Genomic DNA, 104,906 nt, shown 5'->3' on the forward strand with positions numbered 1-104,906 from the left:
AAAGGCTATTACTGCATGCACCTAAGCTTCTAGAATTTTGCACCTGAAAAGCTTCTGAGGTCCACTCAGTACCGCAGTTTCAAATATATTCAAAAGGAAATGAATGGGTCTGGCACTAGGCTCTAAACATCAGCAGCAGGAAGAAGGGAATATCAGGATTTACATTTTAAGTCTCTATGATATCTAACATGTACTGACACCAAGGGGGTAGAAAGGTGACACAATATAAAGATTTCATACTCATATAATGACCCATATATATATATCTCTAAGTTGTCAACTGAAGGATTAACATACAATTCCACATATACTGTCCAGTTAAAAACATGCAGCTAACGAACAACCTACAATTCAACGACAGAATCCAATGATATATCAAAATTGCATTGGTAACTACGAATTTTTATTATGTGGACATCTACTCTGGCATGCATTTGTACAAACCTTTCAGGCAGTGGTCCACAGCTGGGTTATGAATAAAAAGGCATAAATTTTTCTCTCATTTTATTACAATGAAGTTTAACAGTACAGAAAAGTCACATGACCTTGGAGGGTCAGATTTCTTAAACCCTGCAACATGAGGAACTCTAAATACATTAAATATTGTTACACATTCAGACTTCCAATGTACAGGTACTTGGAGACAGTTACAGCCCTCACCAAGCTAGGTTGGGGACATGAAGTCCAACAGCATCTGAAATGCTGTGAAGGCATAACTTTACAAATAGCAATGTAAGCTTACAGAACTTGCCTTTATTAAGGTGGTATGTTCATGTAATTCCAGCGCCTTCACAATATAACGAACCAAATTTACTATACTTCACTTCTAAAAACCTAGATGAAACATGAAAAAGAAGCCATACAGTATAAATTGCAACTTCAGGAAAAGTTCCTGCTTTATTATTCCAAATAAATTTTCCCATGTAAAATAAATGTCCAATAGTTCCTGGTATGTGGGAAGATAATGTTTTTGTTAAAGTCACAATGATGCCTTATTGACGGAAGCTTGGCTATATAAACAGCACAAGTTGAGAAAAGGTTTAATCTCCAAACCTATTAGACTGGATGAAGTAAGATCAGTAACGGCCACCTTGTGACATTACAGGAGGTCTCATTCCCATCGGAGGTCGAGGAGGCCCACCTTGGTAAGGGGGCACCATTGGCGGTCCCTGCCCATATGGTGGCATAGCACCAGGAAGGTAACCTGGCATGCCTTGATGATGACCACCATACTGACCTAAAAAACACATTTAAAACACAAAAAGATAGATTCAGTCTGTGCACCGTACTTTTAAATGTAATGTATTTTGCATATAAATTTGTTTTATACTCAGAAAAGCACTAAATAAAAAAACGTAAAAAAGAGTAATACCATGAGGTGGCATTGGGGGTCTCATTCCTTGTTGCTGTGGGATGCCTGGCTGCGGCGGCATCATACCTCCAATTGGTCCAACAGGTGGATTACCAATGGGAGCCTGTCCTGGTCGAGGAAGATTACGTTGATATTTAGGTAACTGTGCTCTTCTCTCTTCCTAGAAATAAAAATATGTGAGATGTGAAACATATGAACACACTGAGTTGTTAAGCATGAAGGCAAGAATCTAAAGTCATTATACTCATTTTTAAATATACTCTTACATTCCAATTATTTTCACAACACAAATCAATCCAACGACTTGAAACCCTGGTGCCTTAAGAAAACATCACCTATTTTTACATTTGATGTATGTTTGAACAACTTACCAGGAATTATAAATTGCTTCAGCAAGAAAGCGTAATCAAGAAGGTGTATGTACAGTAAGCAGTCTGTAGATTCTATTTCACACTTAACTGCTTCTTCAATTCATTTACAAGTTTATGTCCAACTAAACTAATTTTTAAGAGTAAGAACCTAACTCGCTACCTTCTTTTAGACACAGTGTTAGGGGAGGGGGAATGGATCTAAGATCAAAATATGCAATATTCACCTCATTTTGTGAAGTTAGAATGGTAAAAATAAAAATTTGAATGGCAAAAATTACTTGACATTCAATCAGATTGTAAGACCATCGGTACACAAATTAAAACTTTTTCAAATGAACAAGTTGCTACAATAGTACTCAATCAAACTCTGCTAGTAAAAAATTGTGAACGACTTACCAGTGATATATCCTCATCTGGATGGATCAACTTACTGGTTGCACTGGTTGTGGTAAGTGTAGCAGGCTTACTTGTTATGGAAGCTGCTGGTTTAGCTGCAGTGCTATTTGTTGTACTAGTGGTTGAAGCTGTAGACTGTGTATATGCAGGGAATGTAGGCTTTGGTGGTTCTGTAGTTGTTGCAGGGGTACTATTTAAGGGCTTGAAATCTGTACCAACAGGTCCCTGGACAGCTGCCTGAGCCTGTAAAACAATCTTTCATCAATAAAACCTCAAAACTGAATTTATCTACTACCAATTTAAAAAACAATACACTAACATTCAATAAGGGACAAAATTTTAAATGAAAACTAAGTTAGCATCATGATCAATCCACAAAATTTAAGATAACATATAATATTAAAAGATGCTGAATCAAAACACATCCAAAACACAGCAGGGAAACAAGACTGCTTATGTAATTTCTCAGATAGCATGTCTCCTCACCAAAAATTACTTAATTTACAAAGCTTTATATTATTCCTAATTGATAAAATACTGTAATGTATCATGAAATAGCATATGTTCAATTTTCATTACTCTAAATTATTTTTTTAAATTGATCTACCAAACAAAAAGTAAAAAAAAGTAAAATTATAGAAAACAAAAAAATGTTGGCATAAATTTCAGTTACTAAGTCTACCATAAACAATTATCAATGGTGACACATTAAAGATATGACCTTCAAAAGTATTCTTTATGTATACAGTAATACAATGTCCGCTCAATTAACAATGTCTGTATGATTATGATGGACAAAAGGGTTCAGTAGAGCTTTCAAGTATATAGTTACCAGTAATAAATTTGTTACTTTCTATTAACACTATGCATCTGAACATGTATATTAGGCCAATTTTTAGAACCAAATGCAGAGTACTAAATTTCTTTATGTTATATGTGATGCATTAAACAGCATAAAACAGAATAGCTTACTCATGCATCAAGCTAACCATTGGCCACTATAATACACTTACTGCTTACATGCTTTTAACCCTTTAGAGCCATAGAGTTTGGGGTCCATTTTTTTCTATTAGTAAGTGGTTCAAATTTTCAAATACCATTGATTTATAAGCCATTAATTTTATTTTTAAAAAATTAAATAATATATTTTTGGGGTAAGATTTCATTTTAAAGTAGGGTCCAAAGGGTTAAGTTATAAAGCCATTTTAACAATTTTAAACTGCAACTTCCTGCGTACTTGTGCTGTGCTAGGAAACAGAGCTTTAGAAGATGCAGACAGACTTTCTGAATTGGATGAAGCTGTACTTGAGCTTGTTACAGGTGTCCCCATCTGTAGCATAAAAGAAAGGAAACAATGAAAAGTCTCCAAACAAATGGGTGAAAATAAGCCACGTGGTAGACTTTTTTTTCCAGTATAGATTGCATTTCTGTAAACGCAAAATACAATGCAATCAAAACTGTTTTATATATAGAGGTAGGCAGTTAATGCATTTACAATAAACAGAGTGACAGTATGAGCTTCAAAAAAACTTTAATTCTTTATCAATAAATCTAATTAACCATAGTTTTTTCTTCCACCTAAACCTAAGGTGTTCTGCACTATGGTATTTCAAAATTGATACCTTAAACTGAGAATTATGACGCATTACTTCAATTTTCTCAGTAACAATATTTGCCAAAAGTTTAATAACATCTCTCAAAAAAAAAGATCACCCCCAACCTCAAAAACATAAGTTAACATGCTTTAAAAGGCACTTAAAAAGTAATACTTGTTAATTAAGCAACTACAAATAGGAAAAAGTTGAAAAAAGAAAACATCCAATGGATCATTTTAATGTGAACAATAAAGAACATAACATACATCCTGACCTTTTGAATTCTGAATGAAACACACCTGCCTAATTCAGAATGAAACTGGGTTAACAATCATTACATACATACTACATTATAAAATAATCTTTTGCTTCTGAGTTCTGGCGAGGGGTAAAAAAAGACGAGAAGGAAATACCAGTGTGACTAGGTCAAAATCCATTAAATGATGCCCTTCCTACAACCGTGCAACATTGTTTAACAATTCTAGATTAAAGGAAGAGCCCCAAAATAATTTGCTACGGTCTTTTTGTCTTTGGTTTCATTCTACCCAGAGCTCATTATGTAAAAGAGGAGTTCTTAACATTTTTATTTAAGCTTCCAGAAATTAAATTTTCATTTCTAATAAAGTGAAGAGTAACCAGCATTAACTACTATGAAAAAACAACATACAACACTATTCTCTGGTTTCAGTTAATCTTTTAAGAGTAGAGGAAATCAATGTATGCAAACATGGGAGAAAATAGGCCACTCCTTAGTATAGTTAATAAATTATATGAAAAAGATTAGGAAATACTTAAATAAACCTATGACAAACTGAAGGATTTCAGTAAACTGCACTTTACCTTTAAATATTAATACACTCCTTTTTCAAGAATTTCACCTTACCTGTCCCGCACTGGGGAAAAGAGGCTTAGTAACTGGAGGCTGCGGAGCTGGAACTGTTGCTGTTGGTGCAGGTGGTCTGTTAAGAATACCTGGAGCTGAAACAGCCTGTGCTTGAGTCATTGGAGGAATTCCAGGACGTGGAACAGGAGGGGGCATACCTGCAGAGAATTAAAAAAAATTTGTAGCCAATTAAAAAAACAAAAACAAAAAACCCTATACTGTAAAATTACTAACTCTTGACTGCTGAACTCAAAGAGGCCCAGAGAACCTAGGCATTTGCCACTTGGAACAATTCTGCCTCCAACTTTCTATATGACTTTGCTCCTCTTTAAAATTTTTAGATGTTTAAGATACCACGAGAAAACCTGTATACAGGCAGAGCAACAATTAGGCCTACTGATATTACTAATGCAATAAAATTTTCAAACATATTGAATTATTTCAATCATCTAATAGGTGTTTCCAGAACGCTAATGCAAACTGCAATCAAAACTATTAATAGGTCATATACTCATAAAAATTATTCCAGAAACGAAGTTACTCCTTTCAATACTTTAATACATACATTTTCCTAAATGCACCACTAGCCGTTCTTTCAAGTGCCTCAAAGTAATTTAAAACTGACTTCCCATTAGCAAATGAACACAGGTTATTTTTCTTTATTCCTTTAAATGTCTAAAGTTATCTCAGATCATAATGTATGTGAAGTTGTTGCCTCAAAATTAATGGTTGCACTAGCTATGATTCAAATGTTGCTGCTTTATTTTTCCTGTTCCTTTTATACTACCACTTGAGTACATGTGAATCTGTAATGGATTGCCAATCAAACGTGCTAGGATTAAAAAACTAGGCAACAGACTGAGAGAGTCTCATGAAAACTTCTGTGGCACACTTATTTCCTGGGCTAACCAAATCCCATCCCCTCACATTATAGACTAAAAAGTCAAGATATTTTAATTAATTTGCAAGCTTCCTTGTACCTAGGGGGTCCATTAGACCTTTTTCTGGCAAATGATATCTAAGAGGCTAGAAAGTTAACTTTGCCATAAAGTAAAAGAAATAAAAGCATCTTTTCTTGCCTGAGTTATCTTGGAATTACTGAGTAACATGTCTGAGGAACAAAAGCTAAGGTTGGCAAAGCGGCAAATTTAAGAAAGTATGGGTTCTTGTTATCACCGTAGTTGCCAAATCTACCACTTAGGGTTGGATTTTTCTGTTACGTGCTAAGGGTCTCCATTACTTGTCTAAAATAGTCCTTATATATATATAACCACTCTTAAGTCACAAGATCAGTGACTCATTCTGGTTGCTTTGAAGACTACTTTTACTATCTATTAAAAAAAACACAACAACACATTTCTCACAGTAATTTTAAAAGAAGTTACTAACCTATGGAAAATTAAAAATCACATTGTACCAACGCTCATAAATCTGTTATTCGAAATACTTAAGAATAAAACATGTCATATTTTTATATGTCATATTAAAAAGGAAAGTGTCTAACATTTCATACCTGGTGGCATACCAGGCATCAGAGGTGGTATTCCCGGTCCAGGTGGCATCATTCCACCCATTGGCATCATTCTATTAGAAAGCAAATTTCAAAAGACAACTAAAGTTAATTAACAGCATAAAACATTAGAAAATATTCTAGCTAAAAGCCTGAAACAACAATAAAGACTTGAATTTGACCTCTAATATTGAAACCTATCAAAGTGAAAGAACGTACAACACACTAAAACAATCCTATCAAAATAAATCCCCTAAAACCCAGCAAACTCTCTGGTTTACCAGAAGAATAGGGGTGAAAAAAATCAGTGTCTGTTAAAAGAATATTTTAATACATTTAAAGTTATTGAGAACAAATATTTTACTCTTCTTAAAAACAAGAGGCCTTATCTAAAATGTGTAACTGGAAAACAAAATCACTTTTTGTCTCACTTGGGATATATCCACAGAATACAAATTAAAAAACAAAAACAAAACCAAAAACCTCCCCCCTTAAAAAGAACCCTCTATTTTACAACTGTCAGATTTTTTTCAAAAAGAAAAAATAGTAAGTGTATTCTATGGAGTGAAGATTTCTTTTTCTGGGGATGCGCACACATAAACTACCATCAAAATGAAAGATAAGCAAAACTAAACACACAGTCTCTACTTTTTATGTAGAAAGTTCCTAACACTAAACCAGAACTTAAAAGCACAACCCATATTTATTTTCCTTTCCTTAGAAGAGCTCACCTTCAAATATCAGTGTCCAATTCACTTAAAAAATTATAAGTTTTGTGAATTTTTGATTAGGATTCTTAAAGAGAATAACTTCTTTATATAGGTTTTGTTAAAGAAAATTCAATTACTTTCCATAATAGAGGATGTAATTTCACATAAGAATATACTCTTTCTTAAATATCAACCCCTTCTACTAAGTCTCATAACTTTTAGCAGTTTGGGGAAAACAGCTGCACAATTAGAAAATGATTTATGTGGGTCTATTACTATTTCCTCAGATGTTTTTTAGTTCCCTCCTTTAAGAGATCTGTGTCAGTTTGCAAATTTTAGAAGTTTTTAGTGAGGAAGGTTAGAAAAGTTTTGAAGTCAACTGAATAGATACCATTAAACACACAAAAAAATGACATTATGCTTATACCTCCTGAATTACATTATGAATGAGATGCTTACATGTTTTCACCGCAAAATGACTGGGTGTATTTTCTCTGATGATGCAATCTGTGAAAATGTATGACAAAATCAAAATCTAACTGTGATTTTCAAAATACAGTGGGAAAGTGTATTGTATACCTTTCACATCCAACAATATTTTTAAGTAAAAGTGATGAGCACGGGCACCTCATATTCATTTTAGTTCTTGAAGATTTGACAAATCATTTACAGAGTTTGCTTCTGTCACAACTACAAAGTGTCATGGACAGTTCTGAATCTCAAAAACTCAAATCTACAACCAACTACTTTAATTACATCAGATGCAATTGAAGCAGATGGCTGCCTACATTTATCCTAAAACCCAAAAATCTATTCTCTCCAAAGGCAAATTTATATTCCTTAAATTTATTAGTAGATTTCTTTATTAGATAAGTTTAATAATTAATAGAGCCCATACCTTTTAGAAGCAAAAAACACAAAAAAACCCCACAAAGTAACATTTAATTGATGAAAACACCCAAGCTGAGAAAGATCACAAGTCAATTAAAGGAGTTTTCTTACCCAGGTGGCATTCCTGGCATAACTGGTGGCATTCCTGGCATCAGAGGAGGAACACCTGGCATTAATGGAGGTATGCCTATAAATAAGAATTTTCACCAAAAAGAAAACATACAAAAAGTTAAGAGGGAAAAATTAATACTTCTAATCTGTATCAATGAAGACTTGAGAATGTTAAGTTGTAAGAGGCCTTAGGTGCTACCTGGAGGCATTCCTGGTGCTCCTGGAACCGGTGGTAGTCCTGGTTGTGCCATTGGGGGGATATAACCTTGCTGAGGCTGAACAGGCTGCGGTTGAAATGAAGTCGAAGCTGCAGAGTCATCATCGTCATACTCATCAGAATCATCTTGCTGCTTCTTTTTTTGACTCTCTGCTAAAAAAGGTTCAATTAATTTTTCCCATAGATAAAAAAAAAGAAAAACAAAGCAAGTGTAAGACATTCAACATTTAAAAACTTTATTTCAACGCAACTAGCTCTTGAGAGGAGAAGGCAATGGCAACCCACTCCAGTACTCTTGCCTGGAAAATCCCCATGGATGGAGGAGCCTGGTGGGCTGCAGTCCATGGGGTCGCTAGGAGTCGGACACCACTGAGAGACCTCACTTTCACTTTTCACTTTCATGCATTGGAGAAGGAAATGGCAACCCACTCCAGTGTTCTTGCCTGGAGAATCCCAGGGACTGGGGAGTCTGGTGGGCTGCTGTCCCTGGGGTCGCATAGAGTCGGACACGACTGAAGCTACTTAGCAGCAGCAGCTCTTGAGATTTTTTTTGGAAAAAAAAAAAAAAGATCAGCCAACACTGTTCTTTACTCTTCGAATGGTTTTTCAATCTGTATTAAGCAAGGTTAACATCTTCTCCCTATTCTATGGCAGGCAAAAATCATTTTCCTAAATCAGCTATACTTTACAAAACAAGCTTCCTATTTCACTCCAAAAGGTAAATTATGACAAAGCAGTCTGACCTCCCTATAATACTTTTCAAAATAAAACATTTCTTAGGTTACTAAGAAGATTCTATCATTTGGATAGGAGAGGGCTGCAAATACCAAGTCAAATACAGTACTAAAAATTTACAACTAGTGATTTCATAAATCTAAACAAGGTACCTTCATTTTTAAAGGCCTTAACACTTGCTAAATCTACCTGGAATTCAGTTATGAGCAAAAAAATAATGTATAAAATTATCTAAACAATACCATGTATACAAAATAGAATCTATTAATTTCAAACTTAAGACAAAAAAAAAAAAAAAAACACAACCCTCAAAACTGTGGAATTCTGAATAGATCTAATGTGCTGTGCTATGCTTAGTTGCTCAGTGTGTCTGACTCTTTGCGACCCCGTGAACTGTAGCCTGCTAGGCTCCTCTGACCATGGGGATTCTCCACGTAAGAATACTGGAGTGAATTGCCATGCCCTCCTCCAGGGGATCTTCCCAATCCAGGGATCAAACCCAGGTCTCCTGCATCACAGGCAGATTCTTTACTGTCTGAACCACCAGAGAAGCCCAAATAGATCTAATACCGACCATTAAATTTATACTTGAAAATAGTAATAATACTCTAGAGAAGCTTTATTAAGAAATTTGTTTATTAAGCATGTATCTTAGTATTTACCTTGTGTTTTTTGTTCAAGAAGTCGTCTTCTCTCATCCATATCTTTTTCTGGAATACCTTCCATACCATATATTTCCAACTCTATGTCTGTTCTCCCAGGTATTGCATTTGGTACTGCATCTATTGTCTCTTTATGCACCTAAATCAAAAAACAAATCCATACAAACAAAACACAGGCCTTCCATTAGGTAGACAAAAGTGCCTCATGAAAGTATTTTTTAAAAAAGAATTTTAAATTACTCATAGACCATTTAGTATAAAGGTTAAGAACAACTGGTTCTATAGTGAGACTGAATTCAACCCCCCAGCTTTCAAGAGTTTGGGCAAATCGTTTGACCTAAGCCTCAGTTTACTTCAACTAATTTAGTACCTAACTTCTCAGGTTATTTTTAAGATTAAAAAAAAAAAGCTGTATATAAAAAGCACTTGGCAATGTGTAGCTTATAATCTTGTTTGAATTATTAGCAATAAAGTAATAGTACTACTCAAATCAGGGAAGTTTGAAGTCTGAATTAAGTAATGTTTACAAAGCCTTATTATATTAACTGTCAGAATAAAGTGAAATTTCCAATGATGTACAAACCACAAAAGTGACATTTACAATTAGCATTACCCACAGCTAATGAGTCACATAAGGAGCGTAACACTGCCACAGCAGAGAACCTGTCACTATCTCTGAAGGTATTTGATCACAAAAAGAAGTTCTTAAGATGTGTTACTGTATAACATTTGAGAATTCAGGACCTTTTTTCACTGTATGGTCTTTGCTAGATCAAACATTTCTAACCCTCAGTGAGTAACTTCTCCCAATATGGTAAAATCCTGGTCAGTCTTGGTTCCTTCAGCAAAATGTTTTAACTTCGGTTAAAGGATATCAACGTAGTTTGTCTAGATCACTGGCTTCAACTGGAAGCTTATCAGAAATGCAAAATTCTCAGGGCACACCTGAGTCCTTCTGAATTAGGAACTCTTGAGTGCAACCATGAATCTAAGTAAGTCTTCAAGGTGATTCCTTTGCATGTTCAAGTTTGAGAACCACTTTTATAGGGTAAGGGTAATGACTTTGATACAGTTGTCCAAAAACACATTTTTCCTTTAAGACTCTTTCATAGAACAAAAGAAAGGTAAAGAAAACTGTATTTTCTTCTTAGAGGAGTATCTCAAAGATTTAAAAAACGGAAATACAAATCAAATTTAGAAATTATCTTATTATGATTAAAAGATCCATGAATAAAACTACTCAATAAATGATGTAATCATTTCCCCCAGGTTTTTCAGAATGTTACTTTTCTTGATGATGAACATGAAGTCATCTCTGTTCTTTAAAGAAATATAGCTACATCCACAGACACAGTAACTAGCTTTCATTACACTTCTAAGTGATGAGGGGGAAAAACGTCTTTTATCTATAAAAACTGGAGCATGTGTCTGATTTAACGGCCATGCTTATGTCACAGGTTGCTATAATATATAAATAGAAAATTTCAATTAAAGACATTACCAATAGTTTATCAACTAATCTCCTTCCAGCTTTCATTATATTTCTTTGCTCTTCTCTTATAGTACAACTCCCTGAAATAGTGCCTCGCCTTTCCCTCTCATTTTCTCTTGCCAGCACTCCAATCAGCCTTTCATCTTCATCATCCTAGGAAAGCACTCCTGGCAAGTAATCAATGACCTCTACTTTGATCAAACCAATCTTCGTCCTGTGCCTTCTTGACCTACCACTAGCTTTGACTTAACTGTCTCCTTGAAACACTTCATTTGGCTTCCAGTGCACTAGTCTCTTGGTTTTCCTATGTTTTCAATCTTGATTGGTTTATTTTAATCATCTGACCTCTAAATGCTGGGAGACACCCAAAGTGGAGTCCTTGCACCTCTTTTCTATCTATACTCCCTAAGGACATCTAGTATCATGGCTTAAAATAGCCATCCTTATACCGTATCCTCCCAAACTTCTATCTCCAGCTCCAACTTCTCTAAAGTGTAGACCCATAGATTCAACTGTTTATATGCCATCTCCATCTGGATATTCAATAAGACCATCTCAATACTAAAATACTCAAAATTAACATAAGATGATATAGTATTCTCCCCTGTAAGCCTATTCTTCCGGCAGCTTTCTACACATCAATGGTCATCCCTCGGTATCGAGGAGGAACTGGTTCCGGGACTACCCGCCTCATACCAAGGATGCTCAAGTCCCTTGTATAAAATGGCACAGTACAGTCACCCTCTACTATCTGTGGATTTCTGCACTCAGTTGATTGTGGGTTCAATCAACCGACTCCCAACTGTGGTTGGCTGAACCCACAGTCATACCAAAATACCAAGGGGCAATTAACTACCACTGAATTCAACTCATTTTTCACACTGCTCAAGCCAAAAACCTTCAGATCATTCTCCACCCCTCACTTTCTCACGTTCCACATCTAACCCATCAACAAATTCTTCTGTCACCATCATCTCTTGCCTCGAATACTCCTAAAGCGGACTTACTGCACTCTACAGTCTATTCTCACCCTTACAGCCAAAATGACCCAAAGTACACCAAAGCATGTTACACTTCAATTAAAACCCCCCTTCCATTCAGACTTAAAGAAACACAGCAGCCGACAAGACCTCCTATATAAAGCACATTGCTGCTCTTCCCTCAGTATAGGATAATACTCTTCATGGAACAGTTTGTCCTTTGCTGTTTCCTGGAATCTCTCTCTTACCCTCTTTGATCTCTGTTCAGATGTCAGCTTGTCATTCAGGCCTTCACTATCTTTATGGCCCTCCACTATTCCCCTCTACCTAGTTTTAGTTCTGTATCAGGTATCAGCATAAGACTAAGTAAACATTTATAGGTTGTTTTCCTCCACAATGTTAATCTAAACATCACAAAAATGACTATTTTATTCACTGCTATATATATGGTGCTTCAAACATTGTACAATGCTGTCTTACATGAATGGTAAAGTCCTACATCTGTACTATACAAGTCATCCACCAGTTACATGTGACTAAGCAATGGAAATGCGGCTATAATGCGACTGAGGAATTTTAACTTTTCATTTTAAAATTTCTTTTTAAATACTGACAGGTAACTAGTGACTGGGTTTCCCTCATGGCTCAGCGGTGAAGAATCTGCCTACAATGAAGAACACCTCAGTTCAAGGTGGCACCCTACTCCGGTATTTTTGCCTGAGAAATTACAAGGACAGAGGAACCTGGCAGGCTACAGTTCATGGAGTCAAAGAGAGTCAGACAGGATTTAGCAACGAAAAACCAGTGACTGCCACAATGGAAAACTGTGGATGTAGCAGGCACTTGTATTTCTGAACAGATTTTAAATTACTGATTGGCTTGATAGAAGTGAGAAAGATCTACAAAAACTTATTTTTAAGCTTGGGGAAGCAATAATCTTGTTTTAATTTACCTCCCTGCCTCCTACCAACAGTAATTTCCAACGGGGATTCCTTCATCTCATGCCTCTCTAGGGTCCAATTACGCAAAAATTCAGGCAATTCTGGACTGGTAAAGTAGAAGAAATGCTAAATAAAACAGATCTTCAAAAATAAAACTTATTAGATCTTCAGAAGTATAAATAAGTATACTAACACATATATATGGAATTTAGAAAGATGGCAATGACGACCCTGTATGCAAGACAGCAAAAAAGACACAGATGTGTATAACGGACTTTTGGACTCAGGGAGAGGGAGAGGGTGGGATGATTTGGGAGAATGGCATTCTAACGAGTATACTATCATGTAAAAATCGAATCACCAGTCTATGTCTGACGCAGGATACAGCATGCTTTGGGGCTGGTGCATGGGGATGACCCAGAGAGATGTTATGGGGAGGGAAGTGGGAGGGGGGTTCATGTTTGGGAACGCATGTAAGAACTAAAGATTTTAAAATTAAAAAATAATAATAAAAAAAAGAAGTATAAATTACAAAGCTCCCCCTACTTAGAAATGAAAAGAAACCTAAGTTTTAAATGAAACACAATGCTACCCTTCCATGGAATAAATGGTAGAACTAAACCTAGCCCCAGGCAGGCAACAGATTGTAAAATCCTTCAATGGCAGAGTAATGGCAGTTAATTATGTACTAATTCTTACAGGAGTAGAACTGGTCAGATTGCCTACAAAACTTAAATCACTGATCTTTGTTTTCTTGCCCAAGTATTGAGGAAATATTTTGTGATTTCAGCCTGTCACATATCTAACCTAAGATGAAGATATCAATAACTTAAACGTAAATACTAACAAAAATTCTTTAAACATAGAAAATCAATTGTTTATATTCTCCATGGCTAAACAACCTTTTTTTAAAAAAAAATTAACTGGTCATCTTATCCAATCTTTTACAATGAACAACAACAACACACAAAAAAAACATCCTTGGGTTTCAAAAAGAAATTCAAGGTTTTTCCTCCATGTTGTTTCCTAACTATGAGAGTAAAATTAAGAGAGAAAAACTCCTTACCTGCATGCAATGAATAGCTAAGCCAGGTCCTGTATACAATTTCTTATGACATATATGGCATTTAAAATGCTTTGCTTTTTGGTGCTGTATAAGGATCTTCTCATCATCAAAATCTCTATTACAATACCTGGTCACTATTGTTAAGGTACAAAAATACAGCACAATAACATTACTTATAGAAAATAAATGTGCAATTAAAGAGAACACTATTCACTACTTAACATTAAAAACGGGAAACAGCTAAAACCAAGAGTACTTTGTACAAACTCTGCTTTTGCTATTATATAACTAGAAATAAACCTGCCACTGATTTTGGAATTTTCAATGTCCTGGAAGCCCACAATCTCTCTTCACCACACATCTCCGTAGGCAATACAGCTTCGTCAAATTTCAACGTTTACCAGATTTATGCGAAATTAACTTCTGTTCAATCTCTCAACATTTACAAACGCAGGTTGTTAATTCCAAGGGATCAATGTTTATTATAAAAAGAAAGTTTATATCGACAACTTCAAGGATTAAGTAGAACATAAAAATAATCAGATTAAGAATTTACATTTAGAATTTCACACTAATTTGCAATCTGAAAATAAGTTCACTGCGAGTAAAACTGACCATTTCCTATAAAAACCCATAAAGTTGCCTGCAATTCCGAATTTATGTTGCCACAGGTTTCATTTAAACTCACAGAAGAGTTACGTTACCGAGAATTAACTCACTAATCAGACTTTCCTAAAAGCACTTTAACCATTTTTTAACTATTACCAAAATAAATTCAGTTCTATAGCAAAGCTTTTTAGGTACAATACAATAAATAAAAACAACTGGAATGTAGTTTATTAACGTTTCCGGGGGGGGGGGGGGAACGCCACGTTTTATTCCTAAAACGGATTTTTTCACTCCTAGAAAGCTAGGTAGAAAGATAAGTAACCCCACCCTGTTACTTCTCGAAGATTAAGGCGCCAGAGGGCGAGACGCGGAAGCTAGCTCTCCCCACCCTACCCCCCGCAATAAAAAGGGGGGAAGTGGGGGGGGTCGAAATCATGGTTGACTAACAGAAGCCTTTACGAAACCAGATTCTACCAAAAAAATAAAGTGGGTGACAGACTCCGGAAGCTCTCTCCTAATCCTCCAGAGTCGATCAGCGTTATTATACTCGAAGAAAAGTCCCTTTGTTGAATCGTCACCAAAACAACGGAGTGTGGCAGGAGAGTCCTCCGGGGATTCTGTCCTTGGTGATGGGGTCCAAGGCGCCTCAGGGGGTCAACGCTCGCACCAAAGCAAGAACCTCCTGAGTCACGAAGTCCCACGACCCACAACTGCCAAAGCCTCTCGCCCCAGGGCCCCTACTTTCTGACAAGTCTTCCCAAATCCAAGTCCAACCACCAAACCACCGACCTCGAGGCCTAGATCCCACTCTCCGCCATAGGCCGAAGCCAGGCCTCTCCTAGCCAGTCACCACTAACCGGCGCCCCCGCTTGGCCTCGACTTCAAACCGACAAAGGATACCAGCACCATGGCTTCAACTGCTTCTTCTTCTTGCGACCCATAACTGCGCTCTACCGACAAAAAGACGAGAAAACAAACAGGAAAAAAACGACGCGAAGAACAGCTCACTCTTCCGACCCAACCGCCACCACCGCGTCCCACAGGAAACATCCACAAAATGGCCGACGCCTTCGCTCGCCGCTCTGTCTCCCGTCAGGCTCTGCGGCCGGAGGAGGTGCCTAGCAGGGTGGTCACGTGACGCAGGCCTCCGTCCTAAGTGGGTGGAGACTCGCGGCCGCGTCGGGCTGCTAGCCATCTTGTCCGTGCTTGCCGTCTCGGCTTTCGTGTGCGAGCGAGTTCCTCAGAGCTTATTTTTCTTTGTAAAGGGTATGGTGACCTAGTACGCCGAAACGCTCGCGAATTGGAGGGGTGAGGAGGGGGTGGAAAAGCTGAAAAGATTACCCAGCGTAATTCAGGGTAAATTACAAATAAAGGATAACTGAGACAGCGCCCAGTTTTTCGTTTTGTTTCATTGCTCTGATTACTCTTTGCAGTACGCGTGGACGTTTTTCTACTATTGAATCAAAGAAGTCGCAGTCTTAGTCTTGTAACTCACACATTGGTGATGGGTGCGTAAACTTCGCAGCGTGGTCACCGAGGTGATGGAACTACGAGGTGTTGCGGGGTTTATAGAGCCTTGGTGGTCGTCAGGGTATCAAAGAAGGTTGCCGAAACGGTGAAGGGGAGCAAGCGAGGTGGAGGAGAAGGTATCTCCCTAAGGGTGCAAAAAGTGCAAGTCTTTGAGCCTGAGCACCTGAAAAAAACGGCTAGAGGTAGTAAGGTTGGAGCTGGTAGTGAAGGGGCTGATGGCAAGAGATGATGCTGAGGAGGCTGTCAAAGATGACTTCTTGAGATTCTCGAGCAGTCTGAGAAGTTGGGTTTTATGCTGAAGTCCCTGGGTAGCAACCTGAGTTTTAAGAGGACAGTTTGAGAATAACACAAATAAGAGTATAGTTGTATTAGAGTCCAGGTGCTTGGTATCGCTTTCTACCGCCTATTTGCATGACTTTGGGCAAGCCACTTAAACTTTCTCTGCCTGCACTTACAGCACAGTTTATCTTAGAGAAATAACTAGTAATGTAAATTACATGTTCCTATTAAAAGGAAAAAATAACAGCGGATATCCATGAAGCATTTGTGTGCCAGACAAGGTGTAAGTTTTACCTTTCTCAACAAACCTGTGATGTAGGTACCATTGTTATCACCCGGTTAATAAATGAAAACCGAGAGAGCTGAAAAAAAGAGCTTAAGGGAGTTGTAGGGAATTCCCTCGTCGTCCAGTGGTTAGTGGACCTTTAAGATCCTACATGGCATAAATAAATAGAATTATCTTATTTTTTGTTTTAGCAAGAATGAATAAAATGCTTTTCTGCAACTAATATCCTATTTCAGACCAGTTTGATCTTTTATCCAGGTTACTGTCACATTCTCTGACATGCCTCTCAGTCTCCAGTCCACTGTTCTCACTATTGAGCCAAAATGTTTTATAAAACTCAACTCTAACTCAGCTCCATACTTAACTCTGTGACTGTGTAAATTACTTCAACTCCCCCACCCCACCCACATTTTTTTCTGGCTGCACCATGCCTCCTGGAGTGAAAGCATGGACTGCTAACCACAAAAAGGGAATTTTTTGTGTAGACTCAGAGTTAGGAATAGAAGGAAAACAATATGAAGAGATATAGAAAACAACCACTGTAAGTCAGGGAGAGAAACTTGGAACAGACTCTTTCCCCACAGCTCTCCAAAGGAACCAACCCAGCTGACAGCTTGACTTTGGACTTAAAATTCTAGAACTGTGGGACGATAAATTCTGTTGTTTAGGGAATTCCTTGGTGGTCCAGTGGTTAGGGCTCACCACTTTTACTATTGGGACCCCAAGGTGTACAGCCACCCCCCAAAATAAATGTTATTTAAACCACTCAGCTATTTAAAGTAGCTGTTGGTACTTTAACTGGAAATGGAAACACTATATACAGAAAATTCTAAAGAATACTTTTTTTAAAAACCTAGAGCTAATAAGAGTTCAGCAAAGTTCACAATACAAAATCAATATACAATATAATATTGTAAGGCAATTATCCTTCAATTAAAAAATAAAATTTTTAAACAGGTCAATATACAAGAATCAATTGTACTTCTATACACAAGCAACAGCAATCTGAAAATGAATTTAAGAAAATTCCATTTATAACAGCATCAAAAATAATACAAATTTAACAAAAGTTCAGAACTTATACTCTGAAAAACCAAAATATTGTTGTAAGAAATTAAAGATCCAAAGAAGTAAAAACAAAAAAAACCCTGAGATTAACTGCCTAAATAAATAGCTTTAAGAAATAATTTTAGGTCAAGTCATCTTCAATTTTGTGGTCTTGAGTTCTGGAGTCAGTGGGTTTGAAAGCCACTCTGCCACTTATTAGGGCTTCCCAAGTGTCCCAGTAGTAAATACTCTGCCTGCCAATATAGGAGATGGAAGAGATGTGAGTTCCATCCCTGGGTCAGGAAGATCCCTTGGAGTAGAAAATGACAACTACTGCAGTGTTCTTGCCTAGAAAACTCCATGGACAGAGGAGCCTGGCAGGCAACAGTCCACAGGGTGGCAAAGCGTGGGACATGACTGAGCACTGCCACTTACAACCTTATTTTCCAGTGGACAAGTCAAGTAATTCTAGCCTTGGCTTACTCTTCTGTCAAATGGGATAATAATAATATCTATCTCATGGGGTTGTGAGAATTAAATGAATAAGTATTTATAAAGCACTTAGAAAAATCCTCACACAGAAAATGCTCAATAAATGTTAGCTACCATTTTTTTAATATAAAGTTACGGGATGTAGGTGTACTTTATTATCTTTAATACGGTGATAAGGTAAAACGTGCAAGAAAAAGATGCCTAGGCGTTACAAAAATCTTTTCTTTTTTCTGACGTGACAAAAATCTTAAAACTAACTCGGCAGTTTTTGAGCCGCATAGGGCACGGGATAGGACAGAGGATATAGCAGTGAACAAGATGCCATCCTAGTAGGAGAGACAGTAAACAAATACATCTTGTCGGGGTGATAACTGGGATGAAGAACTAAGCAATATAAGGGGATAGGATAGAGACTGATGCGACAGCAGTGGAGGTGCCAGGGAGATGTTTTGCATAGGGCGATTAAGAAGTTGTCTCTGAGGAAGTGACGTTTCTGTACAGACCTGAATGATGTGAGAAAAAGAACACAGAAAAATCAGGGAGCATTCCAGCTTTCTCGACTGAGAGTCCGGGAAACCAGCGGAACGCAGATGCGCGAGGGCCGGGAGCCGGACGAGCCCGGCCACAGAGGACTGTACGGCACCGGGGGAGCGGTTTGGCGGGGACGCAGGGCCGCTCAGAGGCCGCCGCGATGCTCCCCTCCTTGCAGGAATCGCTGGATGGGGATGAAAAGGAGCTAGAGAGCAGCGAAGAGGGCGGCTCCGCCGAGGAGCGGAGACTCGACCCGCCGCCCAGCAGCCACTACTGTCTCTACAGCTACCGCGGAAGCAGGTGCAGCGCCCGGCCGCCCTGGTGGCCCCGCCCCGGCCCCGCCGCCCACTCCGGGTTCCGCAGCTTGGCGGCTCCCAAACGCAGTCTTCTCCCCTCCCAGCCAAGGTCTCAGGCCCTCAGGGCCCTCCTCGCCTCAGGCCATGCTTCCCGGCCCCCAGTCCTGGGCTTTTGCGCCCGGTCCTCCCACGCCTCAGCGCTGTGTCCTTGACATCTTCGCAGCCCCTTCCTGTCACCTCTGCCTTTTGTTTAGCGCAGTGCCTCGCACGCTCAATAAAGGCAATCCCCACCCCCCCGTCCTTCCTGTCATTGTCTCCCCGCTTTCCTCCGTCCCCACCCCCCCTTCCCTACCCCCACCTCCCTTCCCTATCCCCACCTTCTGGTTACCGTCTGTCCTTGCTGCCTCTTTTTCCCTCCTCCCAAGCCGACTTCCTGGGGCTCTTTTGGCCTTGTAAAGTCTGGTTTTGTTTCTGTTTGGGCTGCTTGTGGGATCTTGGTTCCCCCCGCAGTGAAAGTGCCGAGTCCAATGTGGACCGCCCGGGAATTCCCTGTAAAGTGTGTATTTAAGAGAAAATTTCCTTGACATTTCTGGATATTTAACTTAGGCTTTCCTTTACTCCTTAAGTGGCCTGGAGGAGAGAAGGGGCTCCTGTCAGCGCTCTTTTGTGGGTTTTCCCTGTCATTGAAGCTAGGCGGAGGAGGACGGGGTTCAAGCATTTCTACCTTGCAGCAGTTTTAGTGGTCTGTTTGTCCCCTTCCTTGCTTGCTGGGGGAGGGAGGGCATACTCCGCTTGACTTAGAGCCCATAGTTCATAACCGAATTGGTTTTGTGGCGAGCAGATTGGCACAGCAGCGAGCGGACAGCGATGATGGAAGCCCAGGTGGCACAAATGCAGAAACTCCCTCTGGTGATGATTTCAGGTAAAAACAGCTTGGCCTTAAGCCGTGTATGTGCTTTTCTCTTAAGGGCATCTCTGGCATGCAGATGTCAGTGGGTACTTTATCTGCCCTCGGCTTTCCCTGAATGAAACCATCAAGCCCCCTTCACCCCTAGGAACCTCATCTTATTTTCCTTTATTCATTTATTCAAGGCTGGGGCAGAGCCACATACCGTGGTGATTAGCACCATGTTGATTAGCCAGACAGTTATTCTGAGCTTCTTGATTGGAACCCCAGTAAATATTCAATATCATATGAGTATCAAAAAATTTAAAATCCTCCTCTCCCTACCCACCCCCCTTGAATACCCTTTCATAGCTCTGCTGCTGCATACTGCGATGTAAACTCCAAGCCAGCAGTGATTGCTGCCTCTTTTGTTCATTGGTGTCTCCGTGCCTAGAACCTTGAGTGATAGGTACTTGGCATAGGGTCGATGTTTAATATATGTTTACTAAGGGAAGGAATGAATGAACCTCAACACTTGATGCAAAGTAGGGTATAGTACAAAAATATGTTCACCGAGAGGCTGGATGATGGATGATTTAAGAAATTTTTCAGGTGCTGTAACGAACGGTATTGTGGTTACAGATACATACGTATATATTTTGTAAATCCGCATTTTTTAGAGATATGTAATGAGAAGTTTAGGGATAAAATAATATGATGCCTAGAACTTGCTTCAAAATAAGTCTGGGACTTAAGAGAACAAGCTTAAGTTTCGCCAGAGGGGAAGGATTGGGGGAAGGGATAATTAGGGAGTTTGGGATGGACATGTAATCACTGCTATATTTAAAATGTTTAACCAACAAGGACCTACTGTAGGGCACATGGAACTCTGCTTAATGTTATGTGGACAGGAGGGGAGTTTGGGGGAGAATGGATACATGTGTGTGTTTGGCTGAGTCCCTTTGCTGTTCACCTGAAGCTGTCACAACATTGTTTGTTAATTGGCTATACCCCAATACAAAGTCAAAAGTTTAAAAACAAAAAAGTCCAAAATAAGTCTGGGAGGTGGAGGGTATGGACAACATGGGAGTAGAGATGAAAACAAAGTTTTTTATAATTTTTATTGGAATATAATCGACTTACAATGTTGTGTTAGTTTCACGTGTACAGCGAAGTGACTCAGTTATGCATATACGTACATCCACTCTGTTTTAGAGTCTTTTCCCATATAGGCCATTACAGAGTATTGAGTTCCCAGTGCTGTACGTAGGTCCTCGTTAGTTATCTATTTTATATATAGTAGAGTGTATATGTCAATCCCAGTCTCCCAGTTTATCCCTTCCTTCACCCATAGGCTGATAATTGTCAAAACTGGGTGGTAGGTACATGTAGGTTCGTTATATTATTCTTTCTACTTTTCAGTGTTTGAAATTTTCCTTAATATGGAACCAAAGATGTGAGGCATATTGGGTTCATATTCTCTGTTGGGAAGTTTGGTGATGGAAAATCTTCTTACATATTCGAATTATAGTTTCTGGTTATAGTCTAATCTCAACCAAACTGAAATGTGTGTGTTTAGGTCATAAGTAATCACTGAGCTGGTGTGTTTATTCATGGGCAGTGGTAGTTGGAGGTTTGAGGAAAGAAAAGGAGGCATGAAATAGTAGAATATGTGGGTGGACCAGGAGATGGCATGAGAGCTGGGCAGCGGTCAGGGCCCACTGGTGGCTGGTGGTCATTGATTTCAAATGAGACTAGCCCCTGTGGTGGTGGGGTTTTGTCCAGCCACATTCAGCTGCATAGGTGCAGGGGCAGACTAGGTAGAGAACTGGACTAACCAGGGCTGAAGGTTTGCTAAGCAAATACCAGGAGGCGAAAACAGAGGTTGAATGTGAATGTATGCGGGGTGGTGATCGTAATGACTGGCCGTGGAATTTAAGCTGGGTAAGGAGAAGGGAGGTGAGGATGAGAAACTTGAGGTTACTGTGAAAAAGAGGTAAGGTCAGTGGGTTTGGGGGGGCGTCCCAGTGGAGTCATAATACTAACAAGAATGAGCTAGAAAGGCAGGACTACTTTAAACGGATGAGGCAGATCGTACTTGGTGACATACGTCCCTAGAAGCCTCACCAACAGGAGTCGAATAGAAAGCTCTGCCGAGTCCTTAGTGAGGGCTTTTAGCAATGTCCTGTCTAACTGACGGGGTATAAATGCAGAGTCCGCTGCTAAGGAACATGTATCTTTCATTTGTCAAGCCTCTCCTTGGTGGATACTAATCTACCATCTGAACTGGAGCCAGAGCTACGCAGTTTCATTGCGAAGCGTCTTTCTAAGGGAGCAGTCTTTGAAGGGCTGGGTAATGTTGCAGCTGTAGAGCTGAGGTAAGTGTAAAATATGCTGTGTCCTGAGATTTTATTTCTGAGCTAAATATGGGACGCGATGAGAAACTCCAAAAGATCAACTCTGGCTAGACACACACCCACACCCACACCCACCCCTACCCACCCACCCACCCCCACACACACACACACACACACACACACCCCTCCTTCCTGGAGCTTCATTGATTCATGTATGTTTATGGGAGGGAAAACACGGATAAACCATGTCAACATGGGTAAGCTATGAACAAGAGTGGAATTTGTATGAGTTTTTCACATAATACAGAAGAATTCAAAGAAATTCTGTGTTTGTTAGGTGCTGCTTTAGGTAAAGCCCAGTATGATGCATGTTCACTTTCGTCTGTTGTTATCAGTAAACCAAGGAGAAGTCTGGGAAGCTCTGAATTCCAGAGCAGCCTAACGATATTGCCAGATCAGGATGACCAGGGCTCAGAGAAGCCTACAAAACTACATGCATGAGTTATCAAAAGCATGCATTTTAGCTCTTTCTTTCTTTTCTAGAATTCCAGGTTATCGAGTCGGTTGTTATTACTGCCTTTTCCAACAAGAAAAACTGCTTTCCCAAACAGCATCAACGGACTCTGAGCAGAAGTCTTCAGAGTATGTGGTCTGTTTTTTAGGAGGGTCTGAAAAAGGGCTTGAGCTATATCCTTTCTTTGGTCTCTGAGGATATCAGGAAGGAAATGCTGGCAGGCAAGTGGAGGATTATTACTACCAACCTCTGAAAAGCCTTTCTACCTCTTATGCATTAACTTCAATTTCATACCGTCATATGACCAGTTTGTCTTCACTTGTTTTATCATGAATTTATTTATTTTTGACCACTCGGCTTGTGTGATCTTGGTTCCCCAACCAGGGACTGAAACTGAGCCCTCAGGTGCTGAGAGCATGGACTACTAACACTGGTCTGCCAAGAAATTCCCATATCGTGGCTTGTTTTAACCAAGCCAGATATTTAAGAGATTTTCCTATTATCCATTGAGAGATAGAACCCTGTCTTGATTCATCCTTTATCATTTCCTTAAGAACACACTTTCAGGCCTGAATTGGACAAATACATTCAAGGGCTGAAAAATAACATGAACTGTGAGGTAAGACAATTGCATTAATATTTTTAAAGACCCAAATGACTAACATTATGTGACTACTGTTCTTATCAAATCATCCAAGTGGGCACAGACACTTAAATTCTGAAAATGTGCTACTTTGTGGGCTAGTAGGAAAGTGCTTGCTAAGAGGAGCAAGGGACACGGTCCTCTAAGTTTCACAAAACTGCTTGTGATGTTTTGTATCTATGAAAAATCCAATCCATTAAATTCAAAGACATACGGTAACATGCCAAGCGAGGAAGAAGATGCTGCTTTCCTGATTTCTAGACATATAAGATTTATACTCTGTGCAGAACTGATGGCCTACGAAGCTGCTGGCACCAGAGACATGCTGTGCAACAGGATGACTGTCCTTGAATTCAACCTCAAAGATGTTTAGAAACATCCCGTTTTTCATTAATTGATCTTTTGTGAATTAGATACATCCATATCGATTCCTTTATCCATACCTTTTAAATACCGTGCTTTTGGTTTATGGGAGTTAAGTCATAACTCATAAATTTTCTACCCATTACAGGTGATAATAATTCCTTTTGCTTGTCATGCCTGTGCTTACAAGGCAGTACAGAGGGGAATGATAGCATTGGAGTGAGCCAGGGATACAAGCGAGTCTAGGGTAGCTGCTCTCCCAGGATGGGGCGCTCCCACCAGTCCTTAGGGAGCAGCAGGGCCAAGGAAGCTGGTTGAGCTCCTGGCAGTGTGTCCGACCACACCGGAGTGGGCTTGAGCACTTTGATGTGTTGACCTTTGTCCTCCCCTGTTCACTTTCAAGTGTTAGTGAGCTGTCTGTGTTCCTTCAGTCATTCAACAGGTCCTTTATAAGCTCATCCATGGATGTTTCAGAAACTGTACCAGATGCTTGGGGAGATGAGGATTTTTTTTTTCCTCCCCTTAAATGAAAGAAGTTTTATTCATTCATTTTTGGAGATAAGGATTATTAAGAGAGTATCTCAGGGAGTTCACAGCACAGTGGGAGGAGATGGACATGGAAATGCCCTAACTCCTTTCAGTGAAGAAATAGCATAGAACCGTATTAAGTCGGTTTCTTCATTTTATATAATGCATGTCTTGGTGTATTTTTTTTTTAAATGCAGTACTGAATTAATCCCCTCTCTGCCTAACAAGCCCAGCAAAGTTATATCACAATTCCTTTTTTTGTTTTTTGGCCGTACCTCTCTGCTTGTGGGATCTTAGTTCCCCAACCAGGGATTGAATCCAGGTGCCTGGGAGTGAAAGGCAGAGTCCTAACCACTGAACTGCCAGGAAATTTGTGCAGTTCCTTTTGTTTTAATTGCTGGCATTAGCTTAAAAAAGAGGGAGGTGTCAGTCCTCATTTCTTTTCACTGTCAAGAGTATCATAAAGAAAATGTTAAGTCCATTAATTAAGGTGAAGGCTTAGATCAAAGCAAATCTCACTGTCTCTTAATCTAGGAAAGTGGTGGGGAGAACCACATCCAGTCTTACCTAAGCAGCTGGTTTGCAGATGTTGTTTGCCCCATCCAAAGGGTGGTCCATCTCTTTCAGGAGAAGCTCACCTTTCTGCTACATGCTGTAAGTATTGCCCAAATGAAAGTATTTCCTGCATTGAGGATCACTTTGGCAGAGTTTGGTTTATTTAAAGACATACTTATTTTCTCTGAACATCACTTATTACTTCCACCTGCCCTCTGAATATTCATTCAGACTATGCTTGCAATAAGGATACACCACACTCTATTTACACAGATCCAGAAAGTTACACTACGAAGGTAGAGTTGTGAATACTATCTTCTAATACAATAAAACATTTTAATCACTTTTTCTTTTTCTTTTTGGCTGTGCCATACAGCTTATAGAAACTCAGTTCCCTCACCAGGGATTGAACCTGGGCCACAGCGGTCAAAGTTTTGAATCCTAACCACTAGACTACCAGGGAATTCTCTAAAATAATTACTTTTTGAAGTGATGTGGGAGAGATGTGATTTCTAAAACAATTTGAAGAGGAAAACAGAAATCCAAAGTAATTTTTAACTATATAAAAATGTCCAAATAAAATATTCAATAAAATATCTGGACAGTGGGGAAGGCTTGAGTAAGTGGCTAGGTTTTTCATTTTTCATGTGGTGGGTGGATGCAGCTGAGGCTGGACAGCCCCTCAAGCCCAGGTAGTAAGGCTAGGTTCCTGACCATAAGTGAGCAGCTGAACATAGCTCTGGAGAGCTCCAGGGCGGCGCCCAGCAAACATGGTCTGGTGCGGTGGTTATTGGGGGAGGCAACATTTAGTCACTAGGTGCTCTGCAAGGAAAATTGGCATACGTGTATCAGCTGGGTGTTATTTTTCTCTCATAGGCTCTGAGTTATACTCCTGTTGAGGTTAAAGGATCAGATGAAAAAACAAAGAGAGACATTCACAGGTAAAGAACAGTTTTGCAAAGAGAGCACCTTTTCCACAGCCAGTCTGATATTTCTGTCTTTAACTCCCCCCACCAGGCAATGCAGAATGAATTTGCTTTCTCCCTCCCATCCTGTAGTATAGTTTGTGGAAAAAGACTCTGTGTGTGGCAGGTTTCTGAGCGTGGCTAGCCTCCAAGGGCTTATTCCCGAAGGCACCATGACATCCTTGTGCACGGCCATGACGGAGGAGCAGCAGAAGCCTGTGACCATCGACTGCAGCGGCTCCCAGCCTCGGCTCCACCATGCAGGTGAGCTGCAACCCTGGGAACAGCCTTGTCAGTCGCTGCTTTCACACTGACGACAAATGACGCAAAGTTATCCTCCCTGCCCTGTGCAGTTTTATATGTTTATCCCCAAATCGCCAAAAACAATAGCATTTCTAGAAACATGGAGGTCATGACATGCCTAGCAGTTCTACTCCTAGGTATATAGAGAAACTCTTATGTATGTACACAAGAAGACAAATACAAGATGTTCATAAGGGCGCTGTTTGCAATAGTAAAGAACTGAAAGCAACTCAAGTGTCTGTCAACAAGAGAAGTGCTAACTGTTATGCTCACACAATGGAATACTATACAGCCGTGACGAATGAACTCGAGCTATCTCTCTCCGTATAGCATCCAAACATACTATATAGTGAAAGAGCCATTAAAGAAAAGTACAGTTTTAACATAGGCAAATTTTTTTACACTATATAGGGCTTAGAGATAAAGTATGTGGCAAACGTTTACAGAAAGACATGGGCATGATAATCCTTTCTGATGGGAAAATAGGGGGATGCACTGGGAAGATGCATGTGGGAGCTTCAACCAGTTCGGTATTTCTTAGCCAGGTGGTGAGTTAAGGTTTTTTTAGACCAATATAGAAGTCTTAAATAATTCATTATAAGTGTTTTTATAAATGAGGAAAGAATATTGTGATATATACAAATATTGAATCCTTGTGCTGTGCACCTGAAACTAATATTAGATGGTTCAATTATGCCTCAATTTAAAAAAGAAAATAAAAAGAAAGGAAGAATAAATGTCTTATGATTTTACTTTTATTCATTTTTCTAAAATACTTTGTAGGGAGCAACCGGTTTTGTGAGGATTGGATGCAGGCTTTTATGAATGGTGCTGAAGGAGGTAACCCTTTTCTTTTTCGACAAGTCCTGGAGAACTTTAAACTAAAGGTAACTAACTGGCTGTGTGCCAAGTGCCACATATAATCTTTGTCATGAAGTTTAGTTAGTACCAGTGACCAGGAAACAAATCTGCTTCACAGCTATGATGTATATTAACTAGAACACTTTCAAAACTATAATCCTCAATTTCCATTTATACCAATAGCATTGAAAGTGCCAGTTTCCCCAAACCCAGACACCACTGGGTATCTAAACTTTCCGTCTTTGCTAGTCTGACAGGTGACAATGGTATATCACTATTTTTATTTGTATATAAAAATTTCAATTTATTTCAACCAAAACAGTCTACCCATTTCTCCCACTCCCTATCTGCTGCCTCTGTACTCTGAGTCCATGAGTTGTTTTTTATATATTTATATAAAAAATATGTATATTTGGATTCCACATGTAGAAGAGGCCATGTGGTATCTGTCTTTCTCTGTAGAACCTGTTTCGCTTAGTATGAAGCCCTTGTTGCAGACCTCATTCTTCTGTTTACTGGCTGAGGGGTATTCCATTGTGTGTCTATACCACAGTTTCTTTGTCCATTCACCCATCAGTTGACACTTGGGTTGTTTCCATGTCTTGGCTGTTGTTGGTGATGCTTCAGGGCACATGGAATGCAGATATCTTTCTGGGTACGTGCTTTGGTTTTCTTCAGAGAGATGCCCAGAAGGAGCATTGCTGGATGGTATTTTTTTCATTTGGATTATTACCTTAATGTATATTCCCAAAAGTGGGATTACCAAGTCAAGGGTTTGAATGCTTTGGTTTCTATTACAAATCGCCAGCTTGCACTTCAGAAAAATAGGAACAAGGTACAGAGTGTTCATCAATGTGTATAGGTTTTCTAGGCAGAACCTAATGTGACAGTTTTCTAAATCAGTCTTATTTATTTTTATTACTTTAATATTGGCACTCCATAGCTATTCAAATCTGTCTTTAGTTATTATTCAGGCTGAACAGTTTTTCATGTTTGTTTACTGTTAGCAAATAAACAGAAAGACATTTTGATGGAGCAAATGTATCCACTATGATATAGTGACATTATAAATAGTAAAGGCAATACTAATGAAAGGTATTACCTGTCATTCTTTATATAAACAGTATCTTTATATTTTTTAATGAATTGTCAAGTAAAGTCCAAGTTTTAACCATAAATTTGCATTATTCTGTTTTTGCACTGTAGGCCTTATTCATAATAATTAAAATAATGTTCTAATTTTTGAAAAACAAACAAGAGCTAGAATCTTCAAAAGGCATTCGTTTATATTTTTCAGTGGCCTCTGTGTATGTATCATTGCATTTCCAATAAATTGAATGCTTGCTTATATTTTAGGGACATCAGTCTTATAATTTAAGGCATGTCTTAGTTGGGAAGCACAAAAAACGTAGTTCCATGCCTAAAGGTTCAGAATTTTGTTGGGGAGGCATGTTGTCACCTTATTTAGGAGATTTGTATTTTTACTTTATATAAAAGATTTTGTTCTATCAAGAGCAAAGCATATTAGCAATTAAAATATTTTAAATAAAAGGCAAACATTTCATTAACATATTAGTTGAGTTCTCAGCTGGATAGGAGATCTTTTTCAAGCTTCATTATTATCTCACTGAACACATAGTTAACTGGGTAATCTTTTTCTAGGCCATACAAGACACAAATAATTTGAAGAGATTTATCCGGCAGGCAGAAATGAATCATTATGCTTTGTTTAAATGTTACATGTTCCTGAAGAACTGTGGTAGTGGAGATATCCTTTTGAAGATTGTTAAAGTGGAACACGAAGAAATGCCCGAAGCCAAAAATGTGGTAGCTGTCCTCGAGGAATTTATGAAAGAAGCTCCTGCCCAGAGTTTGTGATGACGTATTTGGAGATGATTGTATTGTGAAGTCATGCAAGCCGTGGTATTTAAAACTGGTAGTTTTATAACGGTCATAGGATTGCTATTTCAGATTATTTGAAAACACATTCTAGATTTTTTCATTTTGTGTCTTCAAGATTAAACCCAATTAGAGTATAAATCTGAGGCACGTCTTCACAGTCATAGATAGGTGTATGTTAGAATTGTGAAATTTTTACATTGCTGGTTCTGTAAGTTCTAGCTTCAGGGAATTGTTGCTTAAGACCTTCAGAGGTGATTTTGCGGCTTCTCTAAGGAGTTTACTACAGTATTTAGCAACTTTCCCTCCCAGAAAAATCATAATACTTCTTTTTCTCAAGGTACTGTTGTTGTTGTTTAGTCGCTAACTCATGTCTGACTCTTGTGACCCCCATGGACTGCAACCCGCCAAGCTCCTCTGTCCATGGGATTTCCCAGGCAAGGATATGGAAGTGGGTTGCCGTTTCCTTCTTCAGGGGATCTTCTTGACCCAGGAATCAAACCCTCGTCTCCTGCGTTGGCAGGCACATTCTTTACCACTGAGCCACAGGGAATCCCTCAATGTACTATAGCTTCTTTCAAAAAAGTTATTCCTAGTTTTAGGACAGATTAACACCATACCACCATTTCAAAGACAGATCTCTGCATCCTGTGGGTGCTTGATGGATTTTTTTTTTTAATGGATTTTCGATTGATAATGGCATGGATGATGAAGGCAGCTTTCATGTCAATATGCAAATCAGTCATGCGTGTGTAAGGAATTAAATGAACTTTAAAAATAGGTGCACTAGCTTCGAGACAAGACATTATCTCTGATGGAAAGCTACTGTAGAAGTGGCCCCAGCACTTTTCTTCACTCTTTTGTTCACAGGTGTTTGCCAAGAGCCTGTAATTTCTTTTCTTTTACATGAAAATGCTGGAGTTTTTAAATGGAGTGTTAAAAAAGAAACAAAGTACATCAATTTTACAAGCAAACGTAAAATAAAGAACTCGCACAGAGATTCTTAAATTGATTTTCGTTTTCTGTACATGTGTTACAAGCCTTGTATTGTTTTACTCTGAATCAACTGAAAGTGCCCTGCGTTCGAGCCATTTTAATTCCCATGGAAGCCAACTGCAGCTACACACATTTGACTGCAGTTTGTTCTGCACAGCTCTGTAATAAATCCATTTGATAATGACTTTTGTTTGGAAGATCAGCAGTCTAGTTCTCACCGCCCTCAGGATGCTCAGAGGAACAGAAGCCCGTAAAGCTCCTCTCCTAAACTCATCTAAATTCATATTAAGTGCTGAGTTTTAACTTTCAAGATGACTGACAATGGCCTTCTGCCTTCTCTTCTACAGAAATCTAGAGATGTGACTCACTGAGCCATTTCTTTTCTTTAATGGGAAATACAATTCAGGATCCTCATAAAGGCTTTCATATAGTTTTAAACTTTAATAACTTGGATTGTAGTCAGTGTAGAAAAAAATCCAAGTACCATCTTTTTTATAGCATTCAGAATGACTATGGGAAATTTTATGGCACAACCCTTGAATCTGACTTTTTCTAAGGTAGGGTTGCCCACTTGGAAATCAGTTTTTTAAATAAACAACATTAGGGCATCAACATTTTGAGTCTGGAAAATATGTTTTTCATTTTCAACTTCACATATCATTCAAGAATCCATGTTGTAAATAGCATTTAAAAGCAAATATATTACCTGCTTCAAGTCATTTATGGATAGAGTCAAGGCATAATTGCATATTCTTTATATGTACTTTTATATATATTTTTGGTAATGTAGGCTCACGACATCACACAGTTATATACAATACAGTCTTGTTGTAAAAGTGTGTGATAAACTGTATATCACTGCTGTGGACAAGGAAAATAGTGACGTGGAGCCGACTGTCTTGTGGACCGTGAGAAGACACTCGGAGCTTGTGACCAAAAACGTATTATATTCAGATTTTAATAAGCTAACATATTAACTTTCAAAGTTTCAAAAAGCATTTGTTCAAGCGTGGAATACATTGTGTATTATTTGTGTGCTATACACACAGGAAATGTATGTTTGTCATGGATCAAAAATGGTCTCAATTTACCTGTAATTATATTTATTATAATAATAAAAAAACTTAGCTTCTCAGCAACACAGTCATTTTTATTCAGTGAACTCAATTCTCCAGCCTGACTTTTTTTTATTAATTCACAACAAGTTTTGGGGGAAATTATACTTGTTTGGCGAAGGAATTTGTTGAAAAAAATCAAATCGCCTGCTAGGAGACATCTTTCTGCAACCTGCAGGAGGCATTAGGCAGAGTATATGAGCATTTTCCATCCCAGTGTTTTATTCATCGTCCAGTATGCCTACACCTGTCTAAGTCAATGGCCCAGCTCAGTTCTTTTCACTCTCATTCATTATTAACCATGACAGAATGCCTGTCCTTTACCAGAGGATTACTTACACCAGATGCCAGGAAAGCCTGCAAGCGTCTCAGAAATAAGACTCAGTTACCAGGACTACACTTCTCCTAACCGTGTCTTCTCTTGTCATGGAGACACCACTGGCTTCAATGAAGTCTTTCCACTTGGAGGCCTAAGAGGGCAGCTCCCGTCCTATACCCGCTAAACTTCTTAAATGTGCCTCACAGACTTCATATCACTCTAAGTTGGCGGAAATGCTAGATTTCGGAAGTCAGGGCTGGTGGGGCAGTGATAGGGAGCAGTAATGAATTGATGGCTGTGAGTTTTCTTGTGAACTACCTCTGGGAGGGCCAACAAAGTGGAAATCCTGGTAAGTGAACACCAAGCAAATACGCCAAGGTTCATGACTGACCAGATGGCCCCAGACCCAGGGCCACGAGACTGGATCTTTAAACAAACGCCCTGACGCTTCTGCAAACTTAAGTGTCCTTAAAGTCCTATACAAACACCCGAGGGCTGAGCACAGGAACTTTGGAACCAGGCCGTCTTGGCTGCGATCCTGCTGGCAAGTTACTGAACTTCTCTAAGCCTTCCCTTCATGGGTAGATATGGGTGTACTTATGCCCACTTCAGGTAGCTGTGCAATTAAATAAGACTGAAAGTGCCTCGCCCATTGCGCTGGCACAGAGTAGGTACCCACTAAGTGGTCTGTGTAATTACCCTATTATCGGTAGCTTTTAAGTTATAGGGAGAATGAGAAGCTGGTGGAAAGGAGGAAGCAACCAGTGAAGAGTGGAGTGGTAGGAGGCCGGAGGCAGCGCTGGTTCAACGACTGCCGGCTGCCAGGGAGCTTGCCTTTGGGAACCGAGTCCCGGGACCACGGCTGCTGACAGGGCTCTGTTCCCCACACTCCAAACAGATCCTAGATCGAGCCTGAACCATGCTCTAAAATTTGCTCTGGGATGACTTCTGCCATTCCAGAAAGCATGTAGAAATATTTGCAAATGATACACAAGAAACTCTTATGAAAACATGATCGGAAACAACTCCCATACCCTGAATTTTAACAGGGTAGTTTAATCCTCCACTGAAAGCTGTGAATGGCCAAACTACATACACTGCCATTAGCTTAGAGAAACTGGTGAGGATGGTTTCTCAGGCTTCACCCACTCAAAGCCCACTTGATTATTAAACATACCAAGCACCAGAATACCTTTAACATTTGCTCTCCTCTTATTCTCCCCTTCTGGAAGTGAACTGTCCGTGCTTTCACCCCAAGGACATTCCTATTCCTGTTTTAGGATCAGGATGCTGATATCCCCTAGAAAGACCTAGGGACTTGCCGGGTGGTCCAGCGGTTAAGACTCCATGCTCCCAATTCAGAGGGTATGGGTTCAATCCCTAGTCAGGGCACATGGCAAAAAAGAAGAAAAAGACCTAAAGACTAGGCTATTGGGGTAATGAAGGAAGTATCTAGGATATTCTGAAGAAGACTCATCCAATAATAGAATATTAAGCTCTCATTGGGGTACAGTGTAAGGGTGGAAGGGGAAGGCCAGGCACCCACCAGGACGGCTGGCACAGAGGTTCATGACCTGAAACCCTAGATGAGTTTCCTTATTCATAGCCCTTTCCCTCTAAATTATACATAGAATTGTCTGTCTGTGCATTTTTATGGGAAGAAAAATCACAGCTTTCATCAACCACTCAAAAGAACTGTATTCAAGAAAGGTTAAGAACTACCAAGTTGGAAAGACCAGTGCTGAGCACGGATGCCCCATCCGTAGGGCATACATCACAGACCCACCCCCACTGTCGTCCACCCTCACTGCCTCCCCAACCCTAACCCAGATCGAGATGAAACAGGCTCCAGTGCCAGCCCTTCCCGAGTAACCGGTGAAACTGGTGAAAATAACTGTATAACCAATGACTTAAAGAAAAAAAAATCTTTAATGGAATCTGTGCTCAAATAATATGTTACAACAAAAATATACAGAATGTACACGATACAAAAATATTTAGAAACAAACACTGCAGCTTGTGGTTTTTTTTTTTTTTCCACCTACTCCAGTCCTGGGAGGGGGAAGATAGGTGTTGGGCTGGGCAGTTTTTTAAGGCAGAGGAATATTGGAGCTTTCCGGCCAGCACTGGGAACATGAAAGATGCCAGGAAAGGGTTTTCCATTGAACCCGGGAATCAGCATTATTTGCAAACGAAACTCGACACTGCAGGGAGATCCAGGCTTGGTGAGCACTGACTCCCCTAATCCTCTAGCCAAGAATGGTTCTCATGGAAATTGAGAACCCTGTGAGCTGGCAAAAACACCTCATCCAAGAGCTTTCCCTAATTAAAAAACTAATGATAAGTGGTGTCACTAAAATGAAATTTCTCCTTGGAAGGTCCGTTTTCCTCTCCCCAGTTTCTGTGATTCCTCTTCCATGTAAGGAGGGGGTGAGTCCGGGGCTGCTGTTTGGGAAACCTTCAGTTTTCAGTGTCTGAAGCCTGTGGATAAAAGGCTGACTGGCTTCCACAGCCTGAAGATTCTCTCCACCTTCTGCTTCTCAGCACCAGATCAGGTAGCCATACTGGATGAGGAGGGAACGTGGGAACAGAGGGGCCTGCCCGGGTGGAAGCCAGACCCCCAGAAGTAAACCTTTCTTACCGGACAGCTGTCTGCTGGCGCTGGGCTGGAGACCTGGGGCGTCTGAAGTGACTTCTGCCACCACTGCGTGGTCCTGCTTGGACGCGGTGGTCGGGAGAGGCGGCGGAGGTGGGCGTTGAGCACAACAAAGAACTTCAAGGTTGCTTGTGGACCAGGAGCAGCTGGGGCTGGTGGCGCGGGGCGTAGAGGAGCCCTTAGTGCATCCCAGGCCTCACAGCCCAAGACTCCACACCTCCGCCTGATGCAGTACTTCTCAGTAACAAGCTTCCATCTGAAGCCCTGAAGGAACTGAGTGCTTCCCTGATGGGCTTTCTAGACTCTTGCGGTTCAGTCTTCCCATACCTGAGAGGAAGCCCCCCACTCTAGACCACACCAGATAAAGGCAGAAGTGTCTCCGCTTCCTCCACCACATCCCAGAGCGCTCAGGTGCCAGGAGAGAGGTGATGCCCTGCCTCCCAGTAGGGCACAAGCAGCCTCTGTCGCTCCCAGAAGGGACAGCATCACTCAGGGTTAGCAGGGATGGCAGCCCACAACAGAGACCCCCCCACCCCCATCTCTGCCCATGTCCTCTCGGCCTCCCTTCCAGCTCAGTCTCCTCTCCTAAGAAGCTCACTCTTCTGACCACACCTGGCCCTCAGGAGGGCGGAGGATGGCTGGCAGGGACAGACTGGCATGGCTCAGCCAGAGACCAGGGCGCATCCCCCCAGGAGTCCTTAGCACAGCATTGGCACAAGTGTAGTGTGGCCTCAGGAGCCATACGTGGGGACTAGAACAATCCATCGTTGGGCCAAGACAGGGAAGGGCTTGGCGTAGCCCGGGAGTGAGTAGGGGTGTCCCGGGGTAGGAAGACCCTGCCCATTTATGGGTGATCACAGTGGCCCAAGACCCCTGAATAGCCGGCCTGGCTGACTCTGGACCTCAGCAGAGTCAGGGCTCTGACAGGCTTGTGGTGGCCCCGTTCCTGCAGGAACACAGCCCTCTGGGCTGTCCGTGTAGGGAGTTCCCAGGGCAGCAGAAAGACACAGTTCGTAAAAAGCCACGCTCCCCACACCCTCCCCTCAGAGTGGGCACCAGGTCCTGCAGCGGATCGCTGCCTCAGCCCTGTTCTGCCACTTGTTTTGGGGTGGGGGCGCAGATTTGACCATCTCCACGTGCCCTCCCAGCTCTGAGCATCAGAGGGCTGTCCTCTTCACCTGCAATATTCCCCCAAGCACCCACCAATTCTTCTCCAGGAGCAGTTTCCTGTCTGAATTGGAATCCCTGGGCCCCCCAACTTTGAAAGGATAATTGGCCCCAACATTCCTGCTCCAGCCTTTCCTGCACCCCCAAAGCTCCTTCCCTCCTAAGGGAGACACAACAGAATCTTTTCCGACAGGAAGACTCCTCTAGACAGGAGTCAGAGCAGAACGTGGCAAAGGGGAGGGAAACCTCAGCATCCTCAAGGTCCTTGGAAGTGCCGGAGGTCTCCCTCCACAGCAGTAGTCTCCCACTGGTCAGGGATTCTCAGTGAGGCACCCGGGAGGAATGGGGATGGGGAAGAAGGGGGTGAGCTTCCTATCTCTCAGTGCCCCCTTCCTCTCAGGTGGCCTCCCCAACAGCCTCCACCCTGTGCAGGTTTCCTCTGCAGCCTCCAGGGGGCCTCACATCGTCTTTCCCATCACACGTGCATCTGCCCACCAAGCCACATATGTGTTTACGCACACACACACACACACACACACACACACGTACCAGAACATTGGCTCTGTAAGCAGAGGACAGGCGCACTGGGGGCTGTGGGCAGTGGAAGGGGAGGAAAAGACCCTAAACAAAAGGGGATGGATGTCCAGACACTGGTGTGAGACGTCAGCACCCGGGAGAAGTCTGAAGCTGATACCCTTCCCTTCCCGCTAGGGGTATGAGGAGGGGAATGAAAGTGAAAGTCGCTCAGTCCTGTTCAACTCTTTGTGATCCCATGGACAGAGGAGCCTGGTGGGCTACAGTCTTGCCGGATGGGCAAGAACACTGGAGTGGGTAGCCATTCCCTTCTCCAGGGGATCTTCCCGACCTAGGGATCGAACCTGGGTCTCCCGCACGGCAGGCAGATTCCTTATCATCCGAGCTATTGGGGAAGCCCTGAAAAAAGTTACTGCCTCCCTCATCAGGTTCCTCTCACATGTACCCCGAGGGCAAGGAGGGGGAAGGGGGGCCCTGGCTGTAGGATCTCCCTTTGCTCTCTCCAGGCCTGAGAGAGAGCCCCACTGGTGGGCACCCCAGTGCCCAGCGACAGGCATGGGAGGGCATCTTGGGTACCCCCAGCCCACACCAAAGTTGACCATCCTCCACCACCAGGCCCCCTTCCAATCCAGAGCTCCATACCCAACAGCTATGGAGGGAACACGTCCTGGCCCATAGCGACCTCTGGGCTGGACAGGGCCTGCCTGGCTACTACAGCCGCGGGCCTTCCTTCCACTCTTAGGTACCTCTGGGTGGTGGATGAAGGAGAAGGCTGCTGCCCAGCCTGTGTCCCTGAACACATGGGACATGCCCAGCCCAAGGGGACGGCCCCTCTCACCTCACCCCAGGCCTTTGCCCTGGCCTGAGGTCCTCAGAACTACAGAAGCTACATCCAATTCCTCCAGCAGGTGCCTTCAGAAAAAGGCCTCCACTGTCTGTTCAGATCTGAACACAAATGTTACCGCAGCCCAGCATCTCTTGTCCTCTCCTCTCTGGCCTCACTGAGCTGGTGATGAGAAAAAGAATACAGCTGCTTTAGGCTGATGCTGCTGCTCCCTCCTCTCCCAGACCAAGGTCCTTCAGGCCTTTAGGGGGGCGGCGGCAGCTTCAAGTCCAGCAGGGTGTAGGCAAAGATGTTCCAGAAGACGGCGAACAGCACAAAGACGGTGTACATGGCCACGAAAATCCACCACAGCGACTGGTCTTGCAGCCTCTGCTCGTAGTTCCTCAGGACCACCACACCCAGGGTGATGCCCACAGCCACGCCACCCAAGTGCGCCACGAAGCTCGGGTGAGGACAAGGAGGGTAAGCTGACGGGTGGAACCGCAGCCACACGGCCCGTCCAAACTCCATGCTCACTGCAAGGGGAGGAAGCACAGGCAGGTCACCGGAGGGCACGGGGCGGGAGCTGAATGAGAGGTCTTGCACTCCAGCCAGCCACGCAGTCATCCAGCCACTAATTCTTTCACTACCCAACAGGCCAAGCACTGTTTGCTGTGCGCACTGGAAATATAATCATGAAAACAGCAAACACACTACTGTTCTCCCAGGGCTTACAGAATCTGGTGATCAACCAGCATATAACTACATAGTAAGATAATCCAGTAAAAGGCCAGAATACTGGAGTGGGTAGCCTTTCCCTTCTCCAGCGGATCTTCCCAACCCTGGCATCTAACTGGGGTCTCCTACATTGCAGACGGATGCTTTACCAACTGAGCTATCAGGGAAGCTCAAAAGAAACCCCACGGGAAGACAAAAAAATAGGTGATTTAAAATCAAGGTTGTGTTTCAAGAAGGGGATTCTTTAGTTTGGAGAATCAGGCCAAATCTTCCTAAAGGAGGGACATTTGAATATCAAGAGAAGACCCAGAACTTCCCTGGTGGTCCAGTGGTTAAAACTTCATCTTTCAAGGCAGGGAGTTAAGGGCCCACAGCTCTCGTGGCCAAAAATTCAAAAACACAAAATACTGTAACAAATTCAATAAATACTTTAGAAATAGTCCATATCAAGAAAAAAATCTTAAAAAGAGAGAGAAGACCCTAAGGCCGAGGGGACAGCTCTGTGCAGAAGGCCAAAGGGCCTGCACCCCTGCAGTCATGCGTCCTGGAGGCTTAGTTTCCCCACCTGTATAAAGTCTCAGACTCTACATACCCGGCTACACTGCTGGGACATCAGCAAGAATCTCAGTGTGTGCGAGCCCTTTACAGTTTACTAAGTGTCCTCATGTACTAGCTCTAAACCCTGAAGAACCCTCAGAGCTGGTGCTTTTGTGGTTGAAAGGAAGCGATGAAGGGAGAGAAGGGCAAAGAAGGAACGGAAATAAATAATCTCAACAAAGTGTTAGAATGTAATCTTAACAGAGTCTAAAATGCCCCCATCCCGCTCTTCAATCCATCCTTCTTGTGCAAACTCGGCTTGGCCAATTCAACGGGGATGTACTCTCTTGAAGGGATAAGTGCCATTTTATTACCTATCACCCAAAGAACCTTGTTAGGTTACCATTTAATTAAACCAGGGTGCCTCTCTCCACCCTAACCACCCCAGAGATGCTAGCACCTCCAAGGATGTTCATTCCCCGGGGAATTGCCTAAGCTTCCAGGCCTGGGCCCTGCAACCCCAGGGATGGCCAATAGATGGCGGAAAAGGAGTGGCGAGGGACACACATCCTTACCTCCTCCCGCCTCCCCGGGTCCCAGGGCATCTTCCTGCCTTTGCCTTGCAGGCCCTGCAGTCCCCAAGGGAGGTTGGAGTGACACTGGTCTCAGTTCCAAAACAGCATTTTAGTTTTTATAATGCTTGTAGTTAGATTATTTTATTTAAAACAAAATTTTTTTATGTGGACCCTTTTTTAAAGTCTTTATTGGATATGTTACAATTCTGTTCTATGTTCTGTTTTTTCTTTTTTTTCCAGGAGACATGTAGGATCTTAGCTCCCCAACCAGGGATCTAACCTGCAGCCCCTGCACTGGAAGGAGAAGTCTTAACCACTGGTCCACCAGGGAAGTCCCCAGGTTGTATTCTTTTAACTGTAAGACTCATGACTCTGCTGTTTTTTACAAACAGACGAATTCAGTCTGAGCAGATGAGGAAGCTATGCTCCCCCTAGCTCCTAGCCCACTGCCTCCCACAGCCTTCCCCCACTTCCTGCCGCCCCCAGACCCTGATTCAAAGATTCTGTGAGTTTTAGAGCTGGAAGGCCCTTTCTGGGATTAGAAATCTCCAACCCCATCCAGGAAACAGAGACCAGAGGACCCTAAAAGCCATGGGGTACAAAGGATGTGGAAGTGGATTTAAGTGGAGCCCACCTGGGGCCCCTTATCCATTCCATATCTGTTCTGGCTCAGTTTTTCCTCTTCCCCACAAACCAAGTGGCTGACCCAGATAGAGATAGTCCCGAAGCTCCTGCCCAGCCTGGCGAAAGTGCAGGGCATTAGAGACAGCACAGGCTCACTCTGAATTCTGCCTCTACCACCTGTAGGGGGTTGACCTTCATGTTCTGAGCCTGTAAATTAAGCCTAAAAGCAATCCGCTCTTCATAACCATGTTCTGGGGACTGAATGCGAGTTTGTGTGTCCCTCTTCTCTCTTCTGTTCAGACTCATCTCTTTCCATCTCAGAATGAACCTCTTGGCCTCTGGTCTCATCCCCTGCACACACCTCCCCCTCCACACTGCAGTCTGATGAGTCACTGAAAACTCAAAACTGTCAACATCTCTCTCATTTAAAGCCCCCCACTGGCCTCCTAGTGCATCTGGGGATGAAGCCCAGTTTTTCTCTTTGCATTTAAATCCCTCCATGGTCTGACTCCAGTGATCTCTGACACAATCACACTCAGTCCTAAACCTCGTGGGTCAGTCTTAACCAACTTGCCAGCCTTTACCCTTCACTCTTCTGCATCTTTGTTTCTGCTGCACCTGAAGTGGCCTCTTGCATCCTGTCTACCTGGTGAACACCTCTTTTCTTTCACACTCAAAATGTCCTTTGCAGGTAGACTGTCTTCTCTCAACGAAGGCCCTCATCACACCTGTTCAAGGGTTCGTGGATTAGCGATAGCTTGTGAATTTGCTAAACTACAAGTTTCAGAGTGTGTGTATGTATGCATGCCGATGTGAGCTCGCTCATATGTGCCTTTTTCTGGAAAGTAATCCTGAGTTTCCAGTAGGAGATCTCAAAGGATCGACTCCATGACCCAAAAGGTTAAGAAATTACTTTTCTCACAAGGAAAAAAAAAATTTTTTTTTCAATTTCTTTAATTCTTCAACTATACGAGATGATGGATGTTCGCTAAGCTGATGGTACTAACCATTTCATAATGTATATAAGTCAAATCATCAGGCTGTACACCTGAAATTCATGCAGGGCCATGTGTCAATTTTATCTCAATAAAACTGGAAGGAAAAACATTTTTAAATAAAAATATTGAAACCAGAAATTTTTTTAAACCAAAAGAAATAAAAGCCCTAAAAGGTTATTTTTCTTGATCTGACCATTGAGCTAGAAACTCATCCCACGAGGACTTTCCTCTCCGCACAGTCTATGTCTGTGAAAAGTAGGTCAGGGAGCAGCACTGGTCAGACCCTCCTGTAACCCCCACTTCTTTCCACACTGTGGACATGTTTCCCTTCTCTTTTTGACCACAAGTCCCTAAAGAGCAGGGACTGTGCCATCTCTACATCCCCCAGGACTGGTACAGGGTCCCCCTTCCCCAGCCAGCCCTATTAGAACTTACTACAGATCAAGGCCACAGCCATCCGCAGCAGCTTGAATTGACACTTCATGCCTGACCAGTTCTGGGGAAAAAAAAAAAAGAGAGAGTTTCATTAGTTTCAGATCAGACCACTTCTCTGCAGAGGTAGCCAGCCTAGGAAAAGCTGACATTTAAAAAAGTCATCTCTGGGAATTCCCTGGTGGTTCAGTGGTTAGAATTCCACACTTTCACAGCCAAGGGCTCAGGTTTGTTGCCTGATCGGGAAACTAAGATCCCACAAGCTGAAGAAAGAGGCCAAAAATAAATTTAAAAGTAAAATTCGTGGGGTTTTCCTGGTGGCCCAGTGGTTAAGACTCCATGCTCTCAATGCAGGAGGCCAGCGTTCACCCCCTGGTCAGCGAACTAGATCCCGCATGGTACAACTAAGAGTTTGCATGCCACAACTAAAGATCCTGTATGCTGCAACTAAGACCTGGCACAGTCAAACAAATAAATGTGCAAATAAATAGTTTTAAAAATTAAAAAAAGAAAATTTGTAAACAGAGGAAATGCTAAAAGAGTTGGAGTACAATAAAAATAAAGATGGAGTTTAAAAAGAAATCATCTCTATTAAATCCTGAATGAAGTGGTTGTGGCGTACTCCCAGCACGGCTTTGAGATTTTAGGGGTTGGTAGGTTTGTTACTGTCATAAAAGCTCTGGAGCTGTGCCAACATAGGAAGAGACTCTAGATCCTGGGAGACACGAGTCCCTGTCTCCACGACACAGACAGGTATCTGGATGTTGCCCCAGCTGCTAGGTCTCATGGTTACAAAGCGATGCAGGCCATCAAAGCAAGCCAAGTCAAAACAGAACGAACCATCAGGACGATAGGAGAACTCAAAATCCTGCATCTGAGAAACAAATGAGGAGAAGACTTGGGGGAGGTCAAGGTCACTGCGGTCAGCTATCAAGTGAGTCAACACAAGCAAAAGGCATATTTAGTGTAACCTGTAAGCAGAGACACCGGATAAAACTTCAGAGAGAGACTTTTCTTTTTAAGCTCAGGATAAGCTGCCATTTCTAATCAGCTGAGCTGTCCAAAGATGGAATGATCCATGGGATGGTGAGTTTCCCATCACAGAGGGGTCCACATGGGGGCTTCGCATCACTCAGAGCGGGTGCTCGAGAGAATCAAGCATTGGAAACGGGGTGGGTCAGATGGCCTTCAGACAAATCCTTCTTTCCCCTGAGAATCTCTGAACACTCTGAACCTCCAAAGCAGATAATCAGAGCACAATTATTCACCTTACAAAAGGACTGTTCACTTTACAAAAGACTTCGCCACAGGGCTCCTTTGAGGGGCACTCCTGCGGTGCTTTCAAAGCTCCATTCCATTTACCCAGAAGCAGAAAGGAGCCCGGAATCTCCCTGGAAAACATCAGTCTTGGGGGAGGAGGCAAGAGGGGATGCCCCGCTTCTGTTTTCTCCCACCCACCTCCCCCTGCCTTTGCTGCCTGGCCCAGGCCCAGCTCAAGGGCACATCTTGAACTCCTCTGAAAGAGGGGGACCCATGCATGAGATCTGACCAGGCTCCTGAACACTGGCATGGACAGCAACGTCTACGGCTTCAGTGGATCAAGCAGGATGGACGGACGCTGTCCCAAAGACAGAAATCTTGCACACTCAGCTCTCTGCCCTTCTCCTCCCTCTTTCCCATTATTCCTCAGTGATCAGCATGTCTTTCTTCACAAAAAGCAAGGTGAGGGACTTCCCCGGTAGCCCAGTGGCTAAGACTGAGCTCCGAGGGCAGGTGGCCCACATTTGATCCCTAGTCAGGGCACTGGATCCCACATGCCACGACTAAAGATCCCACATGCTGCAACCAAAAAAAAGAAAAAAAGGTGAGGTGACTGATACCCGGTCCCTCTTCAGGTGGGAAAGTCTGGTCTCTGCCTGCTGACATGTTCTATACTCAGAAGCAGATGGCAGGACAATGTTGTCCCCCGCTGCGGTTTGCCCACAGGGGACTCTCGCTGGGGGACAGGGAACAGAACAGCAGTTGGTGCCTTCCATTGGATCTGGCAACCCAGTCCGAGCTGGCTCAGTTGGCTGAAGGTGGGTAGCCCCTCGGCTCCTCTCTAAGAGGAAGCCTTAGGATGGGATGGACCTTGGGAATCATCTGATGGGCCATCTCCTCCCATAGGGACACCCCTGCCAAGAAGCCCCTGTGATGGGGAGCTCCCCAGCTCCTGGAGCAGCTCCAGGAAAGGGTCACGGAAAAGTTCTTCTTGCCATTGTCCAGCCAGGCTTTGCCTCCCTGTGATGTCCACCCATGGGTCTTCATTCTCTCTTAACAGTAACACCCACATTCACAGCAGTGTAATTCACAACAGCCAAAACAGTGGAAGCAAATCAAGCGTCCATGGAGAGATGAACAGAGAAATAGAAGGTGGGCTAGCCACTCAGTGGAATATTACTCAGCCTTCAGAAGGAAAGAAGTTAAGACTCATGCCAAACTTAAATGAACCTTAAAGATATTATGCTGCTAAGTGAAATAATCTACTCCCAAAAAGACAAATAGCATTTGATTCCACTTATAGGAGGTACAGAGGAGTCAAATTCACAGAGATAGAAAATAGATTAAAGGTTGCCAGGAGGTGGGGGAGAGAGGAATGGAAGCTGTTGTTAAAAGGGTATAGAGTTTTCGTTCTGCAAAATGGAAAGAGTTCTGAAGATAGATGGTGATTCGTATTGCACTATGATATGAATGTACTGACCACTCTTAAAAAAAAGTGATGCGGAACACTTCTAATATCCCTTTCCTCATAAAAGCCCTCTGGATATTTTACTTCATGTCTCTTTCCCTGGGTTCTGACTGATACTTTGGGGTAAAGTAAGTTTAGGATGTATTGGTCATTACTCTCCTTCAGCTGAGGTCCACACCTCTCTGGGTCCTACCTGGGATTTGCCTTAAAAAGTACCGTCTGTATTTTTGGTCTGGCCAGATCACCACTGGGATGACTCAGAATTCCTTTCTGCTAGGGTCCTTGTTTTTAAATTTGAGCTAACAGTGCGTACCTCATTGCCCACCTCATTGTGACGAAGGTGAAATGAATTAATATGTGTAAAAAGAACACAGACTGGAACGCGGTAAGGGTCATCCATCGAAACGTCTGATAGTATCCAGACCTGCGGCAAAGACAGTGAGTTCGCCTTGCAGAACGGTTTTAAACCTTCGGAATCTCTGCTAAGTGAAATAAGTCAGAGAAAGACCAATACTGTATGATATCATTTACACGTGGAATCTAAAAAACATAACAGACTAGTGGACAGAACATAAGGGAAGTAGACTCATAGATACAGAAAACAAACCAGCGGCGACCAGTGGGAGGGCAGATTGGGGTAGGAGAGTGGAAGGTGCAAACGACTGGGGCTAAGACAGGCTCAGCGATGTTTTGTTTCACACAGGCCATATAGGCAATATTTTGTAATAACTATAAATGGAAAGTAACCTTTTAAAATTGTACAAAAATGGACTTCCCAGTGGTTAAGAAGCGTGCAAATCATGCCTGTGTGCTGAGTCAAGTCTGACTCTTTGCAACTCCATGGACGTTCACCCACCAGGCTCCTCTGTCCATGGGATTCTCCAGGCAATACTGGAGTGGGTTGCCACTCTTGCAGGCAGTGAGTCCATCTGACTTCAGGAGCCTCCTCCAGGGGATCTTCCCGACTCAGGGACTGAACCTGCATCTCCTGCACCGGCAGGCAGATTCTTTACCACTGCGCTGCCTGGGAAGCTGGGGGTTAAGAATTCTCCTGCCAGTGCAGTGGACACGAGTTCGATCCCTGAGCTGGGAAGATCCCACACGGTACAGGGAAGCTGAGCCCGTGTGCCGTAACCACTGAAGCCCATGCGCCTAAAGCTCGAGATCCATAGTAAGAGCCGCCACCACGATGAGAAGCCCCGGCACCACAACTAGAGAAAGCCTGTGTACAGCGACAAAGACCCAGCACAGCCCCAAACAAAACAAGTGAGTTAACTGTAAAAATTGTATAAAAATTTTAAAAAAGTAATTCTGCAGAATCTCAATGACCTTGGATGAAGCCAGGGAACTCCAGTTTTCCCACATGGGTGCCCTGCTCCTACCCCACACCCCCTCACACACACCGCCCCGGGCCAGCCTCATCCACCACACCTGCCTGGCCCCGAAAGATGCTGGAGTCTGCCAAGCTGATCCAGTCACACCCTCTCATCTGCACTTGAGGGTCAAGGAGGGGCTAGGGCAAGGTCACAGTGAGTTAAGGTCAAGCTTGACAAGGTTCCCAGTCCAGGGCTCTGTTTGCCCACACTTCCAAGGCAAGGTTATGCTCTGTCTGTCTGTGCTGTCTGTCCCTGCCGGCTGCCCCTAGCTGCCCCCCAAAGCTGAGTGAACAGTCAGTGAGTGACCAGCCTCCCAGCAGCTGAGGGGTTAAACTAGAAAGTCACTCTTTTGCACCAGCTGCCTCATCTCCCACCCCCCTCCCCATTATTCCCTCCAATAAAATAAGCACAGTGAAACAACAGGAGAAGGGGAAAAAATCTCACACAGTGCCAGCACTGCTGCTGCTATAAATGTTGAAAAGCCTGCAGGCCCCTGGGGAATATATACTTTTTTCAGGTCCTTTAATTTCATTCTCTCCCAGAGCCTTGCAGGGTGAGATGGTAACTCACCAACAGCAAACAAGATGGGAACCAGGCCTCTCAGCATCTTGCTCATCCAACCAGCTAAGAGCTCACAGGCTGAAACCCAGGCGGGAGGTTCTGTTCCCAGACTGCTTTACATACCCCCAGTGGAAACAACTTCTTGTCAAATCACTTCACGAAAACCCAACACAGGAAACAAGCAAGCATGACACAGATAAAATTAGATGTCATTAAGTAAAAATCCTACAGCAGGCTTTTTATTTAATAAACTGAACCTTGTAACACAGCAATCTTCTGCGACTTTCAGACAACAATCTCTCCTGTGCTTTGACAGTACGGTTCAATTTGTGAAAATTTAGATCTCAAAACGTTTTAGAAAAACATCTATTGAATGGGGCAAAGTATAAGAAAATACCTTGTATCTTTAAAAATGAAAGTCTGCTCTATGGGCCACAGCAAAAAGCAATTAATAAATTATTCAATTATGTGTGTCTTTACACTTCTAGAATTTCAAAAAGAAGTCCTGATTGCAGGTCTTTAATGCCATCCAGATCGTTTGTTGAAATATTTTCTAGATTTAATCCCTTGATGTAAACAAGCTTTTTGAAACTCAAAGTGCCTTTTTTTTTTTTTATGAAAAATAGGACACACTTTCATTTCAGGCAGACTCTTTCACTTAAGTACAGTCCTGAGAACAGAAGGGTTCGACATTTTTCTGTTATGTATCTGAAGCATAAAGTACACATTTTCAGATTATTCCCTGTGCAGACATCTGCTGGAATTTGTAATTAAAGAATATGTATAAAACATATACATAGGAATAAAACTATCATATGACCCAACAATCCCACTACTGGGCATACACCCTGAGAAAACCATAATTGAAAAAGATGTTACCCCGATGTTCACTGAAGTGCTATTTACAATAGCTAGGACATGGAAGTAACCTACATGTCCACGGACAGATGAATGGATAAAGAAGCTGTGGTACATATATACAATGGACTATTACTCACCTATAAAAAGGAACGCATTTGAGTCAGTGCTAATGAGGTGGATGAACCTAGAGCCTATTACACAGAGTAAAATCAGTCAGAAAGAGAAAAACAAATATCACATATTAACCCATATACACAGAATCTAGCTCAGTTGGTAAAGAATCTGCCTGCAATGCAGGAGACCCAGCTTCCATTCCTGGGTCTGGAAGATTCCCTGGAGGAGGAAATGGCAACCCATTGCAGTATTCTTGCCTGGAGAATGCCATGGACAGACGAGCCTGGCAGGCTGCAATCTGTGGTGTGGCAAGAGTCGGACACAACTGAACGACTAAGCATGCCACACGCACACAGAATCTAGAAAGACGGTACTGATGAACCCATTTGCCGGGCGGAGTGGAGACGCAGACACAGAGAACAGATTCATGGACACCGGGGCAGGGGTGGGACCAATGAGAGAGAAGCAGGGAAACATAGACGCTACCGTATGTGCAACAGACAGTGGGAATTTGCTATATGACTCAGGGACTCAAACCAGGGCTCTGTGACAGCCTAGAGGAGTGGACGGTGGGAGGTGGTAGGGAGCGGACATGTGTATACCTATGGCTGATTCATGGTGATGTATGGCAGAAATTATCACAACATTGTAAAGTAATTATCCTTCAACTAAGAAATAAAGAAAAATAATAAACAAAATTTAAATCAAAATAGCTCAAATGCAATGATGATGATATTCCTCCTTAAAATTATTTTTTACCTTTATAAAAAGTTTCAGCCTAAATAAAGGAACACATTGTTAAAAAGGAAAAAATATATATATATATGTAAACACTTTTGAACTGTGGCGTTGGAGAAGACTCTTGAGAGTCCCTTAGACTGCAAGGAGATCCAACCAGTCCATCCTAAAGGAGATCAGCCCTGGGTGTTCTTTGGAAGGAATGATGCTAAAGCTGAAACTCCAGTACTTTGGCCACCTCATGCGAAGAGCTGACTCACTGGAAAAGACCCTGATGCTAGGAGGGATTGGGGGCAGGAGGAGAAGGCGACAGAGGATGAGATGGTTGGATGGTATCACCAACTTAATAGACATGAGTTTGAGTAAACTCCGGGAGTTGGTGATGGACAGGAAGGCCTGGCATGCTGCAGTCCATGGGGTCGCAAAGAGTCGGACACGACTGAGCAACTGAACCAACTAATATACACACACATATACCTACAGGGTCTCCCAGTATGTTGATCTGCCACATAAATGACATTTTCACATGCATTTTTTTCATGTCTTTCTCACAACTACTTTGTGAAGAAAGGATTACAGATGGGAGAACAGAATCCCTAAGGAGTTAAGGAACTCACAGCATAATAGATGGTAATACCAGACCTCAAATCCACATTCCTGACAGGTGCATGCTCTCTCTCCTTCTGCCCCAATGAGGTGCTTTATTGGGTATATACACGCAGACCAAATCTTCATTTTGGAATGAAAGATCAACAGTCTAAATGTATGAGCTCAGTCGCTCAGTCGTGTCTGACTCTGCTGCCTCATTGACAGTAGCCCGCCAGACTCCTCTGTCCATGAGACTCTCCAGGCAAGATTATTGGAACAGGTTGCCATTTCCTACTCCAGGGGATCTTCCTGACCCAGGGATCAAACCCATGTCTCTTGAGTCTCCTGCACTGGCAGGCAGATTCTTTACCACTAGTGCCACCTGGGGAGCCCCCTAAACGTACATAACACTACTATATACAAACTAATCAACAAGGACCTAGTGTGCAGCACAGGGAACTCTACTCAATATTCTGAAATAACCTATACGGGAAAAGGACTGAAAAAGAACAGATGTGTGTATAAGTGAATCACTTTGCTATACACCTGAAACTAATACAGCACTGTAAATCAACTATTCGTTATTCAGTTACTCAGGTCCGACTCTTTGTGACCCCATGGACTGCAGCACGCCAGGCTTCACTCTCCTTCACCATCTCCCAGAGCTTGCTGAAACTCATGTCCATTGAGTCAGTGATGCCATCCACCATCTCATCCTCTGTTGTCCCCTTCTCCTCCTGCCTTCTATCTTTCCCAGCATCAGGGTCTTTTCCAAGGAGTCGGCTCTTTGCATCAGGTGGCCAAAGTATTGGAGCTTCAGCTTCAGTCCTTCCAATGAATATTCAAGGTTGACTTCCTCTACAATTGACTGATTTGATCTTGCAGTCCAAGGGACTCTCAAGAGTCTTCTCCAACACCACAGTTTGAAAGCACCAATATAAAATAAAAATAAAGAAAAAAAAGAACTCTCCTCTTATGTTTGCTAACATTCTGGGGAGAAAAAAAAAATCCATCATCTATTAGGCTGAACCACTTCAAACTGCCAAGGTTGAAATGCTTCTGACCCACAGAAATACCAATTTCATTTGGCTTGTCCTAATGCATCTCCGAATTGCTGGGCACTGAGCTAGTTTGGGTAAAGGTAGCCTCTTGATGAAAAGAAGCTGACCTTTCTAAGAAGGAAGTGAGTGAAATGACCATTCTTCACTGTCCAATAAACAGCACACAGCTTTTTAAAGGAGGGCTACCAAATGTCACGCTCCAGGGGACCCCAAAGCTCCCCGTTGGCCAGAGAAAGCCATGTCCTTCTGGAAGAGCACTGGGCTCTCGGATGGGACAGCTCAGCTGCACCACCGCTGGCTACTTGCAGAAAGAAGCACAAACTGGAAGAAAACTGCTTTCAAATACCCTCTCCTCAACCCCACGCCCCACCCTGGGCCCTGCATCTGCCCTCACCAGGGGAACTTCCGGGAACATCAGAGTACTTCCCAGGTGGTGGCGAGGGGGGAAACAGGGCATCGTTATGAAGCCCTGCCTACTCTCCCTTCTCAGTTGTGCTGGTTCATGTCCTTCCACACCGACAAATCCTGGGGGGAACAGCTGGGGGAGGAGGGCATTTCCTCCCCCTGCAGAAAGGAATTGGGGCAGGGGGAGGGGGGAGTGGCGGGAGCAGAATTCAGAGGAAAAGCTGTGTCTGGGGAAAGCGGTGGCACTGATACAGAACGACCCATTTAAAGGGCCACGTGAGGCAGCCCTGGGCTCCCAGGTGCTGAGCAGACCGAGGCACGCACCCTGTGTGTAAACACACTTACTGCCCTCAACCCCGTCCCCCCCCCACACACCTTCACATGGGCTTTCCAGCCTCAGCAGCAGCTCTCTCTCTCTCTCAGGGTACAAAGAGGACTTTGGTGCACAGAGAGGGAATGGTGTTGAGGATCAGGGCAGCCAACAGTAGCAATGATAAAGAAGAAATGGAGGCGAGTCCCCGGTGGTCCAGTGGTTAAGACTCCACTGCAGGGGCCACGGATTTGATTCCTGGTCTGGGAACTAGGATCCCACATGCCTGGCAGCGCGGGCTAAATAAGACGTGGGGGAATTGAGGAACTCTATGAACTGTTGTAACTATGCATCTGAATATCCGCCACGTGGGTGAAGACTGTAATGGGGGAGGGAAGAGAGAACAAGAGGATCCCAAAGAGAAGACATTCCTTTCCTGGACACGGTCCCTGCTGCCCTAACCCCGAGTTCTTCCTTCCTGCCTGCCCCCAGATTCAGTGGGTACCCTCTGCCACGTGTCCAGCCCTATTCCAGGCGCTGGGGAAAAGATAGGTAAGACCTGGGCTGTGCCTGTGTGGGGGGCATCAGGCAGAGTTAGCCAAGCACTGCCAACGACTCCTCTTTCAGCCTCCAAACTTTAGACCGCTTCCAAAACAAGGAAGCTGTCTTCCTTGGCCTCCTCTAAGACTATCAGATGGCTTTCAGTTTCTTGCCTTGAAGGTCCTGTCTCTACTCTGAGTCCACCCCAGCCTCTTCTGTGAGGGGTCAGGAATGAAGCTAACACTTAACAATAAGCGGTTATTTTCACTGTATCTCATTTGTCCCACCCCACCCCATTTCATAGATCTAGAAACTGAGGCACGAAGCACTGAAGTCATTTGCTCAAGGTCACTCTTCAGGAAGTAGGTGGCTGCCATTCAGATCTAAGCTGAATAACAGCCCCTGCTGTTAGCTAGTTCACTAGACTGCCTTTCAGGAAAAGGCGAGAAGAACTTGAGAACCGGGATGACGGTGTCCAGACACTGTGACAGGCTGGTGGAGGACAGTGACACTTAAATGGTTGCCAGGAGATGTGGGCTCAGGACCCCATTTTTGTCACCAATTTGATTGTGACTTTGGACAAATCATTTAACCTGTCAGGGCCTTCTTTCCTATTTGAGAATTTTGGTGAGATCATCTCTAAGGTCCCTTTACTTCTTTTTTAATAGTTTTACTGATTTTTGGCTGTGCTGGGTCTTCACTGCTTCAAGGGCTTATCTCCGGTTGTGGTGAGCAGAGGCTACTCTGTAGCTGCGGCGTGACGGCTTCTCATTGCGGTGGCTCCTCTTGTTGCAGAGCGGGGACCCTAGGGCATGTGGGCGCAGTAGCTGGGGTTCCCAGGCCCGGGAGCACAGGCTCAGTAGTTGCGGCATACGGGCTTAGTTGCTCCGTGACATCTGGGATCTTCCCAGATCAGGGATCAAACCCGTGTCTCCTGCATTGGCAGGCAGATTTTTTATTTATTGAGCCACCAGGGAAGCCCCTAAGGCCCTTTACTTTTACCAAAGTATGAGAAACAACGAATTACAATTTCGATGGGTGCTAGTGGTCAAGAATTTTCACTTTTTAAAGCCACCAAGTAGCAAAGACTTGGAATAGGGAGACAGGCGAAGCCAGGCTGGAGAAAACTGGAATCATATACGGAAGGGACCCATTGGAAGTGGCCCGGTAGAGGGTGAGGAAGTGTCCTTGAATTTGGCCACTGGCCCGCGGCTTTCCGAGCCCAGGCTGGAGCACAGAAGAGAATCTAAAACCCAACTCTGGTAGATTAACATCCAGGCCCAGTGATGGCGGGGAAGGGGTTGGGTGGGCCAAGAAAGGACTTCAGGGACAGGGGTGCTCACCATGACAATGTTGGCCAGATGGGCAGAGACGAGTGCATACACCCCTCCAGAGGAGCCCACCACCGGTGCGGTCATGTCAGCCACAGACACTGCCAAGGACCCTGGTGCAGAGAGAGAGATGGAGAATTCAAGGATGCTGGAGTCCCTCCCCACCCCCAGTCCCAGCCGCTGGGCTGCTGCAGCCTAAGGGCTTAGACTCCAGAGCAAAAGCTCCATCACCCTGGAGCTTCCTGAAAGATTCATCTACGACCCAAAGGGCCATTTGGTTCAAACTTCTTTTACAACTGGGAAGCAAAGTCTCAAGGAGGGAAATGACTTGTCCACAGTAGAGCTCCAACCCAGATTATCTGCCTGGCGATCTGGCCTCACCGGGTGCTATCTCAGGGTTCTGAGCAATGACAAGAAAATGGTAGCAGTAGTTTTGCAGAAACTGCCACCCTTATGGGGCGCTATGTGTCAGACACCTGCCAAACATTTTGTGTGACCCTCCAGCCCACTCGCTGAGGCAGGCGCTAACAGCCACGTTGCAGAGACGAGGAAGCTGAGGCCTCAGTCACCTGGTGGGAATGGCTGGAGCCAGGACATGAGTCCCGGTCTGCCTCTTGGCCTCTCCAGCAGCCACTCCCTGAACTGTCAACCTCCACCCTCCACCCTCACTCTTTCTCAGTAGCACCCAGAAACCTGCCGTGCATCATCTCCAGCCGAGTGAAACAGACCAACAGGATCTCTAGAGCTGGGCATCTCTGGAGGAAAAATGTCCTTGAGAAGCTCCGGGGAAGAGAGAAGGATGATGTCATACCCCCTGGGGGAAAGGAATGGTACAGACTCTTGGTCTGGAGGATGAGAAACTTTGGTCCTGGGAGGGAAGCTGGGCCGAGAGGAGATGAGCAATGCATTGTTCTGGTCTCATTTAAGTGTGATCAATGCCTTGGCTTCCAGGGAAGGACACAGGAGACTAAAAATAACTGGGAGTTAGAACCCAGGGCTCAGAGGATGAGAGGTGGCTGGCGGGGTGAGTGTGCAGAAATCACCACTGGAAAATGCCCGCAGGCTCCTGAGCCAATTAGTCGCTGCCTGGGTGGAGAGAGGAGGGCGAGGCAGAAGGCCAAGTTCTGCAGGCCCTATGGGGGTGGAGGGTCAGCTCCTAAGGAAGAGGCTGGGGCCTGCCTGGGAACCAGGGTACCTGACACCCTGGGCCTGGAGAGGTAGCAGCAATGTCATCTGCCTTCTCCCCCCATCGCTTGCCGCCCCCACTCGATGGCTCTCAAGGCTTGGAGCTCAGTGCGGTCCTACCAGGAAGAGATTCCCCACAACAGGTTCTTCGTCTCCAGGGGGATGTCATCTCTCATGGAAAACACAAACTGTCATGAACTAAGAACACCCGAGTCCTTCTCCCCTCCCAGAGCAACTATAAATCTTTCCTCTCCCCTTTCATGCTTCCCCTTCGGCTTTAATTAGGTATTGATCTATTGTCAGATAACTTTTTTTTTTTAACTGCTGAGCCATGGGGTCAACCCTATATAACAGGAGGGGGGAAAAAAAAATCCCAGGGTGGCCTGCAGGCAGGCAGAGATCTGCATGACAAAGGATTCCCACGCTCCCGGCTGGGGCTGGTGGAGGAGGCTGCATTGCAGGGCTGGGCAGGGCTGTCGGCCCAAGGGGCTCCAAGGTGCTCCTCGTTAATTACCGCTGGACAGAGGAAGCTCCCAGGCTGGCCTCTTTCCTCCGTGTGAGTCTCTGCAGATGGGCCCAGCTTCTGCTCCTTCGGCTTCCCCAGTGGGATCCACCAGAGCAGGGAGGCGGCAAGGTCCAGCCTCCATGCCCTGACCTTTCCCTCACCCTATCCAGGGACGGGAGTCCTGACCCCAGGCAGGGCCAAAGGTCAGTCTGGATGGTGGCAGGATGGTCGATTGGGGACGGGACTGGCTACTTGTGTGACCCTGGACACAGCCCCTGAATTCTCTGGGCTTCAGTTTCATGTCTGTGAAATGAGGAGGTTAGTTCTAAGTCTGCCCAATGTTAAAGCAGTAAGACTCTCTTTTCAAAGAAACCTGACCCACACCCCTATCCCACAGAGCAGAGGGCAGACAGCTGCTCAGGCTGAATGGGGGTGAGACATGGGGAGTAAAGTTTGCCATTCACTGGAGGGGACCTCCAGCGTTCCTTCCAGATCAGAAATAGAATAATCCAAGGCTTGGCCTAAGATCCAGGGTCTGGGGTTTGAATACTGATAAAAGAATCTAGAAGGTAATGATCTAGACCCACTTGCCCTCCATTTGTGGCAGAGAGACTTTCCTTAAATGACTGCAAATTAGTCCTGGACTATGGGCTTCCCTGGTGGCTCGGGTGGTAAAGAATCTGCCTACAATGCAGGAGGCCTGGGTTCGATCCCTGGGTCAGGAAGATCCCTTGGAGAAGGGAATAGCTACCCACTCCAGTATTCCTGCCTGGAGAGAATCCCATGGTCAGAGAAGTCTGGTGGGAGAGAATTCAATGGACAGAGGAGTCTGGTCGGCTACAGTCCATGGGGTCACAAAGAGTCACAATGGACTGCGTGACTAACACTTTCATTTTCAGAGGGACTGGGAAAAGTCAAGTAGAAATGTGGGCTGGTATGCTTATCAGCAGAGTAAAGCCATTCTGGGGTAGGAAGCCAGGGCCAGGGAGGATTCCTGACAAACCTAAGGGATGACAGTTCAATAAATGTCCAGTGTGAACCCACGGAGGTCAGGGAGGCAGAAGACAGAGAAGCAAGCCACACCTCTGTCCAGCAGCAAACCAAAGGACCAGTGCTAGTCAGGGCTATGAATTTCCACCCCCCAAAACCCTGGGTCCATGCCAGCACAGTGATGAACTGGTGACTTTGCCATAACGCACAGCTGTGATAATTTTAGCCCGGAAAATTTAAAGCAGGTGTCCTCCAGCACCTCCCTTAGTTGCTGCTGCTGCAGCTAAGTCGCTTCAGTCGTGTCCGACTCTGTGAGACCCCACAGACGGCAGCCCACCAGGCTCCTCCATCCCTGGGATTCTCCAGGCAAGAACACTGGAGTGGCTTGCCATTTCCTTCTCCAATGCACGAAAGTGAAAAGTAAAAGTGAAGCCGTTCAGTCGTGTCCGACTCTTAGCGACCCCATGGACTGTAGCCTACCAGGCTCCTCCGCCCATGGGATTTTCCAGGCAAGAGTCCTGGAGTGGGTTGCCATTGCCTTCTCCGCCCTTGGGTGCTAAAGAAAAGCAAATCCAAATAAAAATGGCCAGAACACCTACCTTTAAGCAGTAGAACTTTATTTATGCAGGTACTCTTTCGTTTAGTGCTTGCCATGTGCCAAACCCTGTGCTAGGCCCGAGGGGTGCAGCCATGGCTTCTGATCTACAGAATTTATGATCAAAGTTGGGCAAAACAGAGAAAAGATCGGGCTATTTTAATTCGAACCACATGGCTTGCAGGATCTAAGTTCTCTGAGCAGGGATTCAACCCATGTCCCCTGCAGTGGAAGCTGAGTCCTAACCACTGAATTGCCAAGGAAGTCCCAAGACTGGATGTTAAAGTATTTAAATTCAGCCCTATAATCATTATCGGAAGTGAGATACATCTTGGCTTCAAGCATTGGCTAGAGGCACAGGTTTGGGGACGTTTCTACTCCAGTTCTAGGATTTCTTGGCTGAGCAAATAGGGTGATTCCACTTCTTTGAGCTGCCTATAAAATGGGGGTGTCAGTAGCCACTTCAGAGGAATGTGATGAGGAGATAACACATGTGAACCCTTTATCACATGCCTGGACCATCAGACATGCTGAGCAGAGATTAGTTATAATTGTTACAAAATGCGATGGCCTTGGATTTGGAATATTATCATTGGGCAGGAATTAAAGAGCAGGGCTTAATATCTATGAAGACCGCCCCGCCTTAGAGGACTTCCCTGGTGGTCCAGTGGTTGAGACTTCGGCTTCCAATGCAGGGGGTGTGAGTTCGATCCCTGGTCTGGGAGCTAAGATCCCATATGCCTCACGGTCAAAAAAACAAAACCCAAAACAGAAGCAATACTGTAACAAATTCAATGAAGACTTTAAAAATGGTCCACATCAAAAAATCTTTAAAATGAAAACAATGACCTCCCTTGGTCTCCAATACATTCCATGCATGAAGGATAAGTCTTGCCTCTGGCTAAGGTCATGTTAGAGCATAGCCTTTGGGGTCAGACAGCCTGATCGGAGCCCAGCTCCACCACTTATGACTGTGTTTTCTTAGGCAAGTCACTTTCCTTCTCCAAGCCTGGGCTTCTTTATCTGTAACAGGTGAAGGGTAATAGTACCTACCTCAGGGGTTTGTTGCAGGGATTAAATACAGCCTGCACAGGACAGGCACTTGCCTATCTGGTCAGAGCCCGCCTGTCTGAACCGGCACCTCCTCTCTGAAGAGGGATGCACACACAAGGCAGGGGAGGAGGAAAGGGTGCAGGCGGATCAATCAGCTCCATCCCGGAGATCAATGGTGTGACATGTGGTGACCAGAATGCCCTCTGCTCTGAATCAATGACTCAAATAGGACAGCGCACGTCATCTGCTTTGCAGTACAGCCCCACGCCCTCAGGTTCAGCTGGCAAGCCCCCTTCTGCCTGTACACCATCCCCTTCTGCACTGGTGTCCCTTGGAAGTAACCCTGCACTGCTTCCCCGCTGGGCGTCATCTGCTTTGGACGAGACCTGAGTCATCTTGAATCTGTGTTGTCTTCTAGGTTACTCCGGCACGCCCACTTAATTGACTACTAACTGCAAGTGTTACGAGCACTTCCCTGTTCCTCGCCATTAACCATCTGGGTCTCTGAGTAGGTAGGTATGGAAAACGTGGCTCTGAATCCCCAGATGTCGACACTCAGGGGTGTGTGGGTGGCTGAGGAAGTCTGGCACACAGAGATGCTCATCAGACCTTTGTTCAAGGATGCAGAAGGGGCTGGATTCTGGGAGAGGCTGGTGTGGGCGCTGTCCATGGTGGCCAAGTTTTCAACCTCAGCCCAGGAGTGAAGAACAGCGCTGGGCCAACCTCCCAGGCTGAGGGTTTACAAAGTAGCAGACCAGCTTCTCCTGGGACGGATGGGTGGGTGGGTGGGGTGGGAGGATTCCGGAATCAGAGAGCCTTCCGTCTTTGATTCCGGAAGCCCTCCCACTCACTCCCGGGGTCCCTGCCTGCCCTCTGTTTACAAGGCCCACGCTGCCCTGCTCTCTTGATGACAGCTTTAATGCCACTCAGAAAGGATTAAGATCTTACTTAAACACACACGCAAAGCTCCCTTGGGCACCGCTGTCAAGGTGAAGAGCTGAAGCAGCAAACCTTGTAAAGAAAAAAGCCAGCAATAAAGTTGGAGACATCACCAGGGAGATCCCTCTATTCAGAAGCCCAGTTGGTGCAGACTTCTGCAGAAATCTCCGCTCTCCTCACCTCACCCCGGTCCATCGCCCCTCCACCGGGGTGGGGGACCAGGAGCTGGGACACTGTCCTCAAGGCCACAGTGATTCCACGCATCACCTGCCACATGGGCTGAGTCAGCCAGGGCCCAGACTCCTCCAGCTGGCACAAGTGCTCACGACCTCTTGGGCCAGACTCTCTCCTGCTTGCAGTGGGTCAATCAAGGGCCAGCCCAGGCAGGGGCAAGACTGCCCTTTGGGTACAGGTGGGCCCCCCCCACCCCTGGGATCTCACCACCCTTGCTTTATTTCATTCTTCACCTCGCCCCGCCCTCCTCACATCCAGCATGCATAGCTCATTTTTTGTTGTTCAGCCGCTAAGTCGTGTCCGACTCTCTGCCCCAGATCTCATTAGTTCCCTCTTAAAGCTTAACGGGCGCCGAGAGAAGGTACGGAATTCCCCGAGTTCACACAGCTACAACACGGTAGTGAAAGGCTGAAACCTCGGCCAGTCTGCCGGCTCCAAATCACATTTCCTCCACCCGCTTCGCCATCACGCGCCTCCCTCTCTGGGTGGCATCTCCGTCTGGTCTCCCTAGGGAGGTGGCGAGAGGTACCCAGAGGAGAACCCTAGCAGTCGGGAGCCTGGGTGATGAGCGTCCGCTGGAAGCCTGGGGCCTGCCTGATGGCACAGGGTCTCATCAGCCACCCTGGGGAGGTTCACCCCTATAGAGTCTGGGTCCACCTGCCTACCTGCCACAACACCGGCCACATAGACAAGCCCAATGCGGGTTGCTCCATGCACCATCTCCAGAGGTACCCCCACCAGGAGCTGGAGCACCACGTTGAGTCCCAGGTGTTCTATCCTGTACAGAGAGACCACAGTCATTCACTCAGCATGTCAAGAGGCTGGGGATCCAGCAGTGAACAAGATTCTATGGCTGGGAGCTCCCTGGTGGCCTAGTAGCTAAGAATCCACCTGTCAATGCAGGGGAAATGGGTTTGATCCCTGGTCTGGGAAGATCCCCACATGCTACCAGGCAGCTAAGCCCATGTGTCATAACTACTGAAGCCTGTGCTCCTGAAGTCCACACTCCATCACAAGAGAAGCCACTGTAATGAGAAGTCCTCATGCAGCAATGAAGACCCAGGGCAGCAATACATAAATACTTCAAAAAAATAACTTAGTAAGTCAAAGTTATTCCGCCAGTTTCTGTTGTGTCCACATCTTGGCTCATGAGGCTACCTAAGCAGGAAGGGCCTCCCCAACTCTCCTCCTCAGCCCTGAAGTCGAAGCCGGGACATAGCAGGCCAGGCTGCCATCCCCTCAGGCTCAGAATAGGGACATTCATCAGTGACCATCAGAGAAGTCTCTTCACCCCAAAGTAGCCTCCCCAGCAGGTGCAGCCAGCTGGGGGAGGCGCTGTGGCCCCTTTAGAAGCTCAGCAGGAGCAGAGGTTCACAGAGGAGCTTCCTCGTGGCCACTGTGCGTCATTCTCCCAAGGAAAGAACCACGAGGGCCCGGGTGATGTTCTTCCCACTGGCATCCCCACTGCCTGAGGGACAGGCACCCTCAGGGCTTTTCCACGCTTTCCCTCCACTTCTCTAGCGTCTGCAGAAGACACTGCAGAGGCCTGGGGTCCGGGGACTCTGTCCAACTCCACGCTTCCACTATGTAAAAACTGTCTCCAGCCAAGACCGTGCATTCAAGAGACCTGGACCTGGGTGGTCACCTGGCCAGCTAGGAGGTCCTTATCATGGGGTAAGATGCACCCATGAGAACTGGTGGCACTCCAGGTCCCAAAAGAGGTCACATGGCTCTGTAAATGGAAACTGTAATATTTCCAGAGTTCCTCAAGAAGCCTCATGTCACCATACACGTAGACTGCCTTTCAACAAATCACTTACAGGGGCACTCACACATAGTTTATGGACAATGAACCTGGTGGTTGGCCACATTTCCCTCTTTGCTTTGGCCACCAGGAAGCTCAGAATAAATCTGTAACCTACTTACAGCAAATATATAGAATCACATGCTATGTATGTGTGTGCTGATCTCACTTTGCTTTCCCTTTCCCATATACTTTTTTTTAACTGTACTATATATATATATATAATTTTATTTACTTTTGGCTGCACTGGTCCTCATTGCTTTGCACAGGCTTTCTGTTTTCAGCAAGCGGGAGCTACTCTTCATTGAGGTGTGCAGGCTTCTCATTGCACTAGCTTCTCTTATGGCAAAACATAGGCTCTAGGCACTTGGGCTTCAGCAGTTGTGGTGCTCGGGCTTAGCTGCTCCAAGGCATGTGGAATCTTCCCCACCAGAGACCAAATTCCCTGCACTGGCAGGTGGATTCATACCCACTGCGCCTCTAGGGAAGCCCCCTAAACCATACAGTTTTAATGGCATGTTCACAGATATGCACAAACATTACCACCACCAACTCTAACACATTTTCATCGCCCATGCACTCCTAACAATTTACACATACAGTTTGGTATTAGATAAGTTTTAAGAAGCCATCTCAAATCCTGTGTCCAGGTAGACAAAAATAAACTAAAAAAATAAATTTCAATCCAGGCTCTCTGGACCAGTTATTTTTCTGCAAGAATTCTTGATAGAGTGAAAGAACGCCATACTCACCCCGCATGCATGAATATGTATGTCAGGTAACGCCAAGCCTGTGCTCGGAGCTGTGGATGGTAAACCAGGGAGTTCTTCAGGTATCGTGGGTGGGTTACCTGCAGTACAAATTGGCCCAGCGACACCCCATTATAAAGGAAAAAGGCAACCTGGAGGAGAGCAGAGAGTACAGAGAGGCTGTTACTAGGCAGGAAACTGTCCGGAAACCCTCCTGAGCTTATTATCATGTGGAATCCCTAGGGAAGTTGCCATCTGTCCTTCTCACACCCCTATGACCAGCACCCAGGCTAGCTCTCCACCACCTCTCACTCCATTTCTGTTCATTTTGTGTTCAGTGTTCACAAAATGGTCTCAAGGGTCTCTGCCCACACTTCCTCGGTGCTAAGCAGAAAGGGTTCGGAGGATTTTAAACTTTAATTCCAGTAATAATTCACATACCCACTTGGGGGCTGAGGCAATGCCATGTAAGTTGATTAAAAAAAAAAAAAAAACTGTGGCAAAAGCCATGTAACATAAAATTTACCATCTTAACCATTTTAAGTGTAGAGTTCAGGGGCGTTAAATACATTCATAATGGGCAACCATGACCACTATCCATTCACAGGATTCTTTTCATCTTGTAAAAGTGATGAAATAAACTCTATATCCATGAAACATTAATTTCCATTCCCTGCCCCGCAGCCCCTGGCAACCACCATTCCGCTTTCTGTCTCTATGAACACGACTACTCCAGGGACTGTGTGGAAGTGGAATCACACAGCATTTGTCTTTTGTGCCTGGTTTATTTCACTCAGCATAATGTCATCAGGGTACATCCATGTTGTAACATATGTCAAAATCTCCTTCCCAATATTTCACTGCATGTAGCTATCAAATTTTGTTTATCCATTCAACTGTCGATGGATGCTTGGGTTGCGCTCACCTTTTAGCTACTGTGAACAATGCTGCTATGAACATGGGTATATAGATATCTGAGTCCCTGCTTCCAGTTCTCTTGGGTATACACTCAGAAGCGGAGCTGCACGATCGTATGATAATTCGGATTTCATTTTCTGAGGAACTCCCATCCTGTTTCCCACCATGGCTATAGCACGTTACATTGCCACCAACAGTACACAAGGGTCTCAATTTCTCTGAATTCTCATCAACACCTCACATAAGTTAATTTGTGAAGATGACTGAAGCATACTTGTTTAAGCCAGAAAAGAGTGTTTATTTTAACTATTTCTCCCTGGAACTCTTTCTACAATGCATAATTCACGTCCCTAGGTTCTTAATTTTAAGGATGCCTCAGGGGTTGATCTGGGCTGTAGGAGCAATGTCTTCTCCAGCAACTGAGGGGGGTTTCGCTCCTGTACTAAATGATCCCAAATTCTTGTGTTTTTTTGTGACTCAGGTTTGCTTGTACATTTTCTTTTGTCCTCTCTTGCCATGCCTGGGGTGTCAGCAAGTTGTTAACCAGTTACCACAACCAGGTTCTTACTTCCTCTTGGTGGCAGGGAGAAGGCCCCCTTCCAGTAGCTTCCCATTATGTTCGCTGTTATGGAATCAGAAAGTTAGGTTACTGGAACTGGATAGAAAACAAAAGGCTTGGGTTTTGGTATAAGGACTCTGAAAACAGTTATTTCATCATTTTCCAGTTTCTTCTAGATTGGCAGTTCGAGTTTACACAGCTGAGGTTTCGGAAAGTTGGAAACCAATCTGGACAAAAGATCCGGCTCCTCTGGATGACCTTGGGCAAATTACTTTAATTCACTGGTCGTCCATTTCTCTGGGGCGTCCCAAGTGGCACAGCAGTAAAGGATCCCCCTGTAATGCAGGAGATGTGGGTTTGACCCCTGGGTTTGGAAGACCCCTGAAGTAGGAAATGGCAACCTACTCCAGTATTCTTGCCTGGAAAATTCCATGGATAGAGGAGGCTGGCAGGCTACAGTCCATGGGGTTGCAAAGAGTCAGACTGAGCACACGTGTGGTTTTCCCATTTGGAAACAGGAATACTCATGTCTACATTTCCATGGTGATTGTGAGGCTTAAAAATGATAAACTGTAAGATGTTTTTTTTAAAGGTGGGCTTCCCACCAGGGGCTTCCCTGGTGGTCCAGTGGTTAAGAATCCACCATGCAGTGGAGGGGACCTGGTTCTACCCCTGGTTGGGGAATTAAGATCCCACACGCTGTGGGCATCTAAGCCTGTGCACTGCAACTGAGACCCGATCGATCTCTCCCTGTACTCAGTCATGCCCAACTCTTTGCAATCCCATGGACTGTAGCCTGCCAGGCTCCTCTGTCCATGGGATTCAGCATGGATTCCCCAAGCTAGAATGGGATTCTCCAAGCTAGAGTACTACTGTGGGTTGCCATTTCCTACTCCAGGGGAGCTTTCTGTTCAGGGATCGAACCCACGTCTCATGTTGCCTGCATAGGCAGGCAGGTTCTTTACTACTAGGGCCACCTGGGAAGCCCGAAGACCAGATGTGACCAAAATTAATACTTTTTTTTTTAAAGATAAAGTACACGAAGAGCCAGCCCTGTGAGCAGCATCAGCTGAGGGAAGGCAGATGTAATTAGCTTGGGGTTAAGCCCTTCTGGGCTGAGCCTGGGAATGGCTCAGGGCTCCCAGCAGCTGGACTCCCTGGGAGGTGAATCTGTTCACCTAACACCATGCGTGCGGGTGGCCTGGCAGCAAGCACAGCTTGCAAGCCAACTCGTTATTATTGGTCCTCAAATAGAAGTTAATAAATAGACCAACACAGTAAGCGCTTGGAGAACAAGTCCAAGAATATCTTGGAAAAATCGCAACTTCAACATGTACTTGGAGGAAGCCAGAGCAACAAACCGAGGAGCTCTGGTCTGCAGTCCAGATATTCTGATTTAAGAGAGGAAGAAGCAGGACGCCATGAGGCTTAATGATCCTGCAGTTTGATTCGGCAGGAATTTTACAAGAACGTACGCAGGAGCAGTAATTAGGCCCCTAGCTCTGGAAGAGAAACGGTGGAAATTATAAAATGCCAAAAGGAAGCCAAGCGTCAGTTTGAGAGCTGGCGCTGGGCGGGGGGGCCTGCAAGTTCTGGGGCTGAAGAGCCGGAAGAATTCAGAGTCCCTCATACAGGAGTGCTGATTCAGAAAGTGGTACTTTGGATCGTGTTGCATAAGATGAGACTTTTAGAATTACAATAGGTAAGGATGATTCCCTAAGGGGAGAATGTTCCTGCAAAATATGTGAAGCCCACATTTACCTGTTCATAAACACTCCTTCCCATACGTATTGATGTAATGCTTTTGTGCTCAGAAAGCACCACCAGCAATTCTCTGGCTCTAAACATAGGAGTAGCGTGGGAGCAGGCGGGCAAGTCTGGTTATCCCCACTTTCCAGGTGGAAGATGGAGTCCAGGGGGAACAAACGACCCATCCACGAGGCTCACTCCACTCACGCTGGGAGGAACTAACAGAAGTTGCTTTAATGAGTTCGCCTGGTGAAATGCCCCCAAAGACCTTCTGACACTCTTCTTGTTGCTATTGATTTGGGCAGGGAGGGGAGGGTCATACAAGGGTTTTGCTGCAGTGCATATGACTTCAAGTCATGATCTTGGTAATACCTCTGTGGCCAAGGGGTTATAACAACACCTGCATGCCCTGTACCAGGGCCTGACCTGCCGTGACAACTGCCATTTGATCTTCAACCATCACCTTTCAGTGGTGAAGGTGCTGCCCTTCCCCTTGTGATCTCAGATACCCTCCTGGAACTTCCCTAGTGGTTCTAATTGCTAGGATTCTATGCTTCCACTGCAGGGGGTATGGGTTCGATCCCTGATTGGGGAACTAAGATCCCACATGTCACATGGTGCAGGGAAAAAAAAAATTATATCCTTTTGACCCTCCAGCAGCCCCTTCGCCACCCCCGTCCTTGCCTCTAGCAGTGTGACCGTGATCATGAACCAGGGCGGGGGGCAGCAGGTATAACTGTCGTAGTACCACTTCCGGTCAATTTCCCGGGGCAGGGTCTCGTAGGCCACGTGACGGATGAGTCGCTGGGAAAGGTTCAGCCCCTTCTCCTCCAGCAGGGCCTTGCTGCAGAGCCTGCGGTTCCCCTGCAGGATGGCCTGGCGAAAACTGTTGGACCGCTTGTTGCTCATCTACATGGGAACAGGGTGGGGGAGGGGGTCAGAACCGGGGTCTCAGGGGAGCCCCATCCCATTTCCCAGCCAGCCAGTTCCTTAGACCGCCCAGGCCTGTGGCCACCTTCCTCTTTCTTCTGTAATAGTTTGCAAGGGGTTAAATGTAAGTTAACAAGCAATATTCACCAGGCTCTTCGGTGTCAGGGGCTGTTCTAAGCACATCACAGCTCAGCTCATTTGATGCAACTAGTCTACCTGCTAGATAAAGACCATGAATATCCCCATCCCACCAGATGAGGAGCCCAAAGCATAGACTTCTAAGAATCCATCAAGTCCAAACCCAGTGAGGCTCCAGAGCCTGGATTCATATCCATGATATCTCCTCCCACACACCAGCCTGTCATCCCTCACAATTTCCTCAGCAACTATTAAGCATCAGGTGTTGCCAGACACAGGAATACAGAGGTGTCGAAGGCTGATAAGTGAAAGTGAAGAAAGTGTGAAGGTGTTAGTCGCTCAGCTGTGTCCAACTTTTTGGGACTGCGTGAACTAGAGCCCACGAGGCTCCTCTGTCCATGAAATTCTCCAGGCAAGAATACTGGAGTGGGTAGCCATTCCCTTCTCCAGGGGATCTTCACAACCAGGGATGGAACCCAGATCTCCTGCATTGCAGGCAGATTCTTTACTGTCTGAGCCACGTAAGTAACCAGCAATCATGGTTCACAGTGAAGCCCGCTGTGGGAGCACACAGGAGGGAGGCCCAACCTGGTCCCAAGGCGGTCATGGAGGACTTCCTGGAGGAGGTGGCATGAGTAAGAACTACAGGACAAGTAGGAGTCAGCATCCCCGGCCCCTGGAACCAGAACCCAAAGCTGTGCTTGTGGAAGGTCATCAGTCCTGAAGGACCCCAAGGGAACTGTGATACTCGAGGAGCCCCAGGATGGGCCCCTGCCCCACAGAGCCCTGGCAACCTGACTCCCACAGGCAGACCTGATGATTTTCAGCCTCCAGAGGCCTCCACTACCTCCCACACACTCTCCCCGACCACACGCTAGACCCTCAATACAGGGAAATATTCTAGAGACACAGTTCTCCCAACCAGAGTCCACGGTGCTGTCCAGGGCCTGCCCCACGGTCACTGGGTAGGGATTATCTATGTATTTCTGGGGCTGTGGGCCGAGCAGTGGACATCAGGCTAAACCTGAAGGCAGGAGTTCAGACAGGGCTGCAGAGGGGAGCCAGCCAGACAAAGGCATAGGAGTTTGAAGCCCTGTTGGGGGCAGGGAGCTGGGGAGGATCTGGGTTCAGACCAGGCCAAGACGAATGAGCCTCCATCAGCAGTGCCCGTCCCCTCTCCTGGGTTCTGCACACACCTGCAAAATCTGGCTGAAGCCTCCCCCCTCTCGCAGGCCTTCCCGGATGAACCCCTTCCAACGATTCCCTATTCCCATCCCCTCCAGGCCTGCAAAGCTTGGGCCTGGCTCTCAGTAGCTTGGCAGCTCTATAAATTTAGGCAGGGCCTAGGGCTCTGCGTTTGCTGCATGCCCAAGACAAGACCATGTGACCAAATTAGTTTGCAGCCATCCTCTCCCCCATCTCCAGGTGTGCACATGTACTCACAACACAGCTGCAAGACTCATGGAGGGGAAGCACTCAGCATGAGTACGGGAGAAGCACTGAGTGCACACTCACACTCACCACTGACCTTTGCCCTGATGTGCCTAGAACTGTGCTGGGCACAGCAGCGGCCATGGTCTCTGGCCTCATGGAGCTTATAGGAGAGACAGAGGTGTAAACAGCAGCCAAAGATGATGTCCCCTTTGTTATCTGATGCATTGTGTTATCCCGTGATATAAAGGTGGAGATGGGAGCTTGGAGAGTGATTTTCCTTGGAAAGTAATTTTCTCAAGGACGCATAGTTAGTAAATCATGGAGTCAGGATTCAGATTCAGATCTGCCCGACTCTGGGGCCCATGCTGGCCCATATGGTGCTTTCATGCCAGTTAGATAAGGGAGCCTCTTCTTCGAGGTGGATGCACCCTTTCCAGGCCTTGCTGAACAAAGGCCAGGGCAGATTTCAGTCCTCATTCATCTCTCTGCCTGGCATCCTTATACAGTCTACAACCTGTACACCCATACATGACAGCCCTGACCACTCAGCTGTAATGCAATGTGGTCTCTGTTAGAAGAGGGGCTTGCACAAAGCACTGTGAGGGCTCAGGATAAGGTTAGTTCATTCTGCCTGGGTGGGAGTGCGAAAAGGCTCACAAAGATGCCAAGGAGTTAACCTGGTGGAAGAACATTAAGAAGCAACAAAAACTGTCAAACATTTCATCTTATTTAATTCTTGCCACCATCCTGAAGAGGCTTCCCAGGTGGCTCGGTGGTAAAGAGCGTGCCTGCCAATGCCGGAGACACAGGTTTGACCCCTGAGTCAAGAAGATCAACCAGAGAAAGAAATGGCAACCCACTCCAGTATTCTTGCCTGGGGAATCCCACGGACAGAGAAGCCTGGAGGGCTACAGTCCACAGGGTTGCAAAGAGTCGGACATGACTTAGGGACTAAACACCACCACCACCCTGAAGAAGGTATCCTTTGGCTTCATTTTACACATGGGCTCAGAGAATCTTTCCCACTGAGTGGCAAAGGCAGAGCATTAAGCAGGACCCAGGTCCGCCTGACTCCAGCCCCTGAGCTCTCTGCCCTTCCCAGAACCTCCCTTCCGGTGAGCCCCTTCTTAGTCCCGCCCTCCAGGGCAGCCTTGCTCACAGGAAGCCAGGCTCTGGCTGGCCACTCCAGCTCAGAACTTGAACAGAGAAATCTTAATGGCAACAAGCAACCTGCTGTTGCGAATTCACACAGAAGATTTCCTGAAGCCCCAGCTGGAGAGAAGCCACTCACCGGCTCTGCCATGCCCTCACTCTGCCCCGGGCTGAGCAGAGCATGCATCGAACAGGCTAGTGCTGGGGCTGTGGAGGAGCCACAAGTTCGAACCTGCGGCCTGACCTTTGCTGGTGCTGCTGGGTTCCCAGCCAGGCAACTCATCTCCATGACCCATCCCGTGAATCCCAAATGTCCCCAACTTCCCTGCTTAATTGAGCTCTGCCTCCCAGCCTGTAAAAGGTCTGTTCCCTGGGTCCAATCTGAACAGCAGATTACTTCATCCCTAAAAGCCTCACAGCTGCTCGCTGCCATCTGTTAATCTCTGGATGAAGGCAGGTCCTCAGTCAAGAGGCAATTAAAACAACACCAAAGCCCACACATTAGAAAGCGGACATGGCACGATGGCGGGTCCTGGCTCCCCCATCACTGGTGCCTCTGAATTCCAGAAGCCTGGATGTTCAAGAACTTTTCACACCAGTCATTTAGTAAATGGGTGACAAGAAGAGAGGCGACTCTTGCATTCCACCAAGAGGGAAACCGCGTGGAATCTCCCAGCCTTGTGTTCATGCCTCTAGTTCATGCAGCTTCTGCTCACATCCCATCCACCCACGGTGGGTTGCTTCCTGCTCAACCCCACTGAACCCCTTTCCAATCCTGCCACTGTAGCCCCGAAACAGCACAGCAGTAACCCCAGTGAGGAGGAAGTCCTGACTCTAAGACACCAGACCACTGGGCAGGATGCATGGGCCTCCTGTCTCCAGCCCCTCTGATCACCCAGGACCACTGCCAGCAGGTCTGAAGAGCTTCAGCCTTCACCCACATGCCCCATTGCTCCTGAAAGGCCTGGCCTGATCCTCCCAACATCCACTCCCCAGCTCTTCTCCTGACAACGACGGCTTCCCACTTCCAGCCCTTCATTTCCATGGAAGTGACTCTCCTCTGAGTCCCCAGGGTGGGCACTGATCAGTTTGAGTCAATCAGCACATCCCACTGACCCAATCTAGGCCAATGGAAGGAAGGAAATCCCAGGCCTCATGTGGGAGCTCCCATAAAAAGAGCTCCTCTGCTCTCCTTTGGGATGAGGTCTGAGGGTGTGAGGGCTGGAACAGCTGCAGCCACTTTGCTGCTGCCATAGTCAGATCTGGAATGGCCAGGGGCTCTTCTGAGTAGTGCTGATGCTGTGGAAAGCAGAACCCAGAGATAAGCAGAAATCTGGTCCGTGGTGATTTTCTTTTATCTGCTGAAGCCTGGAGTTTTTCAATGCTGAAGACCCACCAATCCAAGTAATTAGTTATCCAAAAGGGCCCTCTAAGCCATGCCCCCAAACAGGCCACTCCCAGTGGCCACTCCCCAGAGTGCTCACCAGGTTGACAAAATCCTGGTAGCATATCTGCCCGTTGGCATGGCTGTCGGCGAGAGCCAGGAGTACCTCCCTCTTGTGCGGGTCCAGCTTGGCACTGTGGCTGTCCAGGAGGCTCCGGAACTTGCCTGTACTGATGAAGCCTGTGTTCCCAGGGTCAAACTGAGGGAGAAGCACACACAGCAGCAGGGTCAGCGGGGCTCCATCCCCCCCTCTGCAGGCCCCAGATGCTCCATCACTGCTACCACCCATGGCTTTCGTCCTCAACCCTCTGCTGATACAGGACCAGAGGGTGTCTGGACTGTTCCCAAGGCCCCCAGGGGAAACATCCAAATAGGGCAGACAACCACGAACAACCCTAGAAGGCCCCGGAGACCTCTGAGATTGCCCAGTCCAACCAGCTGGCGCACAGAAAAGGGGAATGAAGGCTCAGAGAGGTGACTCTCTGCCCTGATTCTGACCCAGGACAAGTGGGAAGTGGGAATGAAAAGGCAGTGAGTGGGGGAAGAAATGTGGAGCCTGGGCTGGAGGGGCTGAGCGGCCAGGCAAGAGGACCCGGGCAGTGGGGAGCACAGCCTGCCAGCCCCTCTCCCATGCCCAGGCCTTGTGCACCCCACATCCTGCACACAGCGCTCCCCAAACACGTGCACCCCACATCCTGCACACAGTGCTCCCCAAACACGTGCACCCCACATCCTGCACACAGCGCTCCCCAAAGACCCCATGCTCTGAACGTCTGGTTGCTGCCCTTTTGCCCCTCATCTCCCCGGGAGACTCGGACTCACCCTTCCAACTCCTCAGATGCCCCGTGTCCAGCCAGCCTTCCCCCAACACACAATCTGCTTCCCTGGAACCTCCAACAGCCCTCCAGCCTCCACCCCACTACCTATTTTCAACTCCTCTCTGGACACTGGTTCCTTGCAGGTTGGCATCACAACTTATCCCCGGGGCTGAGGCTAGCATAGTTTGACACTCACTGAAGATCTGTTGGGTGAATAAGTGGATGTTTGGGTGAAAAAATGGGCAGTCATTTTCCAAGGAATGGCCCAGGGGTTCCATTAGAAAAGGGACTGGGACTTCCCTGGCAGACCAGTGGGTTAAGACGCTGTGCTTACACTGCAGGGGCTGCAGGTTCAATCCCTGGTAGGGGAACTAATATCCCACGTGCCACTCAGAGTGGCCAAAAGAGAAGGAAAGAAAAGGGGCTTATTCGTCTCCCTCAGGGAAGCCCGTGACCTTCAGGTTCCCCTTCCACTGCCCCTTCTCTTTCCCCACAGAACGCACCCAGTGTGCCCGGTCAGCACACACTAACTGGCTTTACAGACACCCAGAGCAGTTCCCGATCACAAGCTGCCTCCCCACTGAACTCACTGCACTTGGAGATACTGCTGCAGGTTGCTTCGATTTTAACAGGCAAACGGAGAAGGAAATGGGAACCCACTCCAGTGCTCTTGCCTGGAGAATCCCAGGGACAGGGGAGCCTGGTGGGCTGCCGTCTATGGGATCACACAGAGTTGGACATGACTGAAGTGACTTAGCTTAACGGGGACTTCACTGGTGGTCCAGTGGCTAAGACTGTGCTCCCAATACAGGGGGCCCCAGGTTCAATCCCTGACCAGGGAACTAGAGGCTACAGGCTGCAACTAAAGAACCCACAGAATGCAACTCAGACCCAGCAGAGCCAAATAAATAAATAAAATACATATATATATATTTTAAAGGCATTTAAAAAATGAGTAAACAAACATTTCAGACATCTGCGTGTACACAACAGGGAGCCCAGAATATCAAGCCCACTTTTCCGCCTTGCCTGGATAAAGGTCAGTGAAGACTATTTTTGGAAAGGTTGATTCTGTATGCAGCCTCTCTAAGACAACCCAAGAGATATGATTCCTTCAATCCTCCCCAGAACTCAATGAGAGGGGACATCTCAAAGGAGGCCTACTGAAAAGTCTGCACTTGTTCCCCACCCTCCACCCAAAATAACAGATTTCAGGGATGACACTTCTTTGGGTCCCACCGAGGAGTACTGCAGGAAACTCACCTCCACCCTGCTCCAGAAAGATCTCTAGGAGCAAAAACACCTACTATTTGCTGAGTGTTTTTATGGGGCTAAATACCACTCCAAGCATCTCATGTATATGACTTATTTAACCTCCTACCACAACCTTACGAGTACGTTGTATAATTATTTTCATATTGAAACAGGAGGGAAGGGGGCAGGGCACAGCCTTTAAGAGAATGACATAGCCAAACGACATGACATAAACTTAGAACTAAATGACCGCGAGATGGCCGATGAGTCGACGTCCATGTATAGACCTTGGGCCTTGGTATATACTCACTGTAACACATCAGCAAGCTAAGTGACACACCCACAGGCACCAAGACAGCTCCAAGGCTGACTATCAAAGACGGAAAAGTGGATGGTGGCCCAATTCCTGGAAATCTCCACCCCTTCCCCCAAATAGCTGGACTAATCCTCCCACGCATTAGCCTGTGAAATTAGCTAGCCCATAAAAAGTAACCCTGCCCCATTTCGATGCCACTCTCGCCTTCTGAGATGGCCCACACTCTGTGGACTGCGTTTCTCTCTAAATAAATTCACTTCTTACCCATCAGTTGGTCTCTCACTGAGTTCTTTCTGTGATGAGACATCAAGAGCCTGAGCTTCACGAAGTCCTGAAACCAGGTGTGGGATCTCAGTTAAAAGCCTGGGTGGGTTTGAGTCCAGGGACGTGGGTTCAAGTCCTGGGATGTGGGTTCGAGTCCAGGGACGTGGGTTCGAGTCCTGGGACGTGGGTTCGAGTCCTGGGACGTGGGTTCGAGTCCTGGGACGTGGGTTCGAGTCCTGGGACGTGGGTTCGAGTCCAGGGACGTGGGTTCGAGTCCTGGGACGTGGGTTCGAGTCCTGGGACGTGGGTTCGAGTCCAGGGACGTGGGTTCGAGTCCTGGGACGTGGGTTCGAGTCCTGGGACGTGGGTTCGAGTCCAGGGACGTGGGTTCGAGTCCAGGGACGTGGGTTCGAGTCCCACTCTGAGTTACATGGTTTCAGTCTCACAGGTGAAGAAGTGAAGACTCGGGAAGACGAGCGCAGAGAGGTTAAGTGACATGCCTGCGAGCCACAGAGCCGAAGACCCGGGAATTCCAGGCCCGGACGGCCCGGCGCTACCGTCACCACTGGCTGCTGCTGCTGGTCGGCCTTCAGAGCCTGCTCTGCTGCTCAGAAGCCAAATGTAAGGATCAAAGAGGTGAGCGCAAAGCCCGGAGAGGAGGGGCTCCAGCAGCCTCCAGGGTCCACTCTAAACAGATTTTTCAAGCAGGAAAGCACTCACACAGCAACAGCTCTGATCTCCTTACAGCTCAGACGGGAAATGATGCCTGTGGTGGCAAAGTGGCAATGGCAGCAGCTGGGGTGGGGGTCTCCCGCTCTGCCTGGGCCCTAACCCCTCCGGCAACAGGGACTCACCAGCCTGGCCCTGCCTGGTTCCCTGTGGCCCTCGTCTTGGGTGGGCTGATGGGGGTTGAGGGGGGGTTCCAAGTAGGGGGTGTTCAGAAGCAGCCCTGAATCCTGGAAACATTCATCCTTCCCCGCCCCTCCCCTGGTGAGCACCACACGGAGTGTCTCCTGCATCAGCCTGAGGTGTTGGGGGTGGTGGTGGGGGAAGGTGGGGGGAAGACATCCCTCCCCAGGGGCCCATCCAAGGCTCTCCCGAGGGATGGGGCGGAGGGGCTGGGATCAGGCAAGGGCCCCTCTCCTTCATTCCGGCTCCAGACAAAGAACCACCTGCTCCCCTGGTCTCCCTCCCCCCCACCACCCAGGGCTCCCTGCTGTCGCCCTAGTGACCGGGCCTGCCCTGCGGCTCCTGCCCCCAGCCCCCAACCCCGCCCCGCCCCGCCGGTTCTGTCCCTAGCATGTTACAGAGAAGGAGCTGGAAGCTGGCCGAGCTTCCCCTTCTCTGCCAAAACCCTACCTTTCATGCCAGGGCCAGACAGGCCAGACAATGCGAGGTCATGGCCACCCTAATAATGAGGCCTCAGGGATGAAGGAGGGTGACTGGGAGGAGGCAGAGAAAGGAAGAGGGCCAGCTGCCTGAGCCCCATGGGAACGGACACAGGACACCTTCCAACCATCACCCCCAACACCTCGGAAGAGAAGGGCAAGAGCACCAGCTGACAAAGGGCATGGATGGGGCAGGGGGAGCCGGGGAACAAAGGGAGCGAGTGAGGGGGAGACAGAAAGAAACAGAGAGGACTCATGCAGAAGGCGGAGAGAGGTGGGCACCACTGCCCGGGAGGATGCTGAGAGCTTCTAAAGGAGGCTGCAACGAACAAGGCAAAATCCCATTCTTGCCTCAGCCACGGAGCAGTTTGAGTAATTTCAGGTAATCATCTCGACCCATAATTGCCTCGGCCTCACTTATCAAGCAGAGCGAGCCTCCCTGCAGGTGTGCAGTGGGCTGAAGCAAACGCAGGGCTGGGCTCTCCAGGGCTCAGGGTCGTCCGGACTCAGTGTCCAGCTCCACTTGCCTCATTCAAAGGAAGGGAGAGCAGCCGTGTTACGGAGGCTTCGCCGACCCTCCTGGACATGACTTCCACCCTGGGCCTCCTCAAGGGCAGTGACGGGCACAGGATCATACAAGCACCGTGGTTTGGAGCTTTGGGAAAGACAAACCCTGTACATGCAGTTTCCGGGACTTCCTCGGTGGTCCAGTGGATATGACTCCTCGCAGCCAATGCAAGGGGCGGGGATCCCTGATCGGGGAACTAAGATCCCACAGAACGCACGGCCAAAGAGAGACACACCAACAAACGAATGCAATTTCACTTCCTCATCAATAATGTGCCGAATGGGGCTCCCCGGTGGCTCAGCAGAAAAGAATCTGCCTGCCAATGCAGGAGAGGCAGGTTCAAACCCGGGGTTGGGAAGATCCCCTGGAGGAGGAAATGGCAACCCACTCCAGTATTCTTGCCTCATTCAAATTCTGGGAAATCCCATGGACAGAGGAGCATGAGGGGCTACGGCCCATGGGGTCCCGAAAGAGTCAGGCATGACAGAGTGAGTGAGCACACACGCCATGTACTGAGGGCCCCGAAGCCACAGGTCCTGGGTGTTCCAAGCCCAGATTCATCCACTTTGGGTGGGGCGCTCTCAGGGTGAGGTCCAGGCTCGGTGGGTTGGAGACAGCCTGACTGGGGCTGGTCTGAGGGTGGCGGGGCTGTGAACAGGCCCCAGGCAGGGGGCCCCCTGGGAGTCAGAAGCCGGGAGCACCCTCACAGCTGCCTCCTGGATAGGCCCGGCTGTAGAGGTGGGTGAAGGGGAAGCCAAACCCACATTCGGCCTGTGTGGGAGCTGCTGGGGCAGAAAGAGAGGAAACACAGAATAAGGAGTGATCCTCCAGCAGCTCCCGCCCACCTGCCTGGGCCTTGAAAAGAGCTGCGAGACTGGGGTGGTGGGCGCTTAATCCCAGAATGCCCAGCCCCCTGGCCCCTTAATCCTTTGGGTTGCCGCTTTCTCCCCTGCCTGGGGCCCCATGCATGCTCGGCTGTATGTACATATATATCCCCGTCTCCCGCCCTGGGCCCCCTCCTGGCTTACTTACAACCTCGGCTGTGCAAAGTGTCCAACTCTTTGTGACCCCATGGGCTGTAGCCCGCCAGGCTCCTCTGTTCATGGAATTTTCCAGGCAAGAATACTGGAGTGGGTTGCCATAGGGGATCTTCCTGACCCAGGGATTGAACCTGCGTCTCCCACATTGTGGGCCGATTCTTTACCATCTCAGCCACTGTGGAAAGGACCCACCACATTTTCTCTGAGGGCTCCTCCCCTCCTCTGGGGCAAGGAGCTGGGGAAGAGTTCTGAAAAGAACCCCACCCTCAGCTGCTGTGCCATCTTGGGCAAAGCATTAGCCACACTGCCTGGATTTCTCTATCCATCATGTGGGAGGAACTCTCCCCTCTTGGAGGGAAGTAAGGGGGTCTGTCCCCAGCCCTGCACACATAAACACACCGTATGCAGATGACAGCCGGGGAAAGAGAAATTCACAATCAGCGTGGAGTGGCTGATCTTCATTTCTGCATCCTTGCTCGGTCAAAGGGCTGATGGGAAACTTGGACTCAGGATGAGGCAGCTACATGGTAGGGGCAGGGGTGGGGGGGTGGGGGTTGAGGTCTGTGCTGCACGAGGGACCTGGTGACACTAGGGAGACAGGCAGCAGGTCAGGAGATTGTTAGCTCACAGTCCAGGGGAGCTGAAAAGGAACCTCAGTGGTTTTCAAGCTGCTCTGCAGAGTTCTAGGAGTTGGGGGGACCTCTGAGGCCCAGAGAGGTGAGGAAGGGTTTGCTGAACAGCCCCCTCTGCCTCCTCAGCCAGAGAGGCCCCATCTGAGTTTGTTTGTTTCTATTATTTGCACTGTGCAGCTTGCGGGATCTTAGTTCCCCAGCCAGGGATCAAACCCATGCCCTCTGCCTCGGGAACTTGGAGTCTTAACCACTGAACCACCAGGGAAGTTCCTGAGTTGTCTTCTCTGTTGGCCTTCTGCAGACTCCTTGGTTGAACAGCAACGCAATAGTACCTGCATATGCAGTGCCTGCCAAGCACCAGGCGCTACCTCGTGGAAACCTCAGGTCACCCTATGTCCTGGTTTGTCTGCGACAGTCCTGGTTTACACCTATTGTCTCAGCATGCTTCAGAAGGAATTGGGTGAGCAGGCAACGGAGATGACAGGATGATTTATTTATTTATTACAGCTTATTAATTTGGCTGCGTCCCGTCTCCACTGTGGCACGTGGGAACCTCACTGCTGTCTGCTGGCTCTCCAGTTGCAGGGCTGCCCACCAGCTCAGTCGCCCCAAGGCCTGTGGGGTCTGAGTTCCTTGACCAGGGATCAAACCTGCATCTGCTGCATTGGCAGGTGGATTCTTAACCACTGGACCCCCAGGGAAGTCCCTCAGCATGTTTATTAACAGCACCCCTTTCACTCTCAAAACGGTCCCAGGTTGGATATAAATTATGTGGTCCCCCCATTTAAACCTTACAACAGTCCTACGAGGGAGGTGCTATTTTATCCGGGAGAAGGACGAGGCATCCAGAACAGAGCTGCCCAGGTTTGAAGAGCTGGTAACGGGGCAGGTGGCCTCACATCCAGGTGGAGGGGCCAGAGCCTACACTCTCCCAGTTTCAGATGCTGCAGCATCCTGAAGGGTTCGAGAGACCCCAATTCAGTCTTCTCATTCATTCATTCAACAAATACTTGCCGAGGATCAACTATGTGTGGGTATCATGCTTGTATTATGGACAGGGAAACAGGTGCAGGGAGCAAAAGGATCTAGTTCAAGGTCACAGAGCAAGTCAGTGGTCAAGATGGAAATAGTTCAGGGTTCCTCCAGGGGGGCTGGCTGGTGCAGCTTTGCTCTTCCTTGTTTTTCTCTGTCCTGTTCTGGCATTTGAAATATAACTGGCTCAGTGTTTCCCAGTGTGTGTTTCATGAAACACCAGGCCCAAGGTGGTGCATGTAATAAGGGTGTTGTGGTCCTATAAGTTTGGGAAATGCTTGGGACTTCCCTGGCGGTCCAATGGTTAAGACTCCATGCTTTCAAGGCGGGGGGCACAGGTTTGCTCCCTAGTCAGGGAACTAAGGGGCTTCCCAGGTGGCACTAGTGGTAAAGAACTTGCCTGCCAAGGCAGGAGATGGAAGAGACGCAGGCTGATCCCTGGATTGGGAAGATCCCTGGAGGAGAGCACTGCACCCAACTCCAGTATTCTTGCCTGGAGAATCCCATGGACAGAGGAGCTTAGCAGGCTACGGTCCATAGGGTCGTAAAGAGTTGGACACGACTGAAGCCACTTAGCACACAAACACACACACAGGGAACTAAGAGGCCATATGCCACACAAGGTGGCCAAGAAATAAAGTTAAAAAAAAAATTTATGGGAAACCCTTCTGGAAAGCATGATGCATAAAACCATATAAACAGTTCTTCAAGATCTTATAAGTGGAGAAACCTGTCTTAATTATTCAGTCCAGCATTTTCTAAACTTATTGGATCTTTAATCATAATATTTTTTCACAGCAACACTCCATGCAACACATTTTGGGGAAAATGCATGAATCCATAATAGAGTTGCTTTTCCCTTCTATGAAACCAGGCCCCTTTGTCGGTTTCCAATCACCCTTTCACCCCTATCTCATGAATGGCAGGCCCTCAAGGCAGCTGACACTGTCCGATGTCCTCCAGCAAAGTTAGAAATCTCCCCCATCCTGGTCCCAGCCAGAGGGCTGAGGAGGGTGCCAGACCCTGGGAGAGAAAGAGGAAGTGATGGGCCTAATGGGCCGCTGAGCTGAGATCTGCCTGCTCAGCACCCAGGACAGCGGCGCCACTTCCCTCCCTGCCGCAGGGCCGAGAGCCCAGCCAAGCTTCAGCAGCAGCAAGGCATCGGAAAAAGAGGAAGGAACACATCTACCGGATGGCTCATATATATGTGTGATCCAGGCTCCTCTGTCCATGGGATTCTCCAGGCAAGAATGCCAGAGACGGCTGCCATGCCCTCCTCCAGGGAATCTTCCCGACCCAGGGATGGAACACTCGCCTCTAATGTCTCTTGCGCTGGTTCTTTACCACTAGCATCACCTGGGAAGCCCCACCTAGAGAGCCATCCTGGTACAGACCTCTCAGACCCAGAAGGTTAGGACCTAGAATCTAAGGGAGGCTTCCATCTCGGGCCCCACTGTCCTGTTTACCGAGACAAAAGGATCCCTGGGAAAGGACCACACAGTGTGAGTGCTGGAGCAGGGGAGGGTGCAGACAGCCACCCCTCCCCACTCAGGGGGTTATCACAGCTCTTCTGCTGGCTGCTTGCACCATTACCCGGCTTCTGGGCTGAGCAGAATTAACGAGGCTGCCCTGGGGTTTCGGGCTCAGCAGAGTTGTCCCCACTCAGCAGCTACAGCCCACCAGGGAACTCTGGTCCATTCATGGATATTTACAACCCCATAAATTAGGTCCAGGCCTGCAGCTGCCGAGGTCAGGAGGCGAGGTTATGGGAGTAGCAGCTTTCCCTAGCACTTCTGCCTTGCAAATGAGGATGCTAATTCGCCCCGTAGAGAAAACCACCTCACACCATCCCCTCTGTCTTTTCCCAATAATTTCATGGTTTTGTTTTTTTCCTGGCTGCCCCATACAGCTTGTGGGATTTTAGTTCCCTGACTAGGGACTGAACCTGGGCCCTAGGCAGTGAAAGAGGAGTTCTAACCACGCTAACCATTCCTAATCAGGGAATTCCTCTGACCACTTTTATTCTCACATCAATCCTAGAGTATAAGTGTGGTTAGTCCCATTTAACAGATATGGAAACTGAGGCACACCAAGATGAATGATCTGCCCAGGAGCACTTCAGTGAGTAGAACAGGGTACCCCTCTGGCCTGCTTTAAAGCAGCTGAAGTTAGGAGTGGATTTATGAAGACCTCAAGTCTCCCTTGGAGAGACCAGTTTTTAAAAGCCTGGTTCCGACCTCTCCTGCCCTCCAGTCTCCCCACCTGGAGGCATGAGGGGCGCTCGGCTCCCCTGGGGTGTAGCCAGGCATCTGACGGTGAGTGAACCTTCCACAATTCTAGAATTCCCAGTTATATTATTTCTGTCTTTCCAGCTGCCAGCCCAGGGCTCCATCCCTCCCAAGGGGTTTTTCCCAGAAGCTCTAGGCCAGACTCCTGAACATCACCCCCTATTAGTCGAAGAGCTGATCCCCCGGATCTGAGGCTGGCAGGCTGATTAGGAGGCTGGAACACATTCCCTCAAGCAGAGAAGCTGGGGACATTCTGGCCTGGATCCAGGCTGAGCTGCTGGGCAGCTGGTCTATTTCCAGAAAACCATCCGGCCTTCTCTCTCAATACCTGGGCTGTGAGGGGAAGATGAGCTCCCAGACCCCCCGCCCGCCGGGGTGCAGAAACGGGGGTCAGGTGGTGTGAGGGCCACCTCTTCCCTCCAGGCCCTGCCCATCTCCACCCTGAAAGAGAGTCTCCTGGAGGACCCCGCTTCTCCCCTTCAGGAGCCCTCTCCCCTTCAGGAGCCCCCTCCCCACAGAAGGCCTTGGAGGTGCACAGGCCCCGGGGGGCAGCTGGGATTCAGGCTGGTCCCTTGGGTCCCAGAAGCAGACAGAACGCCTGTGCTGACTCATCCAGGCCCTGTCGTCACGGCTGCTGGGGGACTGAGGCCAAGTCACAGCCGTAAAGGCAGGGGGGCCGTTGGCAGGGAGAGGTGGGAGTGGGTTTGAGTGGGGAGGGGGTCTTACACGTTACCCACCCCACCCACTTCAGCCTAAACCCATTTCCTCCTGCTGTTTCTCTTGGAAACCACCAACGGGTCCCGCTGGATGCAGGGAAGAGGGAAGTGGGATGCAGACCTCTGACCAGGAGCAGGGTGGGCAGGATGCAGGGTCACCAGGCTCCCTCGCCCCCTGTGGCCCTCAGCCCCGATGCTGAAGCCACCCAGGAGCCTTGTGTACACACACAAACCCCTCTGCAGAGGGTCCTCATTTGCTTTTTGTCTTGGGCCCCGCCCCCACCCCCCAGGCCTCAGTTTCCTCCTCTGTAAAGAGGGGACTGCACCACTCACCTCCCAGGGTTACGAGAGCAAAATGAGACGACCTGTGTGCACACAGATGCTCAGCGTTTGCTCTCTCAAAGGAATACTTTCCAACTCAAACCTGTGCTGTCCTTTTAAAAAAGGTGATGGGAGACTTCCCCGGTGGTCCAGGGGTTAAGATCACGCTTCCACTGCAGATCCCTGGCTGGGGAACTAAGGTTTTGCCTGCCATGTGGGGTGGCCAAAAAAAATAATAAATGATATAAATAAATTTAAAAAGCTGGTGGAGGACTTCCCTGGTGGTCCAGGGGTTGAGAATCCACCTGCCAATGCAGGGGACACGGATTGGATCCCTGGTCTGAGAAGATTCCACATGCTGAGATGCAGCTAAGCCCACATGCCGCAACTATTGAGACTGATCTAGAGTCCGTGTTCTGCAACGAGAGAATCCACTGCAGTGAGGAGCCCGAGCACCATGACTAGAGAAAGCCCAAGCACAGCAATGAAGACCCAGTGAAGCCATAAATAAATAACTTTTCAAAATAAATAAATAAAAAAGCCGGTGGAACAAGGCTGGCCAAGTTGTCCACAGCTCCAGACACTCATCAGCTCATTCCCGTAACACAAAACAGGACCCTGTGCCCAGGTTCACTGTCAAATGGGAACCCTGGGTAGAGGAGGCCTGCCCTGGGCTCTGATCACCTGGTGCCTGAAGCCTCGTTCTCGCCACAGACTATCCCACAGCCAGTGAGAGGAGGGAAAAACGCTTTGGCATCCACCCCCCCGCCAGCCCCCACCCCTGGCAGTCTCTTTCCAAAAACTTCTCTCTGTGGAAAGTTCAGAGAGAACATGGTTTTCCTGCTCCTGACCTGAAGAAGTCAGCTTGATAAGCTGGAAGGAACCCCAGCATGGGGATTTGGACACTTTGATCCAAGACCTAGAACTAATACTCAGAGGTAATTTTGAAAATGGTGTCAATTTCTCCAAATTCCAGTAACATGGTAACAACCACGTGTGTTTATCAGGGACTCACTACACACCGCCACGTGCTGTGCACCCAGCATCAGGCCCTGAGGGCAGGTAGCTGACAGATGAGAAAACTGAGGCTTCGCGACATCACCCAGCTGGCCCCTTGTCACGTAGCAAGCAAAGAGAAGCAGAACTGGGACTCAAGCCAGACTCCGTGTCCTCGCCTGTCCCTTAGTCACTTGGGGGTGCCGAGGAAGCAGCCAGACGTCTGCATGGCCCGGTGGCAGGAACACAGGTCAGAGAGAGAGAAAGCAGAGCTGGGCTCTTGTCTCAGTCTGATACTTCAGCACCAAGTGACCTCTGAAGGTCACAGACTTCTGTTTTCTCATTTGCAAAATGAGCAGACTGGACAAGATGCTTCCATTGACCTCCTGATAAGCTGAGGTCCTCAAGGTGGCCGTAGCCCCAGAGGCGCCGACCGGGGCGAGGTGGCCCACAGCCAGGGCTAGCGCCCGGAGAGGACATCAGAGCCAGAGACGGCGTGGGCAGGGATGTAGCGGGACCTGTTCGCTCCCACACGTGTATGCCTATTCCGTGTCAGGCAGGCAGCCGGGCAGCACACCACCTCAGCTCCCTCAGCCTCACTGCGCAACTGCTATCCAGTGCCTTTCTGGGAGTTAGGGATAAAAGGGTTAATGCAGCATGGCTGCTGGGGTCCCTGGGGGCAGGGGAGGGGAGCGCCTTTGTGGTGGAGGAGAATTCAGACTCTAGGGACCTGGACACCACCTGATAAGGGGCTGGAGGTACAGAGCCCAGGCAAGGCAACCCCTCTCTGCTGGCTAATCCTGTGTCCCCAGGGGCGCCGCCAAGGCCCCCGAGTCTGGAGCACGTGTTTTCTCTGCGGCTCTTCACTAATCCATACAGCAGTCTCATCTGCACCTCTTTTCAGCTCCCAGAACCGTCTTAATCCAGCCAGCAGGAGTGTAAATGAGGTAGGCTTTAGGGTCAGGCTCAGAGAAGACCACAGGCTGAGGGTAAGGGGGACTGGGTAGAGGAGATACTTGGGGAAAGCAAGCAGAAAACTCCTCTGAGCACATAAGTGGCTCTGTCTCAAGAGTTGGGGCTGGGAAGGAGGTGGTCTAGAGGCAGAGACCTTCCCTATGGAGGCATGGATCTCAGAAATGACTCTGGGCTTATTCTAGCAAATTCTGATTCCCCATCAAAAAACAGCTGTCAAAGGTAACTATGGCTTAAGACTTCATGCTTCCACCGCAGGGGGCGTGGGTTCAATCGCTGGTCAGGGAACTAAGATCGTGCATGCTACTCAGCACGGCCAAAAACAAAACAGGAAAACCCAAACAAACAAAAACATCAATCAATGCCCATTGGGTATCAGATATTATTAAGAGAGTTTCCACTTCCATTCAACTCCCACAATCATCCCTAGACTTAAAGATTATCCTCTCCATTTCAGAGATAAAGAAATTGAGGCTCAGAGCAGTAATGTCACTTTGACCCCAATCACAGTCCTGGGCTTGAACCCAGGACTATTTGCCCCACATACAGGGTTTTCTCCAGCAGCCCACCCAAGCAGCCTCTTGTTGTGGTTGTAACATGTTTATAATTTTGGAGGGAGAGTCAAGATTTGTCTGCTTCCCTTCTGGGAGATTGGCAAAGTTAGGGGTCTCTTCTTGGAGACTGAAAAATGTATGTTCCCAGTGGGAAGGGGAAAACGGGAAACATGATCAAATTCCTTCTAATTCTCCCTTTTCTTTCTCACATGCTTGAGCTTGGAAAGCAACTGTGCTCTGTTGACTTAACAGAACTCTGCTCCAAACCGTTTTGCTCATTAAACATTTGGAGATCTTGGAGGCACTTGTATGTGTGAATGTGGCAATGGTTTTCCAACCCCAGAAGCCTTTTATGAGTTAGCAGACTCCAGTCCTATGTCTGCCATGGACCTGCTGCTTGACCTTGGGTCCTTGAGGGTACCTCCCTGGAGTCCAGGAAGGACTGGGAGACTATCAAAGCATAACCTGAAAAAGAGAAGCTTGGAGGAAACCTATGGAAGAAATGTAAAGCAATAACTAAAGGGTACTGGGAAAAATTGTAAATATCAGGGGAATAGATCAGAAATAAAAAATAAACCCCACCATGTATATTAATAAAAACCTACCAAATGATAAAATTTCTCACTATATAAAGGAAGGCTTTCTTAATAAGTGATGCTGGTATAATTGGATAGGAATTAGATCTGGAGGGAGTAAAGAGTTAGAGGATTTTTTTTTTAATCAGAGAAAAAGAAGTAGGAAATAGAAGCATCTATTTATGAGATCCTAATGGGGCAGGAGAGGGGGACGACAGAGGATGGGATGGCTGGATGGCATCACTGACTCAATGGACGTGAGTCTAAGTGAACTCCGGGAGTTGGTGATGGACAGGGAGGCCTGGCGTGCTGCAATTCATGGGGTCGCAAAGAGTCAGACACGACTGAGTGACTGAACTGAATTGAACTGAATGGCAGTAAGCAAAGAGGAACTAAAGAGCCTCTTAATGAAGGTCAAAGAGGAGAGTGAAAAAGCTGTCTTAAAACTCAACATTCAAAAAACTAAGATCATGGTATCCAATCCCATCACTTCATGGCAAACAGATGCGGAAAAATGGAAACAGTGACAGACTTTATTTTCTTGGGCTCCAAAATCACTGCAGATGGTGACTGCAGCCATGAAATTAAAAGACACTTCCTCCATGGAAGAAAAGCTATGACAGACCTAGACAGCATATTAAAAAGCAGAGACGTCACTTTGTCGACAAAGGTCCGTATAGTCAAAGCTATGGTTTTTCCAGTAGTCATGTATGGATGCGAAAGCTAAACCATAATGAAGGCTGAGCGCCCAAGAATTGATGCTTTCAAACTGTGGTGCTATTTGAATCAGTTCTAATGAGGTGGATGAAACTGGAGCCTATTATACAGAGTGAAGTCAGAAAGAAAAACACCAATACAGTATATTAACGCATATATATGGAATTTAGAAAGACAGTAATGATGACCCTATATGCAAGACAGCAAAAGAGACACAGATGTAAAGAACAGACTTTTGGCCTCTGCGGGAGAAGGTGAGGGTGGGATGATTTGAGAGAATAGCATTGAAACATGTATATCATCATATGTGAAATAGACCGCCAGTCCAGGTTTGATGCATGAGACAGGGTGCTCAGGGCTGGTGCACTGGGATGACCCTGAGGGATGGGATGGGAGGGAGGTGGGAGGGGGTTCAGGATGAGGAACACATGTATAACCATGGCTGATTCATGTCAATGTATGGCAAAAATCACTACAATACTGTAAAGTAATTAGCCTCCAATTTAAAAAAAAAACAAAACAAAACTGTGGTGCTGGAGAAGACTCTGAGAGTCCCTTGGAGAGCAAGGAGATCAAACCAGTCATCCTAAAGGAAATCAACCCTGAATATTCATTGGAAGGACTGATGCTGAAGGCAAAGCTCCAATACTTTGGCCACCTGATGTAAAGAACCAACTCACTGGAAAAGACCCTGATGCTAGGAAAGATTGAGGGCAGGAAGAGAAGGAGGTGACAGGGGATGAGATGGTTGGATGGCATCACCAACTCAACGGATGTGAGTTTGAGCAAGCTCCAGGAGATAGTGAAGGACAGGGAAGCGTGGTGTGCTGCAGTCCATGGAGTTGCAAAGAGTCAGACACAACTGAGCAACTGAACAACCAAAACAATTCATGAGATCTGAAGAGGGATGGAAAGTGCCTCAGCTCGGAAGCCACATAAGGAATCATGAAGGAAAAGCCCAAGAGATTGAACTGCAGAAAAAGAAGACATTTTTACCATTATTTTACACCATAACAACAGGTTAATATTTAAACTTTAAGATCCAGTATTTAGGAAAACCATTCCGATTCCAAGGCTATGAAAGGATCATTTCCTCAATGAGAAGTTCAAACAGGAAACAAACACCTGGAATATCTGGGAGTTGAAGTAATGATTTTCAGGCTTCCTACCAGTTATAACTTCTGGGATCCACAGAGAAGTATAGGGGAAGGGATGAGGTTGGGTGGCGTGTTGCACTCTTGCTTGAACAGACCAGACAAACACCCAGGATGCCAGTGGGGACCAGCTGAGAAAACTTCCATGGGGCTGGAGTCACCTGTTTTCTTCACCTCCAACTCCCCAGAAGGCATTCTGGTGGAGGGGTATCCACATAGGATCAAAAGGCCAAGGTCATGGTTTCTAGCCCTTGGCTCCAATCAGCATTATGTTGGGTGAAAACCACTCTACATGCTGAAGAACCAGACAGCACAGAGAGACTGCTCGAAAACCATCCCTAACACTGGAAAAAGGTTCCAGCAGATCCCAGTTTGAAACCAGGTGATCACTGGTATCCCCTTGACCCAGGAAAGGAAGGCGGACTGACTGGGGCCAGCCTCCTTATCCCATGACCTCAGAAAGGTGAATTCCAGGGCCACATTAGCCGGCAGGGATTCTGACAAGTGTCAGGAGAATCCCACCCCATTCAGCACAGGTTGACCCATCAGGGCTATTCCTGTAAGAAATTGTGGGGAGGGTACCTGTAACCCCCAGCCAAATATTCCTTCCTGAGTGCACCAAGTTCACCATCACCAAATCCTGCCTTTAAATAGGCCCAGAGGAAGAGTCAGAGAGGATAAGACCCCCCAGCTCTCCTGGGGCCCTTCTGAAGTTGTACGACCATTTATGAAGCCTCACACCTGCTCTGCATTCAGCCCTATCGGGGATGGTCCAAGGGGAGCTGCACAAAAGAGGCGGGAGAGATGCAGAGGGATGGGTATCTGCCAGAGGTTGGGCCCCCTGCTCACGAGCAGCTCTCCTCAAACACAAAGCACCGATAGGAAGGAAGACAACAGAAACAGGCTTCTAAAGCCATGTGAGGGCTGGGGAGCGAACATAAGGCAGAACTCATGGCGATAGAAAAAAAAAAAAAAACTGTCCAGTGTAAGCTTGGGGAGTTTCTTTCCCAGAAGTGTGTCTGTCCAGAATGGTTTCTGGGTGGGCCTTCCCAGAAGCAGGGGGATGAGCTCTGTGACACTCGGGATCTCCCTCCAGTGGGAAAAACTGGATTTCGTAGACCACCCACTGTTATCAGGTGCCATGCATTTTCTCTGCTCCCTCAAGTTCCAAATTCTTCCTCCTAAAAATTTCCCTCCATTCGTCCAAATCATTCCTTTCACAGTGTAAACACACAGGCAGGGACTGGCGAAGGAAATTAATCAAATGAGAAAGACACAGACAGAGGGGAAAAAAGAACGATACACTTTGTTCTAGGTTTCGATTCTAAATCTGGCAGGAGGTGTGAAGGGTTGGCAGCTTGCTGGTCGTGGCATCGGTGACAGCAGGCGGCTCCCTCCTGCCTCAGGGCGTCAGGCCAGCAGCTGCTGTGCTCTTAGGAGCCCGAGGGGGAGTCAGTCTACCCGAGCAGGACCGGAGGGGTGGGAAGCTCCCCACATCAGTCAGGCCTTGTGTTAAGATGATGACACCCCCAAATCTCCACTCCAGGCCCACCCTGTCTTTCAAGCTGAATTCCATGTTTTTTCTTTAAGATTTTTTGGATGCAGACCATTTTTAAAGTCTTTATTGAATTGGCTACAATGTTGCTTCTGTTTCATGTTTTGATTTTTGGGGGGCCTGGAGGCATGTGGGATCTTCGCTTCCTACCCACACTGGAAGGCGAAGTCTTAACCACTGGACTGCCAGGGAAGTCCCCTGAACTCTGTTTTCAATCCCGCTCGGCATCTGCATTTAGCTGACTCAAACTGAACTGGTCTGAAATCAAAGTTGTCAGTTTTATGAACCCTTCTTTTCCTGCTCCTCTCAGGTTCAGAACCTCGATGTTGTACATGTGGTCTGACTCACCCATTCGGATCTGTCTTGGATCTCCATTGCAGCTGCGGCATCTTTAGCTGCAGCACGGACCTCTTAGTTGTGGCATGTGGGACCTAGTTTCCCAACCAGGGATCAAACCCAGGTCCCCTCCATCGGGAGTGCAGGGTCCTAGCCACTGGACCACCAGGGAAGACCCAAATCTACATTTAGAATCTCAAAGTAATACATGTGGTTCACCTCATCTATTCTCCCATCACCATGTCCTTCTTCCTTTCCATTCCCACTTTTCCAAGTCAAGGTGCTTGTCTCCATGCATTGCTGCAGGCTCCTAGCCATCTTCTCATCTCTACTCCACTCTCACAGAGCATCTTCCCAAAGTACCCCCTGGATCTTATAACAAACTTGCCGAAAGTACTTTGAAAGGCTTCCCCTGCATTCAACGGGATGAGGTCTGGTGCAGGCTACTTTTTCAGCTTTATCTGCCTCTCCAACCCAACACCTTTCCTCTGACCCGACCAGACTGGTGTCTTAAAGTTGCACACACCTCATGGCAGAATCGTCTTCAGCCCAGGGCACCATGCTCGCTGTTCCCCCACACCCGGGGAAGCTTGTGACACAGGGAGGGAGAAGGAAACACACAAGAGCACGCAAAAGCAGTTCCCAGCAAAGAAGAGAACCATTTCCCTGCAGAAGATCAAGTGCTGGTCTGCCTGTTCCAAAGCCAATGCGGGCACTTCCAACTCCACCTCCCACACTCCGACTTGAGTGTTGCAAACAATCACATCCTGTTTTCCGTCTATAGCTCCCCCGTCCCTGAGGTAAAATCATGAGTGGTCAGCTTTCAAATAGGGCTCATATTTGAGTCACCCACCAAGGATGGCAGAGATCTGACCTCAGAGACGGCCATGGATCTGTGATGGTGGAGGGAGAAAAAAAAAAGGGGGGGCGTGGGAGGGGGGATGTTCACCTAAGCCCTTCCCCCACCTCCCCAGCCCAAACGGGCTATCCCCCTGGCACACAGAAAACATACATCCAGGGCTCTCAATGCGTATTATCGGATTTCTCCCTGGTATAAAGCTGGTTCCCGTGAAGTGGTGTTGGGAGGAGGAGGCAGGGAAGGATCTCTTAAGGGAGCCCCCCCCCCCACCTCCTCTTGAAACCTGGAGAGCAGTACCATTCAGACCCAGAGCTGCCTTAGGCCACACCCCCACTCCCACGTCACCGTCTCAGGAGTGCAGAGCTGGGGAAGCCCACGCAGGCAGGGAGACTGCGGGGAGGGCTGGCAGGAAGGGGAGGGGGCATTTAACTGCTCACCTACCTGATCAAACAGGACTTTCCAGTGCTGGTAGAGAAAGAGCCATGCAGGAGAGGAGGAAGAGGAGAGAAAGAAAGAAACACACTTATCACCAAGGCCTCTGCAGCCCCCTGCTGTTTCTGACCTAGCCTCCCAGCTGCGGGCCCAGGCTCAGGGACCCGAGGCCAGGGACCCCTGGGAAGAGTTTCCCAAATGAGTCTACACCTAGCAAAGGTGGGAAAACTCAGACTGGGGAGGGAGAGCATGCCTCATTCTGGGACACGCAGGAGGGGACATGAGCAGAGCAAGGGTGATTCTCAACATTCCTTAAAAAAAAAAAAAAAAAGCGTGCCATTCTGTCCAAGGGCCTCTAATAACTTCTGCCGCTTAGCTCCTATCTCGGCGTCTACTCCCAGGCTTGGGAATGCATGCCCGGATGCTTCTCCGGCAATTCCATCAGACCCGCTGCAGCAGTCTCCACCTGCTGGGGATCAAAGACCCCCTATCCGAAAACACATCCGGGCATAAGCATTAAGGTTTGGCCTCTACTTGGGAGGAGGGGATTCCCGCATGCTCTGAAACCCACCCCTGTCTCTTTGCAGGCTGAGCCTAAGTGAGGAGCCCCTGAGTCAGCCAAAGCGATGGGACCAGAAGCAACAGAGGGGGTTTAAGCACAAGAGCCAGAGGGGATACAACCCTATTCAGACTTCCCCGCTGAGGCTGGGTAGACGGGGGGGGGGGGGGGGTGGTGGCGGGGGGAGGGGAGCGGGCTTCACTTCCCGGTCCCCCCCAGCCCGAGAGGTCAGGGGCAGGGCGGAGCGTCTGCCCAGTTTTTCACCTCTGCGGAGCAGGTTAACCTGGGGAGGGAGAAGCTTAAGAAACTCCAGTTCCCAGGACTCCCCGCTGCCAGCTTTGCCCATGGCTCCCAGGACCGGAGGGGGGTGGGGGGAGACTCCGGCAGCAGATGGCAGGGAAGCCCTGTGGGGCAGCCCCTCCCTATCCTCGCCCAGGGGACCGTCGCTGGCACCGACGCGGTCTGGGACTCCTAAGCCCCCCTCTGGGAGCGAAAGCTCTCCTGGCACTCCTGTGCGTCCTCCAGCCGGGCTCGGGGCCAGGGGCTAGCTAGAATTTCGATCAGGGTCTTGGACAGGGCAGGTGCCGGGCCGGGGCTCGTCAGCGAGCGGAGAAAGGGTCGCCAGGGCGGTCTGCGCCGCCGGCTTCCGGGGACTCTGCGGCGCCCGCTCCTTCCCCGGCTCCGAGAGCCCGCAGGTCGCGAGTGGGAGGGGAGGGGAGCTACCGCTGTGACGCGGCCGCCTCTGCGGGAAAACGCCGTGTCCCGGGCACTGCACCAGCCGCGGGGAGGGGGCTCGGCGGCCGGCGGGTCCCCGGCGCAGCGGCGGGCGCTGCGCTCCGCCGGGAAGCCCCGGGAGCCCGGGCAGGGGATGGCGCGCGCGCGTTTCGGGGAGACCGGTTCCCTCCGCCCCCTCCAGCCCGCGGGGACCCGGCCAATCCCGGGCGCTCCCGCGTCACCTTGAAACCTCCCAGTTACCCCGCGGGGGGCGAGTCGGGGGCGGCGGTCCCCACCGCGGCCCCCGCCCCCCAGAAAGTTTGCCGGGGCGGGGGAGGGGGCACTCACGTCCTCCGCCGGCGGCCGCTCCTCGGCCTCGGGCTCCAGCTCCTCGATGCGCTCCGCCTCGGCGCAGGCGGCCACCGCGGGGCCCGGGCTGGGGTGCTCGCCCATGCCGGGGCGGCGTCCGGGGCCCGGCGCGGCGGCGGGGCTCGTCCCGGGGCGCCTGGCTAACTTTGCGCCGCGGCGGCCGCGCCGCTCTGGGCTGCCCGTGCGCGCCGCGCCGCCTCCGCCTCCGCCCCCATGGTCCCGGCCCCCGCGCCGCCGCCTCGCGACCCCGGGACGCCAGGCCCTCCGCCGCAAACTTCTCGGCGCCCGCGGCCCCGCCGGCCTCCGCCTCCACCCCGGCCCCAAGGCCCGGCTCCGAGGCGAGGGCGCCCTTGGGCCGGCCCCGGCCCCGCGGCTCCCCGCGCGCTCCCTCCTCGCTTCCCGCGGCCCCGCTCTGCGCCCGAGTCTCCTCCTCCCCGCGGACTCCTCGGGGGCGGTGCGCAGGCGGGGGCGGGGCTGCTCCCGGGACCGCCGCCCCCCACCCGCCACCCCCGGGCGCCACCGCCCGGGCCAAGCCGGTCAGAGCGCCCCGGCCCGGGGAGGAGGAGGGCTGCGGCGGGCTCGGCGGGGAAGTGGCTGCATGGCCCGGGCGGGGGTGGGGCTGCGCGGGCCCGGGCCCCGTCACCACCTGCCTCCAGCCCGGCCCGGGTTTGTCTCTCCGTGCGGGACCGGGTGGGGTGAGGGATGGGGGGGTGCAGTGTCTACTTGCCGAGACCCACCGGGCTAAACTTGACTTGGAGGCAGCAGACGCGTGAAGGTGGCAGGGGCGAGGTTCTCCCTAAGTTGGCAATGTCGGGGTTAACTGGAAGTGAAATGGGAGCAGGATGCTAGGAAGACAGGATCCCCGCCCCCACCGCCACCCTTCCCTCACTCCGGTCCCGGATCCAAGGAGGTCCAGGTAGGCTCAGGTAGGGGAAAATCAGGGGAGTCCCGGAGCCCAAACCCTGAAATCTTGCCCTCCGCACACCCAGAGCTATGGGACAGTGTCCTGGCTTCACGGAAGCAGGCTGACAAAGGTAGGACCAGGCAAGATGGGAGGTAAAGAAACTACAGCAAGTAGGAATCGAGTTAGAGCCAGAGGAGCAGGGGATCTTCTAAAGAAAAAAATTGGTGCTGTTTGCTTGCAGGAAAGACCTCCCAAGAGAGGCAGTCTCCCTTAAGCAGAAGCTCTGCCTGAAAAGGGTGCCTGTGGCCGGCTGGGACAGGTGCCCTGCTCTCCCAGGGCCTCAGGGATTCATTGCTGGTGATGTTCCCCAGTCAGCCCCCAGCCCACACCGAAGGTGCCTCCTTCCTCTCCTCTTACCACCAACCACTCACCCACTGGCCTTTGCTCCTCTCTCTCCCTCCCAGAAATGGATGCTCTTTTCCAGTAGTGCTGGTTACAATTAATGTGCTCATCTTCATAACCCCAGGATCCAACCTGTGACCATCTCAGCCGACAATAACTGCTCCCCCTAAACCCAGAGAAGGAAATTAACTCCATTCTAATTAGGTGAGTTTGCTACAGACACCAATTTTCATCTCTGGTTTCAGAAAGTGTGATCATTCCAACTATTTTTGTTTCTCACCACCCTCCCCCCATCCCTACTCTACTAACAAGTCAAGATCCTGCCAAGATTTCCTTGTAAATAAAACTGTCTGCATGGGATGTGATTTTGGAAACAGCTTTCAGAGGACAGGAGAGAGACCGATGGACTCCTTTGTGGAAAGAAGCCCAAAGGACAAGGGGCAGCCGGGGGCCTTGAGGTCAGTGGCACTGCCCCCACCACCCCCACTGCTATCATTTACAGGACCTGCCTGGGTGCTGGCTGTCTTACACTTAGATCTTCGGGGCTGGAGAAGTGGTCAGGAAATGGGCAGTTCCAGGGAAGAGGGGAGGCGAAGAGCTCAGAGAAGTCTTGGTCTCTGAGCAGTCTCTGACCTCAGCTGCCCTTTGGGTTCTGCATTGTCTTCAGCCCAGGGACAGCTCTTATCAACCCATCCAGTTCTATCATCCCCACCAGTAGAAGGGACCTCAGCAGGCTCCATTCAGTTCCCTGAACCTTTGCTGGGGCTCCTACTAAGTGCCAGAGATAGAACTTTGGGAAGAGAGGTAGCTAGGATCCAGACCCAGACCTCCAGAAGCCGTTTAATTGGGAGTGACAGCCAAGGATGGCCAAGAGGTATAGAAACCCAAAGGAGGGGGTTCCTATGGGTCCAAGAGGGCTTCCCAAAGGGTATGCCCCAAAACAGAGCAAAGTGGGAAAGCTGGAGGGGAGACCTTCCAGGCGGAGGGAACGGCATGGACAGAGGCTGGGCTTGGGCAGCAGCATGGTTTGGAAAAGGAACTACAGTCCATTTGGCGTGGCTGGAAATGAGAGCAAGGAACTCAGTGTAGAGAACCCAGACTGGGAGACTTTCTTGGTGGTTCAATGGTTAAGACTTTGCCTTCCAATGCAAGGGGTAAGGGTTCAATCCCTGGTGGGGAGTTAAGATCCCACAAGCCTCAAGGCCAAAAGAAAAAAAACCATAAAACAGAAGCAATATTGTAACAAATAGAAGAAAGACTTGAAAAATGGTCCACATCCAAAACAAAGTCTTAAAAAAAAAAAAACCCAGCCTAGAGCAGAGGGCTTGAAGGTTTAAAGGGCTGTGAGGAGTTTCCTGAGAAAGGGACTTGGACCTTGCCCTAAGGGCAATGGGGAGGCCACTAAAAGATTGTGAGCAGGAAAGTAATATTAGAAAAGATCCCTCCAGGGAATTCCGTGGTTAGGACTCCACACTTTGACTGCCTTTCGATCCTTGGTCAAAAAAAAAAATCTGTCCAGGAGGCTGGCCTCCCTAACCCTAAGCATAGGGAGATGGGAGGTGATATCCAAGGACTCAATGGACGTGAGTGTGAGTAAACCTCTGGGAGTTGGTGAAGGACAGGGAAGCCTGGTGTGCTGCAGTCCATGGGCTTGCAAAGAGTCGGCCATGACTGAGTGACTGAACAACAATCCAAGGAAGTGGTCATGAGGGCAGCACCAGTTAGAATAAAGTGGAGGCGGGGGACTCTGGGAAGTATCGAGAAGGGGATGCTGTTCCTCCATCAGTCCTAGGAACATCGCACCCGACCTTGGCAGACAGTGTTCCCAAATCTCCGAGGGAAGAATTCCTGAACTCTCCCGTCCCTCCCTGGTCCCTGCTGGAAGGAGCGCCACCATCTGGGCTTGGAGACCAGCTGTGACATCCAGCCGCTCCTATGAACCTGAGGCTGCACACTCCTTTTGCCCTTAGCCTTACCTCCGCCTCAACAGCCAGCCCGTGGTACTCCTCAGCCCAGGGGAACGTGCAGCTGGGGCAGCCTGCCCCCCAGCAGGCAGTGGGACATGGACCTTGGGTCCCAAGGCCCAGAAACCCTGGGGGGTAGGAGTGGCCAGGCTCTCTGAGAGCTCTTGTCCCACTCTGAGAAGACCTGAGGACCAGCACATCCAGAGCCTTACTGGGGACAGAGGAGAGAAAGGGCACGGTGACCACCCACTTCCACTGGATGCTGCAGGGCCAGGCACTCAGCTTCACGGGCCCTGCCCAAGGGCCCTGGGTCTGCCTGGAGATGACAGTCAGTAGAGGCTGATTGGCATTTACACTCTGCTCTTCACTGTGTGAGACTTCAACACCCATGACCTCTCTTGAAGTTCTCCGATGGCTCAGTGGGTAAAGAATCTACCTGCAATGCAGGAGACACAGGAGGCGCGGGTTTGATCCCTGGGATGGGAAGATCCCCTGGAGAAGGAAATGGCAGCCTACTCCAGTATTCTTGCCTGGAAAATCCCACGGACAGAGGAGCCTGGTGGACTGCAGTCCATGGGGTCGCGAAGAGTCGGGCACGACTGAGCAACTAAGCACACAACAGCCAGACACTAAGTCAACGCTGAACAGGATAAGAGCCTGGGAGAAAGCGGTTCAAACCCTGAAGCGTCAGACTCAACTCAGAGGGGCAGGATGAGCTATGGAGATGAACCTTGACAGAGGGGGCAGCTTTGCAGAGTGTGGAAGGGTTTCTTGGGGGACAGAATCAAAGCAGTAAAAGCAGAAACAGGAAAGCCACTGACTGTCTTGGGAACAACTCAGTGGGTGAGCGCAAAACTGGGGATGACCAGATGGGTGAGAAGTCGTGTCGAGAAAGTCTTCGAGTGCCAGTCTGAGGAGCCTGGACCTTGTTTAATGGGCGATGGAAGAAGTAAGTGGTGGCGGCTTCTAACTGGAGCAGCATTTTAGAAAGATTAAGTTGGCAGCAGCCCAGGAGAGCAATTCAACTAACACATTGCGAGTGTCCATTCTTTGCCAGACCCTGCCCGAGGTGCTGAGAATACAAAGGGAATAAGACCCAGACCCTGGCCTCCTGGGAGAAAATTAGATAATCCTCTAATTACAGCCCAGTGGGATAAGGGAGGAAGAGCTGTCTGGGGTGCACCCACCCAGAGAGGGAGACGGGGGGTGGGGGGGGTGGGGGGGGTGGTTCTTTAAGGAACTGATGTTCTGATGGGCAGGGAGCACCCGCACAATAGGCCTGCTACTGGAGAAGCAGGAAAGCCGGGGAGAGGGAAGGAGGGTGGTGAGGGGGCCCAGGAGTTTGTTTGTGGACACCGTGAGCTAATGAGAAGACAGGGAAGAAACATTAAGGGCTGTAATTACCGCTCAAAGCAAATGGCAGCGCCAAGAAGGAGGGGTAAACGGGGGTGACTTTTTCTCCAGAACCTCTCAGCTTAGGCCTCGTCTGCAACAGCAGTTTCCCATCCTGATGTCTCCCTCAGCCAGGCCCACACCCCTCAAGGCACTTTTTCTCCCCAAAGCAAACCTAAAACTGACCCTCATGGTCCCCATCGCCTGCATCCAGCTCCATCTTCTGAGAAACCTGCAAACACCCCCGAGCTGCTTGAGATGAAGACATGAGTTATTTTTGACTGAGATCCAAGCCCCGGCCCTGAATTCTTTTGTCTTCCCGGAATCCCCCAGTCATGTTTGAAGTCTGCAAGTCCGAACAGCGGGTGCGGCTCGGGGAGGAGACCGACACTTGGAATCCAACCCTCCTCCGTCCCCAGTTCCAGCATTCTTCCATTATTGCCCGCTGTCTCCGAGATCAAACGCAACAAGGCTGCTAAACGGACTTTTTTTTTTCTTCTCGCCTTTCGTCTCTTCCCCTCTCACTCCAGGGCCCCCAATTTTCCAGGGAACTTAAATCACTGAGAGACGTCTAGGTCCATAGACACGAGATCCTTTCAAAGAGAAGTGCGGGCACCCAAGAGGGAAAAGCTCAGAAAAGCACAGGGGAAACGTACCCAGTTCCAAGATTTAGCCAATCGCACATGCAGGGAAGGGCTTCCCAGGTGGCTCAGTGATAAAGAATCTGCCTGCAATGCAGGGGCGGCAGGAGATGTGGGTTTGATCTCTGGGTCGGGAAGATCCCCTGGAGGAGGGCATGGCAACCCACTCCAGTATTCTTGCCTGGAGAATCCCATGGGCAGAGGAGCCTGGCGAGCTACAGTCCAGGGGGTTGCAAAGAGTTGGACTTGACTGAAATGACTTAGCACGCACATACATGCAGGGAAACTCTCAGCTGCTCTTCTGGTTCTCCTCTTCCTTCTCTGCCATCTCTTTGGGGGTAGGCTGTCCCCGGGGTCCCATTTCTGGGTTCTCTTTGGGCCTCCAATGCTCTGTGTGACCTCTGGTTATGCCACAGGTAGGCCCTGTGTCCTTAGCAAACAGCACCTTTGAGTTCAATTGTGTGCTCTCATGGATGCTTTCTCCTTCAGAAGTCTTTACTCAACCCTCCAAGCCCAGGTGGAACCACTCCTTCCTCTGGATCCCTTTTTTTCTTTTGACCTTGCATTACATTATCTACGTTTTGCCTTCCTTGTACCCAAATACATATTCCGTGAAGGAGAGATTATGGCTTATTCAGTGTCACACCCATCACAATACACAACACTGCACACGGTAGGAGCCGAACAAATGTCTCTTTAATGAAAAACAGAGCATGTCTCTTGATCTGACATGGGGTCTAATTACACAGCTACTAGTCTCAGCCCTCGATAAGAAACAAGTTTTATGTTTTACAGAAAATATTTCTCTGCATAATAAAAATACAATTGTATCTCTGTCGCCTTTATTTCAAAGCACTTACATATTTGTCATTTCATTTCATCCTCAAAAAGCCAGCCTTTTTGAGGTAGCAGAACAGATACTAAGGCGGGACAGTAAGATTCCCCGGACCCAGAGGGGGTTTGATTCTTCATTCCTCTCACCAAATTTCTTTTTCTTTTTTTTAAATGAAAATGAGACTTTCTGGGTTTCTTTGTTGCTGCGTGGGCTCTTCTCTATTTGCAGCGAGAAGGGACTACTCTCTAGTTGTGGTGCGAAGGCTTCTCATTGTGGTGGCTTCTCTCATTGAGGAACACGGGCTCTAGGCCACGCAGGCGTCAGAGCTGCAGCACGTGGGCTCAGCAGTTGCGGCTCCTGGGCTCTGGAGCACAGGCTCAGCAGCTGTAGCCCGCGGGCTCAGCAGTTGCGGCTCCCGGGCTCTGGAGCAAGGCTCAGCAGCTGCAGTGCATGCTCTTAGCTGCTCCACAGCATGCGGGATCGTCCCAGACCAGGGATTGAACCCATGTCTCCTGCATGGGCAGGTGGACTCTTTACCACTGAGCCACCAGGGAAGCCCCCAAATTTCTGATTTTAAGAGTGAAAGATGGACTTTCCTGGCAATCCAGTGGCTAAGACTCCATGCTCCCATTGCAAGGGGCTGGGGTTTGATCCTTGGTCAGGGAACTAAGATCCTGCAAGCTGTACCACATGGCCAAAAAAAAAAGTTAAATACACAAGTCCTGACCATGACCTGCAGTGACCTTCTCCCAGGGCAAGTAGGTGGGGCTTGTCCAGCTGTAGGCTGGTAGAAGTTCAGAACACTGGGAGGGTCTCTGGCTGTGAAGCAAAAGCCATTGGATTGTTTTCTGCTTTGCTGCTGTTAAGCTGTGTGTGTGGTGTCCCCAGGAGAGGGAATGGTTTGCTGTCACTCCCCACTGCACAGCCAGATGGGAGCTTGTGCAAAGTCAAAGGGACAGAGTCTGGAGGCAACCTGCCACAAAGCCTGTGGTAAACTTCCTGCTTGAGCATCTACTCCATGAGGACAAGCACTTGGTCCTGTTTGCTGACAGCAGAATCTTTGGCTTCTAACATGATTCTTGGCACCTGGAAGGTTCCCAGCAAGCACCTGCTCAAATAGATGGGGAAAAAGTGGAAGGAGTGACAGATTTAATTTTCTTGCGCTCCAAAATCTCTGGGAACAGTGATGGTAGCCATGAAATTAAGACGCATGCTCCTTGGAAGAAAAGCTATGACAAACCTAGACAGCATATTAAAAAGCAGAGACATCACTTTGCCGACAAAGGTCCGTCTAGTCAAAGCAATGACTGTTTCCAGTAGTCATGTACGGATGTGAGAACTGGACTATAAAGAAGGGTGAGCACTGAAGAATTGATGCTTTCCAACTGTGATGCTAGAGAAGACTCGAGAGTCTCTTGGACAGCAAGGAGATCAAACCAGTCAATCCTAACGGAACTCAACCCTGAATATTCATTGGAAGGACTGACGCTGAAGCTGAAGCTCCAATCCTTTGGCCACCTGATGTGAAGAGCCAACTCATTGGAAAAGACCCTGATGCTGGGAAAGACTGAGGGCAGGAGGAGAAGGGGGCGAGGTTGGATGGCATCACTGACTCAGTGGACATGAGTTTGAGCAAACTGCGGGAGATAGTGAAGGACAGGGAAGCCTGGTGTGCTGCAGTCTGTGGGGTTGCAAAGAGTCGGATACGACTGAGCAACTGAACAACAGCAACAACCTGTTCAATGAACGAATCTCTCCTATTTCTTCTTCTCCAGGCCTGGGGAAGGGCTCCCAGATGTCAGAATTCCTAGAAACGCAGCCCAGGGTTTGGCCCCAGAAGACGTCCTCGGCCTCCTTTGGGGAGAATGTCGGTGAGTCTAGCATCTGCTCTGGTGAAGGATGCCTTGGGGTCCTTTCTGATGATGAGGCAGCAGCAGCATCCTCCTGGAGCTCCAGATCCAGGATGGCCTAGGGCAACCAGCGCAAGGGAGATGGAACAGAAACACGGCAGCCGCGGCAACAGCAGCAGCAGCAGGAACGCCAGGCACAGGAGTGAGACGGTGGGCACGCAAATCTGCTTCCTCCATCTCTCAGCCACTCCGCCCAAGTGCGGCTGTGTGAGAACTTCTCAGTACACATTGTAAATACCATCTGTCACACTGCCTGCCCAGACGCGGCCTTCCTCCCTGGAAGGGAGTCGTGCTTTATTATTTATGCAACATGCACCCTACTTAAGTGCCGTGCCACCGAGAGAGGGAGAGAAAAGCCCAGAAGAGTCCAGGACTCCGGGGATCCGCCCCTCAGATAGCAGCTGGGCAGAGGGGCTTGGCCATCATCTTTCTGGAGTGGGAGGGTTGCTTCAGGTCTCCTGGGGATTAGGTCTGCATCCTCGCCCTAGTTCTGCCACCGGCTTGCTGTGCGACCTTGGGCAAAGCAGCTCAACCCTGTGGGCCTCCGTCTTCTCATCTGTAACTGCAGAGGTCAGACTAGATGACTCGTGACATCTCTTCTGGCTCTGAAATTCAATTGCTCTCATTCTAATCCTTCATCCTCCTGCTGCCGGCTCAGAAGCCTGATCATTTCTGGTCAGCCCTTCTACCCAGTCTGGAGAGGACAAATGCACATCAGGATGGGATTCCTCAGCACTTGCGAGCAGGCCCAGGAGTCCGCAGGCCTGGGTTCATGTCCAAGCTCTGCCCACTATGTAGACAGGTGACCCTGGGGAAGGCACAGGTTCCTAACCTCAGTTCTGTCTTTTGCAAACCATGTGCGTGGGACTAGGGGATTTCAGTAGGAAAATCCATCTTGCAATTCTGCAATCTCTGATTTTCCCCTCCAAAACACTGCCGATGAACATTTTTACAGGCTGAGGCTCCAGACACAGAGATGAATTAGACCCTCACTGAAGTCTAAGTCGGGTGGAAGAGATGCTAAAAAGCTAGGAAAAAAACAAACCAAAAACAGTACAATGGGTAGAGATATATGCAGAGCACCCTGGGGCAGAAAGGAGGTCCAAGTAAGTGATGCCAGAGCGGAATTTTAAGAGACCACCAAGTAGGAGTTGGCCAGGTGGACGAAGCTTGATGCGTTCGACAGAGGGAACTGCCTGTACTGAGGCAGGAAGGTGTGAATCTGCATAGAAACTGCCCGCTCGTTGTTAGGGTGATGGAGACATTCTGGGAGTTTCTGCACTGACTGCTTCCTCTCCCACCCCTTTGGAACAATCCAGCACTCCCTGAATGGGGATAAGGGGGGCTTATGGTTGACAACTCTGCTTGGCCCCCCTGTCCATAAAGCATTGTCACCAAGGAGATGAGAGACTCACAAGGCTCCCCTTCCATCTCCTGCCTTTCTCTATTCTCTAAATTAGAATCAGGAAAGCAGGCTGGAAATAGGGGGCTGGCTTGCGAGTGGCTCCAAGGTGACCCATAGTTCTCCAGCCTTGCATACCATCAGGCTGGGTCAGGGGAGGGACATGGCTTTGTGCAAAATGGGGGCCCAGAGGCTGGCTGGTGCGGGCAGTCTGTCTGGGTTTGCCGGACAGCTTCTCGCATGTGGCCGGAGCACGTGATCTGTCCTATAGCTGTGGCGGCCTGTTGTGGCTCCTCAGGGAGTGGGCCGAGTCCTCTGCAGAGCGATGGAGTTAACCTGTCCCTTCTCCGTGAAGGACGTCCTGCAACGGAAATGCACTTGTCCTCCCAGCCGCTCAAGCTGGTGGCTGCGGCGGAGGCAGCTCCGGTCTGCAGCTTGTATGCCTGCTCTGCATACTCCCAAATACATAAGAACAGCAGAGAGGAGACACGCAGGCGTCCGAGACATCCGTTAGCTGTGAACAGCCTCATAGGCTGCGAGCCATGGGGTTAACCAGGCTCGGGGAAAGCCAGTGAAGCGCCAGCAAGCATTCTACCGGCGTGGTTCACTGCAACAATTTATATCCAAGAGGAAGGGGCGGCAAGCCAGGGAAATACCAGAACCGCTGAAGGAGCAGGCACATTTGCCAGATGGTTCCTGAGGCACAATTGTATCTGCAGAGGAACGGTCTGCGGTGGGAGGTCCTTTCACGAGAGAGCAGAGGCACAGGCTGATGGCTCATTCATTATCCCAGCGCTCCTCTGGAGGCTGGGGGTTGGAGCACACCCACGCTCGTCCTCGCTTCCCAGAACCTTGAGGCTGATTGCCTGAGGTTGAGGTGTCGAGGGGAACTGGGCCTCTCCGAGCACTCCAAGCTCTGTGTCTTTAGATGCCCGCCACCTGTATCTTCCTTCCCAGATTAAGCCCATCAGTCCATCCTCCCAACTGCCAGCTGTCACTCTCTCCTTAATGTAACTGCATTTAGTCAATTACACAGCTGGGGCTCCTATGCTGAGTGTGGCTGTGCCGCCAGGACTGAACTGTGAGGTAATGGGGACGAGACTGGGAGTGGGTTTGAAATTATTTGCTATATTAGCACAGAATTTGCCAGAGCTTGTTGTTTTTCCCCGATAACACATGTGTCTCTTTTGTCTTTCTCTGTGAAACTAGATTGTGAAAAGTAGGGGCTATGTCTGTCTTGGCTTTGCTACGTATTCCAAGTGGATGGATGGGTCAAAGCCTGAATCCCGAAGATGCCCCTGAGAGCCTTGGTCGCAGGGCAGAGGTGGGGAGGGTGAGTGGGCAGTCCACACAAAGGCATCCTGACAGCGGAGCCCAGTGGTACCCTTTGACTAGTGGTCTGTAACTTGCCCCCACATAAGGACAGCAGCAGAGTCTGTGTGTCATGAGGCTGACCACTTATCAGGTATCTGTAAGAGTCCATGCTACAGACCTCCATAAGGAAAGGATGCCTTTAGAATCACCTCACTTTCTCTACCTCTGAGAACGATGCCCTTTGATTATGGTATCCAGGGGGTTGGTCGAAAACACATATCTTTATTCATACAGACCTCCATTTGCATCTAGCAAGATAACCTCCAGCAGGTTAGTTCACTTAGGCTCACTGAGCCTTAGTTTCTGTGGATTTGAATGAGGTTAATATGACCAGGGCTTCCCAGGTGGCGCTAGTGGTAAAGAATTCACCTGCTAATGCAGGAGACTCAAGAGACGTGGGTTTGATCCATGGGTCGGGAAGATCCCGAGGGGTAGGAAATGGCAACCCACTCCAGTATTCTTGCATGGGAAATCCCATGGACAGAGCCCGATGGGCTACAGTCCGTGGGGTCGCAAGGAGTAAGTGATGACTGACAGCACACACACACACACACACACACACACACACACACACACAATATGACCCAGCTTGCCACATGCAGTAAAAGGGGAGAGACAGTGCCTGGCACACAACACCTCTCAATCTGCACCCTTTTCGTCCTGGATACTCAACACATGGCGTTGACTACATGAATAATTATTTCAGAGATTAATACACTTTGACATCTTTCCTGGATCCCTTCACATTCTGAAGAGCCCATATATTGCCTTTTTTTTTTTTTTTCCAAACCAAAGAGCCAAACTTGCAGTTTACAGCACTGGGGTCTAAAGCGTTATCCAAAAGATGGAGAAGTACCTAGGTTTATTTTTAAAAGAAAATACAAAGAAACTAGCTTGGGAAACAGTGCCACAAGATTTTATGTTTGACCTCTTTCTCCCCTCAACCCAGGAGGCACACAGTTGGTGCCTAATAATTGCACACCAAAGGCTTGGCCTTCTGAGAGGCTTGGGAGTTGCGAGACTGGCTGGGAACCACATGAAGTCCTGGAGCCACAGTGTCCTCTAGTGGGGAAAAGTAGCCACAGCAGCCCACACAGCCAACAGAGCTGCGGAGTCCCGGGCTGACAGTTCCCTAAAGGGCTCTGGGATAGGCACCAGGGTGCAGCCACCGAGACTTGCAGAGCTGTCTTCCTGAATGGGAAATACACAAACGAACAATGCGTATTCCAGGAAATGCTTTTCTGATTGTATTACTCAGAGGCAGCCATTCTCGTTCCTTCAAATGACTAGGCATTAGTCAGTGAGTGGGGTCTAGACAATGATTCCAGGCTGCCAGCCACACAAAAAGAAGCCTGTCATTCGCTTTCTCCGATGGAAGCACATAGCACCTCCTCTGAAGGATGTTTCCAAAAGAACTAACCCTGAGTCTGACCTAGTCTCTAGATCTCACCACCAATTCACAGGAAACACATTGATAGTTAACACACAAACTTCCAGAGGAATATGTTGAAAACCACCACAGGGATGTGGTTAGAAGAAATTCAGACTGCGGAAAACTCTCCAGGACAAATGACCTCGTTTCTTCACCAATAAATTGCAAAGCAGAGAGGGAAAGAGCTGAATCTTTTTTTGGATCCTGATTTAAACAAAATGGGGAGAAAAACTTCTTTAAACAACTGGGGAAGTCTGAACTCTGTATTTTAATCTTGAGAAGTTGTTTATTTTAAGTGTGACAATGGCATAGTGTTTTTTAGTTTTTTTAAGATTCCCTATCGTTGAGAGGTACACGCCAAAACATTTTCAGATGAAATGATGTGCTGTCGGAGACTGGTTCAAAACAATTCCAGAGTGGGTGGGGGAACAGATGAAATAACGCTGGTCGAGTTGATGATTGTTGGAGGTGGCTGATGGGTTCGAGAGGGTTCATTACGCTGTCTGCTTGTTTCTATTTGAACATTTTCATAATTAAAGGTAAAAAAAAAAATCCCTACTGGAAAAAGTTTCCACCTTAATTCTCAAGAGAACCTGCCGATGGGTCCTTTAAAGCTTTATTCTCTGACTCTATGAGAAACATAGACCTCCCTGGTGGCCCAGATGGTAAAGAGTCCGCTTGCAATGAGGGAGACCTGGTTTCAGTCCCTGGGTCAGGAAGATCCCCTGGAGGAGGAAGTGGCAACCCACTCCAGTATTGTTGCCTGGAGAATCCCATGGATATAGGAACCTGGCAGGCTGCAGTCCATGGGGCCGCAGAGTCAGACATGACTGAACGACTAAGCACAGCACTTGGGAAAACCGGAGCCCACTGTTTGACAACCTCTGTAGGATGGGGTGTTAGGGACTGCTTCCGCCTGGAGCACTTGAGAAATACGATCAGAATCAGATGGACTGCTGTGCTTCACAGCTGTACCACTTGAATGAGCTTCTGTTTTCAAAGTAACTTTATGTATTTGTTTTTGGTTGTGCTGGGTGTTCGTTGCTGTGCGCGGGCTCTCTCTAGTTGCGGCGAGCAGGGACTGCTCCTTGTTACGGTGCATGGGCTGCTCGTTGTGGGGGCTTCTCTTGTTGGGGGGCTTGGGCTCTAGGTGCACGGGCTTCAGTAGATGCGGCACGCGCACACGGGCTTAGCTGTTCCGTGCCACGTGGGCGCTTCCTGGACCAGGGATTGAACCCGTGCCCCCGGCACTAGCAGGCAGATTCGTATCCACTGAGCCACAAGGGCAGTCCTGTTGTTTTATTTACTCCTGGATAATAGGGCGGGAAGAGGCCGAGAGCCAGTGGACACATCTTCTAAGGGACTGCTTTGGCAATGTTCTGATACGGGCGTGGAGGTTGCTCCCACGCTCTCCACAGTCTCTAGATGATCTGCACAGCCCTCTCTCCTCAGCGGTAACTCTTGACCCAAAACTGCCTCCAAAAAGGCAGTGGGCATCAGAGCATTGGTAAGTGCATAGATGGACTCAGCAAACTCCTGCCTCCTGCTTAACGCTCGTGCTCTCCTCTGCCGCTGGATTACATAAACACAGCTGTATCAGCAGCCCGCCAGCTGCCAACTCTCCTAGAAGATATTCGGCATTTTCCCTCTTCTGGCTAAAAATAAGTGCCAGGCTCTCCTGAGCATCTGCAGGTGCTGTGCTAACTCTGTCATGCCAGGGTTTTCTTAAGGTGCTCTAGTTCGGAAATGAGGAGCTGCCTGTGCCAAGCCCAAGCCAGAAGCTCTGTTCTTTCTTTTGGGATGTGGTCCTAAGCAAAAATTAAAGCAGAAAGGAGCTTAAGAGGGCTTCCCTGGTGACTCAGATGGTAAAGAATCTGCCTGCAATGCCCAAGACCCAGATTTGATTCCTGGGTTGGGAAGATTCCCTGGAGAAGGGAATGGCAACCTGCTCCAGTATTCTTGCCTGGAGAATCCCATGGACAGAGGAGCCTCGCGGGCTACAGTCCATGGGGTCACAAAGAGTTGGACAGACTGAGCGACTAACACACACATATGATGCCATTGCTAACGGGTACTAACCTCAATCAAGGCATCTGACAGGGGACACTGGTTCAAGTCCCAGTCCTGCTACTCAGCTGGATCCATGACTGGTTACCCACATTCCTTTAGCTGCAGCTCTATTTTTAATGAGGATGATGATAATACTATACCTCTTGGATATGAGAATTAAACATGTGAAAAGAACTTTGGAAACAGCTCTATAAAATGTGCTAATTTCCCCTCCTTTTTATTATACTCTCCCACCCACCCCCTTGTGCCAACAGGCTTTCTTTATTTATTCACTAAACAAATATTTGAGTGTTTGCTATGTGCCAGGCACTGTGCAAGGACCTGGGGATAAAGCCGTGAACAAAACAGAAAACAAATTCTGCCCTCACAGAGTTTACAGTGTTGGGGAAAAGACTAACAAAATTACTTATAAAAAAAGTATAGTGTGAAGAGTGGTGATAAGCCTAATAGAGAAAGATACAGCAAGAATTCAGGATAGAACTACCATATGATCAAGCAGTCCCCCTCCTGGGCATATATCCTGAAAAAATAAAAACTCTAATTCTAAAAGATACATGTGCCTCAACATTCATAGCAGCAATATTTACAACAGAACCAAGACGGGGAAGCAACCTAAGTGTCCATTGATAGATAAATGTACAAAGATGCTGTGGTATTTATATATGCAATGGATTATTACTGTCATAAAAAGAAGGAACTATTGCCATCTGTAGCAACATGGACGGACCTAGGGAAGACTGTTCAATAGGAAAAGGATAGTGTTTTCAACAAATGGTGCTGGAATGATTGAATATCCACATGCAAAGCAGATATTCAGTATATATAAGCTCATATAATATAAAAAATTAACTCAAAAGGGACCAAAGGTTTGAATGTATATAAGAGCTAAAACTCTCAGAAGAAAACATAGGTATAATTATCGGTCACTTTGGGTTATGTAACAGTTTCTTTGATATGTTACCAAAAGCACAAACAACACAACAAATACATAAGTAAATTAGACTTCTTCAAAATTAAAAACGTATGTGTTTCAAAGGTCTCTACTAAGAAAATGAAAAGACAACTCACAGAATGAGAAAATAAACTCTTACAACTTAACAATAAAAAGATAACAATTTTTAAATAGGCAAAGGACTCAGACATTTTTCTAAAAAGGACATATTAATAACCAATAAGCCCATGAAAAGACACTCAGCATCACTAGTCATTAGAGAAATGCAAATCAAAACCACAGTGACATACCAGGAGACATGGGAGAAACTTTCAAGCAATGCTACTGTAAAGGGGAAGAGACGGTGAGGGACAGGAAGCTAACTTTTTTAAATGGCAGAAATAACACTATGCTTGTATAAGAACATCTAGGGGAGGGTGGTTCTCTAACACCCAGGGAACATCCATAGTGGTTAGAGCTCTGAGTTCCTACTGCCGAGGGCCCAGGTTCAGTCCCTGGTTAGGGGACTAAGATCCCATGAGACAAAACAAACACACAAATCCAGAAGGAAAAAAAAAAAAGTTGATGACGGTGCGGGGTGGGGAGGGAGGGAGAGAGAGACAAAGAAAGAAAAGAATTGCTGGAGGGTGCAGATGAGAGGGGCTGGAAGCTAGTGCTGAAGAAATGGGGCTGCCTTGTGGACAGTTTATCTGTAGTAACCAGAGAGAAAGGACAACAGACACAAAATGCTGATATACACGGTGTGGGAACTACAGGGGGTTCTCTTCCAAGTGCCTTCCTTCAGAGAACTCAGTCTATTTTCCTTGACCATCTTGCTCCTATCTCAACACACACCTTCAAAGAAAGCAAACTAGCTTCAAAGAAAATTAGCAAACCAATCCCCAGAAATTATCTGCCCCGGTAGCTTTCATTCCACTCAAACTGGTCATTCTTTTACCCTGAATTCTTGCAACAATGTTATTTATCTGTTATTTTAATCTATTTTTAAATTAAAATTTATTATTGAAGAGTAATAGTTGCACAAATGAAATTCAAAAGTTCAGAAGCCAATCTCTCTCCTACCTCAAGGCCAGTTTATTGTATATCTTCTAAGAGATAATCTACATATGTGAGACCATATGTGTGTATATTTGCATATGTCTCCCTCATTGCTTTTTTAAACCACAAATGGTATCCAGACTTTCTGTTCTGCATCTTGCTGTTTTCACTGAATATGCATCTTGGAGATTGCCTCATATCAGTACAGATAGCATTGCCTCATTCTTTTACATAACTACTATGATGTGATGGTTTAAAAAAATGCTCACAAGTCTTTGATAGTCCTACTTTCAAGAAGTGGAGCTTCAGGGACTTTGCTGGTGGTCCAGTGGCTAAAACTCTGCACCTCCAATGCAGGGGGACTGCATTCGATCCCTAGTCAGGGAACTAGATCCTACAGGCTGCAAAAGATTCTGCACACCGCAGCGAAGATCAAAGATCCCATATGCCATAACTAAGACCTGGTACAGCCAAATAAACAATTAAATATTTTTCAAAAAAGAATTCGAGCTTCTACTGTAAGGACATGCACGCATGATCAGTTGCTTCAGCCGTGTCCGACTCTTTGCAACCTATGGACTGTAGCCGTCAGATTTTCTGTCCATGGGAACTGTCCAGGCAAGAATACTAGAGTGGGTTGCCATGCCCTTCTCCAGGGGATCTTCCCGACCCAGGGATCGAACATACGTCTCCTGCATCGAAGGCAGATTCTTTACTGCTGAGCCACTAGGGAAGCCCCTACTGCAAGGGACGCAGGTTCAATCTCCGGTTGGGAAATTG

At 47.6% G+C, this 104,906-nt stretch overlaps 3 protein-coding genes across 7 annotated transcripts; 1 reads left to right on the forward strand and 2 right to left on the reverse strand.

Annotated features, from left to right (window-relative positions):
• Window positions 1–381: 381 nt before the first annotated feature.
• ZNF207 (zinc finger protein 207) lies at window positions 382–19,891 on the reverse strand. 3 transcript variants are annotated; one of them, XM_069602872.1, is made up of 13 exons: window positions 19,380–19,429; window positions 15,442–16,387; window positions 13,933–14,059; window positions 9,454–9,592; window positions 8,039–8,206; window positions 7,840–7,915; window positions 7,297–7,344; window positions 6,131–6,201; window positions 4,618–4,775; window positions 3,377–3,469; window positions 2,140–2,382; window positions 1,373–1,532; window positions 382–1,237 (listed from the first exon to the last, which is right to left on the reverse strand). In XM_069602872.1, exons 2-13 carry the CDS (start codon window positions 15,480–15,482, stop codon window positions 1,077–1,079), a joined length of 1,485 nt encoding a protein of 494 aa, XP_069458973.1. In that variant the 5' UTR covers window positions 15,483–16,387; window positions 19,380–19,429; the 3' UTR covers window positions 382–1,076. The 3 variants fall into 3 exon arrangements, with proteins under 3 accessions (XP_069458973.1, XP_069458974.1, XP_069458975.1); XM_069602873.1 differs by lacking the exons at window positions 3,377–3,469; window positions 7,297–7,344 and adding an exon at window positions 19,727–19,891 and having other exon boundaries at window positions 8,039–8,209; window positions 19,380–19,551; XM_069602874.1 differs by lacking the exons at window positions 3,377–3,469; window positions 7,297–7,344; window positions 19,380–19,429 and adding an exon at window positions 18,679–18,993.
• C11H17orf75 (chromosome 11 C17orf75 homolog) lies at window positions 17,536–29,888 on the forward strand. Its single transcript, XM_069602876.1, has 10 exons — window positions 17,536–19,006; window positions 19,844–19,924; window positions 22,141–22,266; window positions 22,789–22,932; window positions 23,321–23,378; window positions 24,828–24,947; window positions 25,725–25,789; window positions 25,941–26,077; window positions 26,900–27,003; window positions 28,640–29,888. The coding sequence occupies exons 1-10, from the start codon at window positions 18,867–18,869 to the stop codon at window positions 28,853–28,855; spliced, it is 1,191 nt and encodes a 396-aa protein (XP_069458977.1). The 5' UTR covers window positions 17,536–18,866; the 3' UTR covers window positions 28,856–29,888.
• Window positions 29,889–33,216: 3,328 nt separating this feature from the next.
• On the reverse strand, window positions 33,217–88,185 carry RHBDL3 (rhomboid like 3). 3 transcript variants are annotated; one of them, XR_011246982.1, is made up of 10 exons: window positions 87,790–87,999; window positions 86,178–86,201; window positions 67,422–67,580; window positions 62,968–63,192; window positions 59,061–59,209; window positions 57,170–57,282; window positions 51,016–51,116; window positions 40,394–40,454; window positions 33,948–37,022; window positions 33,217–33,787 (listed from the first exon to the last, which is right to left on the reverse strand). XR_011246982.1 is itself a non-coding variant. In XM_069542675.1 (9 exons), exons 1-9 carry the CDS (start codon window positions 87,892–87,894, stop codon window positions 36,751–36,753), a joined length of 1,209 nt encoding a protein of 402 aa, XP_069398776.1. In that variant the 5' UTR covers window positions 87,895–88,185; the 3' UTR covers window positions 33,217–36,750. The 3 variants fall into 3 exon arrangements, 2 of the variants coding, with proteins under 2 accessions (XP_069398776.1, XP_069398775.1); XM_069542675.1 differs by having other exon boundaries at window positions 33,217–37,022; window positions 87,790–88,185; XM_069542674.1 differs by lacking the exon at window positions 86,178–86,201 and having other exon boundaries at window positions 33,217–37,022; window positions 87,790–87,977.
• Window positions 88,186–104,906: the final 16,721 nt, after the last annotated feature.

This window comes from Ovis canadensis, chromosome 11, assembly GCF_042477335.2.
Source record: "Ovis canadensis isolate MfBH-ARS-UI-01 breed Bighorn chromosome 11, ARS-UI_OviCan_v2, whole genome shotgun sequence".
Taxonomy (NCBI): Eukaryota; Metazoa; Chordata; class Mammalia; order Artiodactyla; family Bovidae; genus Ovis; species Ovis canadensis.

Excerpts from the sequence above, each read along its gene's own strand:
- ZNF207 (XM_069602872.1), bottom strand. The coding sequence starts at position 15,482 with ATGGGTCGCAAGAAGAAGAAGCAGTTGAAGCCATGGTGCTG. Across the intron at positions 6,202-7,296 it reads TCATTTTGCGGTGAAAACAT|AATGATGCCAATGGGTGGAA; the intron begins GTAAGCATCTCA and ends GCTTTCTAATAG. Across the intron at positions 1,238-1,372 it reads ACCCCCAATGCCACCTCATG|GTCAGTATGGTGGTCATCAT; the intron begins GTATTACTCTTT and ends TGTGTTTTTTAG.
- RHBDL3 (XM_069542675.1), bottom strand. The coding sequence starts at position 87,894 with ATGGGCGAGCACCCCAGCCCGGGCCCCGCGGTGGCCGCCTGCGCCGAG. Across the intron at positions 67,581-86,177 it reads GGAAAGTCCTGTTTGATCAG|TTTGACCCTGGGAACACAGG; the intron begins GTAGGTGAGCAG and ends CTTCTCCCTCAG. Across the intron at positions 57,283-59,060 it reads TACATATTCATGCATGCGGG|GATAGAACACCTGGGACTCA; the intron begins GTGAGTATGGCG and ends CTCTCTGTACAG.
- C11H17orf75 (XM_069602876.1), top strand. The coding sequence starts at position 18,867 with ATGCTCCCCTCCTTGCAGGAATCGCTGGATGGGGATGAAAAGGAGCTA. Across the intron at positions 19,007-19,843 it reads TACAGCTACCGCGGAAGCAG|ATTGGCACAGCAGCGAGCGG; the intron begins GTGCAGCGCCCG and ends TGTGGCGAGCAG. Across the intron at positions 23,379-24,827 it reads AAAATAACATGAACTGTGAG|GAAAGTGGTGGGGAGAACCA; the intron begins GTAAGACAATTG and ends CTCTTAATCTAG.